This window comes from Echeneis naucrates, chromosome 12, assembly GCF_900963305.1.
Source record: "Echeneis naucrates chromosome 12, fEcheNa1.1, whole genome shotgun sequence".
NCBI lineage: Eukaryota > Metazoa > Chordata > Actinopteri > Carangiformes > Echeneidae > Echeneis > Echeneis naucrates.
Genome location: NC_042522.1, coordinates 5,681,656 through 5,818,948, shown reverse-complemented (window position 1 = coordinate 5,818,948; position 137,293 = coordinate 5,681,656). Strand labels below are relative to the sequence as shown.

At 39.7% G+C, this 137,293-nt stretch overlaps 5 protein-coding genes across 11 annotated transcripts; 1 reads left to right on the top strand and 4 right to left on the bottom strand.

Annotated features, from left to right (window-relative positions):
- The first annotated feature begins 7,098 nt into the window (after positions 1 to 7,098).
- On the top strand, positions 7,099 to 9,664 carry LOC115052343 (T-box-containing protein TBX6L-like). The gene is made up of 8 exons (XM_029516412.1): positions 7,099 to 7,226; positions 7,402 to 7,504; positions 8,160 to 8,324; positions 8,413 to 8,559; positions 8,680 to 8,756; positions 8,941 to 9,014; positions 9,137 to 9,350; positions 9,451 to 9,664. Exons 1-8 carry the CDS (start codon positions 7,099 to 7,101, stop codon positions 9,662 to 9,664), a joined length of 1,122 nt encoding a protein of 373 aa, XP_029372272.1.
- A 3,323-nt stretch (positions 9,665 to 12,987) lies between these two features.
- crkl (v-crk avian sarcoma virus CT10 oncogene homolog-like) lies at positions 12,988 to 22,830 on the bottom strand. Of its 3 annotated transcripts, XM_029516361.1 has the most exons (4): positions 21,538 to 22,830; positions 21,122 to 21,146; positions 20,315 to 20,771; positions 12,988 to 15,321 (listed from the first exon to the last, which is right to left on the bottom strand). In XM_029516361.1, exons 1-4 carry the CDS (start codon positions 21,851 to 21,853, stop codon positions 15,187 to 15,189), a joined length of 933 nt encoding a protein of 310 aa, XP_029372221.1. In that variant the 5' UTR covers positions 21,854 to 22,830; the 3' UTR covers positions 12,988 to 15,186. The 3 variants fall into 3 exon arrangements, with proteins under 3 accessions (XP_029372221.1, XP_029372222.1, XP_029372220.1); XM_029516362.1 differs by lacking the exon at positions 21,122 to 21,146 and having other exon boundaries at positions 20,315 to 20,775; XM_029516360.1 differs by lacking the exon at positions 21,122 to 21,146 and having other exon boundaries at positions 20,315 to 20,789; positions 21,546 to 22,830.
- A 4,028-nt stretch (positions 22,831 to 26,858) lies between these two features.
- ccdc74b (coiled-coil domain containing 74B) lies at positions 26,859 to 30,440 on the bottom strand. Its single transcript, XM_029516411.1, has 7 exons — positions 30,143 to 30,440; positions 29,253 to 29,300; positions 28,726 to 28,843; positions 27,763 to 27,961; positions 27,561 to 27,661; positions 27,394 to 27,453; positions 26,859 to 27,195 (listed from the first exon to the last, which is right to left on the bottom strand). Exons 1-7 carry the CDS (start codon positions 30,438 to 30,440, stop codon positions 27,069 to 27,071), a joined length of 951 nt encoding a protein of 316 aa, XP_029372271.1. The 3' UTR covers positions 26,859 to 27,068.
- A 1,119-nt stretch (positions 30,441 to 31,559) lies between these two features.
- On the bottom strand, positions 31,560 to 52,938 carry ulk1b (unc-51 like autophagy activating kinase 1). 5 transcript variants are annotated; one of them, XM_029515825.1, is made up of 27 exons: positions 52,233 to 52,938; positions 51,289 to 51,381; positions 50,798 to 50,839; positions 48,360 to 48,392; positions 47,321 to 47,357; positions 45,513 to 45,704; positions 44,173 to 44,246; positions 43,326 to 43,427; positions 42,767 to 42,825; positions 41,375 to 41,457; positions 40,991 to 41,041; positions 40,657 to 40,748; positions 40,347 to 40,512; positions 40,059 to 40,113; positions 39,797 to 39,883; positions 39,259 to 39,402; positions 38,998 to 39,149; positions 38,330 to 38,589; positions 38,017 to 38,222; positions 37,786 to 37,907; positions 37,520 to 37,645; positions 36,764 to 36,948; positions 36,206 to 36,387; positions 35,785 to 35,903; positions 35,495 to 35,652; positions 35,125 to 35,260; positions 31,560 to 34,828 (listed from the first exon to the last, which is right to left on the bottom strand). In XM_029515825.1, exons 1-27 carry the CDS (start codon positions 52,320 to 52,322, stop codon positions 34,773 to 34,775), a joined length of 3,102 nt encoding a protein of 1,033 aa, XP_029371685.1. In that variant the 5' UTR covers positions 52,323 to 52,938; the 3' UTR covers positions 31,560 to 34,772. The 5 variants fall into 5 exon arrangements, with proteins under 5 accessions (XP_029371685.1, XP_029371686.1, XP_029371687.1 ...); XM_029515826.1 differs by having other exon boundaries at positions 40,347 to 40,509; XM_029515827.1 differs by having other exon boundaries at positions 45,531 to 45,704.
- Positions 52,939 to 60,440: 7,502 nt separating this feature from the next.
- On the bottom strand, positions 60,441 to 130,519 carry LOC115052187 (matrix metalloproteinase-17-like). Its single transcript, XM_029516173.1, has 10 exons — positions 130,305 to 130,519; positions 92,589 to 92,721; positions 91,475 to 91,610; positions 78,168 to 78,454; positions 71,482 to 71,658; positions 70,765 to 70,867; positions 67,082 to 67,164; positions 66,253 to 66,405; positions 65,866 to 66,123; positions 60,441 to 60,766 (listed from the first exon to the last, which is right to left on the bottom strand). The coding sequence occupies exons 1-10, from the start codon at positions 130,452 to 130,454 to the stop codon at positions 60,441 to 60,443; spliced, it is 1,806 nt and encodes a 601-aa protein (XP_029372033.1). The 5' UTR covers positions 130,455 to 130,519.
- Positions 130,520 to 137,293: the final 6,774 nt, after the last annotated feature.

Here is a 137,293-nt window from a genome sequence, read left to right as displayed (position 1 = left end):
CAATCAATCGCTCTGTGAATAAAATATTAAAGACTGGAGGAGCTGCTTGCAAAGCTGAGAACTTGAAGTGGGATGGAGGAGAGAGTGAGAGTGAATAGACCGAGTGGAGTGGAGGCACAAATGGACAGATTATTGTAATAGACAGAAAGACAAAACGGTAAGAGACAAACAAGCAAAGCAAGTGAAAATAGGGGAGATGGCAGCCATCAAAACAAAACCAACGTAATGACAAACAGATGTAGAGATAGGAAAAAATGAAATGTCACCCCAAGACAGACAGTAGCAAAGATAAGAAAGCAATTTAGCAGCAAGTGTGTAATCCACAGAGGAGATAGGAAACAATTTCCTCATGCAGAAACTCCTCATACTGACTTTCACAGGTGTGATTTCTAGGTTTTGTGATTGCTAAACAGCCAGCGTTAGAATTAGCAGTCATTGACCTGCCAGATAAGTTGAAGAGTGAGGATTTTTATTTTTATTTATTTAATTTAGTGTTTCCTTTGTTTGAGTCAACCATCGACAGCGTTCTGTTCTTGAACGTTTCCCTCAGCAACCTTCGTGTCTCTGGTATCCCCAACCTCCAACAAACAAACTGCCCCTCCCTCAAATTATTTTAGTTCTCAGCCTCGTCAGCGATGTCGCCTCACACTTGTGTGTTTGCAAATTTTCCCTGTGCTTTTGCAGGTACCCCCCCCCCACACACACACACACACCACAGGCCAAAGCACATGGTAATGCACATTTAGCTAAATTGGTGACTCTAAATTGCAGCTACAGGAAAGTGGAAATAGCTGTTTACCTCTGTATGTTTCCATGTGCTGAGCTGTTCAGAGTGCACCCTGCCCTCACCCAATGGCGCCCAATTACCTCCAGTCTCCCTGTAACCTGAGAGTTCTCATTTTTACAATGACAATGTTTTGGAAGTGAACTTGGTAACTCGGGTGACTGAGATGAATGAATTATTACAACAGTTATTACAATTACAATAGGAGTAATGTTTTTACCATTTTACAAAGAAATGGTTTTTAGAACTTTGAATTTGAACTCAAAATTAGCGTTATCCAAAGAAAAGCCCGACTCTATCACGACCAAAGGTCGAGTTAATCAGTGTTTGTAACATGCTAATACAAGTTTTCTCAGACGGGAGGATTTATACACTCCTTTTACTGCCGGCCAATATCCTGTGGACATTTTCTGTGACTGTCTGTGCTTGTAGGGTTTAGACTTTGAGGATAGCTCTTCATAGCCTGGGAGGTGTTGGTCATCAGGGAGAGGAGCAGCTGTTGTGGCTGTCCATTTTAAATTTCGCCTTTCACATGCACGTTAAAAAAGCCTGAAGCAGGACTCCTGAAGCTGGCACAGGTGCAAAATACTCAGCACAAACCTCCAAATACCCAACAGGGCAAAGCATTTGAGCCATGAGAGATGCTGTAAAGAATCACGATGCGGGGTAGCTGTTTTTGGACCAATGAAATCCAAAACAAAATGTATTATTATATGAGCCGCCAAATGTTGGTGGTAGGACAGTAGGACACAAAGGATGGCAATCCTATTTGGACTTCATATGCATTCAGCACATACAATCCAGATATAAACACGCATTCATGCTATTTAATTCTCTCAGTATCTTTACAAACGTGAGTAACTGCAGTCAGACATGAGCGAATTCAGTAATTTTATCATATATTTATTTAGATATGTTTAATCACATGTGTATCTAAATTTATATGAATATATGATGGACTGCTGGTCAGACAGCCGAAGGTCTGGGCGGCAGAGTCCCTGGAGGCCGGCCAGAGCCAATCAGTCGGACCAATGTGAACCAAACTGAGGCTAATTACAACACTCAGAGAGAGTGTGATGGCTATGAGCCAATGTGGTATGTTTTAACCATAGCCTTAGTCCAACCACATGCTTAGGGTTATATCACGACTACAAACTGTTAAACTGAGATTTTACAATTAATTAACTCACTTGTAAAAAAATGTTGGGAGTTTTTAGAATTACAAGGTGACACAATGCCTGAACTTTGCTAAATCAGCAATTCATTGCTCTGAGCTTGGGAATTTCTGGTGCGCTAAAAGTTAATATGAAATCAAAGTACTTTCACTTTTACTTTTAAAAAAAAACTTCAACAGCCTCTTTAGTGGAAATGTAAAGATGCAGAAGAGTGGAATTATACAGTTTTTGCTGCAGCACACTTACCATTTATCAGTCCAATGCTGCTCTCTGCTGGTGGAGGGCAGTACTCCTTCACAAAGTTGAGTGAAATGAGCCATTTTATTTAAATTAGCCTAATATGTCTTTATCAGTCTTATTACTTATCATTAAAAACAAAAATTGGAACCCCATACATAGAATGGCTTAAATTTAATTCTTTGCAACGGCTGACAAGAGACAAACTTTGCCTTTGAGGTTTTACGCACATTTCCCATGTAAATTTCAGTCTTCTTCCACATGCTAAGATTTTGTAATGGAGCCAGAAAAAAAAAAAAAAAGACTCTAGGTTGAAGAAGGATAAAGCTGTTTTCGTGGTTTCCTTGAAACAGCTTCCCTGAGCCAGCTGAGAGCAGCAGTGGTAGCAGGAGTAGCCACAGGGGTCTCAGCTCTGATCTCCCCAGGCATCTCATTAAGCTTCTGTGGGCTTTAGTTCAGATGCTTTGGCTGAAGTCTGTGCCCAGCCCCCCTGAGTGTCCCTTATACTCGCCATCAGATTTTATTAGCTCCACGGTCACTTCACATGCTGGCCGTTTAAAGATCTCAGGAGATTTTATCTGCTGAAATCTCCCTACGCAGCTCTAAAGTGTATCCGCACTTCCTATCTCTTTATTATCTCCCCTTTCTCAAACAAGGAAGTGACTTTCAGTTTCCTTGCGCCTTTTAATCTTCAGCTGCCACTTCCACTCTTTTGTTCAGTCCCTGGGGCATTTTTTTCATCTTTCATCCTCAACCTCTCCCCTGTCTCTTTCCATTCTCTTTTGTTGTGCCCAGACCTAATCTCCTTTCTTCCTCCTATAATTTTTCTGTTTAATCGTTTCATTAATTTCTCTATTTCCATCAATTCCTTTTACATTTTCTTTCATTTTTCATGCTTTTCAGCATGAAGGTCAAAAAGTCATTTCATTACATTACGTTCCATGCCAATCTTTCCCTCCTGCTTTGGATGTTAAGATGTCCTTGATCCGACATGACTAAATCTTATAGGCATCTTCTGTGTCAGATTAAGTCATAATAAGTCATTGCTATTATTATAATTATCATTATTATTAGTAGTAGTAGTAGCAGTGGAAGTAGTAACAGTATTGTGTCATGCCCCACAGTTTTATCTGGTTATCCTTTGAGGGGGGCACCAGTTTTGCGTACACTACACTATCAAATATATTGACTAGTGTAAATTTCTGCTCACAAAGGTAAGAATCAGTATTAACAATCGATGAGGATAATGATTTAATAATAATCTGCAGCTCGTGTACATTTTTCTGCAGAATGAATGCTTCCATTTTTTATGCTGGGTATAACTTAATTTTACTTCAGTAGGAACTTGAACCTTTACTTCTGCATTTTCACATCAACTTATTTGAGCTTTTGCCTACAAAAGAACAACACAGGGCAATTATTTTGTAAATCATGAATAATGGTGAAATGAATTACTTCTCAGTGATTTCTGTTCTTACAGAGGTCTCCAATAGGTGGCAATATTGGCAAATCGGAGCCTTATTGAAACTTAATTGAGGTTAAAAAATATTATTTTGCACTACAGTTATGAGACAGTGTTGAATGATATTAGCACCATAGACATGTTGCTGTAAAGCTATAATAAACAGTGGAATATAATGTTTCTATCTTTCTTATGTTAAATACGTAAGACAGTAACGATTTGGCTTTATGGGTCATTCTTGTTTTGTGTCCTGAATAGATCAGTGTTTTGCTTTATTTCCAGACAGTTGGAGGCTTTTCCAAGACCCTGGAAGTGGTTGTAGGTGAAAGAGAGAGAACTTACCTTCCCCACACAAATGCACACCTCCCTTTCCCTGAAAATGAAATGCCTTGCTCAAGGGTGCCGAGAATTTGCAGTTGTTTGAAACAGAGGAGATTGTTCATCCCGCCCACTCAGTCATTCATCATCGCTCTTCATCCAGGTAGGTAACGGATCCCAGAGCTGCACCTCTGAACCATACCAACTGAGGTCATGCACTATATCTTCCAGCTGCAGCGTTGCCTAACTCAATGAAACTGTTGAAACCACAGCATTTCCTGTGCCATAAGATATTTTTACTCCAGCAGCATGCATTCAAGAGGAACAACACACAAAGCAAATGTAATGCAGTCGAAAACACTGCTGACAGCATCTGGCAACTCAGGCACGACACGGTAACACTCACCTTTGCGGTATCATCGCTCATCAGTTTCCAAATGTCACTCATACAGTTAGATCAATTTCAGATATAAGAGGGAGTGCATAAACAAATCTGTTGTTGACCACAATTTACTTACATCTCTCACATCACAGCACTGCCCATCCTGCTAAAAGAACATTTGAGGGAGCAGATGTGAGTAATGTCTCCTCTACAAGAGCTTGACTTTGTAGCATAGCCGCAGAGGTGACTACGCCACAGACAGGAGCACACTGAATTCCATCTCCAAGCCCAAAGTTGATTTAAGCGAAGGAGAAATGTTTAAACACGCCTACAGCTGCAGCGGAAAGACATCGTAGTGGCTGGAAGTCACTCTTTTAAGCTAAGAGTCCTTAAAAATCCAAAAAGGTGAATCATCCTGCGTAGGTAAATAATACCTTCCCAGTATACACACCACAGAACTGCTTGGCTACATAGCTTTGAAACGCAGATTCATCAGGATGTGATAGTTTCTTTCAAAATCAGGGCATCAGTCCTCACACCCTCTAATCTAACACTTTATAAGTAGAGCTAACAGGAAGAAGAAATAAAAACAAATGCATCATATTCCTGATAATAAAACTTCGCCTGTTGTCTGTTTGTTCTGACGGTTGAGCAGAGTGTGCTTTAGAAGCTCCTGACGGAAAACTGCTGCATCACAGCAACATTGAAGGGCGAAAGTTAGTATTAACTTGCCTGGCTGTCTTCCCAAATCGGAGATCTGTTGGTCCTAAGCGTTAAGGTCAAATCTTAACTGTCTGACCTCACATCGCATTGGACATATGCTCCTGGTAAATCTGCAGGGCTTTGGGACTGTGCTGCTTAAGATTTGCCAAAAATTTGAGGCCTCTCAAAACTACTTCTTGCTCCTGCATGTGAGCTCAAATGTCACTAAGTTGTAGCCTTTGGGCAGAAATTAAACTTTTTTTTTGGTCGGAAATGCTCAGAAAGTCTGTGCATGCCACTAGTTTCGTGCACTACTGACATCACTAATGTCACAAAAAGCATTTCATCCACAGATTTGAAACGTTAGAGGCCAGACACATGCTCACTGAATTCTTACTTATTTTTAAGACATATATCTCTGGTCAGTGAACAATTTTATCCTCCTGTTGAAGGTCTTTGTCATAACAAATACTTTATGTAAGGCTGCTTTGGCTTTTTATCAAGCCTATATGATCTCTACACCAATCCAAGTATTTTGTAGCTGAAATAATATTAGCTTTGCCTTGGGTGTCATTTTTTATACTTTTTTCCCCCCTAAAAGTTAACTTAAGTTGAAATAAAGTTCTCTTGGCTTCAACGAAGACAGTTCTGACTAAATCTTGCACTGTTTGTCTGGTTTACGGAAGCACTTTGTTCAGGTTTACTTAATTTCACTGTAAATGTTTTTCCACTAAAGCACCGCTGCTCTTCCCTCCCTCGTGTTGGTCTTTCACGTGAATGGGCTTCTAAAGGCTGGGTCCATCTGAGAGCTCCCTCTCCTCCCAGGGGACTTAAGGTAGCATGCAGAGGGGGAGGCAGGGCCAAATGGCCACATAGGATTAGTAGCATTGTTTTTCATTGTCAAGGCTAGACCCCTACTCCACTCACCTCTGTAATCTCTCAACTTTTTCTCAATACACAACCTCAGCTGCTGAGAAGAGGCCTTGTTGTCTGCTCCTCCATCCCCCCAGGTGCTTTGAAATTCTGCTCACTGGCCTTCAACTTGGAACAGCTTGAGGAGAGTGGGGAGTGATTCTCTTATACATTTCAGGTGTGGTACATAAAGTGTTTGGCTGCCATATGGGTGATCACTGGAGAATTCATGTCACTGGATGGCTTAATTGTACAAATTGGATGGGAAGAACATGTATGTATGTTACTGATCATCATTTTTAAAGATTCTTTTGGATTAAAAAACAAAAAAAATCATACCGATAATTATCCCAGCCTGCAACTCTATAAAATGCCTAATTTTAAAAAGACGCAACATCTATTCAATGGTCCCGTCTCATGGTTAGAGAATTTAAACTGTAGACCTCTAAATCCGGCAATATTCTCACCTGCCCCCTTCAGTCTACCCTGACCACACCCCCCTGGCTATTTAGACCCCACCCTTTCCGTAGTAACCAATCAAGTTCATGGTTCAAGCATTTCATGGATAGAGACCCTTAACTTATTTGACTTCAGGGATACAACATCTGAAAGCATCACTTTAAAACGTCAAGGATCCATTGTTTGCTGTTGGTGGCGACAACAAATGAAATGAGCATGCAACACTTCCCTGGTAGGTTTTTATCTCATTCTTACTGTGTTTAGTAACGTGACACTTGACTTATGTTAAAAGCAGATGATATGTGCTGAAGATAAATACGAGGCTGGAGGTAAATAACATCTTGCAAATAGCATTTGGCCATGAAGTAGTGAACAATTTCAAATGTTTTATTTTCAGATTTCTTTTTTCTACAAATTGCACAATCTTCCTATGTTTTAGTTTGTAGAGTTGATTTGTTCATTTAAAGAAGAACAGAAACTGGCCAAAATAAGGGTGTGCAACGCAAACCTGACCTTTTATCTGTAGTAACAAAAAGAAACTGATGCTGCTTTTTCAGTACTGTGAACTCTGAATTGCAGTAAAAGCCATGTGTTGCATGAATGCAGCTGCAGAGCTGTCTACATGTTTATTTGTATTGTCTCCATAGACCCCAAATCCAATCTAAGCATGTCCTGGACGCCTCCAGCTCCAGACTCCCAGCAGCAGGGCTGCGTTAGGATGACCCTGGAGAACTCCAGTCTCTGGAAGTCTTTTCACTGCATTGGGACAGAGATGATTATAACAAAACACGGAAGGTACAAACGCTGACAGAGTTAGTTGGCTACTGAATTAAACATAAAGGGCATTTCTTTCTTTCCAAAAAAAAATAAAAAAATAAAAAAATAACAGCTGCACACACAGCTCTTGGTTTCCATTAGCAAGCATTATGAAAGTTATTCACTAACTCCTGACTGTGCCCATGTACTTCAGGAGAATGTTTCCTCACTGCAGCATCAGTCTCGCTGGTCTCCAACCTTTTGCCAATTACGTCATCATGATGGATATGGTTCCTGTAGACAGCTTCAAATACAGGGTAAATGAATATGCAACACACTGTGATCATCCCTTCAGACACAACACGATTATGCAATAGGGGGTTTTTCACTTTCCTCTGCCGTTGCTCTTTTTTTGGGGGGGGGGGGGGGGGGTTAAAAGCAGAATGTAAAATGAGGCAGTCTGCAGCCAGACATGGGTCTGCCCACTCTGGCCTGCACCGCTGCATATCAAAGCCTTTCAGTGCTTCCTGTTTGTGCACTCTCAGCTGGAGGCCCAATCAATTAGCATCCCTCCTCATTCACAATCATTGAAAGAGGAGCAGTCGGCCAGCCATACACTCAATGGTACAACGGCACTCAACTGATTTGGCCCATTTGGTCATAGATATGGCCTTTAGCACGCACTTTAAAACAATGAATGCAAAGTACTGTAGCAGAGCTCTGAGAGGTTCCAATTTTCCTAAAAAGAATCCCATCAGAATAAGTGAGCAGATAATCAAAAACCCTCCTGTAGACTGTAATATAAAGAATATCATGCAGTTGATATTATGCATACGTACAGCTGCTTGCTTGCATTTCCCCCCCAAAAAAGAAAAGATTGCTTTCATGTTTCACACAAACAGATTTGATTATGTGTGAGGTCTCACCTTTTCATACCATTAAACAATCCCTCCAAACCTCATTTCTCTGCAGTGGAAAAAGGAGCAGTGGGAGGTCGCGGGGAAGGCAGAGCCCCAGCCCCCATGTCGGACTTACATGCACCCCGACTCCCCTGCCACAGGAAGTCACTGGATGAAACAGTCATTGTCTTTCCTCAAAGTGAAGCTCACCAATAACCACTTTGATCAGCACGGCCATGTAAGACACCACCGTATGGTTTCTGAACAAAATTTACTCTGCTACATTTACCTTTGACTTAACTCACTCTGTGCTTTTTGCTCATCAGATCATCCTGCACTCCATGCATCGCTACTACCCCAGGTTTCATGTGATACAGGCAGACAGTCCTTACACTGTCCGCTGGGGCCCCTTTCAGACTTTCTCCTTCCCAGAGACAACCTTCACTGCAGTCACCGCATACCAAAACCCAAAGGTACAAGCCTACAAACGTCTTACAAACATCTTTAAAAGGAGGTGGTACTCATATTTAACTGAAAAAACATTACTGCTATATCCAGACCTTTGACAAATAAATTTTCTTTTTCGTTTTGAGATCACAAAATTGAAGATTGACCATAACCCTTTTGCGAAAGGATTCAGAGAGGGAGGGACGCATTCCCATAGTAAAAGGTAAGAATTTCATTATCGTCATAAGCAATTCATTTGTTGCGTGGAAGTTAATTTTGTCAGCTAAACCAAATGAAAGAAATACATTCATTGTTTGCGTGTGACTGTACTTTTTTACTACTGAAGGTTTTTTTTTTTGTATAAGAATCATACTAAATGATTGATGGTTTTTTTTGGGTTTTTTTAGGTGTCGTTCAAATAGAAGCCCTCCAGCAAAGAGAGCCTCACTCAGTAGTAAACCTATGTGTAGTAGCCCTCCAGGTAAGTTTTAACCTATAGAGCTTCTATGGCAGCAGATTTTAATTTTTTGGCCTAATTTTAAGTCATGGTGAGATTGTCTGACACTCGTGTTCTTCCTATTGAACGATGCATTTCCTTCCCAGGCCTGCAGAGGATGCCCTCTACTACTAACTCAGTGCTGTCAGAGAAGACCCAGGTCTCTGCGTTATTGCCAGTGAAGGGGGGCAACCATTCAGCCTGGTCTCTGGAGCAGGATGCATCTGAGAGCCTTCACACTGAGCCCCTGGAGCTGCTCGAGTACGACTACAGCTGTGAAGAACAGATGGTGCCTGCATCCGTGGCATACCAACCATACAGGTTTGATACTTCAGCTGAGATAAAATCCAATGAGTTTCAGCACAGCTAAACAAATGATAAGATGAATGGACTTGTTGCATGATTATGCCAGACAATGAAGCCAAAATCTCAATCACTTTCTTTTCTCCAGATCTGTGGACTATGCCAGATTTCCATTCCCCGCCAATGATTTAGATGCAGCTCATCTACATCATCCTCCACCTCAGTCACTTGCCACAGTGGAACATGGCAGCCGACATCACACCGACCACCACCGCCACTCCAATGCAGCAGACTGGAGCCAGTACCCGCTGTTCTCATACTCCTGTTGGTGAACTTTGACCCCTTTGCGACAGTGACATTATTAATGAAGCCTAAAATTACCAAAACATTGGAAAATTAAGAAATGTTTAGAAGATCAGCAACTTCCAGATAGGTCACTCCCGCATGTTCAAAGTGTAAATGTGTACAGTTTCTTGTATTTTCAGGACCTTATAATGTATGAGGTGTCTGACATGGCCAAAGCCCATATTCTTTTCAAGGAGAGGTTTATTTTTCCCTTTTTTATATATATCTATATATTCCTGGTCACAAACGTGCTTCTTCAACTTGAGCTTCCGAGTTATCTTTTATAAATAGATACGGTCTGTGAGACATATATATTGTCTTGTTGCCAGTCAGGGGAAATAACAGAAATTTAAATCTGGAGTTATAATAAAAAGAAACCCATTTGTCCTCAAACAGACTTAATAAAACTGTCTAGGTACAATACGTAGGTATCATATTTTATGCAAAAGTTGACATTTGAAATTGCAAAAACTGTACAGCATAAAATTGTGGAAAAGAATTTAATGCACTGCAAATGTTTTTCTAAATTTTAACTTGGCAAAAAACTAAATAAGAAGAAAACCATCTTAAGTCATCAAAGGTGATAAGATTGTGTTAGTGTTTAGATGCCGAGGAAATACAAAGCACAATAAATCAAGCTGTATAACAAGAGGTTCATTAAACAATTAACAGGCGCACTAGCAGCTTCATGAGGATTACCAAACCAGGTGACCAAACCTATTGATCAACATTGTCAACTGACCTGACTCATGTAGCTAACATGGCTTATTATTGTTGATCCATGGTTCCTATTTGCCTGCAAAGGTGCAAGCATATCTACACATGAACACATTACCCTGCATAACGACAGCACCTAAAAACCAAACACCTATTTTTCAGCTTGATAGGAATCTTCTGAACAGCAGAATTATATAACAGCAGCATATTTATGCAGGAAAAAGAGCAGGGATGATGGAGTAGTAAGAAGCTGTCCTAGAGCATTTAGACTGACCTGATAAAGCAGTGACAGTCAGCTAGTGTCGAATTACCATCACAGTCTGGCATAGTTTCCCCAGCAGAAGGCAGGAGCGTCTGTGCTGTAAATGTTTTACGAGAGAGACAGAAGTGATATGTGGGACATTTATAAAGCTTCAGGGAGCACACGCTGCAAAAGAATTTTCTTAAGCACATCCACTGACATGCTTCTGTGTACTGCACGATTTTAATATCAGTATCAAAAAGTCTTGTGGCTTGAGAGAAGCAATGTCATGAATTTATGAATTGAATGTGATAACAGGGTGGCTCCTGTTAACCTCCCTGTCTTCCTGAAGTAGATTTGGTTGTCTGGGTCACCTATTTAGCTCAACCTGGATCATTTCACCTCTATATAAAATGAATAATAGAGCACAGATGGGGTCGATCAGTGTGCTTGAGTTATCATATCAGCACCAAAGGGCATGTCAGCATTTAGTGACGGATTTAACCAAAGACCAAACTAAACATTTGTTTGTTTTGTTACAAAAAGTTGTTTGGGTAGACTTATTAGAAGAATTGTATATAACTACTCATATTAGTATTATAAATTGTGTAGATGACACATTAAGCCCGGCTGTCTGTTAAAATGCTGATTAATCCATCATAGTTCAAACCAAAAACAAGCTTCCAATGATAACAGGCCCAAGGCTACAAGACTCCCTTTGAAGGGATTTTTAGTATTTCTTATTCAGTTGAGAATCATGACACTGTTCTTCCAGTTTCACAAATTTACATTTTAGTAAGACTTTTTTTTTTTTTTACTGTCATTTTTACAGATAAAACAAAAGGACTCTCTGCTTCTTTACCAAGTCTATGGGCAGTTTTCAATCTTGTTCATTACTAGTTTTAAAGTCAGGGAACACATTAAACTGAGGAAGAGGTGAAAAACCACTGAAGAGAAGTACAAACAGCATAAACAACACGAACGCATCCTTTCAGCGTAGCGGTCACACAGGACACAGGAGGCGTGGCAGGGTCTTTAATCTGTCCGTGCCCAGTCGCATGTTTACTCAACATCTCCCCTAGGTACAAACAAATGTTGGATAAAAAACACTCAGCAGTTGACTGGTGGCAACTTGTAAACTAATATCAGTAGATTATAGACATCACATTTATTTTTACAGTTCTGGTTAGTCTCACAAGAGCTGAAATCTGATTTTTCTGTGTGAAAGCTGCAGCTCTAAAATCACTTTAACTTATTAATCAACTTATTCACAAATAAAAAAAATGACTATCTTTTTTTTTTTTAAACACAGATGCTGTATAAGTTCTCTACATATTCACAAAGAAGGTCAGCCTCAACTCAGCTTGATTCATTATGGTCACTGCCACTACAGCCATCACCTATCGCAGACCAAAAGCAAGACAGCGCACAGCTGACACGAGCATTTATCCTCTTGTCCTGTTGTGAGGAGCTCAAGTGATGAAGTTCAATTAGTAAGGCATGTTAGGTTGTTCGTTCTGATAGAAGTGCTCTCTGAAAAGACAAGTTCTGAGATGAGATTTTTGAAGATAGAGGGACACCCCTGCTCTGATTAGGGAGCTTTTTCCACTGTCAGGGAAACACTGAACAAGAGCCTGGTCTGCGATTGTCTTGTGTACAGAGGACAGTGCCAATAATAAATTTTAACACTATTTTAGATACCACTTGGAGAACGTTTTCACTCATTTTAGTGTTCAAAATTCAGAGATAGATTTACTTCAACAGCCCGCTTTATAAAGTTTATGCATGTGACTATGGTTAGGGTTGCTCCACATTTAACATCATGGTGGGGTACATGGAAACAGTTCCATCATCCATTACATTTGTAGATGATTCAGTTGAGTCGCAGTGGTTGGGAGTGAGTGAAGGTTGGCGGCAAGAATTCTACATTCAACAGACCCCTCGTTTTCCCACATGCTGCACAGATCACTTTCAATTGCAGAAGACGACATCACATTTACTATCGTTTCCAGAAGCTTTTGGTTCATGCTTATTTGTTCCTGGTTTGAAAAGTGCTGAACAAACAGTCCCAGGCCATGTCCATCTGAAACTTTGCCCTTGAAAAGTTTTCCATTCCTCATCTCTAGGTCAGCTGACGTTCTTTTATTAGTACTTCATTAAAATTCAATAATTGCTTCCTTTCTCCTGGGCGCAGCCAGAATCAAAACTGGAGCTGTCAAAAATTAGAGCAAGAGCAACTCTACTGTGCTCCAGATACACAACCTGTGATGCCAGGCTGCAGCAAACACGTCCACACCCTCCCATCTGTGTTCAAAAGACAACAGGCACACAGAGGACACACACCAGGGAAACTTAAAGAAGTAGACGTAAATTTTATTTACTTGTTCTGTACATAAAGGGTCAATACCAGCACAGGTGTTAACCATGGGAAATATTAACACATGTAAATGGTATAAGAAAATAAAAGGCACAATTTTCAATTCTTAAGTAAAAGACAGGCTTTCCTAGAATATGAGAAGAGAGCACAGTAATACTGTTAATGCCATTACACACAAAAAATAAAAATAAAAAAAAATTAAGAAGAAAATCAGAAGCACAAGAAAGGTGAGTTAACCTCGAGAAGAAGGGGAAAAAAAACTAATCAGGGCATATTGCTTAATTAGTAGATTTCATTATGTTTCATGAGGAAAACCCACACTGATCTGTTGGCACAGGCCAGAAGGGATTAAAGTAAAACAAATAAGTAATCCAAGAAGTAAATGACATAAAGCAGCATTTGGCTGGGTAAAACCATCTCCCCAGCCAAGAGGTCATGCACATAGGCAACCAGCAGGCATTTTTTTTCCCTTTTGTAAATGTCACCTTAGGTACTTTTGTTTAATAGTATCACTCATTTGAACAAAAATGCTTGAATTGATAAACTACAAAAAAAAAAAAAAAAAAAAAAGGGGGGGGGGGGGGGGGGGTACAACTAAAAGCTGCACAATATTTTCAATGTCTGAGCCTTGATTTGAACTGGGAGCACTAGGCGGGGATACAAGTGAGCAAAATTGTTCATTTTTACAGCAGAAATCTAGAGGTCATAACTGTTTGTACAACTGTTTAATCCTCAACTCCTACTGCTCAAAAAGAATCGGTTGCAGCACAGTATGAACAAAGATGCTTTTCCACTTTCTGATAAGAGTCTGTCGGCATAAAAAGTCAAACATTGTGCACAGGTTGGATTCCTAAATTGGCAGGAGTAATGTCACAATAAACAGTTAAGGTTAGAGAGGGGACTGCATGCAATATAAAATGCATTTATCTTACTCTCTGACGAAGGCATTAATGGGATTTCATTGGCTTGCTAAGACATTTCCCCTCTTCCTGGATTACTCCACTGAAAGTGTAGCTTCTCACCTCAGTGGCTTTTGGTCAGAGTGCCCACACTGTGTTTTAGCTAGCCATGTGGTCAGATGCTCAAGGGAAGTGCTGGCCAGGGGTACTGCTGTTGCTAATTGGGTTTTTGGGAGCTTGTTTGAAGCTTGGCACGCCTATGCAAAAAGTGGGAATATATTCTCTACTGCTTGGTGCTGATGGCACTAAGAACCTGCCAATCTCTAAGCAATGTACTTTTAATTAAAAAAAAAAAAAAGAAAGTGACGAGAGGTACCAAGTGGACATGCAAAATTCTTCTCCATGTCACAAAAAAAAAAAAATAAAATTTGTTCATCATGTGGCACAAATAAAACATATTAAATCACACATGTCTTGAGATAAATAAACATCAGCCAGACCTGTGCCAGGTTCAATAGGATTATGGAATCTATAATGTCAAGTTACAAGATCTTCTACAGAATCATCTTCCTGCTTTCTCATGATTCCAGTCACACATCATATGCATGAAAAAGAACTGTCAACCTGAATACCTCATGGCTAGTAAGTGTGTGTGTATGTGCATGTGCTTGTGTGATGGTTAGGGAACAAATATGACTTGATTGTTTGAATAAATGTTATTTGACTGGCAGGTTAGCTCCCCATAGCCTCAGTGCTCTCCCACATCCATACGGGCATTGTTCTTCTCTATTTCGTACAAATATCCTCACATCAACAAAAACAAATGCATCAACACTCTCTCAAGTCCCCCAGACTTGAGACAAAAAAAAACCCCAGACAGGTTAACTAATATCAATTTTGAGCGCACACACACACACACGCACTTATACATTCATATACACCCCCCGCCCCCCAAAACACACACACACACACACACACACACACACACTTAGATGGCCAGTGATCTGGAAATGAGAAGGACACTATGCAAAAACACTGCCCAGCCTGGAACCAAGACATGGGAAAGGGAACCGGCAGAGGTGGGGTCAGGTTTTAGTTTGGATCTGCTGTCCAAAGCTGTAAACAGTCAGAAAGCCTTGCAACAGTTGGCAACAACAGAGGGGTCGCAATCATGGTACAGCCCCAAGCAGGCAAGCACGTAACCATGGTGACACTGGCGGGAAAGTTGAAGACAGCCAGCAGATTTGGATACTGCTGAGAGGCTCCAGTCAAAGCTCAGTCACTCTCATCCGGATTCTGGGGGTCTATGATTTTGACATGGGTGAATGGAAATAGACCCCGCCGTCCGTTCACCTCTCCCTCCCACTGACCGCTGATGTTCATCCGTGTAACCTTGACGATATCACCAACCTGAGGAAAAAAGGGACAAGAAGCTGAGTTACAGAAAGGGCACTTAAGTAAAGTTTACACCTTAGAGTGCATTAGTACAGAAACTATTTTTAGCTGGCCATGTCGTCAACTCAAAAAGCCCACGTCACACTTGTGCAAAACCAAAATTCACACACAAACACACTCACCCTGAAACCACCATTTCAAACATGTAATAGTATCACTTTACTTTTCTACGACATAATCACTAAAGCAAAGATGTTATGTAATTACTCGACAGTGGGCAAAAGTTAATTTGAATTTTAAGATGGTGATTAAGTCCTATTCCACACTGCTTTTAAGAGTCAACATTTCTTAAGGCCTGGGGAAAAAAGTGAAATGTTCTTAGCACATGGTTTGTGCTAAGATATTCATTCTAAAACCGTCTCCAAACAGTAAGAATACACCCATGACTTCCACAACTGAAATATTATGGCCCACTTTTATAACTCAATTTCTCAATGTGTGTTTCACCTTGGTTTACAAAGATGACAGAAGAGCACAGAGCTGTCGCTCAGATGGGTTTGTGACATTAAAGGCGACCCCAATCTGTTAAAGCCATATGTTCTTTATCAGGATTAGAGGGGAAATTCTTTCTACCATGAAAATCATGATTGAAATGTAAATGTGAGGGCACCACTTCTCTCCTTAAGTTCAGAATGAAACCTCAAGGTCAACCACTCCTAGACATCATCTGTAACAGTAATCCTTTATGCCACTCTGGAATGATAAGAATGGCAGCTTTTGTGAAATCAGTCTGTCAATGGCTTGTTTAAAAAGCATTTAGTCATCTTCTTTTTACAGTTAAGTGAGAATTTCTATTTTGAAGTCGTGAACTCATTACATAAAATAATAATTAAAAAAAGGTTTATCACTATGAAAGCACACTTGTCAACTGTACAGCTGGGGAAAACTGGGTAAGAAAAAAATGTTAAAGTCATATCTAACAATTATGAAAGCAGAAATAAAAAGCAGACAAGCACAGAGCAATAAAAATCCCTCAATCTAAAATATAGAGGCGACAGCCCGATTTTCATTTGAGGGGGACTGCCTGTCTCTGAGCTAAATAATGACTCAGAGCTTCTGCTTCTTCAGCCCCAGAGAGCCCAAAATAGCCACTATACAAAACTTTTTGCTGTAAGCCATGAACAGTTATGAGCCTAAGGCAGACACAGATAGAAGGGACAAGACGAGACGTGGTAAGGTATGTGTTTTCAGTGCAAAGCAAGTTTTAGAACAGTAAAGCAAAAATACCACAGGAAATACTAGGTTTCAGCTAACTTTTTTCCCCAGTAAAGCTTTCTAGGGTTTCTTGTGGCTTTATTCTGTCAGTAATTCTAACACTGATTGCTTAATATTATTGTAGTTACTGAAAGTTATGGATTACCTTCAAAAAGTTTTTATTGAAAACATTAAAACATTAAAATGGCTGCAAGATTAGTCCGAATGCATCAACATTTGAATTGTTGCAGGAAAACAATGGACGTATAATCCAACAAAAACAGATGTGACAGAGTAAGAGTTGTTGTATTCCTGTCTGAAGAAAAAAAAGGGAAGTGGGGAACAAAAGGCATCTGAGGAGAGTAGTGATTATACCTGCATGACAGTGCATGGAAAAAATAAAAATAAAAAAATACATATAGATGTTTATATTATGTATTTGCTAGTCACCAAAAGACTAAACACAACCCACATACAAACACAGCAGCATCTTTATTCTTTGATAGTTGCAATTAAAACATCAAGCAAAAGGATCCAGCAATCTAAACCCTGTTTCTGAAGCATCTAACTTTCCTCTGTCCATTTGTACCCTGCAAGTATTAGAGCCTTAACCTTGATCGAAAGAGAGATGGTGTCAGAAGCAGGAACCATCATATATTTAATTTTTTCTTTTGGAACAGAGTTGGGGGAAATACTGAAAAGCACCAGACACTAGTAGTGTCAGTATTCAAGTAAGGCACTGACAGAATATCTTGCTATTTGCTAGAAATCCAAAGTGAGTATAAAGCTTAAGATGCACAAGACCAAATCATATAATTTCCTTGGAAAAGATTAGATGGGGGGGGGGGGTGATCAATGAAATAAAAAAAGAACTAAGAGCCATATACAAAACTATCTTAATTTTCTGAAGATGTTTACACTGTAACTATCTATAAAAAGAAAATATTGTTCTTTCAAATAAATTACTTGAAAAACAAAACTTGATGCAAATAAACAACAATCCTCCATTGTCAGCAATGTGCGAGGAAAAACAATGGTGTTGGCACCACACTTGTTCTTTAGCTTCTTCCTACCATCTTGTTTTGTGTCTGTTGCCAGAACAGCATCAGCCCAGAACTATTGCAAAAGGACACATCTGATCACAGGATTGGCAAAATATGGAAGTTCAGACAGATTACACAATAGCTGCACATTTGAGGTGTAAAAACATGGGTCTGGAAATGCTGAAAAAGAGGCAAAATGCCTCTTAAATTCACAGCAGCTCAGCCAGAATCACTATCGGGGCTCATGTCGTCATTTCTATGCAGCATTATGCTCAAGTGTTGAGAACAGATTATGAGATTTTGTCGGATTTTTTTTTTTAATTATCAGATTGCTGAGACTAAAAGCTAAAAATGAAGATTAAATCGATTGGGTTTGATATAGGCGCCCTGCTCTAATACAAACTGTCTCAATGAGTCCAAACACACTTCTTGCACACCATCTTGGAGGACCATCAGGAATAACAGAGGATGTTTAGGAGCAGCTGCTGTGGAAATGGCTTGTGTTTACACATGTGAGCCTGTATTTTAGAAGCTCGGGAATAAGAAGTTGATTGTGAACAAGTTTTCAATGGTTTTGACTGGGGGACATGTATGATGTGGGTCTACTCAAAGATAATTAATATATTAGTTCATTCTTTTGTGTTTTAGCCATTCATTCTCCAGTTAGTAACTAACTTTCAATGCTTTACTGTTGACTCAGAACACCGTAACTGAAGGGCCTAAAACTGCTTAGTTTCAGTTTCTGCTATCATGCTAGTTGGCTTGCATAAGAGATTTGTGAGGATGGATCAATTGAAAGTTGGAGAAAATGTTGTCTCTACTCATTGCATCTGTCAAATAAGGTGAGGTGCAGTGATCGATGCTGACACAGGCAGACTGACATTTTCACACCGCAGAGCCAGTCTGAATGAGCCACAAAGCATCTCATGAGTTGGGCGTTATCACTTTTCATTTATTAAAAAGCAAGGCACCAAAGACGGTAGAACTAGTGTTAGAAGAGGAAAACTGTCTAACCTTCACAATACCATTAACCCGGTTTGCTTATGTTCCACATCCAGACCCTTATTTCGCTATAAGCAGCAAGGACAAGTGTTTCACTCTACCTAGCAGCAACAGCCTGGATTACTATGTACTATAGCTGCACTGTGATGCCAGTGAATGGTTGTAGATGTAAACTAAGATACCTTTCATTTTCATTTCTCCTCTGACAGCGTCACTGCAGCTCAGTCTGAGCTTTTTTGAGAACCACTATAAATATAAAGTGCACACTGAGCATTTCAATCACATGCTTCAACATGTTACCAGAGTCAGAGCCAATTTGTATAAGCCAGAGAGTGCTGCTGAGAAATGCAACACAGCTTTCAATGCATTTGTAGCTCACAAATAGCAGCTAGCTCGTAAGAAGATTGAGCTGAGCTAAACAGCCAGTAGAAAAGGGGCTTGGTCTACAACGGAAAGAGTATTTTCAATTTTAATGCCACATTGCTAGAACAAATTAATCACTGGGGTCAAATATTGAACTTTATTACTAAAATGTGTAGAAATCTGAAGTTAAATCACATTCTCCAACTGAACTTTTGGCATCGTCTCTGACTTTTAAATCACTTTGGATACAAGTGTTTAATGAGAAATTGAAAATGTAAATACTCATTCAACACAGATCTCCAACACCTCCTCCCTCTACAAATCTAAGGAAGCTTACAATCATTCATGACAACGCTACAACACCAGCATGCAGCCAGTGCTCAGAGTAACAAGTCGGGGTAAAAAGAAAAATCCCAAAGTATGCTTGATTTGCATATTTTGAGAATCAACAGAAAAGAAAATAGGAAAAGGACTGAAAGCCAGGCCATCTAAGGCCCCTCTCCCCAACAACAAACCACTAGACGACCAAAGCAGCTGCTGTTGTACGAACACTGAAGGAGGACACATTCACACATTAAACCATCAAAAATTCTGTGGTAAGCCTCTTAGCAGCACTGGTCTCTTCTCACCATATCATGACTAATGCTTTTGCAGAGCTAGAACTGTTGAGTTTAAGGTGTGAAGTTTTCATCTGAGACATGCACAGAAGGTTATATACATCAAAAATAAAGAACAATGAGAGATAATCACATTATTTCTGATTGATTGTTTAGCTCTATCCACAACAAAATGTCCTGTAAACTAGGGGTAAGTAAAGTCAGCAGCCCTTAACACTAGAAATCTGACATGATGTAATTTGCGGGCTAAGGTAATCTTTCAATCCCAGTCATCTTCAGCAATATTGTCACTAAAGGCTAAACTTGCAAAATTTAAATGATATTGAATTTTACACAATTCATTGTGAAGGCAAGGCTAAGCTGTACCCAAAGTGTCTTATTTAAAGAAAGAAATCAGACACAGCTTCATTTTGGCTATTTCTGAAGAAATTTTGAAACAAAAAGGTGTGATAAGACAGTGTATCTTAAAGCTGAGTACACAGCAGCGAATTGTATCCCAGATCCATGCTGCATATAAAAATGTGCAGCATGGCGATACCCTTCAACTAATGAGTGCAGTTTCAAACAGACTAAACAACCTCAGCTCTAACAAAAACAGCAATTCATTAAAACATCATTGTGAATACTTGGTGACGTTAGTGTGGTCCCCAAGAAAAGCAAGGGGGGATACCAGGAGAGATAAAGATAACAAACAAAAGTAACACTGAGATAAAATGCATTTTACAATACCTCTAGAGCAAGAGCTGTTTTATCATAGGCACACGGGACTCGTCTTTGGATGGCCTTAGCCATGACAGGGCCATTCTGAATGGACGGTAAAGGGCTGATAACTGCTCCAGGTGTGCCTGGGGGTAATGGCGATGGTGTCTGGGGCTGAGCATAGGCATGAACGAGGGCATGGGAAGGCTCAGGGATCCCATAGCTGTTGGAGTTGCGAGATCCATGAGAAGGCTGGCCAGAGTGAGATGAGGGTCGTACCACTTTCTCTACGTAGGGCACAGGGATCATCCCGACACGCCCCTCTTTACTCTTGGCACTCCACCACTGCTCCTCTGGCTTATCTAGAATGATAAGGATCTCTCCCTTTTTGAAGGGAAGGTCCTCTGCATCACTGCCAGTGAAGTCGTATAGAGTTCGCACATACTCCAGGTTCTCCTCTGGGCCACTCATGGGCTGGATGGGACCACTCACTGTGTTTGGGTACCTGAGGAGATTACAATAAGGAAGTAGAGAAAAGCAATATAATAAATACCATTACAACAGGATATAACTGCAATATATGCCCACAGTGAGAGGTTTTCTTCAAGCATCACGTTTGTTAAATGCTAATGAACAAAATCTGGATGAAACTTGCCACTTACATTTGTGCAAAAGTGACCTACATGTGCTTCTCCGGGAGCATGTATAAATATATCTATTTACGGGTTACAATATTCATTAAAAATAAACGAATCACAATTTTTCATTTCCAATGCCTAGGTCTAAGGTATGGGGGAAAAAACGCTCATACTGATGCCTATAAAAAGACTACAATACGTATAAACACTGAACAGGTTGAGTGCTCCTATCTGGTTAAAGTTGGGGCTGTATTTAAACAAACATTGCTATTAGAATGCACAAATGTACAAACCAGACTTCAGTATCTATCAGCATCTTGGCTGGTGACTGTTTTGTGTTTCCAACCTGATGTCTCTGGACACCCCAAGGCCTTCAACAAAATAGTATTCTGGCAGTTTGATTGTATTGGCAAAGCTAAAGCTCGGAGGAGTGACTGCAGGGCACTGTAGTCTTGCTGAAAAGTGGGCTAGTTCTGCTAAAAACAGACAGCCCAGTTAACCCAGATCACCAAGTCTTAAATAGCACATGGACGTCAATGACACCAGGATTTTGTCATGGTGTGTGCGTGTGTGTCCTCTGTCATCTACATTAGTGTTGGTGGGTGCAGGAGTGACTTCCATACCTGGGTGCCGGCTCTATCAGAGTAGTCGTGTCCAGGTAGTGGATTTTGTAGAACTCCAGGAGAGCAGGGAGGTGCTCAAATTCTTGGTCGCCTATTTTAAACCTCTTGCTCGGTAACGAGTTGATAATATAATGAGACACTTTGGAGTTTTCCGACACTGAGAGGACGTAGTCGCCGGGGCAGGTCGACGAGTCTCGAACAAGGAACATGCCATGTCTCTGTCCTTGTAACCTATTCTGTGCCTCCTGTCGTGACACTGGTCCAAAATACCAGGCGGACCGATCAGACGAATCAAACCGAGCAGACATTTCTATTCCAAAACCAATAAGTTAGTATAAGTCTACAAATAAGAAGAGGGAAAAAAAAACCCTAAACAAAACAGGATGCACAATAAGTTAAAACGAGTGTGCGTGTTGGAGTTAGCCAATCACAGCAAACTGGAGGATTTGGAAGATGCAGGGCAGGGCATGCGTCGCCCTGCGAGGTTTTCGAGTGATTTCTGCACAAACGCCAGAGGCTCCGGATAACATTTATGTACAACAATTTAAAAACAACAACAAAAACAACCTGACGTTTTCAGAGACAGGTTGCGACTGGCTTGATCCAACTTTGGAGCATAATGTGGTTCCTGTGCTCAGCAGTCAATGGCTGAGTGATTGTTTGAGCGGCCAAAATAGGAGGGGAGGGAAAAAAAAAACAACAACCACAACTTACAAACATCGACCGAGGCCCAAGCAGCAAATGATCAATGAAGCTTCCCCTTTTCGTTCCGCTTTCCGAGAAAACACACGGCTTCTCTTCTAATAATTTATCTCCCCCACTCAGTGTCAGTTAAAAAAATGAAAAGGTGGCCTCAGTTTTCTACCTGATATAACCTCATGTCTGCAAAAAAAAAAAATGTTGCCAGTCGCCGCAGGTCGGAAGCAGAAATGATTAGTCGTTGTCTTCTTGATCTCACGGTAAGGCACAGGTCATAGAAATGCGTTTTTGAATCCTTTTCTCGAGTCAGAGCAGACTTTTGAGGCAGCACGGCAAAAAAATGGCGGCCCGCAACACGTCTTCACACACAAAATGATTTCAAGGCAACGGCTCGTCTCCTGCGCGTGCATGTCAGGAGCCCGGTCGTTAGGCCGTCGCTCTCGCGTGCATTCTCGACGGCTCACGAGGTGCTCCCCGGTCTTAAAGATTCGATATTTTATACTTTCCCTTATTCCTGCTCGCCGTCCCCCCCCCCTCGTCCGAACCAGCAGAAGTGCGAGTACGAGACCGAAAAATGGCGACGGGAGGGCAGGTCCCGCTTTCTATCCGCACGTCACGGAGGCCGGGAGGGGTAGGTGGGAGGAAGGTGGGTGGGTGACGAGCATGCGCGCGCGCGCGCGCACCCCCACCACCCGAGCAGGGGGCGAGGCGTCAACCATGCTTCCGTGACACAGATAGAGATCATTTAGTATGGAAAACGATTAAAAAAAAAAAAAAAAAAAATGCACCACAGAATGTTTTAGGCCCAGAACTGATCTTCCTGCTAATTAAATTTATGGTTTCATGTAATGTGGAACTGCAACTCTCAAAGCCTTGCATGTGACTTTGTAGAGTTCATTTACTTCTTTATTATGGCTGAATCGATACCAACTTAAAACATTTGTAAATCTAAGAGATTCATATGTTCTGAGTCCCAACAGGTATAAGGGAGACTTTCTGATACTAGACTTACTTGGTATGATTGAATAAGTAGCAAACACTCTGATTGGATCCTATTGAACAGGGACACTTTCTTCACTATCCTCCTCATGTTTGTTGCTACGTTTGAGTGTGTCTGTGTGTTTTTTGGTATTTGTTGAGTTTCACTCAGGATAAATAAAGTATATCAGTATGTCAAATTAGCTATCTAACGTGTATCTGCTATATTTGATGGAATTGTCTTTCTATTATTCATTATACCGATAGTTTACTAAAGCTTACAAGTTTAAAAGTATGTTTACTCAGTTGACTAATTTAAAGCCACCGTTCATTTTTTTTTTCTTTACATATTTCCCTAATTTCGTTTCCTACTGTTATCGAACTTCCCCTCCATTCACTCACATTATAAGTATCATCTGACACAGAACTGTGACACATCGATTTGGAGCACCCCAACCTACCCAATCCACGGCACAATATGCTGAAAGGGAGAGGGGGAATTTAAATGCAGCAAATAGTACCTCCAAGAGAACCTAAATAAAGGAAAACAAACCAATGATCGCATCAGAAAACAGACTGTCTTGATGAGCCTTCCAATGTGGCAAGACGTTTGCTCACTGATGACGGCAAATATATATATGAAGGAGTAGGTTGTGTTTCTGTGGTTATTGAAGTTTTCAGTGACCCTGTCTTTTGAGGTTGCAGCTGGCACAGAACAGCTCTCATCACTGCAACACTGTCTGAATTTTAATAGATTTGCACCCACTGGGTCTTACTGGCTAATGCCTGCCAATTCCCACATTTCCACAAAGACGCAGTGATGCAACAAATTGGAAAGAGAGAGAGAGAAAAAAAAAAAAACATACCAGAGCTTCTTTCTCCTCACAAGTATGAGTAAAAACACTGATACTTACAGACACATGCTGTTCAGCACATTGCCTTGTCACAACTGACTATTTAACAGGATAGTTGGTTTAATCCTTTATTTGCCTGTTTATTCTGATTTAACAAACAAACAGTGATGAAAATCACTCCTTAAAATAAATTGTGGGTATCAGTTTAAATATTTATATAATCTTGTTTTAGTTACTTCTGGAAATGCACAGTTTATCAGTAGGAAATGAATGGATTAAACTCACATTTGGGGTTTTGGACATGAAGCTATGTTTAGTTGTGACATAGATGTGTTTGACAGAACAAACAACATTTGAAGGCTCTAATTGAACTGATGCTTCCTCATAAATACCTCCATCTAGTGGGTGTTTGCAGTAGACAAAATCTGTCTACACAACCCTGATGTTCTATGCCTGTATCAGAGAGATTTAATGTTTTAATGTAACAAAAGCTTACAAACACAGGAGCTCTCAGGTACTGTGGTCTTGAGCACATCTGCCTGGACACAAAAGGACACCTTAACTGTTCCTTCCGTGTAGACATAAACTTATCTTATGACACCTTTGATTTCAAAGACACTTCGAGGAGCAAAATTGGTGCCGTTCAGACATAACATTTGTTCTCTATCTATCACTGCTATTTTAAGACCGTGTCCTGCAGATTGGGCACGTCACAAACAGGACCATAAAGAAAACTGTGTAACTTTTTATGTTGGATGTGAAGGAAAATGACAACAGAAACAAATAAATATCATCTTCCGAGGTTATGGGAGTCCATAATAGTATGGGTAACTGCTATGAAGTGTTCTGAACATTGATACTTCTTCTCTTAATGGTTTACATGCACAAAGAGGGCCAGGGCTAACCATCGATTTGTGGAGACCTGATGTAGAGTTGAAGAATTCAGGGAAGTAAGCTTTGGCCTCATTTTGAGCTTGCTGGTGAGCCATCCCCTTAATGTTTAGTAGCAGAGGCCATCAGTAAAGTCACAGTTACTGCAGATGTTTCTAGAGAAGTGTAGACATAATTTCAGAGCGGTGCAGGAAATGTGGATGACTGCGGGAGAGCTGGCACAGAGAGGTTTGGATTTTTCACATTTTCTGTTGAATCTTCATCTTAGCTGCTCTATATGTCTCAGACCTCCAGCACAAGAACAAATTACATCAGTGCAGATGTCCCACATACGCCAGTATGGACACAGCGGATTACTGTATAATCATGTGATGACAGTATGAATAGATATTTCCTCCTAAAGGTTCCAGAGGTGCAGTATGTTAAGCCAGGTGCATTCCAGGAACTGTCTGCCCCGCCTGGCTGTGTGCAGTTCTTAACCTGCCCTACACTGTTGCATAACTACGTTACATTTTGATTCAGGCAATGAGACAGAATGCTTTTAAATTTGCTGAATTTCTGTGACTGTGCATTATAACTGAAGGTACTGAATTCACCAGTGGGTTTTTATCTATTAACAGTTAGCATATCTTTATCCCAATGACATAACAACAAATACCTCAAAACATTTGGAAACATGATTTTTTTATTATTTTAGGATGATTTAATTGCAAAAATGTTGTTTGACATTTGGATTGTAGACATTTCCTTCTTAACAGATTATGAGAATATTATTTATGTCACTCACGAGACCTCATCAGAACTTAAAAAAAATTATCAAAGAGATACAAGAAGCCCAGTTTTCACTCCTTCCTCAAAGTTAATTTGTTGTGCCTCGTGACTAGTTTTCCAATAACCACTTCCTCATACTTGTTGTAGTTTAATATATATATGACTGTGCTAACCACTACAGGATATGGCAAAATCTCTACAAGAACAAAAAATATAATGCAAGCCTTATTAACAGCTTATAAACCATGAAAACGGGATCAAAATGGCTCAATATTGAACAGGCAGGTTCATGACAAAGCCATAAATACAGTCAAAGCTATATTAGTAATCATAGTTGTGTATTGAATTTTGTATCTGTCTGTTGAGTCCTAACTTAGTAACATACTCATTTTAGGTTCTTGTTTATTTTGTGTCATATACAGCATCACACACTAAACAGAAACCAGGTCACATCAATGGCTTATTAAAATAAAACACGAGGTGGTGGGGGCAGGAAGAAAAAAACAAAAACAAAGAACAAACAAACAAACAAACAAAAAAAACACACAGACAATTTATTAGAGATTTTAAACTTACCCAGTTGCACTACAGATGTATGACTGGTGAGGCTTGGCCAGTCAAGGCTTGTTCCTCCCTCATACAACGTTGACCAATATAAAAAGTGCATGAGAGCGTTGCCCTAGTTGCTCAGGTGGTAGAGAAGATAGCACAAAGATAATGTCCCAACCATCGTGGTTTGAATCTGACTCATGACTCTTTTTTGCATGTCATCCACCCATCCGTCACAGTTTCTGTACACGTTAACTCAAAAAAGTGCCTGAGATCCAAGCCTTGGAGCTTCTTGGTGCTCTCAGAGGCTTTACTTTGGTTGTTTGCAGTGACAACAAGTTTGGAATATATTCATTAAATACGGAATACAAAAATTCAGCCCACACTTTAGCAGAATTACAACAAATGTGCTTTGAAAATATAACTAAAACTGTTTCCACTTACTGGTCAGTGATAAAAATGAGCAGCCACCATTGAGTCAAAGTTACTGCCCTTTAGCAAAAGTTTTGTGTTCGTAAAAATGAATAAATAAACACATTTACTTTCTACTGTACAAAGTTAGTGTCAAGATATTACTTCGTCCTCTTTGTGTCTATAGAGTCAATATAGACCTGTTCTACAGCCCAGAGTACACTGTACCTATTATAGTTCCCTTTTAAAAAACACAAAACTCATTGGATGAAAACACTTAAAATTATATTGATTACTGTGAGTTCATTCTGTAGAATACATTGAGATTTCACAGCCTGAGCTGAGTGTGGCTGTGATAGCTTTAATCTTGTCACTGTGTCGTCCTTCTGAAACGGTCTCTCTGCACAGCACGAGTCCTCCGCTGTCTTTCTGCAATGGTTGAGCTGAGGCTCTGCTTGAGAGCTGGGAGGACCACACCAGACTGAGAGGGTCCTGCCCTGAGAACGGACACACACTGTATGTGAATTTAACTGAGGGCTGCTTTTGCACATGAATGGTATTTTGAAAAGCCTTTCTCCTTGTGGCAGTCAAAGCAGTATAATGGAGAGTTGATAAGTCTGTTGCATAAAGGCTAGGGAATAGAAAACCCTCATATCAAACCATGAAGCACTGCAGCCAGAGACCAAGATACATACATTTTTTGTGGATATGTTTGAAGGCCAAGTTTTGGAAATTTCTTCTCTTCAAAAGATTTTCTGATAAGTAAGAAAGAGATAAATCCTTATAACTGTGCAGTTTTTTTTTTTCAAAGAAGATTTTACATTGGTGATGATCAAAATGATAATGCTCTCTAGGACTTTACCGAGTACTATCCGCAAGGTAGGCCTTCGTCAGAATGTAGTTTTCTGGGGTGATTTTCTTGCTCAAAACAATCTCTCTCAGTAGTGCCTTCACACGTATGATCTAAGGGAGAGAGTTATTTAAATGTTTTCACACATGTGCATACATGTTGTATTTTTAAACTATGCAAGACCAGAAAGCTTTGTTCTATGATGAGCACTTACCTCCTGAGACTGTAAGCTGTTAGCATTGTAGAGCTGGCGGATGATAACCTCACACTCCTGCAATGTGGGAGCACGTGGTGGATGGGAGGGACTGCTGTGAATTCGCAGAGGCTGCAATGAAGTGATGAGACCCCCAATAACCTCTGGGCCATTGTCCTGCCTGGCAGAGGCCAGAATTTTGCTACTCTCTGCGATGCTTCTAGTCAGTACAATGAGACAATATTAAAGGGTATGAACATTAAATCTGTTAAAGGCAGTCTTGTTTGCTACATATACATCTATAGATCAAGACTCGATCTATAGATGTATATGAAAAAGAAAAAACCCTCATCTACTGGCTTTATTTGTATGACAAGGCCAGATGAACAATATATCATTTACAGATCAAACTCTTAGAAGTTGAAGAATTTACAGTGTGATGCTGGTAAACACATGATCAGTTGTTCACTAAAATTAAACTAAAATATGAAAACATATTAGCTGCAGGCTATTTTCCTCCAGTCAGATACATTAGGGATTTTGTATAAAGACTATGCCTCAGACATCGTTGCTTTTAAAGTTTAGTTAGAGTTTAAATGAAGTTTGATGTTGAATTTGAAATGTATCCTCTAGATTGGTCTGTAAACAGCTGTTATTGTTGTCTATGGCAGAAAGTTTTTTTTTTTACCCATATTCATTTCTTATCATCATTTTACTATAACATTGATTACTGCTGAACAATAAAGCCAGATAAGATACTGTCTCAAATAATAATTATTATTATTATTTTTTTTAAAATAACTATGGTTTCAATTTATGTTTTCGCTGCTCCCCTTGGCTACATTAATGAATTTTGTCTCAAAATTTTCACTTTAGAATCCATTCTGAAGAAAACATTACGAAAATATTTTCTCACTGTAATAGTGCTGTGAAAGGCAGGAGCAGTACTGAGTAAGGCCCAGATGTAGCTGGATGGAAATTTACCTTAGGGCCTGGTCCTGTGAGGGTTGCATGTCCTGCAGTTGCTCCTCCAGGTAGAGTCCAGAACTAGCTTCACTTCCATGAGTAGGTGGTCTCATACTTCGTCGACTGTGAATTGGTCCTAAAAGAGAGAATGTTTTTGCCATACAAAATTTCAGATCGTGACAATAGGCACCCCAACATTTTTATCCTTTTTAAATGGGTAGGTTGGCATGATAATATGCATTGCAAATCAAGATTGTGCTTTTACTCTTTGTATAGAAAGCTATCTCCTCAATAACTTAATGCTTGATGCTGTTGGAGCAGGTAATATTGAATTTAGGAAGACTAACAGATCTTTTCAATTGATTTTTAACTAAAAGTGATGCATTAATATTGCAAAATAATATTACACAGTCAATTACAATTACAACTTTATTAACAATTTTATCTACATTGTATATATTTTAATTCAGTCAATCCAAGTCTTGTAAGATACGTGGCTGCACATGACAGTGAAACAAAATCACTGATTATGGATTTTGACTTACCTTTTCTACTTGGCTTGGGGGGCTCCATTATCATCTTGTACTGCAAATCTGCAACATCCATATTAAAATCATTTCATTGCATGGTATACTGGAGGGAACCACTTGAGAAGCACAGTCCCTGTATGTGTATTTAGAGGGCCTGTCTGCCACTGTGATGGTGCAAAGGCAGAGTCTCCTGGTGGCTAGTGAGATGAAGTTATATGGAACAGCGTGTGGCCTGTTCAATAAGACACCGGATCTGTGTCCACCTCCTACTGAGAGACCATTACAACCCTGGAGTTGCTATGCGACCGCCGTACTGAGATTGAATGTCTCTCTTGTCAGCACCTTATCACTTTGGTCTTTGCCACCAACTTAGATTCATTACATCAAGAGTTTGGCCAACACAACAGGTTACTGAGTTCATTCCTTGTAAATAGGGTATGACTTAGATAGATCAGTAAGCTGTGGCATGGGTTAGTTGTCCTTAAAGTCACCACTTCCTTAATAAACACCTTAACACTTCACACAATCTTTCCATATAAAAATACTGCACTGGTTTGTCAGAAGGGTTTCTGAAGCCCGATCTGGACGCAATATTACAAGGCACCCTAAAACCCATCTCCTTTGGCTTTGTCACCTTATAATTTGACACATCGTTTTCATTGTCTGAAAATACTTACTGCTCTTTGGTTATCAGCACTCATAGCATAATGTGGCTATCCCAGCAAAGTAGCATAAACCCTTCAATGAGCTCCAATTTAGATGTCATCAAATATGAATGAGTGATGCTAGCTGTCCCAAATTAGACTTCTGTTTGAATGCTTTGGTTTAAATATATAACAAAGTGGTCTTTACTTGAAAGGAATAATGGGATTGGTGTTTTTTCTTTCCCCAACAGTTTCCTTCACCTTTATTCTCCCGTCTGAGATACTCGATCTCTGCATGGAGCCGCTCCAGAGTGTCCTTGTGCTGCTGCTGCAGGAACTGGATATTCCTCTGCAGTGATGCGACGCGGGGGTCCGTGTCTCTGTGACAGGACGGCTCCGCTGCCCGGCCGTCTGGTCTGTCCGCCGCCGGGACAGCAGGCAGCGGCGGCGGCGGCGGCTGCTGGGCCGGTAAACGCCGCGGGGAACAGTGCCTCTCCAGACGCCCAACTCGGGTCCAGTGCGGCAGATGGCACACCGGAGGGAGGTTACTGCTGGACATCGCTGTGGTTCAGGCGGCTAGCAAAGCTTTTTTTTTTTTTTTTTTTTAACGGGTTGCTTTCCAAGAAGTTTGCAAACTTGCACCATAATGTAACTTTCAACGTTAAGTTAAATTGCGTACGGTTCAACTTACATTGTTATTCGACAACAGCAAGCTAACTTTAGCTTAGTTAGCTTCAGTGTGGTCAGTAAACACTTGAAGCACCCAGAATGACTTTCGCTCCCATCCGACACTCACCGCAGCTACACAGACAGCGTTGCCATGACTACAACGCAGCCTTGATTCGAAGCGTCTTTACGCGTTCTACGTAATTGAGTCCCGCCCACGCCGGATGATTGGCAGGCTCAACCTTCAATTAAATATTATAAAGCGTTTGAACGCAACTGTTTGATTTGAGGGTCAAATACAATCCATTTAAATTAAAAATGTGGATTAAATATATATAAACAAACAAATAACAATGACATTTCAGCCTAAAAGGCTACAAAAACTAAACAATCATTACTTATTATTGTGTAATGTGTATTGTACATGGAAGTGTTTACTCACTCACTCACTCACCTTCTTCCGCTTTCTCCGTATCCGGGTCGCGGGGCTGCCGGAGCCAATCCCAGCTCACATCGGGGAGCTGAGGGACGGGGTACACCCTGGACAGGTCGCCCGTCCATCGCAGGGCCTGGAAGGGTTTATTAATCAGCAATTTTGATCACACACAGAAAATAACCAGAAGCTTGTTGGAATGTAGGAAATAAAAAAACAAATCTAAAAATAAATAAATAAATAAATAGCATATTTCATAAAATGCCATTAGGGCAAAATATTGGTACCTATTAATGAACAACGTAAACCATGTCAGAACACTGGTATGTTCTTTTTGTGTCTAGTGAATGATCTTTACTTTAAATAACTGTAAATAACTGCAATAACTGTAAATTTGACAGGTCAGGAGCAGGCTTTACTTGTTTAACCCAGAACCCCTCAAAGTATGGTGTGGGCTTATGACTGAGTAAACAATATATTTTCATCAAATCTGTCTAAGTAAAGCACATAAAGCTTCAGGAACATAAATATCTCCACAATTGAAGTGACACAACAGCACAGGACACACATGATTTAAGACAAATTACCTTTCCTTTCACTTTAATCATGTCATAACTCTCAAAACAATAAATGTTATAGCACGCAGACGGACGCTGAGATGGTGTGTATGTCATAGACATAACAACATTAAAAGGCTTTTGTGACAGAGATAGAACGGAAGATCAGCAGAAGGCCTGCTCTTTGAAAATGTATAGATGTATCGGTGGTTCTGTCCTTTCCATGCCTGCAGCGTCATATATACAATAACAACAATAACTTAATTTACAATATTTACAGGTAATGGAAAAGTGAAAAAGTATAATGAAAACATTCAGGTATGTTATCAGCAAACATAAAAGGATCAATTCCAAGCAAGGACAGATCTACTGTGAGAGTGGGCATAGCAAAGGCTTCATTTTCATGATGGTTACATTTCACTCTTTATTTGTACATTGGACAGCAACCCTGGAGCTGGTTGGGAGTTAGTATCTTGTTCAAGGACACTTCAGCAGAGTGGATAAGTGTTTGTCATAGGGCACTGCCTCTGAACTTCCTATAATAACCTGCTGTTCTCTTCAACCGTACTCTAGAATTATTTCAACTGGTGCACAAATTATCTTTAGGGTGCTTTTGACTCCTACCGTAGATACTGATCATTTGGATGGCCAATAGCAATGATTGTATGGAACGAAAAAAAAGTGACAGATGCATACATTTTACTAAAAATAAGCTTCTGCTTTCTGTATCATCTTTTGATACATTTGTATTGTACAGTGACCGAGTGTAGCCTGCGTAGAGACGGTCTGTGGATGAGCCAATTTTCGGAATGTGCACTGAAACAAATGTTATACACCAACAGAATGTGCTTGGTGGAGAAAAGCCAAAGAATACTTCTCTGACAAAATACAAAAGGTCACAAATCAAACACACACATCATGTATATTTAGAAAACTCATCATAAAACATTTCTTTCATTCTCTTCTCCTGACACAGCTACTATAGTGGCTTTATGATCTCAGCGTAAACTATCCTCATCCCCAACCGCACATCAACACACATCATGAACTTATTCACCATCCTAATTCACTTAAAAAAAGGACAACACAATTCAAGCAAAAGAAAGTAGTCCTGGGTCTGGTAGGGGGTTACACTTGATTTTCAGGGGATTTTGTTCCATATGTAAAAGTTGGATCCTTGTAAACCACGTCCACACAGACAGTTGGGAGTCTAAATCAAAATCATTCACATCTTGGCAGGGTAAAGCAACGTCATTGCCTCTGTACTGAACAAATCTCACTTTCCATTAATACTTCACACACCACCACAAATACATGCATATATGCATGCAGATAAACTTTTCTTTTAAAACACCCTACCAAATGGAGCCTCCTCATTTGCCTACAGTTTTGAGGAGTTAGGGGGTACTGTTGGGACGTACAGCTAGGGTCAATATCAACAATCCACAACTATTTCAGGTTTCAACTAGCACTCCAAAAGTGGCACACCACTTTTCAAAATGAAATACAATCCTCATCCACTGACTACACTCTGAAATAAAACACAACACAACTGATCATATTCCTTTTTTCCTTCAATGTAAAATTTATTTTATATTTTTCCTAGAGAAATCTTTCTAAGGTTTCATAGCTTATACCATCTTTCTGTCAACATTCACACAACTAACATATTACCTTTAGACAGTGACTATAGTACTAAAATAAAACTGCCCTACAAGCAAAGAAGTGGAAATAAGAAAATCTGTCCAGGCATCTAAAAAAAACTGAACATGGATTGCATGTTCCACGCAAGAATTTTTCATACAGTACATCAACAGTGCAAAAGCATTCATGTTAGCTCCCAGATTGCCCTAGGGTTAATAATCTAACATGTGGCTAATATTTATGGTGCCTCACCCCTATCAGTGCTACACTCAACGTTGATTAAACTCCATCGTTACTGATAGATAAAACCTAAAAAGGCCAAATATCAAATTTTACAATGAGATAACCAGAAACAGCAGCGCAGAAGATTTCTATATACCTGAAGAATACACCGGGGTTTATTGCAGCATCTTAAAAGTGATAGTGATCAGGGTTGCTAACAGACCAGTTTTGGTTCCTATTAAATTAAAAACTATATTTTGCACGCCTCAGTTGGGTAGAGGGTGTCTTCTGGGCCCATTTTCTGCCTGTTGCTTTAATACCTACCACAAGCTGATATATACAATCCTTACTACATTATCAGCTTGGAAGGATAGATCACACAATATTGCCGTTATGAAGACTGCTCTGCTGCCAGCATAAAGGCAGAACAACCAAGTTTCCACATTACGTGTTCGCACCTGTTACACAGAAGGGTGAGGTGGAATAACAGTGCACCATTCCTACCTTGAACATGCTGTATAAAAGGTGATGTTCTCACACTGGGGGGATTTTTTTTAAATGAGCAAGTAATGAATCAATAAAGTGTCAGAGATTCTTTTCAAACCCGCATAGATACTCAGCAACAACACAAAAACTACATTTTGGCAACAGTTTCATAATAAAGCTTGTATGCGCTTCTGGTAACAATGCTATATATACCTTCAGCAAGATTGTAACAATTGGACAGAAAAGATACACACAGCAAAGTGAACAAAGGGTATGAGACAGACATACACTTGATGAGAGTGATACTTGGCCATTTTTGGTCTTCATCAGTAAATGTCCATATGTAGGTGTAGAGCAGATACTATGCTTTCACACCAGCAGCTGATCTGAGCTGAAAATATTAAAGTTGTCTAAAGATTTCTTGACTGCAAATGTGTAGCATTTGTCCATCTTACGATGATATGCATTGATACTATATTTAAGTACTGTTTATTCATGTACTACTTGGCAATAATTGCTCCTGCATGTGTTGCATCTAATGAAGGGAGTTGTCTTAGCAAGAAATACCATTTTTAGTGCCTCACGCAAAGTCAAATGGACAAGAGTGGAGACTGTCTTTTACAGTGAAAGTGCTTCATGCCCAACACTGGTCCAAGTTCAGGGTTCGGACAGTCACTGCAAGTCCAGAGTTTGACATGATAAGCAGGCCGTTCATAGAGCACGTACTCTGTCAATTTTGGAACAAATTAAATCTTGTGATTTTCCAGTGAATGCCTAAGTAACTCTAACTGAAAACCATGTAATGTGGGTGAAGATTTGGTTTTCTGATAATTCTCAGAGCGCAAGTGACTGACATCATATCTACACTTGATCAAGCAATGACTCAAACACAGAGCCCCGACTGCAAAGCTGTGAGACGGCGTTCAATGCACTCCTTGCCTGCAGACACAAAAAAGAAAATATAGTAGGTCAGTGGGTGGTTCCGCTTCATAACTCATCAACTTAACCCATTAAGACATGCAGGTTAGCTGTGTTTTGTCTATGTGTGTAAGCCCTGTGATAAACAGCCAAGACTTATATATTGTTTGAACATGTCGGAATCAATGAAATGTGAAGGCTAAACACAAACAAACACAAAAAAAATATTTTTAGTAGCAGAAATACTGCATGATAGTTACTTGTGTTCAATTGAACCATATCCATTTTCTGTGAGGTTTGATGACAGACAAACTTACATTTGCTAACACTGAGGATGTCATCCTGTTCAGTGAGCAGCAGAGATAAGCCCTCCATCAGCAGGAGAGCTTTATGGTAGCGTAGGACCGATGCTTCCCCCTGGTGGAACATCTCATCCAGTGCAGCAGCCTGAACCTGAGACAGTTAAAAGGAGTTTGATGTTAAGTCTTGACCACAATATCAGTAAAATGGCCCTGGGACAGGCAATGAGTCGTAACATTGTTATTAATACTGTAACTTAGAAACTTTTTGCTGTGTTTTTTTGTGTTCATATTTCTTAAGAGACAAATTGTTTTTGGAATTTTTTGCTATTCATGCACTCCCTACAAACACTGGAGATAAATATTAACTGGATTTCCTCCTGCTCACCATCTGCACAGTGTGGCTGAACAGCAGCCGCTCTGCCGTGATGGAGGTGATTTGGTCCATGAGACGGTGTTTCCTGGAAAAAAAGTGCTCCAGACGAGTGCTGAGTGAGCGACAGGCTGCCACACTGGATTTGTACAGTTCATTCAGCCTCCTCACCACTGTACACGGACAGACAATTTTGATTTAATATGCTACCAAAGCACTCATTGTACACAAAATGTGTGTTACTAAGTTTGTAATTAGCTTGCCCTTTTAACAAGATTATCCCTCTTTCAGGTGACAAGACTTACCTTGTTTTACTGTAGCAGATGGGTAGAGTTTGCCCTGTTTGACTCGCTCCATCGCTGTGTGTAAGGCAGTGGACAAAAGTTCTGCAGTCTTAAGGTAGAGAACCAGCTGTTCTGCATGACTGATGACACAATTATATACAAACAGACACACAAACACAACATAATCAAAGTTAGTGAATTACTGGCATGATTGCTTTGTATAGAAGGTGTATAAGCAGCACACAAATATTCACCAAAAGCATCTGAATATCTGATCTGGTTTAATCCAATACTTTTCCTAATTTGGCCAGTTATAACATAATTTGGACATTATTAAAGGTGCTTAACACAGTGCAAAACAAAAATAAAATTTTAAATTTAGTGGATCAACATTATCATTGCTATCAACAAAGTCTCACAGCTGTACTTGATATGGCCTTACCTCCACTCTCGGCTCAATGAGCTTATCTGATCTGCTACCAGACTTTGCTGCTGAAGGATGTTGGGATGAGAAACATCCTTCTCCCCCAGTACAGCAGCACCACAGGCCCCAGCCACTTCCATTAGACAATGCGCAAAATCCAACATGAAGCGCAGCCTTTGCACCATGTCTGTATGTTCCTGCTGCACTCCGTCCAAAGGAGGGTGAAGGAGAGGCCAAAAGCGATGGAGAATGAGACAGATTCATGGTGGAATCATAAACAGAGGACGGGACAGCAGAAAGCCATTTTGCATTCAGTTTGAAATTGTAGGAGTGACACTTTTATAGGAAAGTGGGTCATTCAATGAATTTCAATATTCCAGTGTTGAATTCTACCATATTTTATGACAATAACTTGAGCTAAATACACTAAACTACACTGTTCTCTTTTTATATTTTGTCGTAATCCAGTAGAGAATATTAGTGTAGATATGTCCAATATCAGAATATTAGTCATTCTCACCATTTAGTGAGAATGACTGATGAACAAAAGTATACAGAGTTAAACCTGCGTCTCACCTCCATCAGTGTCTCCTCAGGTAGCTCAGGAACTTCAAATGTTACACAGCCTCCCATGTTGGCTGTGATAGGATCAGCAAAACTGTAACGAGGACTGGAAGGAGCCTCAAAGCCATCCAGATAGGTTCCAGTCTGCAGGTACCGGCTGGTGAAGGAGCCCGTAGGACTCACTGAAGTGAACGAACCTACAGGAATCAGACAACAATAAGACAGAAGTACAAGATATACATTATTTTTCCTCCCAAATAGCCACAAAGTTTCATTGGTATATAACAAACAGCAAAATCAATAAACAAATTGGGGGAAAAAAAAAAGCATAAACAGCACATGGGCTATAACAATATTGTTGAAATGTATGCTTCTGCGTGAAGAGGCGTAATAATTATTTAACAGCTACACTTATTTTTATTTTCATAAAAAATGTTAAGTGGTGGTTACCACTTGGAAAAATTAGTGTTAGGAAAAGCAATAATTTGGGTTATTACACCATAAATGTAGCTAAATCTTTCCACAGCTTGGCTTCATTTAAATCTTGGCCAGTTAAAAATAAACCTTTTATGCTTTCCTCCATCACATTTAATTAAGCTTCAAAACTGTGGAAAATAAAAATAGTGGTTTCCCAATGTTTTATGTTGCATGATGAGCAGAGCATAATGGCAACCCTGCTGCGTAGGTGAAATTGGATGTTCAACTGCAGGAGAGGAGATGTAAAACAAATACCCTGTAATTAGCAGCATTATCATGTGCATGCCCTACCTGAGTATTTCCTCTGTCTGGAGGTATGAGGTGGGGTGCTGCCACTGGGAGGAGAGCCCACAGTGAAAACTACCTGTGCTGGGCTGCTGGGTCCAGATGCAGGACTTAACCCACCACTGGGGGGCACTGAAGGACAGAGAAGAGAGGTGTATTACTGACCATTAACTGATAGTTCCCAGAATTCATTTTGTATCAATTTCTGAAATGTCAAACAGAAACATGCCAACTGTATATTACGCTTACTAATTGTCAAATAACATGTCTACCTGTAATGTCTATGGCTTTTTCAGAGGTCAGGTTCTCTGTGCTGTCAGGTTCACCCAGAGGTCCACCTGGTCCGAATGCAGCCATTAGCAGCATGTCAGACAGACGACCAGCACTCTGAGACCTGCAGACAGAGAAACTGGATTGAGAAGGAAACCAATTTCTGCTGCTTGTGCAGCATCAGCAGAATAAACACAAATAATAGAGAACAACAGCAAAAAGCAGAATCAAACCTTCCAAAGCTCTTGGAATCATCATTCAGTCTCTGGATGCAGTGTGCAGGCTGGGTGACCTGCACGGGTGCTTGTTGTCCTGACTCTCTGGGCTCTGTTGGGGCAGTCCTGCTGCCAGGAGAGCCAATGACCAAACCGTGCTGTGTCAGGAAGGTAACAAGGTTTGGAGAGCTCGGAGGCTTGGGGAATTCAAATGGGGGAATGGTCTGGGTTAGAGAGAAAAGAGAAAGAGGGGTACTAGGCATTAGTTTAAAACTGCTGGGTTGCGAGAACTGAACACACTTATTTTTCTTTCTTTCTAGATTCAGCCTACCCTTGAGGGGGAGCCCAGGATGGTGGGAAGAGGGCTGCGCTGCATCAGTTCACTCAGTCTGGGAGAAGAGTGTAAGGGGCGGACAGTCATCAGCCCTGATGAGGGGGCAACCAGAGGGTCTGAGTGCTGCTTTCTGATCTTCTGCCTGCCACCACCACTAACACACTCCAACAGACAGGGGGCACTGTGGAGCCGTGTGCCCAGTCCTGCTGTCTGTGGGTGTTGCTGAGGAGCCAGCCGGGTTTCAGTGGGCTGTGGCACTGCAAATGATCAGGACACAGGAGGAGCGCATTACATTTTTTCTTATCAATAAGACGTGGCGTCAAACAAATGAAAACATGAGATGGGACAAGAAAAGAACAAATCTCCCAAGAGATAGCAGAGCAGGAACTTGAGCAACAGCCTGCAATTCCTGCCTTACAACCCACTGCCCTTGAATGTATGCCCAGATGACTAAGAAACTGTGTCAGTGTGAGGAAAAGAGGACACGAGTGAAAGCAGTTTTCTCAATCAGTAATTTCAAAGCCAAGGACAACTTAATATTACCCCATATGAATGATTGAAAGTATTCAACGATGAATCGAGTCCACCTTTTCATCAAGTAGTCTTAATAAACCTCTCTCATCCAATAAAGTGGTTTACAAAGTGAAGACTAGTTTCTGACCTACCTTGTGGCAAGAGCTGAAAAGTTCTGCCACCTCCTAAGGAGAGCCTGCGAGTGGTGGTGGTGATAGGCCCCTGCCCGTGGGGTGGAGAAGGTCCAGTCCGAACAAAGCCCAACGAGCTTCCACTGCTGCAACGACGCACTGGTGTTGACAGCCTAGTATAGGTCAAGGTCAATTTAAGAAATATCAATGGTAATATAATAATTTGTATTTGTGGGAACTTGTTTATTCGTGTGTGGCTTGTATGTCTGTGTCCATACAGACCGTGGTGAGCCATCCTGTTTGGTAGAATGGAGGTTCTGCTCCATGCGCTGGTAGTTCTGGACCTGAGTGGGGACTGGAATAGGCAATGACTGTCCATGGTTTCCATAGTTACCACCATAGTTACTTCCCGAGAACTCACTGGGCCTGCAAACAACAGTGAGAAGATCAGAATGTGCCAAAGGAAACGTTAGACTGGAGGGGAGAGTTTGTTTCTTTTTGTGTGCGCATTTATCATATAGGATGAAACACACAAGGCTTATCCAGTCTTTGTACGTTTCAAACATTACACTGTTTGTAAAGGTACCAATACATAACACAAAAAGTAAGGTTCATGCAAACCCTTAAATCTTATGATAATTTCAAATTTGAGCTAGTTTCAACATGCAACGCATCTCAAACACATTTATCTCATAATAACAGTAATTTTTCATCATTATATGACTATACTGACTGTTCCCATTAAGCATTACCAGATCTGGTAAAAGACCTCTGAACCACATGTGTGGCTACAACCAAACATTCAGCTTCATGCTGTTACCTGACAGGACTTGGAGACCCATTGTAGGAAGGTGAGTGTGGGGGTGTTTTGGCTTGACTACATAGACCAGCAGAAGCCAGAAGAGAGCTGATTAAAGCATAGAGCATAAACAGAAACACACCATCAGAACTTTTTTGACATGCCACTTTTTTTATAGGAGCACAGAATATGTCCAGAATATGTAAACACTGAAGGTCAATTGATGCCTTTTATCTGCTTGATACTGTTGACTGACACGCAAATACATTATATTTTTTCTTACCCACTGTTCATCAGGCTGTCCTGCAGCACTTTACTCTCACACGTCAGCTCACCAGCTGGGAAACAAGAAAAATAAAAAGTAAAATGCAAATAAAAAAATAAAAAGGGAAAAAAGAATGTGCAACATGAAAAACTACTTCTAAGAAATGGGAAGAATAAAATGGATAGGATGGATGTCAAGATATACAAGATGATGTGAAAACTACATGTAAATCAGTCTATGAATTGCAACAGTGACTTTGAATACTCTTATAGAGCTAGATACCATAAAAAAACTGCATTTTCTTACTAATGAACTGAGCCGGCACCATTACAAAATCATCTGTGTCACAGGAGGAGGAGTTCTTGCTGCTGCCACCCCCTCCAGAAGAATCCTTGAGGAGAAAACCAGTGGTCTCCTGAGTAGGAGAAGCCAGAGCCTTGGCACGCAAATGCTGAACCTCAGCAAGAGACTGCTGAAGGGACACGGAGAGAGACAGAATTAGATAAGCAAAACAAGAATGAGCAAAAGGTTTCTTTGGCTTCAGATGAAAACACGAACTCATTATTCGGGTACAGAGAAAGACACAGAGAGAAGCATAAAAAAACCAAACACAAACCGGTGGTGAGGCAAGATGAGAGGTGGAAGAGCTGCTACAAGAACTGGCTGATGCAGAGCTTGGGAAGCAGGTCATGGTCACAGTAGGTGTGACTGAAACAAAAAAAAAATGCTTACTTACTTAAATACTTACATACTTAAAAAAACAAAAACAAAACTACTGCATTTATGTGTTGTGTGTTATGTGATTCTTATTTGGTCATGGTGCTTCATTGAGTGTGTTGGGCGTTATAGATTCATAAATTAAAAGTGTGTAATTTAAAGCATCATGAACTCCTTTGTTACTGACAATTAACCCAACAAGCTCTTTTTGGAAATGCATGATTTAGTCTTACTCTTTTTCATCGATGAGCTAGCCTCCAGGAAGGGATGACAAAAAAACTCATCTAACAACACAAGAAGAGAAGTAATTAGTAGAAGGTAGTGACAACATGACAAGATACAACCACAATAACCTTAAAAGCAGACAGCATACTCACACACCCATATGCACTGCCCAAATTTTACTGACTGTTAACTTTATCTAATATAATCTGAATCTGTGAAATGAAAGACCATATTTACAGAAGGACTTGTCACATATGTTGCTGGAAAAACATAACTAAATAACATTCAAAATATGGACTAATGTACCAATTTACCCAATGAACGCAAGTCTGCATCAACACCAGTTTGTCTTATTCATTTGATTCTAACATCTTGATGCAATGTTCACTAACCAAAGTCCATGCGGTCCTTGTGGTTTCGCTGCAACAAACCCAACAACAGGTGCCTCAAATGGCTTGAAGTTTCTCTTGGGATGCTGCAAGCAACCAAAAACATAATCAGTGACTGCTGCTGTATTGCCAAAATAACAACCTTGACGGAAACTCTAAAGGTCACACAATACAACAGAAAGCTGTTGCAAGAGATGAAGCAAGACTTTTATCAGCACTTAAATTACTCTTTATGTTTCTACCAGAACCATTTGTTTTTCTTACAGAAAAAGAAATACTACTACACTGTATCTCCCAAATATAAAATACCTCACCATAGGTTGCTGTGATCAATTGAAACAGAAAATCTTTACTGGAATTCATTGTGACATAAACACATTCTGTAAGACAATAAAGAGTTTCTGAAGGAGATCCAACTGAAATTAATTATTTTGCTCGGAAGATGTACAGTGGGGCAAACAAGTATTTAGTCAGCCACTGATTGTGCAAGTTCTCCTACTTAGAAAGATGAGAGAGGTCTGTAATTTTCATCATAGGTACACTTCAACTATGAGAGACAAAATGGGGAAAAAAAAAAAATCCAGGAATCACATTGTAGGATTTTTAAAGAATTTATTTGTAAATTATGGTGGAAAATAAGTATTTGGTCACACTAAAAAAGCAAGACTTCTGGCTCTCACAGACCTGTAACTTCTTCTTTAAGAAGCTCTTCTGTCCTCCACTCCTTACCTGTATTAATGGAACCTGTTTGAACTCGTTATCTGTATAAAAGACAGCTGTCTACAGCCTCAAACAGTCAGACTCCAAACTCAACCATGGCCAAGAGCTACCGAAGGAGTGGCTACGTAAAAATCTTTTCAAGGTCCTGGAGTGGCCTAGCCAGTCTCCAGACCTCAACCCCATAGAAAACTTGTGGAGGGAGTTGAAAGTCTGTGTCAGATCTGAGAGCTACATGGAGGAATGGGCCAAAATACCAGCTACAGTGTGTGCAAACCTAGTGAAGACTTAAAGGAAACGTTTGACCTCTGTCATTGCCAACAAAGGTTATGTTACAAAGTATTGAGATTAATTTTTGTTATTGACCAAATACTTATTTTCCACCAAAATTTACAAATCTTTAAAGATCCTACAATGTGAATTCCTGGATGATTTTTTTTATTTATTTATTTATTTTATTTTTCTCATAGTTGACGTGTACCTACGATGAAAATTACAGACCTCATTTTTCTAAGTAGAAGAACTTGCACAATCAGTGGCTGATAAAATACTTTTTTGCCCCACTGTAACTATGCAAATGAGGCAATGTCTAATATGTAGAAAACAAGCGCAGAAAGAAATAATGAACATGATATTTGTTTGTATAAATCAAAGATATTTTCTGTCTGTGAGCCTTACTTCGGGCTAAGATTCTTGTTTTTCTCATAGAAGAGCCGGAGGTCCTGCGGACTGCTAGCCTGAAGATGACAAAAATGATAAAGGACAAGTGGGGAAAAAAAAAAACTAAACAAAAACATGCAAGTATCTTCAATGCAACTGTGTGCAGTGAAGTTCACACACACATGTACAGTGCAAAATGTTGCCTTATCATAGATGCCATGTTTTAAAAGACTATGAAGTCACTCTGGAAATTTCACAAATGCTGCTGGGGTTGTTTAGAGATAAATTGCACATTTCATCTAATTTTCAGTGTTAGTCAGTCAGGGAGAAACCCTTTGATTTTCAGGTTCCTGTCCACATCTCACATTATCTAGAAAGGAGGCTGCCTAGTTGATCGTTTTTAATAATCAGACTGAAATAACATAAAATGAAGTACATACTTGATAGTGAAGATACAGAATATAATGTGTGAAGTAAGTAATAAATAGGGAATAATGTGCAAAACAATGGGCACCATTGTGGGTAATGGTGCCCAGAAACAATAAGCTATGCATAATCATTGAAGAAGGGTCTTTACCTGAAAAGGAGCCTTTCCTGTCAGACACTGAAACACTATGGTTCCTATACTCCACAAGTCAGCCTTGGCATCATAGTTTTGAGACATAATGACCTCAGGTGCCTGATATGGAACAAAAGGACATAATTTTCAATGTGAACCTTTCGTGGAAAGATTCAATGAACATTTTAGGAGATAATTAAGCTTTCATTATTTTAATTTCAGGCAATTGCAGCCTTGTTTTACACATTCAGTTTAATGGTTGTGGTAAAATCAAAAGAGCTCTGCTGTTTTCACATGGAGAATAATGATACAAGCTGTTTAACCATCAATTAGGAGTGGACTAATACTGATGTGGGACTGGACGATAACTCAATATTGACAGAAAATGTTTCCATAACAGTTATGTGGTTTTTAAAAACATTTTCAATATTTCAAAATACAACATTTGTGGGATCTATTACTGAATGAGGTTCATTACAAGATGCTGCTGTTAGTTCCTTGCATTCTAGTGAGAAAAAAGAGCTTTAGCACAACAGGCTATGTGACGTACACCTCAGGCTGTGGTGGGCTAGGTTCCAGCACATCAAGTGTTAGCTGCTAAATGTGACCCCTGACAATACAAATGTGCCTGAAGAGGTCTAGAAGTTGAAGTCAGCCTGTCTCTCTATATATATATATATACACACACACATATATATTGATTGTTGCTTGCTCTTTTTTCAGCATTCTGTAGCAACTCTGAGCACTTCTCATGTTCTCTATCATGGTTGTAGCACTTTTGATACAATCTAGTTACACAAGAATAAGATAATCAGCCTACTTTGTAGTTCAAAGTTTGTCAACTTCAACTACTAGTTTAGCGTACCATGTACATTGGGGACCCACAGAGTGTTGCTGCCATCATGTTGTTCTGAAGGTGCCTTGCAAAGCCAAAGTCCGCTGCAGGAGTGGTGGTTGTTAAGGCAAGTTGGTGACAAAAAAACAAAAAAGACAAGAGGAGATGCGTAAAGATTTGTTGCTAAAAGCAAATGTTGCAGTGTTTTCATACAGACAATGTGCAGAAACTCAGAACAATAGCTAACTGAAGAGAATGTCCAAAAACAAATCAAAACCTTGCACTATTATACCCAACAGCAGTGGCTGAAACAAGTCTTCACCGCCATATCCCACATGACAATATAGCTTTATCACACAGGCTTAGGAAAGTACTTGTTGACAACATTGGTATTTTAGAAGATTTCTCTCCAGAATCCTCTACAGAAGAGGATCTACAGTAAAGAAAAAAAAAGTAAGACAACTGCTATGCAGTTTCTTCGTGGGAATTATGTCTCTCTGTGACAATATACTCAATTATATAAAATTCAAAAAACCAACTCTATAGGTTACCTAATATCAGTATTTATTCAGTAATCCCTGCCTTGCTACTAGTGTGTGTGTGTACGTGTGTCTGAGCAAGTGTTCCCAGAGACATGAGGATTATAACATTCTGCTGTGACTGGGACTCACACAAGCCTCCGACTTCAGTCCCGCTGGGAAGCAAATTCTGACCGGAGGGAGGAAAAAAGAACTAATAGGCTCAAGGATTAGCATTAGTTTCCAAACAACTGAGCAACACACACTCACTTGATATACTTGGTCATGAAATTTTTTATGGTGATTACCTTTTCATACACTAATGTCAACATTTTGGGTGGAATGAGTCAAACTCAAGATTTGATTTGACATGAGTGTTTACCAGAGGGAAATTCCAAACACAGCTTCGGTAAAATTCCTTATATTACCTAATAAATTTCCTCTAACAAGTTTAGTTGAAGCAATTACCTTGGGGAAATCATTATTAGCTTTCGCTGCAATAAAACTGGCTGTACAGAGCTTTATTGTGCCGTAGGGATTTCAAGGTGGAGCGCCATGAGAATCAATTAGTTTTCGCTTCCGTAAAGTGTTGTGATGCTCTCCTATAAAATCGTGATATGCGCCCACGTGTTGGTTTCACATCTGAAATGTTAAAACCATTTTGTATTTTTCTTTTTATACATTTTTCCCATATTTGTCAAACGATTATACCAGGTTACAGCAAGAGGAATTCTTTTTTGGTTGTTAATCCAAATGAATTTTTAAGTCAGCAACCAAGAACTCACACATGCAATGCATGTCCAGATGTAACCACGTGTACAAATATTTACAAGCTTACATGTTTGCACCTACTCATTGCATCAGCCCTACCGATCTTGATGCACGTGTTGTTAGAGTGAGACTTCCGTCCAGGTGGGTAAGAGAGCAGAATATTCTGGGGTTTGAGATCCCTGTGGATTATGCCTTTGGCCTGCAGAACCTTCATGGCCCCTGCAATCTGCTGCAGGAAAACCCGGATAGTGTCCTCACTAAGAGTTCCTTTGGCTGCAGAGAAACAGAAGGTAAATGAATACTATATTGTATACAATGTAATTCTCACAGGTCACAATGAATGTGAACATACAGATTAATCTAGGTGAGAATATAGACAGATATGGCCTAAATTCGAGGAAAATCCCACACTTTCATAGAAAACGTTGGAGTCAGTCCATTTGTCCTAAACCAGACCATTTCATTTTACATCAAAAATTACAAAATCAAATATTTATTATGTCTGACGTTGCTTCACTGTCACTTCCTACATCTCGTCTGATATACCCTCCAATCATCTCCCTTATCTCACAACAGTGGCCTGGTTTCACATTAAAGTTCCTCTCGTTTTGAATTTCTGTCTGACTCCACCTCCTCTGTAAAGCCAGGCTCAGCCAGGAAAAAAAGTTTGCTTCATTGACCACAGTGGGCAATGAACCCAAAACCACTTGTGAAACTTTTTTAAACCAGGACAGCAAGGCCTATTATTGGAATTGAACCTGTATTTAGAGTCTGGGAACCTGGCAGACAAAGTTAGAAAATAGAACCATTACTGGTCCGTGAATGGGTAGAATAGAATAGAATAGAATAGAATCCTTTATTGTCACTGTTCACATTGTCACCAACATTAACTGTGAAAATATGCTTAGCAGCTCCACATGGCAGCGAGAAAGAAAAACAAGAAAAACACAGCTGATGTCATATTTCCCCACCATGATTTTAATGTCACACACATGTCCACATCAGATGACTCACATATACTGCCTATTTAGAGCCTCGCAATTAATAAGAAATAGCAATGCAGGACAGAATTGCAGTATAGGATTCTTTGTCAGCACAGAAAAGCAGAGTTGGGGTCCTCTCTGCATATAATGCATATCTTGCATACTGAATGCATTGTAAATAAAGACTGAAGAATCCATACGGGAAGTTTCTCTGTGATTTTATTACACTGTATATTTAAGTCGATTATAAGCCTGAGGTACTCCAAGAATCCCAAAGCTGTTCATGAATCACCAGAACTGTTCCTGGCTTCAGGGATCTAGATAAAATGCTACTTCCTACGGTCATGCAGGAAGCCTGAAAAACAAAACTTGTGAGTTGTGACCTTAATGGTTGCCTAAAGGCATACGTTCTAAAGGGTAAATCTTTGTGGCATTGGAAGCTAATGGTAAGAAAATCCTTCTTCTCCTTCCTTCTCGATGTCTAAACTAGTTCTACTAGGGATTATTATTATTATTATTGTTGTTGTTGTTGTTGTTGTTTTGAGAGTTGATTTTGGAATTTAAGACGACTTTACTAGCTGTTTCTGGCATTTCCATATTTGAATTTTTTGAGTTTATTGTAACTTGCTCTAAAGTGTCTTTCCCTAAAGGATAAAGGTTATGGTCAAAGTAAAAACACAAGAAACTATTTTGTATTTCTAAGTTAGAAAGCCAATAGTAAAGTGAAGAAAGTGATTGAGACGCACTCTTTTCTACCTATAATAAACCATAGTGTCATGGCAAATGCGGTTATGGTAGCCTACATGATTAATTTTCAGCACTCACAAGGAGCAAGCAACAAATATGACATTCTGATCAATTACATTAAGCAGCGGGAGCATTTAGTAGATAAATTGTAGCACTTACAGTGTAAGTAGTCAGCAAGGTCACCCCCATTACAGTACTGTGAATAGAAAATGAGGAATAACATTAGAGAACAGAGGTAACAATCAGGGCTGATGCATAACCATAGTGAATAAATGTGTGATATCACCCTGATTCTGAAGGGACAAGAGAGCAAGATGACTGTTTTCCTGAACAGTGAAGTGTTTATAACCCTGCCCTCACTCCCAGCATTAGTATGGATGAACACAGGGAGGGATAGGTGTGTTCTCACATGTGTAACTCTAAAAGGCTGCCAGCCAAGTCAGAGATAACCAGGAACCAATGAAGATCCCAATAAAAGGAACAAGTGAGAGAAATGTATCAATTGTTCCTTGCAAGAATTATTCACATACGTAATATTGTTTTTCCTCATCAAATTTCAATTTGAATTACTATATGACATTTTGACTTGTGAATATGAACTCTGCCATTTGAGATCTCATGCCTTTGACCATTGTTGCATGTTGCCTTGCTTGACACGTTCACTTCTGCTTGCCACCAAGAATGCTGCCAAAAACTTTACTAATTGTGTTGTGTATTAGGATGCTTTTGGACTTATTTGACAATATGTTAACACTATATTGCCTTTGCAAAACACATTAGCATAACAATAAGGATGGGAAGGATCTGAAAAAATATCATGATGCATGTTTTGGAAACACCAAAACAGGATTTTATTTTTTTTTTTCAGAATAAGAGGCTAGTCTCATAAACGATTCTCACTGTGCTTTGCAGGAATTATCAACATACAGCTGTCGTTTCAGGCAATTAGACTGACAGCAAAAAAAAAAAAAGCCTTGTCAAGCAATAAGACCATTCAAAAATAATTAGTGAAAAGGAATCAAGTCACAGCAAAAGCAAATAAAGTAATGGCATTTTGAGGCTGAATGACGACAACTTACTCCTCTCTTGATGCCTGAGGATACAGCTAATTATAGCCCAGGCCCCATCAGAGCTGCCTGAAAAAGCTAAGACAATACAGCACTGTGCAAAGAGTGCCAAACATCACAGTAAGCCTTACCTCCATTACAAGGTACACTGAGCTGGCAGTTTCCTAAAGGGAGAAGAGATAAGAGGGAACAAAAACAAACACGTCAGTGACAGGCAAAGGAAGGAACAGGTGGCACTTGTGCTAGCCAATCATGTCCAAGTAACAAAGTTGGTCATTTGTATTGGTATAAAGCTTCAACAGCTTCAAGGTCTGCATACATGTTCAGGATAAATGTTTGAAGATGAGAGATCTTGGAAAAAAGAAAAGTGAAAGCAAGAGGTAGATTTCAGGCTAATAGTCTGAGTAAAAATATTATTTTGTGAAACTGGAACTCAACTCAAGTGCTGGTCTACTGTCTTTCAATGTGGCCTGGTTTTTGGTTGAGCACTGCATGTTTTTATGAAAGCAAATAAGAAATGTAAAAGCTTCCTTGTCATTACTAAGAAGTGTAAAAGCAATTAGAGAATCCGAGCGGTCAGCTCAGCTGTTAGCAGCATTTTGAAAATGAGGAGTAAATCAGAGAGAGACAGACAGTGAGAAGCACTCAGCTTTCTAAAAGGCTAACATATAATCTTCCACAACAACCCCAGCAAATAGTAAAGGGCTTCATTTGAAATTATAAACAATTTACATAATTTTAAAATTGCAGTCTCTTACTATCTTCTTCTTTAAACAGCCTGTCTGGGCTATCAGTTTTGTTAAAAACAGCCCTTATCACACGGCAACAGATGACTGTGGTTCTTCACGCTGAACTGATCTCAGTATCTTGTTGAATCCACCAGCCAGAAGCCAGACTTATTTTTGTATTGCAGCTCAACCAGGCCGTGTTTAGTTGGTTGTCTTTCATGATAGTGCAGATGGATGACAACCAAAAAAAAAAATAATAAATAAATAATCAGGTAAGTGTCAGCCAGTAAACTACCAACAGGTTGTGTCTCCACTTTGACTTGCAATAAAACAGTCCAGTGTTAGGGGAGCAGGAAGAGCCTGTGTAAAACTTATATTCAAATGACCCGTTGCAAAAGAGTCACATACAGTTACAGAATCATTTTTGTGGCAAATATTTCCTTGTTCATGTGGTAGAGCACCGTCAGTGAGGACTCCACAGGATCCCCAGTTCCAATTAGAAAATGTGACTTTGGACTAAACCTCATGTTACTTCCTCTGCTGAGTCATTCCATTTATTTGCGCTTGGTCTCAGCTTACGTTAAGACAGGAACTTGTTGGATTGCTAAAATCCTCTAGTTTTCTGCCACCTCATGAAGTTTTGTGTGGGGCATTCTAGACCAACACATTTAGTCAGATCTCAAGGTAATTTTGAGTTACTTAGGTATGAATATAAGGCAGCGGAGTATTTTAAGGCTCTGCATGGGAAAAGCTGTCACAAAATTTTTAGAAATTTGAAAATATTTTCTTCAATCTATTAACAAAGAGCTCTTTGACAAAGTAGTTCAAATCCCTGTTCGGTACCAATGCAACAAGCAGAATGTAATGCTGCGTTTGTACAGCTGAATATGTGCGTCGTTGGTCATAGCTTGTCTCTTACTATATTTGCTTAATGACTAAGTTTTGTGATAATAAAGATAAGACGAGATGATGAAACGTTAACAAAATTTCACCATGACCACTTCTTCTAAAGAAACCTACAAAAAAAAATAAAAAATCCTTTCAACCAGAATAAACAATTTTCAAATTGATTCCAGGACAACATTAACAATAATAATAATCAGAAAAGGTAATGCAATGGATTGTACGTGCATTCCAAAACCTTGAGTCTTGAGTTTATATAGAGACATTTGTTTCTAACAGGTTTCACCAGAAGTCAAACATGCTCCACCTAGTAAACTAGGAAAGAACTACTGTCATTTCGCAATGTTGTCATTGTGCCAGGTGTGACGGTTAGAACAATCTAAACTTTAGAGGTCGTTCACCAGATCGCAGTAGATGAAACGCCTGGTGGAGGATGAGAGATATTTCTATGCAAGCAGGAGGTTTTGCTGTCTCAACACTGCAACAGTGGATCATTACTCTGAGGTGGATTCTTTTGTGCTCATATCTGCTCATTTCTCTGCAATAACACTTTGAGAGAAATACCTGGGGCAGGTAAAATTTCAGAATTGGCATAGACACAACATGTGCCTCTAAACAAAATGCAAACATGAGAAATGATGATGAGTCCAACAAAACACAAACGAGCACCTAATTTGCAGGGTAAATCATAATTGAACATAAAATCATTTCAGATCAAACAAATGTAATAAAGCCACACTTAACAACAGGGAAAGCAAAACTGTTCAAGTACTAAAAGACAGATGTGGGTCATGCAGAACAGACACATTCAACAATTCATCTGCTCTAGTACAGATTGATGGGAGAGCTAGGGCACGAGAGCCGTGATAATTATGTACAAAATCAGAACCCTTGACCCCTCTCATTTAGATGCCATTCGGCAATGGTATTTAACATACCTGAAAGTCCAGTAAAGCAACAATGTTTTCGTGCTTCAGTTCCTGTAGAGATGAAAAGAAAAAATATAGTTTATCTTGTGTATCCTTAATTTTTAATATGTGTGACTTTAAAGAGGTGCCTCACTTGATTTAGCCCTCTTCTACAACAGCATCACCATATTCAAGGAGATGTAGTGTGGAGATAATAAGTGCTTATATTCCACTCTAATATCAGCCATTTCTCCAGTGCGACACACTGGGCCATTTAAACACAATATTACCATCCTATAAGCCAAATTATACAATGTGTTATACATAATAATCTGTACTAGAGTCTGAAATATCAAGGTGATATATCAGCAGGATAGAAATTGGTAACATTGCGGTTGTGGGCACAATGCCTTGGACACCATTTTCACTTGTGTATTATGTGTTTCTAATGATTATGTTTAAAAGATGTATAGTATCCCAATAAGTGAGAACCAGGCATGTGGTCAGAGGTTGTGACTTACTTTGAGTATTTTGATCTCCTTCCCCAGCAGTGTTTGGGATTTGGCCAGGTTCTTCTTGTTTATGCATTTTACTGCCACCTCCCAGTCATGTTTCTAATAGAAAACGTGAAAAGAAAATTTGTTTTGATCAGTTGAGATAAACAAAGACCTAAGTATGTGTTAGGGTTAGTACATATTTATTGACTAACTTAAGTGGAGATGCTTCTCTCCTTCTCTTGTCATGATCTTGGTTAGGAGGATGCTCTAATTGAATGTCTTACTGATTACTGCTCTCTTACTTGGACTGTCATTTCCTGTGACTCCAGAGTATTACTTTAATCCACCATAATGCTCTTGGTGGCATATTTTCTCACCTTAAAGTGTATTTGGACGCATTTTAAGTACTTGTTATTCAATACCATTATTCTCTAATGTGGATGGAATTTATATGCACGCCAATTTACTAAAGAAGCAACAAAGATTCTGGGGGGCCTCAACTTCTTCTCTGTGTTTAGGCCCAACTTCTGCAAAGATGCCTTATATATTTGATATGTGCAACGCATTCTGCTTCATTCCAAGTATCGGCCATGTTTAAACATGTCTACTGCTGCTTGGTAATGGAAATAACACATGTCAGCAGGCACGGCTATTGACCCGCACCATCGGCATTACCAGCCTGCTGAAAACCGTGACAAAATGACCATGGTGCATTCACGGTCTGCGGGCATCGCAGCATTTTGCCCGTTAGCTGTCTGATATTTTAGGAAACATCCTGTGTGCGCGCTCAGGGCCTCTTAAGGCCGTACAGTGAAAACAAACAGAGAGGCTGGGTGTTGGATGGGGTTTCGCACTAAACAATGCAACAACAGCAGGCACATTCCCGCTGTTATTCGGCCTAGGTCTACCTTAGCAATAGCATAATCCAGTAAATACACAATAACAGCGGCGACTGGGGCCCTACTGACCTCTCGATTCCTGCCTTTGAAGACCACAGCAAATGCGCCATGTCCTATCAGGTCCTTCCGACTGAACTCAAATTTCCCCACCGTCTCCATTACTGTTCCAAAGAGTAGTTTGTTTTTGTTTTTATCCCGAAAAAGAGTCGGACAAGCGGCGGGGAGAGCCGAGCTCAGCCTCGGCGTAAGCAAGTGCTCCTTTCTCCGGTGTGTGATGGGGGCAGCGACGGTGATCCCCCCCCTCCGCCGCTCGCCATGTACTGCCTTCCTGACAACAAACTGTCCTCCTCTCTCATGTTCGCTCGCACCAGCTTTTGTTGTTTTGTTTTTTTTTTTTTTTGGGGGGGGGGTTGTCGAAAAAACTCCTACCGAAGCTCTGCGGTGGTTTCCATGTCGGACGTTGCTGCCGACCCGAACTTAGTTAACTTAGACGGGGAGACAAACGGACGGGCCCCCCCTCGGCTGTCGGAGCTGTCTCCCGTGGTCTACCTTAAAAAAGCCAGCTCGTCGCGTTTTGTTTATATACAGCGGTCCTGCTTGTGTTGCCGGAGGGGTCCGGCAGCCGAGATGAGCCCTGGCTGACAATTCAACCAAAAAAAACAACGATTTCCAATATCCACAGACGTCCTGGAACGGTCTCCGGTTCTGAATTCTGGTTTTGGACTCGCCAAAAAGTGTCAGCATCGATGATCCCCGACGAAACAGCAGCACGGCGCATGCGCAGGGCAGTTACAGCTGGAGCTATGACGTCAGCAGATAGAGGCTGTCTGTCTGAGGCTCACGCTGTTTTCACTGTTGTGTCTGCATTAATAATCCATGTCAGTAATACTTATAAATCATGCTGGTTGTTGTACAGTTAGAATAATGCTTTTTTTTTTGTTGCTTTACATGAACCCCTAGAGTGTCTTGATGAGGAGACAAACAAAACAGAGTGATTACACACTAAAGTACTGTATATCCAAATAAATGTCTGTGAATAATGCCACATTTCCATGATCGAAGCTTTAATGGTTGATTTTTATGGATCTCACCGCTAGATGGACTATCATCATAATCATTATCATCATCATTGTCATCATCATGGGCTGTGAAGGGCAACACCAGGCAAAAATCCACTTCATCTCTTGTGTGTTAAAAAGTCATTTTGGTTACTATTCATAGTAGCTATTGCAGCTTTTAGACCGAATGAAGGTCCAAATTTACAGCTAAGGCAAGAGAGAAATTCCTGGGGAGTAAATGGAGTGACACGCATGCAAAACTGGAAGAAATAAGAAAAATGAGGGGGCAGAGGAAAAGAGAAGAACCTCTTGGTGATGATGGGGAAGAATGGAAGATGAACCTGGAGAATGTAGGAGAAGAGACCTAAACCTGTGACCTGTAACCTTAATTTGCATCTACGTTCAGTGATACAGAAGCTTCAGTGTTTAATTGTATGTTTTATTTATCAGACCAGCTTTTGGTTTTTCTGAACAGAGTTTTCAAAGAGTTTATTAAAGGCTTGAGGACATCTGGGTGAACATTGAGTGCTGACAGAAAATTGGAGGCTCTTCAAAGTGAGACAGAGGAAGAGAAGAGGGCTGGTGTACAGGAGACTGAGAGTGGAGAGTGAAGAATGGTGACAGAGGAAACAGAGAAAGTACAGATTCATCCAAATGAGGATTGTTTAACCTCATGTTACTGCTTCTTGAGGACTGTTAAGACTTTATTGCGGTCTCTTATGATATAGCCATAGACACAGTGCCCTGCTTAGTATCCCTTTCCCCCGGATTTCTTCTGTATTTATTACAGCAGCAGTCTTTTAAGGTTTTCAACTGGACTCCCAGGATCTTGTGTTATTGCATCTGCTGTAGTTCATGTGAGCAATGCCCATGTCGCTGATCACGACCTTCGCTCACAACAGACACACCTTTAACTGTGTTGCTTTTAAGTAAGTTAAAAGTGCAAAATTTTAAGGCAGGATGAATCAAATGTAAGGCAGTGTTTTCTGTTTGGTGGTATGACGAATCCATGATAATCATATTAGATATTAGATTATAATAACGTTATCTTTGGGAGGAATTCCTTTCCCATGGCAGTTGCAGATGATTATTGTGTACAGCATTCAACATGACATCTGTAGAAACTGGCTGTAATTCCTATTTATAATATTAACTATTATGTTTTTCAGTGCATGTATGGCAGAAAAAACAAACTTTTTGTTAAGAGGTCTTCAAACTAAAACTGTGTAATATTTCAAATGTGAATTTTGACTGTGAGATTCCAAACACATATGAAGCTGTTTATTTGCTTATGAGTTAATGGATTAGTGCTTCACATACTTTCTGTATACTAAGCCACCAATGGAGGGCAGTAGAGGACCGTACAAGAGACCCGTGTGCTGGTCCACCGTTTTTCAGACGATGATATGCAAACATCAAGGAAAACTAATATCTTAAGCCGTTTACTCATCTTGCCATTACTGTTATCTCATTCTCTAGATATTAGCTAACCCTAATAACGTGATAATATTCATTCAGGAAATGTCATACTAATGACAATGGTATACCTGAAAACTGTCTGGAATTATTAAAACATACAAACAAAAACTGTTGAGAAGTTGAGTAGAGCAAACATAGTTTGCACGCTTTTAAATAACAATCATGTAATGAATGTATGCATGAATGTATTTCTTTTGGAGCGGGAACTTTCTTAGTGGAGAAACCGGTAGAATTTCCTCGAAGCATTCAACTGTCCTCGCGCTCTGAGTCTCACTGACAACGTGATATCAAATGGTGACTGATGCTAGAATTTATTTCATAGTCCAATGTCAACCAGTTATTGTGTGATAGCAATGCATTATTTTCCTATAATACTGCCTCATTCCACCGAGAATTAATCATAAATGTTTACCTGAGCCTTCAACCAGACCGCCTTCATAGCTCTGAGCAGGTCTGTGTAACAGTGCATTGCTGACTACAGACTACAGGGGCTGTGCATGTTTTCCTGTTGAATACAAGGACTAATTCAAGGCTCATTCTTTTACTTTTCAGAGGAGTGAGTATTGCAGTGTGTCAAAAAGTTCTACTACACAAGGACAGTTGGTGAATTTTGCTGTAAGCAGCCCACCAGCCACTGTCACAGGTGTCCACTCGGCAGGGGTTTGCTCAGGTTTTGAATATTTTAGCTGCTCTGTGGTTCCCACAGAATGATTGATTTGTTCCTCCTACAACACATTAACTCTCTGCTGGTGAGAGCTGTGAAGGCCTTCAGGTGTTCGCTCTGGGTAGAGAAAATATGTCCAAATATATGAGAAGTGCATCCAGACTAAATCTAAGAGGTTTATAAACACATCACGCAACTATTTGCAAATAGGCATTCATTCTTTCATTCATCTTCTACTGCTTATCGGTTTCCGGGGTGCGGGGGGTGCTGGAGACAATCCCATTTTATATTGGGTGAGGACGGGGTCACCCTGGACAGTTTGCCAGTCCATCACAGGGCCAATACACAGAGGCAGACAGAGACAACAACCACTCACACTCAACACAATTTAGAGTCACCACTTAACTCAAGCACGATGCCTTTGGATGGCGGGAGGAAACCGCAGCAACGGGATGATGCCCACACAAGCACGGGGAGAACATGCACACTCCGTCCAGCAAAGCCCCAGGCCAGGAATCGGACCCATGACCTTCTTGTGGTGCAACAGCGCTAACCACCATACCGCAGAGCACAGTGGCAAGCGATTTGTGTTAGTTTACATACACTAACACAAATTACATACACTTAAATACACTAACGCTATGTACACTTACCACACACACGCACACCAATGCGCACATACACACATAACACGCTCAAGAGACACAATAACTCAATGTCTCTCTTACACATGCACATAGAGGTACCTCTTCACGTCCAGTGCAAGGACAAAATGACCCGCTTTACCAAGACACACTGTGTGTGATGAATTTTAACAATGGTCACCCACGCTAGTAAGTCAAGGACAGCTTTGTCTGTAAAAAAACACAACTTAAGTTACAGACATTGTGTTATGTGTAATTTTGTAAGAACGTTTGAATATTTTCTGTTGTAAAGTATCTTAAGGATATTCTTTTGTTTACAATGCATAGAAATTAGGAAAATATATATGTTAGTAAATGTTTTTTCATATATTTAAGATAGATTGCTCTCACCCTGAGACTCTGACAGTGAGAGTAGTTGTTTTGTTTTTTTTTTTGTTGTACATTTTCCTAATTTCTTAAAAACACTAAGGCCATATCTATCAGCTATTTTGTGGAAAAACTAGCACAAATGAATGGCAGCCAACTTTTTCATTAAGACATTTTAATGGTTACTTAATGAATAACTTTCTTAACAGCAGGCTACAAAACCACTTAATAGAGAGCTGGAAATATATTAAAGAAAACTTGCTGTCAGTGATTATTATTATCTCAAAAACAGCAACCAGTATTCACATGCTTACACACCTCTGAATTATTTACGTGCAAAGCGGAGCATTGCGCATTAATGAGTCACATTTGACTTCTTCTTTCCTGTTGGATAATAAATGAGCACAGCGAGCTTTTGAAACGGTACTGCTGTTTTATCTGGACTGAATTAGTGCCCTTCAGGGAATTGCAGTCATCACCTGATAAAACGTGTCAGTTTGCTCACCTGAGGAAGGCCAGAGTGACTTTGCTCTCCTGTTCAGAGCGAGTGACAGGCTGATGATGAAATTAATGAATAAATGCATGCTTTTATTCTCGCTGTAACTTGCAGATTTTAGGTAGATTTTTTTTGAAAATTAGTGACTTGCTATGTTATGTTTCTTATGCTCATTGTCTATTTTTCTCACTGTCACTTGTGTCCAACCAGACATCAAAACTTGGAGGCAAAGCTTCTGCTCAAACTTTAGGCTGTGTAAAAACTAGTCTGCATCCCCTTCTTCCTGCCATATCGCCTGGCTCGTGTGGGCAAGAGATGAATTCAATATGACCTTTTTTTGGAATGTGATGGCAGAGAGCTGCCAGAGAACTGTTGGAGAAATCTGTCAATTCTCCCACCATGAAAGCATGAAACAGGTCGTTCTGCTGACCCTCCCCTCATGCATCAATGAGAAACTGGGCCCTTGACAGCATCACTTTTCCACAGTGCACTGACTGTGTGAAGACTGTACATGGGCACATATAATTATATGCACAAACTGTTCAGCACAGGACTCCTCAGGTCAGCTCTTCTGGACAGGCTGTTGGCATGACATTTCATGACATCTGTAGGTTTGAATCTGTCAGCCAAGGATCTTCACAAGTTTGATGAAAACTGCTGAAACTTCTTAAGTTTCTACTGGACCCCTGCATATATATATTTTATATCGATATTTATTGTGTGTGTACTTGGCATACACTCTATACTCAGCAGTAGTCAGCCATAAAACTTAACAGGTAGCTTTGTGCAGTGAGTTGCGATGTATTGATTAATTAGATTGAATTAATATTAAATTGAAAAGCTGATGAAAGCTGTTGCAGTCAACCGTTGGAACAGGTGCTCTCCTGCTGGTCGCCAAGTGAAAACAGTTCATTAACAACTCAAATGTGTGAAGAAGAAGAAAAATTGCTGCTCTTGGTGGTGTCAAACCCTGACCTGCATAACGTGACAACTTGGGAAATGATGGAGGAATATCAATGGATTAATTTTAAACTAAGGTAATCATGAAAACGTGTATTGAAAATTGTAACCGAATTGCACGCTATTATAACAAAACACTCTAAAAGGCGTGTTTATGCGTGGGATCTTAGAACAAATTGACGTTTCATAATAAAAAAAATAATTACAAATATAAAAATAAGCTAGAGGTTTGTCTCTGCCCTTTTATTTAACTGCTGTTGTTTTTATGTGAGAGAGAAGCCCCAATAACTGATTAAGTTGACAGGCTAAGTAATTCTCTTAATTGCCATGTACAATCTTTAATCTCTAATCAGACAGAATGGGACCTGCTGAGGAACTTTCTTTGTGGATCAGGAGACATTACTCCTTCAATGTACTGATCACACAGCTGTTTCTGATGTCACCGTGATTTAGGAGTGTGTGTTCTGATTGAAAAGATGTGTTTTGTGTTTCTGTTGAGCAGCAGTGACCGTTAAAAGAGAAAACATGCTTAAGAGCATCTGAGAGAGATGGAGAGTGTCTGCAAGCCATCATGTTACCTTCATCTGTCTTCAAGCCCGAGAACAATTTCAGTGATACAAAAGAATCACACATTCAGCCCTCACAGTTGGAACACTGAGCACTATAAATAATCTCCCTGATCCGCACTCATACGACCACACTTGGCCTATAAAGTCATTCAGATTCTTTTAATTTTTTTTTTTTTTTTACAAAAATATTTTACATTAAAAAACACAGCTTGAAATATACACAGTCCACTTGGTTTTGCAGGAACCATGGAGCATCTTGAATCAAATATATCTGTGTCTATGCTTAAACGGTCAGTAAATATATCAGCAAGAATAAATCCAGATGGTATCTTGTGACGTTTGCGAAGGACGTCACCAGTACGCTCATCAATTGATGAATAAAATGGCTCAGTGAACTATAATCTGATCAAAGCAATATGGACTCACAATCTGTGCATATTTAAGACAAAAACAAATAAAAAATCAACAAAACAAATACTGCCTGTGGCAAAGGCAGGGAATGCTTCTATACCGGATTGAAAGTGAGAGATTCATGGAAACACACGAGATGCTGTTCCTCAGAAAGCATCTGGAGTGTGGGTAAGGGATTTAAGCGAGGATAATGTCTTTAAGTGACATTAAGAAAGTCTGAGATCTTAACTCTCTGTCAAACATGAAATCATTCATTTGTCTTTCATCCCACATCCCAGCGTGCTCTTCTTTCCTTCGTGCTGCCGTTCTTAATGGTATTCACCCGTCTACCTGTTCAAGCCCCAGGAAGCCATTAATCTACCTGTCGACATCCCAGCGTTCAATTTTTGTGTCATCCTGTCAACATCCCATAGGGCTGTTCTTCTGTAAGCCTAACTATGTATCGAGCCCCAGTGTACTTTTCACCTGTCTGCCTTGATACGTGCCAGGGTGTCAGTCACCTGTCTAACTACAGTATCTGTATTTGCAAATGCCATTCTTGGCCATGGTTTAAGTCTTTCAGGCTACTCCACCTGTCAGGCTGAGTCTGAGTTCAGTCTTCTTCTCAACTATTGTTGGAACCAAACCCCGACCATGGCCAAGACCACGCCATTAACTGAACACTCGGAAGCGGGAAGATGTGTGGCAGAAAGTTTTGCTTGGTGGCAACTATTTAAAGCAATAGTCTGATATAACGGGGAATATGATTATTTGAGTTCCTGTAGCACGTTTCCTGAAATATAGAACATTATGATGACCAAACACAAAGGCTTAAAACAAGGAGAAACACCAGTTACATGCCTTCCAGCATATAATTGCCTCCAAAACCACCACGTGTAATTTTATGCTTGTGTAAAATGTGATCATTAGATATAGAAGTTTTAGTGTATTGACCACTCTGGTGTATTCAAAGAGCTAAACTAGAGCTGCTTCCTTTTGTTTTCATTCCTAATGCTCAGCTGAGCTAACTAGCTGCTTCATACTCAGTGTCCAGGCACCAGAGTTGTATCAATGTTCTCATCTGATAATTTCCAAAAATGTGAAACTATTCCTTTAAAGGTAGAAATATATCCTTTTTAAAATGCCAATGTCTCTCTGTTTACATCCCACAATGCAATTCATTATTGCTGTAAACCTGAACTTAGAAAAAGAAATGATCAACAGTGCTCTGCAGAAAACTATTAATTTGATGTGAACATATTTTTTCAGCCCCATCGAGTTCCTCTCAGAAACTTGCTTTGTCATTCAAGAAGCTAAAGGAAAGAACTTATGACTCTGTGAAACTCTACTTTGCAAAGTTTGATACGAACACTTACTGTCAGTGGAGTGTCAGCTACTAGGGATACCCTAGTATAAGAATATGATAACTGTATGCTCTACCCATACTGCAAGGCGCTTAAAATGACCACAAAATGGTGTGAAATAAATAACAGCAAAAAAAAAAAAAAAAAGAAAGAAAAAAAGAAAAAATATACCAATCGATATTTATACGAACAAAATTTAGAAGTTTTTAATTCATGTCCACCGGCCTTCCACTAGGAAGTCTCTCTCTTTTGCTCCCAGCTTTAGATATTTAGCCCATGCTTTGGCATCATAGCAGTTCAGAGTGGAGGGCCAGTGAGAGCGTCCAGAGTGGCAGCAGCAGCCAGATGGGAGATGGGGCCGGGTGGACGCCCAAAGGCGAGGCGGTGTCAGAAGTGCAGGAGCACACCTCGTAGCCGTTCTCTGCGTGGTCCGGGTGGTGGTGCCCATTGACTCTGGTCTCTGTGCTTTTGGGCTCTGTGTCTGGAGAGTCCGCCTGCATCTCGGTGCACAGCAGCCAGTCCTTAGCGATGAGCCGGGGGTATCCTGGCTCCGCCTCCATGTCACTGCCGGGCACTCGCCAGTACTCCTTCCCCTTGAAGAAATAGGACGAGCCTTTGAAAGGAAGAGAGAAAAAAGAGAGGGTTGTTATTAATGTGTGCTACGAGACAGATATGGGACAACACGGTGGAGAAAAAAAATGGAACATAAAATTGCACCCTACATTGGGCAGAAAGTTCTTTTCGCCCTTAAGGGAGACAAATGCACAACAGTGATGCATGTTAACTATAAAAATACAGCAAACAGAAATACATGAGCAGGCTTAGTGGGAAAGATAAATGTAAAGCTAACATTATGGATGCTCTTTTGCTCATTCCTTTAACTTCTTTTTTCTTTCCCTCCAGCATTGTTCCTATGCCAGTTACTCCCTCTCATCATCTCTCTCATCCATCTCTTAAACCTGTGATTTGTTTGCAGCTTCTTGTCTCTCCTTAACACGCTTCAGCTCAGATTGTCACACCTCTCTCTATTTCACCGTTTTCTCTTCATCCGAGGCTTGAGGAGACACCCCGAAAGCAGAGAAAGGCTTTAATGTGGCTCCAGAGGTGTGTGCGTTAATATGTGTTTATGTGCCATGTGTGCATTCATTTTGCATGTGTGCTTTAACAGAAATGAAGGATTTTTGACTTGGACTGCCCTCTCTTTTGGATTTGTCTTGTTCCCCCTCACATGAACACACACTTCAAAGAGCTCGGAGCTGAACCTGTGAAGCTGGCGAAAGCTCAGACATAACACAGACCACTGAACCCCCAACAGGGAAAGCAGCCTCAACACATTCTCAGAGGAGTTGCCACAAGGGAGAGAGGTGACGTTTGTTTGCACCGAGAGTGGCCTGAAATAAGGATTGAGCACCTTCTGTTTGTGTTCTGTGCCAGTTCTCAGGATCTGCAAGTGTTTTCTCAAAGCTTAATCTGGAGAACTAGAGGAAGATTTCCTTAGAGGGGATTTGTTTGGTGAAGTCAGCCAAAAGTATGTGAAAGTAAACATTAATAATCCCCATCATTTGACCTATCATAATTGCTTAGGACTAGTAAGCAACCTTTCCCCCGGCGCTTGGTGGCCATCTCACGATTAGACACTCTTATCTGGTCAGTGGAAATGACAGGAACATGCTGATATGATAATCTTAAAGTATCATTTCCTTAGACAAAATTATCACAAAATATGATTGTATCAATAGCTGTGCAGTCATTGAATTGAATTAATACATTGACTGTTTAATTTAAGATCCTATCATATTTCTTTGTAACCCTTTTAGCTAAAAGGTCAAAAAGTGATCATTCATAATCTCTTGCAGTTTATTATTAGACTCTAATATGGATGTAGTGCATATTTTCTAATTTAAAGGCATTATTGGGCTCATGGTTCAAGGTTTATGAAACAATTTAAGTTCATCTTGAAGTATTCTGCTATAAAATGTATTTTTATGAGTCAAATAGGACATGTGCTACTATTCATTACAAAATAGCTGTACAAGTAATCAGCGGGAGGTTTCTAACTTTGAGTTTATAACAGCAAAAAGTAAGTAACACAAATAAAAACCAACATCGACAGATAACAACAACTAACTAAATTTTACTCGAGAGTCAACACATTGTTACTTTACACAACATAAGCAAGCACAGTAGCTTATTTTACCCCCCGGCAAAAAAGTGTAAAATGTTTGAATATTGAGTTTTATTACATAACTTTTCTTCAACAGCATATCTAAAATGCTCTTGACCTGTATCTTACATGTTGTTGAATAGTTGTACATACATCATCCCAAATGTTTCCAGCTAATTTTCCAACCATGAGAATGAGTATATTTTAATCAGACCAATGGTGTGATTAATTTAGTTGTCTGTCTGTCACAGTCCCTTTGACATGAGTTGGTGTTGTGGTGAAATATCTTGTCAGATATATAGACCTTCATTGTCAGAGAAAAGTCATTTTTGACCTGAAACTTCTCTATTGTTTGTGCAAGTTTATTTTGAAGAAGGAGAGCTCTGTGGATAATTCAGCCTCTGGTAAACATCCTCAGCTCGAGGACTTCTATGCAGGAGACACTGATTGCAGTGGTGCTGGTGAGAACACTCTGCTTAAGTGGTGAATACTGTGAAACCAAGTAAAGAGCAAACATAAACTTTTTGGCCTCTTTGACAAAAAAAAATCAGTTTAACCCTGTCAGTTATGGCTAGGGCAGCATGGTGGCTTAATGGTTTGTGCTGTTGCCCCCTCAACAGGAAGGTTGTGGGTTCAGTTCCTGGCATGTTTAGGTTCATTGGTGACTCTAAACTTTCTGTAGGTCTGAGTGTGAGTGGTTGTTGGTCTCTGTCTGTCTCTGTGTGTTGGCCCTGTGATGGACTGGTGACCTGTCCAGGGTGTATCCAGCCCTAACCCAGTGCGAGCTGGTATCGGCTCCTGCATCATCTTCTACGCTTGCTAGAAGATAAATGAGTTGAGGCTAAATGGATTTTTTTCTTTCAAAAGCTTGATAAATACGTCCTTACTGTGAAGATGTCCTTCATTACTTTTAACAAGATTTGAAACTTCATAAACTTCATATTTTGGGACTAATGAAGTCATACTGTTGTACTCCTCATCCTTCTATGTAGCACTGCAATTAAATCAAGTTACAAAACAAGCACTCGATTTCAGCCTATTCAGTCTATTAAGTTAAAATCTCATTGAGCTTATTAATTAACGTGTTGAGTTCTAACTGTGAGAGAAACATCACAACAAACATAATGCAAACGAAACAAATTTCATTTTATGTATGCGATCAAAGTACACATAAAGAGCAAAAGCTTCTATAAAGAGACAAGCTGTATCTGGCAGACATTTCATAAATCTTCAACAGATTTCACACTTAACAAACCATTGGGCTTCTTCAGACAGTGTAGTTGTAAGTGGTACAATGGAATGATTTTTTTCTTATTATAAATAAAGCTTCCAATTATTGCAATTTATTTTCTAGAACACACTAATAATGACTGCTCATAATGGGTGATGTTATACTAATGCCACACTGAGCTCCTTAACACACACACACACACACACACACACACACACACTTTCACAGGTGAGTGTGGGTTTTTATAGAAGGTGGTAGACATTTTATAGAAGGTAAAAGAGCAGAATATTTTACAGCCACAGATGCTCCTAGTCTGTCATAAAGATTAGTAACATGGCAGATTGCTGGGCCACGTGCTCCCGTAATGATCACATAACCTCACCTCCACCTGCAAGGCCATGATGTCACATTCAGAGAGCCTGGAGGATGGAAAGTAAGGGGGAGGTAGGAGCTGGGTTTAAATGGAGGTAAAGCTGAGAAGGGAGGGGAACACCTTCATGTGCAAATACACGCACACACAGAGACAGAGACAGCCACACACACACAATAACTTGGTAATATAAGAGAATTATGCATCTACTTGACATTGGTTTATCAGTTGCTCATTAATATCCCCATGGTCTTTCTTAATGAAACACACAGTGACTTATAGTGAAACAAAGGTGTTTTCAGTACTTCAGAGTTTGGCTCCTCTGACGGCCTTGGTGGAATCATTCTGACAGCTGATAATAATAAGGTTAGGGTTAGCCCTCTTCGTCTGCAGAGTTGTCTATAGTCAAGATCTGTAACAACACTTTAAACGCGTCACTTGTGCCGCACAATACTGCTCACAACTGCACAACTGCTCAGTTGCCGACCAAAGATCATAATTGGCAGATTCATTTTTGAAAAACGTCATCAGTGAGTAGTGATGAGTTTTCAAGTAACCGACAATTGCTCTAGTGGTGGGCCATATGTCATAAAAAGCACGAGCCAATTTTGAGGTCGTTAGCAGGGAACAAGACTTGTGTCGTCCATCTGGCACTGACACTTCTTCCCTGATGTGTTTCAGGAATGACACCGACTCTAATTATATTCCGGAAGCTGTTTAATTATATAGGAACAGAAGGTAATGTCCATGATCCCTCAGTGACACACCACACATGTTTACTTCGAGAAGCTGAAATATTTGCAATACAAGGTCATTCATGGACTCTAGCTGGCCCCATTTCTAACAGATCATCCGGTGTTTGATTGACATTGTTTTTGTATGTGTGGAAGGTTTGTGCCAAAACTGTGGTGATTGATCTCTGCGAGGGAAGAATATGATGCTGAGGCAGATAGTGTGAATCTGTATGCCAAAGGGAAGTCAGTCAAAGGATTGAAATTGGCATTTTCTTTCATGCTCTGGCGCAATTCAGGTCTTTCACAGGAGACAGCTGGAAGCTGACTGACTGCTCAACTATTCAAATGACAAACTTCACTTCTGTCTCAGGAGCGTGCCACTATCAGAAGATGGATCTGGAACTGCAGATCATGACTGACTGCGAGACATTGATTAACTAGACTAATGCAGGAGGGATGCTCTGCGCTGGGCCTCCTTGTCATGTCATCCGAGTGTTTTTCACATGTTGTGCTGCCCAAGAATCAGAGTACTTCCACTGAACTCACTCCAGTGAGGCAACGTGGATTAATAAAGGGAGACTGGATTTATAACATTCAACATGTCTCTCTGCTGTGTTTGCAGAGTAAAGGTCAGGTCTGTTGTTGGCAAGCTGCGAAGCCAGTCTTACGACCTCTCTGTTAGACTGGCTCAGCGACTGTGATCTAAAAATTTTGCTGTCAGGAAACTTGAGCAGCTTGCATCCAAAAGGTCCCCAGAGGTAAAAATACTGCAGCACAATTCAATTCCCATAACCAGTTCACTTTTTATGGGTCACTGATTGTTTGTTATTGTGTAGACCATGTATACATCATATTTGCAGAGAGCCTGTAATTCTGCGCCAGTTTTTGTGTGGACTCACGTTGTTAGTGTGAAGTTTGATTAAAATACTGAACTGATTTCACAACTTCAACAGTGTGTTTTTCATATAAAGTTATTGTCTCCTTTTCTAAGTTAATATTACTTGAGTGATACAATTTTTTCTATCCGAACTGCATAATATGATATAATAACATAACATAATATAATTATGAATCTGTCACATTTTTATTACTTTTACAGGGATGTGGAGATTTACGTTTACAGCTCTGCTTCAATTCTGGTTTATTTTATCAGTTAGTGAAATGAAAATGAGAAGTCAAGAGAAAGAGAGGGTTTGATTTCAAGGTTCCTCACCATCAGACCACCTCATGGCGTCATCCAGCTGTGGTGGTAGCCCCTTCCAGAGCGTGCTGTCTTTAGGGTAGCCCAGATCCATGCGCCTCAGGTGGTCATCGTAGCGCCAGTAGTGGTTATCCTTGAAGAAGTAGGTTTTGTCGTTGTGTAGCCAAACAAATGCTGCGTCTATACCTTCCAGGGGGAGGCCAAAGTCACTGATGGGCCGAGGGTAACCTTCTTCCACGTTATTGTCTTTAAACACCCAGTACTTTAGACCTGAAGGGTAAACATTGATATGATATATTAATCCAGTTATATCACAAACACTTATAAATATATTATATTTTTATATGGAATAACAATGAAGCAAATATACTTCTCAATGGTCTATCAAAGCTTTTTTACCTTTGAAAAAGACTATTTTGTGGTCTCCAGGCCTCTCGTACACGGCATCTACACTGTCCAGATTTGTTGGGAGGCCCCTCCAGAAACGATGGATCTGAGCTGGACGAAGAGACACCAGGTGCTTCTCTCGAGTTAGTCGCCAAAAATACTTCCCTGTGATGAACAAGAACATGTTAGAACTTGGAGCCTCCTCACAACATCCTTCTGGAGTCTATTGCAAAGAAAGCCTTTCTGAGCTTGTGCACAGTTTACAATAAACACATCAAAAAACTCTTTTTCATTTAATCAGGCTTAAGAAAAATGTGGAATTGGAATGGATTATATCCAAATTAAAATATTTTGTTGATTCTTTTACTTTCATTTTGTTACATTTGTCTATCTTTGAGGATTTGGCAATAAGCCAATTGGAAAAGAGGAAAATGTGTTTACCAAGGATGGGAACCTTGGGCAATACATATCTTGCAAGATTATGTTGTTAAAATTATTTTTAAGTTGACCTTATTAAACATATTGTAGCTAATGATAGCTCTCTTCCTTGGCCAGACTCAGCAGATAATATGCATACAGCATGGCGGCCTAGCGTTTAAATGAACATTTTATTCAGACTATAAGATATGTGACAGCGTGTGAGCCTGGGGACCCACACGACTTGGCCTCCTATCGATCAGTGGAGCCAACACTTTGTCTTTTGCCCAGCCCCTGTCCCTTAGTCGTTTACTTTTTCTTTTTTCGCCATTCACCTCTTTTTCTCCCTTCTCTCTCAGTGTCACTCTTGATCTGTCTGTCCGTCTGTCTCTCTTGTGCACTTTCTCCTTTTAGCCTTGAATACCTTTGAAAAAGAAGGCCTCCCCCCGTATTTGGGCCACAGCATCAAAGTGACTGGTGCATCTGTCCGGAGTATCTCGTGCTAGCCTGGGAGGACAGAGTTAAAAAAAAAGTCAAAGAGCTGAGAATAGGGGAAACGAGGCAAGGACACATTATATTCAAATTCATACTCTGAACATTGAGCATCTTTTTTCTAATAAAACATGGGACAATTTCACAGTTTATAAGTAGTTGTCAAGAAAAGCACAAATCCAGTCAAGTCAATTTGCATATTTTGTTATGTTGCAGCATCATGCTAAAATCATTTCAATTTGTACTCTAAATTCAGCACCCTATAATGACATTTTTTTTTTACATTTTCAGCAAATGTAATAAAAAAGAAACTGAGACATCACACTGACAGAAGTATTCAAATCCTTTTCTATTACACTTGGAGATTAACACAGGTGCTCATTTCTCTGGATTATCTTTGTTTCGACACATTATTTGACGTGCAGCTGTGTTAAATTCGACTGACTGAATGTGATTAGGAGAGGCACACATCTGTCTACAGAACGTCTCCTGACTGACAATAAATATCGGAGAAAAACAAAGACATGAGGTCAAAGGGAGCGCTTACATTCCCTTTGACGGGACCAGCATGAGATGCATGGAAAGGCTACACAACCAGGACTCTTCCAGGAGCTGGCTGCCTGGCCAAACTGAGGAATTAGAGGAAAAGGCCCTTGGTAGGAGAGGTGAACAAGAACTGATGATTACTTGGCTTTATTCCAGGGATTGTGACGAGAGAAACTTCCAAAAGAACAACCATCACTGCACAAATTCACTGAGCTGAGCTTCATGGCAGAGTGGCGGCACAGAAGCACCTACAGGACTCTCATCTAAGAAAGAAGATTGAAATAGTCGTTGGTTGTTTGTTTTCTTGGAATTCTAAGCATCGTATCTGGAAAATCCAGACAGCGCCCACCATCGAAATGGTGAAGCATAGTGAATACTGAAAAGTTTCTGACTGTGTTGTACTCATAGAGTCTGAATGTATGTATGCATGTGCTTTCTTCAATTAAACAGACTGAATGTTAGATGAAATGCTATAAAGCCAACACACTGAGGTTCCCCCATGCATTTATCCTCGGGCACAATAAGTGATTTAAAGCAGTGACGTGGTCGGCCTGCCAATGATGAAGCCATTCGCACCACAGAGCTGCTACTGTGGGTGGGAGGCTGCCATCCCTGGTATTAACAACAAAGACCTCCATTCAGAGCTCTATTAACATGATACCACTGCCTAGTGATCAGCATTTGTGACCCTTGACAAGCGTACTCCAGCTATTCCCCGCATCATGCTCTGACGGAGATGCTGAGTTATGAGGGCAGAGAAAAGCCAAAACTACCTAAGTGGGCTTGACATGATTGTTCAATTTTGGAACTGCTGCACAGTTTGGTATGTTAGTGCGAGTGTATCCATGGACGTCAACAAGCAGTAGCTGTTTCTGTCAGCAAGGTTTGAAGCACGGTTTAATCACTCCCTGAGCAAGCTGTCCTCTGCTCATCCAATTATTTCAAAAGACCATTGGAGCCCACTTAAGTAACCAAACCAACTAGCCTCTGCTTATGTTGAATAACTTTTGACAAAGCAGAAGTTGTTCACTGTTGAAATGATCAAATAAAATTACTGTGTAAGTATGGAAAGGTTTGACAGCAATGTTCAGACGTTTGCAGTACGCAGCCCCAGTGCACTTACAATAACACATTTTATGTTGGCCCAAGCCACACATAGCTCGTGTGAAATAGTGGAGAAAAGACCTCTAAATCCGTGTCATCCAGAAATATATCAGTTCATGTGTTGACATGTTGCTGCTGATGATGATATTTTGGGGTGATATCTATTGTCCTCAGGGGATGGGTCCTAATGATTATGTTGCTGTAACTGTCCTGTAGTGACACCCCCCATGCCAAATTGTCTATGGAATAATTTAAATGAACCACAGAGGATGAGCCCTGCAGCATTCTCTTCTGTCTGAAATCAAAATATCCATCCCATGCATACCCAATCATCATATTTATGCCCCCCCCCCCATGTATTTGCCATTGGACATGAAAAATGAAAAGTTTGATATCACAGATTTTCTTTTTATTTTATTTTATTTTTTTGCATTATAGCACTAATTTTAATTTCGAACATTTGGAACATGCCAAATTGTGTTGATGGATGAGAGGGGGAATTTTCATTCAGTTGGAAAGGCTTGTTTGTACATATACTCAGTGGTGGACAGTAAATTTGCCTAAGTGCAGTTTTTCAGGAGCTATATTTTACTTGAGTGATTTATTTTTTGGAAACTTTGTACTTTTACTCCACTACCTTTGAAAGAATTAGTCATTACATTTGCGTTTGAGGATTCCATAAACTCCGTCCATGTGCAAGTGGCGTTGCCATAACTTTTTTCTTGTGCATGTCAGTTTGGATGGTAAGCTCATAGGTAACATTCAAGCAGGAAAAGAAAGGTGATCCACTCCAGCTGTCCACTACAAGTCATGGCTTCAGCAGGAGGCAGAGACGAAGCTGCTCCTGCTCTGTCTGATCATCTGTGGCCATACCTGAACTTCATGTTTGAACTCACAGGGCTATCATTTATTCTCATCATTTTTAAATTTGTTATTTGTTAAATTTGGATTTGACACGTTGGCTTCCTTCCTGTGTCCAATCTGTTTCCCAAACTAAAAGCAGCCCTGTCTGCCTCTGCTGCCTATGAAAGGGTTTTGAGTGCTGCTGAGTGCAGCTTCACTCCGAGATGGGGAAGAATTACTTCACAGAACTTTGAAAACCAGCTTCTGCTAAAGCTGTACAAGAACTTCTTCCAGATTGATCAGTACACTGAGCGGAAGGAGAGAGGGAAAGGAGTGGAGCAGAGGAGGGGGGAGAACGAGGAGAGAAATGAAGAGGAAAAATATAGCCCAAATTAAAGTTCCTGTCTTTGGCTTTAAATTCTGAGCTAAAAGTTAATGATCATCTATTTTATTTAGGATTTTGAACAGGGGTGGTTTTCTTTCAATAAAAAGAACAAGATAATTACAGTGCTTCGCCTTTTGTCAATTTCAGTTTCAGTTTGTTTCTATAAGATTTGCTTCTTATTCAATATTTCAATTCAGTTCACATCAGTTCATTCACTCCATTATTTTAGAGTTAGATTCTTTGAATGTACAGGGCACCTTGCGTAGCAATGAAAAGCACTTTGAATACTTGAGTATTGTTAAGAGCAAGTACTCCTATAAAGTCATAGTTTAACTTAGTTACTTTCACTTTTATTGGAGTATCATTTGACCAGGAGGATCTGTACTCTGACTCAAGTATTGGAGCTGTGTACTATGTCCCCCTGCTACATGTGATAAGAAAGGGTGAACGCTATGATCTATGATCTTAGAGACCCCATACAGAAACAGTTAGAGTCACTTGAGGGTCTTTAACTTTAACTCTGCCTGGCTGCAGCGCACATTTATTACAGCCTCTACCAGAGCAAATTTTCTGCAAAGCTGAGACAGGAAAGCAGTGAACCATCAGCTGGTGAGCTGGTATTTGATTCAGAAAATAGGAAAGGATTAACCATCATTGATTAAGAGGCTGGATTGCATCTTCTCAGTTGTTTCATTACCATGACATCACATCACGATGATATCATATCTTTGACTTACAAAAGAGTGGATCGATTTTCAGGAAGGTCCAGCAGGACGGGAGGTTCAGCTGTCTGGGAGGGGTTGCCTGGTCGATTGGTGTGGGACACTGAGTCTCTGACACCTGGGGAGGTTGTTTTTGAAGATCAAATGAACACAAAAGACAAGACGTCAATTGTAATTGAAATTAATTAATGAAAAAACGACTGTGTCTCATTTCTGGCTCTTTTTTGATTTTTTCCATTGAGCAACATGAAGGCATATAAAAGTGTTTAAACAAGTGTGCTAATTTTATTGTCAATTTTTTGAAAAAAAAAAAAAACAAAAAACAAAAGATTAGAAAGGAGGTACTAGATAAAGGGCTGAAAATACTGAAAATAGATGAATGGAGTTCAGTTACATCTTCTTCTGCTTTTTAAGATGCCTATTTATTTTATTACTACGCAGTGCAGCAGTTTCATTTTGTGTTGTTAGTGTTGAATTCATCTACTTCCTTGCTGTTCTGACCCCCAGCATTCTCCCCTACACCTCATTCTTACTTCTGCGATCATTAGTCTCTGCCCTGCACACTGCTGTTTTCTATACCAGACAATGGTGTGATAAGGTCAAATGCCATAAAGAGGTCCAATTAACTCCAACCATGCTTTCATTAATCAATAATCTTACACTACAGAGCTCATTAATTTCACTCTCTCACTACCTCACATAGGCACACAGTGGATAGCTGTTTCCTCCTACCGTAGAGCTGCCACACGCGGACCTTGTCTTCATAAGGCAGGTCGTATTTCAGAGGGTCTCCTACTGGACCCTGGTAGTACGGCCTCATGATGGACTCAATGGCTGACGTGTGGACCAGGCCGATGGCATGACCGAACTCATGGACCGCTACTGCAAACAGGTCCATGCCATGGGAGTCTGAAGAGAAAGGAGAGAAATTATTCATCATCAATCCTTTTTAAGGACAAAATTGAAGAATATACTGGCATCCAGCCAGCCAAGGTAACAAAAACACAGAGATTCTTAGTTTACACTGATGAAAAGAATATTCAAAATATTATATTCAATTCTTCTGAATTCACAGTACATTTGAGGGGACAAACTATATATATATATAAATTCAGAACTCAAGATGAGCCTGTGTTTTATGAAGGAAGGATCTAGTGACTGTTTGGGAATTATTCCTTTGTGACTTTGCAGTTTGTCTTTAGGATTTGTTTCATGTTCGTACTGCATGCAAATGTCAACAGGGCGTTAGTCTATACCGAACAGTAGAATGTATTTGCACCATTGTATGAAAATAAACATTAAATTAATTGGTATGTCTATTAACTCCTAATTCAATAACTACAGTATATGTGAGCTAGATGCTGGGATAAAGCGCAGGAAGACACACTTCTTTTACACCAAACTAGGAGCAGTTAATTCAATCAAACAAACAAATACACAGCGCAGCACACATAATTTTCTCCTGGTCTGAAATTACAAAACTATAAATCTTTGAGTAATGTCCTCTTCATCTCTCATAATTTCAAAATGAACTCATATCCTTTTGCATGGGAAGAGGAAATAAACAGCTTGTGACTTTAATGACACAACAGTAAAGTATATATGTGTATATATATTGTGTATGTGTGTGTGTATGAAGGAAATTGTCACTACTACACACTTATCTTAGATACATAATAATAATACTATCTTGAAAACCTTGTTTGGAGTGTTGGGAGGTGGTGAGAGAGTCTGCAGAAAAGCAAACCCAAAGAAAATTATATTTTAGGTCATAATAATGACCACATCTGACATCATGATAAAATATTTTGTGTCATTATCACAATATCAATATTTCATGTTTTAAACAATCCGTATTATAACATTTCAAAACCACATCAGCTTCAACTTTGATAGAAATGTCCTTGCTGCTGAATGTTTGTAACTTGTGGTGGACCGACATGTTTATCCCTTTTATGGGTGAACGCTGTAAGTTGTTAGTTGTTGTGAGTGCTGTCAGGGGTGAGCTGTAGTAAAACAACTGTGGTAATACTGTCTTGTTCCTCGGCTGCCAATCAACACCGGAGTGTGGAAGACACCGAAAGAGGCTGCAGGCTATTAAAGAACACTCGCTTTTCATTTTCAGCTGAAAGAGAAACAGCAGAGGCTCTAAGACTCCTTGTCTGGCTCTGCTAAGCAAGACAAAACTAGGGTTTGGAGATTTAGAGTTGCAGGAGTGTGAATGGTAGCGTGCTGATCCAAGCTAGCTTAGAGTTCCTTGGTAGCTGAGCTCAAGTCATTCAGTTAACCTTCTGTTAGAAATATCACAGTGCTGTGCTTTGCCAAAAGACAAAGGACAACTGGAGACATGCACAGTGCTTACAACACCTGTGCTATTCAGAAGCCAAATGACAACTCTAATCTGCAGGAGCACAAGGTGCAGAATGGAAAGGCGGATCAAAGCAGGGCTTGAGGGGGAGAGAACAAGGATTCAGAGCAAAGTACGTAGTGTCATCCTATTTACAGTCCATCTGAGGTGGACAGAAAAAAATCCTGATGCCTGCAGACAAAGTCAGAGCGGAGAGATTTAGGTGGATCAATGAGATTGATTGAGTCAGACACCTTCGGCAGAAAGAAGAGTGAGTGAGAAAAAGGCATAAAAATGTTTCAGTGTTCACCAACGTGAACGAAATGATATAATGGTACTGTGGTTGGCAGTGCTCTAATTTGACCAGTAACACATACATAACTAATAGAACTGTTGAACTGGGGCACGAGATATTTTAGTTTTCAAAATCCAATTAAAACAACACAAGAAATTGCATCTCTATTTTTAATATAGCATGATGTATCTTGAATGCTACAAATCTAGCCTTTAGCATTTGGTTAAATGCTCAATAAGGACGGTGGAGCGTATGGTGGATGGAAAGAAACAGGAGCACGGGTAGCCGAGGGCTGTTCTTTTCATTCGGTGTGAATTTTTCTAGCCTTGTTTTAATCCAATAGCGATTGCATTTCTTAAGTACAGTAAAAACAGGTGGAAGCACGATAAAAGTGTGCTGAAACAACGCACTGTCTTCACACTTTTGCTCGTGTTGTTTAAATCAGAGCATGGCTTCACCACTCTCCATGACCCAGGAACAGATAAGCGGTAGAATATGAATGAATGAATGAAAACAAAGCTTAATATGCGTAAAGCACAGCCACAGCTGTTAAAATGAAGTAGTACGCTTTCTCCATTTTTCTGACAAGAAGGCTGCTTCTACTGATAATAATTTGGAATTCATTTAAACTACAACAAATATTGATTTTCAGACTTAACCATAGTACAAATGGCAGAGGATAAACACTAAGGAGTCTTAATGTTTGTAGAAGAACTGTTCAAGTAGGAGAACTCACGTATCGATTGAGCTTTTTCTTGCAAGACTGAAATTATTACATGAACTCCCTGAAAATCAATTCTTCACCCAAAGTTGTCCTTGGTATTTTGTGCTACTTTTTGTTTTTCAAAGGATACACTTGCCCATACATACAAGATTGGAAACTCCAGTTAAGCCTTAATTTTATTCCTGTTTGTTCAAAGCTCACGCCCTAAAACTTGTCGCAAACAGGAAGCTGCTCATGAAATTTTTTGGAAGAGGAATAGACCACACTCACATAGAAATACGTGTAAAAAATTGCCTTGAGAAAAGTAGGAACATTTTCTGAATTATTTAAGGTTATTGAAATCCATCAAGTGGAAATAACATTTGAAACAATTGCAACTAAAATTTGTGTTCCACATATGTATATGAAAATCATTCTATCAGTCAAACATGAAGTACTAAAGGTCCTGTGTTGGACAACTTGTGTAATAGCAACAATGAAGTTATTTTGCTGCCAGCAATGTAGTGTAGCAATACACCAACAAAGAGACTGACAATGCCTGATCGTGTCCCTGCTGCCAGTGTGTTGGTCGGGCTCAGTGAAACTGAATGTAACATTCTGCTTTAACCTGGTTTGCATATGTTTAGAGACAACTCCCCTCTTTGATTTTGGCCTGCCCAAGGTAAAATGGATACAAAGAGCTATTATGTCATGTTGAAAATTAATTGAAAGGAATAGAAGTCTGCTAGCTCCTTTTGTGAATACTGAGTGTGTTAAATTAGGCATATTGGCAGCTTGAGGGAAATTGTCCTTCAAGCTATTGAGCAAGCTGAATGGCTCCTACACAAAACATGAGATGTGGGACTGTCACTTCTATGGTCCAAATTAAATGATTACTTTTTCAGTTTTTGACAATAAGCAACAATCAACATGCATGTTCAGGCACACCAAAACATCAAATGGCAAACAAAGAAGGAAAAAAGGAATGCAGTTTTGTTTTTCCCAACCAGCAGACTCTGGAATCATGCCTGTAAGGCACAACATGTTGTGATAAACAACTAACACAAAATGAACACAATCTAGTGTTTCTTTAGAGGAAAAACATTTTTGTTTTAAAGAATTTTTGTTAAGATCTAAGGATGAAGAAATTACTATTATTATCATTAGTCTAATATGAATAAGTAACAAGGAAAAAATATATATGGAATTATATTTGGGCTACATAAAATCTTATCTTTAGAGCTGGTATAATATTTTCTAGATAATGATAGACTGTGCTTCTTTCTTAGCTTTTAGTTTATATTTATCACCTCAAACAAACTTCATTTTTACAGAAAAAACATTGAATTCCACTGTATGCTGCCTGTCCTCATGGCCACATGGCACCCGGACAGTTTGTAACTAGTCTGTGAACATAGTGGAGTTATCAAATTTGCTATTTCTAAGTTTTGAAATTGTTGCAAAGCTAATCTTGCCGATCCTGTGTATGTAGCAGTCTAGACCAGTCTAGGCAAGAACTTTATAAAACAGAAGGTTATTATACCTCCACCAAGCAGCACTACATTTGCAGGGCAGACTTGATGCTAGTGAATTGATAAGACAAAGCGACTGAGCAGTCTCACTGAGCTGAGGCTAGCTGGAGACTTTGCTAACTTCAGGAATGAGTCATCAAATTTGATGATGACCTCATTATATGTTGGTAATATGTTCAGCTGAGTTATAGCCATTTTCGTGCTGATCCTAAGTGGTGAAAAAAATCGACTAAAGAAATAGAAAAAGGGAAATAGGCTGAGATTATCGTCACAGTGTAGACAGAGCAGACTCTCAAAGTAAAAGAGTATGAGACATTTCTCGAAGGCATAAGCAAAACTTTCAAGGAGACGATCGATATCTTGTTACTGCATCGAGATAATGTTGTCTCTAGTTTATTATCTGTATCAAAAACCACATAAAACTTAACACTGTGATAAAAGAATGTTGCAAAATCAAAGGCAGCAGTACACAATGTAGGGCTGTTTTTATTGCCATTGACTGGTCTAAGAAACAGCCACTAGTACCTTTACCGATGAAAGATGAAAAAGCCTCATCTTTTTTATGTGGTGTACATTTTACCCATCATCTAAGTGAGTGATACAAGTTGCCTTGAAAGCAGGAACATCTAACAAGGTAGGACAATTAACAGCCAGCCATCTTCTCAGTCTTGTTCAAAGTCCTTTGTTTGTGGCAGACCACGTAATGTTCTCAATAAATGTCTACGTTGGAAAGGATGTTGTTTGATTAGTGAAACAGATTGCATTCTAAAAATTAGAAAACACCTCTGACCCCTCCCTGCTTTGCTGCCCTGCTCCCATTAACTAAACTTGCGTCTACACAGGCAGTGCGACTACAGCTAATGCCAGCATGTCATGCCACTGCTGTGGCCTCCTGGGACTTCTAATTGGAGCCGCTGTAACATATGGCCCACATCTTAAACAGCTCAAAAGCGAAGGATGGAAATGAATACAGGTCACAGAGTCACCAGCTGCCACAGTCAGCATCATCCACTTCCCTTCTACAAGCAGCAAGTTCCAACTGGGAGGAAGACACGATATTGAGCACCTATTGTATATTGTTGACCCTCTGTGTCCAGTTTTTGTACAATAGGCTATTGAGCAGTATTCATTTTTATCCAGCTCTTGTTAAGAAACCTAAAATGCCAAACTTTTAATTGACAGAAACTCTAAAATTATTGCAGTAACCGTTTGAGTGTACAATGACTCCAATAATTTGAAAATAAATTCAGTAGAGTGAAGTAAATGTCTATTAGAGATAAAAGAGTCATTTTGTATTCATCATTGTATCATTTTATATTATGTTAGGTTACTCAGTATGACTGACTAATAATTACGGTTTTTTTTTTTTTTTTCTAATTTCAACCATCCTATAATTTCATCTGAACCTCACATTGTGTTTTACAAGATGTGCTTTGTGTCAAAGTTAATTAAAATAACTCAAATTCAGCTGAAAAGAGTGACATAGTAAAAAAGAGACATGTAGCATTTCTTCCATCACTTTCTATGAAGTGGAAGTTTAATTACATACTTGAAAATATTAAACCATAGTACATTTACAAATTGCACTTGAACAAAGTGCTTGGCAAAATTATTTTAAACCCTTGTTTCCCACGATGAAGAATGCTATTTTGGCAGAAAATGCTGTGTGCAAAGCGGAGAATCTCATCACTTTGTCACTGTGTCCAAATCGCCTCTTTTATCGATTGTCATTATAGCAGCTGTTAGCTGACACCACAGGTAACAGTGCTGCTTCGAGGTCTTGTACAGACATTTTCCTTTCAGCTTTTCTTTGCCATCAATCAAGGAAAGCACTTTGCTGTCAGGTAAAAATAATAAAATCACTATGAATATTGTCCTTTCTCTCTGTTTTTTATTCCCAATCCTTCATCTGTTAAGAAATAGAAAAGAAATAAAAAAGCAAAAACTGTGTTGTGATAACCCTTTGGCATCGTTTGACAATCAGGTGGGATCAATATAAGCCAGAACCATGATTGTATTTCTTTTGATAATTTCTAAAAAGAGAAGACTTCAGGGGTGTCAGTAGCATATTAAAGTGCTTTATTTATGCGTGGCAGATGGAAAAAATGAAAGGACGCCTTCTTTGCCTTCTAATAAGCTTGAGATAACAATTACCACTGCCTGAGTCCTGTATCTGAAGCCATGTTATATTGATAGTTCAAACACATTAAACATTAATTACACATTTGGAACACGAACAAAGGGTGGAAACACAGCTTGGCTTCAAAATACAGTCAGTGTACTAGTTTGGGACACGGAAACCCTGCTACACGTAGCAATTCAGGATCTTTTTCATTTTCTGGACGCTGACTGTTTAACTCTCCTTGTTTTACAGTGCTCAGGGATTCTTGGACAAATATTTTGGGAACACGTTTCTCCGAATATTACCCCTCATCATATTCCTCTGTCACCCCTTGGCCTGTATTCCACTAATTTAAAATAACACACGCATATTCAAGTGCTTCTTCATAGTACTTGACATTTAAAAGGGAAGCTCCTCACCTGGTGACCTGAAAGTCCACGCCTCGTCATCATCAAAGTGTGTGTCCCCGGCTGTGAACCTCTCTCCGGGGAAAAATGCATGCGCAACAGTGCCTCCAGGCCCATCAAAGGGGTATCCGTCATCGTGGTCGGCCTTTGTGAAGTCGATTTGAATGTCTGCATCATTTCCGGCCACCTCGTGGAAATTAAGAGGCGCGATGTCACTCCAGACCTTCAAGGCGTAGTACATCAGGGCTCGAACAGTGTCCCTGCCCAGGAAGGCTGAATCCTTAGGGAAGGTCCTCACTCTGACAAGAAATGCAAAAAAAAAAACAAAAAACAAAAAGTGGGATTATTAGATAACAGATTTCATGGATATGTTGCCTTTACTTCTCCAGAAAACTGTGCATTTTTCAGCAAATTCTCTTTTTACGTCTATTTGTATACATAGCGTAAAAATTCATCATGTCCCTACCACCTCCAAACAAAATAATCTATCTCTCCAAACTCTGATTTATTGCATTTTCCTACAGCAAAATATAATATAATAAATAAACAAAAAAAGACCTCATACTCAATCTCTAAAATGCCATTACTAAACAAGTTAGGAAAAAAAGCTCTTCTCTGCAATATGTTACTTTGGTGACGCTTTGTAGCGTTGCACAAAAGAGTCAAAAACAGCATGTTTATTTTTTTTGCCACCAATTAAGGTCACCCTTTCCATCAGATCTTTAGTCTAGCTTTTGAAAGGGAACAACAAATTGCCTGGAAAACTGACTCTGGCTCAGTGATGCAACCTTTGATGAGAAAAAAAAAAAACAACTCCACTCGAGAAGACCTTTTTTTTTTTCGTATTTAGGAAGACAAAGAAACCATTAGAGATATGTGAGTAATGAAGGAGACATGCAATAGTAACAGCACAAAAGTTTCACAGAATTTATTTTACCTTGAAAACGGAGGTGACAGTTTTTGCTCTTTGCCTTATTCATTTATTTATCACGGACAACATACATTAATTAAGATTATGATAAAATTTGGCCAGAAGGACTATTTTCATCCGCAGTCTCTCAGCATGTTGGCAGTGCACATGGGATGCGTTCACAATTTGTGGACATGTTTTGCCTTATCTTTCATTTAAACCACAGCGATTGGGATAAGGGAAAACAAGAAAATGATCTTGAAATAGATTATCAGATTTGCTTACATTCACAAAAGGTTCTTCTACACATACTGTCATTCATAATTGCCCACACTGTGGGTGGCATCAGCTGGTCTCCGGTCTGCTTGTTGACCTTCACCCTCCATGGCAGTTTTCCTCTGGGAAATGTTGATTGGTCATCCCATCCCAGCATGCCAGGCACCGTCAGTCCGACTATTGTTTGTGGTCCTCCCTTCAAAACTCTCTAACCAGCACTTATTTACCTGAACTTCTCTCTGACTTCTCTTACTGCACTTAGGTTTTGGTGATGTCCTTCATTTTTTAGATTAGATTAGAAAATTCTCATTGACTCATTGGGTCTTTCCATAGCCCATATACAATAATTTTGTTGGCATAAAATGTGGACTTTTACATAGTGCAGTAGTGTTTAAATGTATTTTTATCTATGTGATTTTACACTTATGCACTACAGTTCAAATGGACATTTATTTTAAATTTGACCTCAGACTAGTTTCATGTTGCATCATACATTGTTCCACAGACAATATAAATCTGAAATGCACCAATCTGACATCATTTTACCAAAATTAAAAATACAAAAAATTTGCCTCAATAATGAATGGAACTTGTTTCCAAAACCAAACAAAGACACTTGATTTAATATTCCTTTCTGGTGAATTGGACTAGTCTCCACCTCACCAAACACAATCAGCATTGGTATAAGGATTATACCAATGAGGTTTTAATAAACACTTGTAACACTCTGAGGGGAGCCATTCTGTCCTCAGAGGGTGCTTTTAGTTTCAATACAAAAGCAAATTACCACTGTTCTAATACACTAGTTAATATGGGCCAACTTGACCAACATTTTTCAGCATGCCCTGTTAAGCAGAAAATTTAAAACATCAACGTTATTTGCCAGTTCTCTAGTTATCTGCAGCTGAATTTAATCTAAAAAAAGATAAGTCTTCTCTGTAATTCCTTAAACTTCATTGGCAAGATAAATAAATATAGGAAACCAATCCAGCAGAGTTAAGATCTGTGTTCAGAGCTTTGCTAACGCACCACAAAGCCTTTGCTATCCTGATGACCTTTTTTTTTTTTTGATTTTGATTTTTTAACAGGAATAGATATCAAAGTGTTTTACTGAAACTTGAATCACAACAACTTTAGCCAACAGCTACATTTCAGACCTTTCATCCCCGTATAAGCCGGAGTAGAAGCTGGTATAACAACTCAGCCCGTGGCTCAGGGAGACCTGACCTGTCAAAGTCAAACTCCTGACCACCTGCCAGAGGATCTCACACCGTCAAGCTCTTTAATCTTTTAAATCACTTCCCAAAGCACACCTGTACAAGTAAGCAAGCAGTCGTGTTTCATCTTTCTTTCAATTAATTTTGCAGTCATTAAACTTCCCTCCACCTTTCAGGGTATCTGATCATTTATTTTACTTGATATGAATTTCTTATGCGATTCAAGTTTAAATTCCTCACCACCTTAAAGATAAATAGATAGGCAGATATCTCTTTTTTAATTTTTCATTGGTTCCATTCTCTCTATTTTATTCTTTTTCATTTTTAGTTTCCCCTTTCTCCTCTTTGGTTAATCCCCTGTTCATTTCCCTGCACCACCTTGTGATGGTTAAGATATGCGTGTGCAGGCTGTGAAATATGATTGATTTACTGTGCGCTGTGCAAGTGTTATGATATCTTTTTGTTTTCGCAAACTTCCATGTCCTCGTCCTATTTCTGTTCAAACCCCTTCTGCCTCAGAGACCATGAGCCCTGCAACGGCCAAATAAAGTAATTCGGATGAATTTTATGCAAGCGTCTATTTTTATTTGTCTCTTTTTTTAATTATACACTCCACAGTTATCACTCTTACTCCCATGATTGTTGGTCTATGCTACAAACTAAAGCCTTTTAAAAGTAGCTGTTTAAAGACCCCTTCATGGTTCAGTACATAAATGTAACAAAAAAAAAAAAGTAATGGAAATATTGATGATATAATAATGATCAGACCTGTATCCTTAATACTAAACTATCAGCTCTCACATCACCTCTTCCCAGTAGAACCTTTTCAAGGTTATCTCTGCAGCTTAATGACATCAATAGTTTTGGCTTCCATCTTTCACGGTTTCATCTGCTCCTCTACACTGCAACAACTGCGCCGTTGCCGTCCTATCTTTTGCACACCCAGTGCTTTGATTAGTGCTGCTAATTAATGGATTAATTAGCAAATATGTCTATGTCAACACGTTGTCACAAAGCACATGGAGAGCATTTGCAAATGTTAGCTTAAAGCAATGTGAAGGCAAAGAGTAAATATCCTCATTGATACGCTAATATACACTCCAAGTCGCTTCAGCACCTAATGAGATTACCTGATGTACATTAAGTATGGCTTTTACTTCACTTAATTTTCTCACAAAAATGTGCCTACACAGTCCACTTATTCATACTGCCTGAATCCATGACCCACGCTGCTAACCACACTTAGCCAAGGTCACTGCAAATGGCTCAACCTCCACAGACAATTCACCTGCTTATTAGTCCAAATTCAGATGGACGAGGGTGGGCGATTGTGTCTATCAGCGTGTGTGTGTGCCGAGTGTGTGTGTCTGTGTGCAAGAATGTTGATGAGAGAGAAAGATGGAGAGGCAGAGAGCCCGGTTTTGTCAGTGTTTAAGAGTGTGCATCCAAATGTGTTTGTCAAGTTGTGTGCTTTTGTGTGGGTGTGCGTGCGTGCACGTAATTGCAGGTAAGACCGTCAAGGTCAGAGCATTCCTACCCTGCATTTTATATGAGCTACACTTACTCGGGGAGCTCCTGGTGTTCAAACATAGTGGATACATATGCATGAAAAATGAAGCAGGTGTCATTTGTTTTTTTGATTAAATTTACAGGCTGCGGCAACCTTATTGATTATGTTTTAATCAAGAACTCAACTGCGGCCAAACCTTATGTTTATGAAACAGCTTGTCTTCATTGAATCCAGTATCGAATGTTTGTTTTCATGATCTACTGCTTCTTTGATCCTGTCAACTTATTTTGCTCCGCATAAACTATGAAGAAATGACAATCTGAGAAACCATTTAATTATTTAATGCATTAAAAAATGTAGTTAAACAAACATTTAGGCATAAACGTCACTATACCAGAGAATGTGCTGTGACATCTGGCGCCAGGACATCAGCAGAACACACTTAAAGTCCTGTTAGGTGTGAGGCAGGGCCTCCAAGGATCAACAAATGCTTGAGTGGAGAATTTGGAGCAGGCAGTAAATGACACACTAAAAATATCTTAACAAGGCAATAATTATCAAGTTTGTAGCTTAAGGTTGAGGTAAAACTCTGGATGAATGCGAGATGAATAAACACTGACACTGATGGATTGACTCACTTCTCAGATGGCCTGTGCAGCCACTCCCGAGTTCTGTCAGGCTGAGTTCTTTGCTGCAGCATGTGCATTTCTAGGGCTGGCTCTGCTGCAATACAGCCAAAAAAAAAAAAAAAAAAAGTGCATGCAGAAAGTAATTTGAAGCGATGCAGACCACAAATGTTAGCTATCTAGCCGGCAGCAGATAGGGCCCAATAATTTCAATAATTCCGGTTGGTATTAAATCAGCTCGACCAGAATACACCAGACAAGTTTTCTAAATGGGATTTTGCACTACAGTTAAAGCTGAGACAAGAGAATAAGTGATTCCTGCTTAGTGAAGCGGCAGATCCCATGATTTATCCAAGGCTGTTTTCACTGTGCAGGCTTTGACCTGACTTTAAGAGGAGCAACATTATTCAATACAATGCAAACGGTGTGTGTGAATTCACTGGTTATTATAATCTTTAAACACAAGTGGACTCTGCTAATTAAAAATGCAAAGAGACTTGGAACGCTTTTCATTCGTCACAAATGCAAAAGCATGTTGAGGGGTCTTAATGGTATCTCTTCAGTGAAAACAACACAGTTATGGTCAAATGCGCCAACGTTGACACTTTTATCATATCCAGATTTAAAGCAAGGCCCAAAGCACGGACGGTTTGGTCACTTTCACGTGTTTGTCTAAAATTAGATTTCTCAGGGTTCATCGAAATGGTCATGTTTAAAAAATAGGCGCAATATGTTTACACTCACTAATTAAATGCAACAGTCTTCAAAAGGAGACAAACTGGTCATTGTTCTGGCACTGTTAACTGAATGTTACAAGTCTATTTTGGAAATACCTAAGTTCTTCTGCTGGATGCCTCCCCCATTAAAAAGAGACAGAATTAAACTTTAAATTATCAATAAAATCCACATTCATTCACTTTATATTTTAGATGACCAACTGCTGCCAAATAAGAAGACTAAAGAGTCTGCTAAAACAGCCAGGAATATAACCTACTGTGCTACTAGGACTAGAGATAAAAAGGCACTTTTCATAGCGCTTTCAGAAATTAAGAAAATCATATTTGTTCAACTCAGGCTGTTGAAGAATAATGTCAATTCTTACCAGAGGGACGATTGCTCTTCTAATAGCGGGCAGGAGAAATGACAGTAAACCCTGGAGCTTTTTTAAAGTGTCAGAGGCTGTGAGGATCTGGGGAAACATGATGTCACTGCACATTCCTAGTTTTGGAATCACTGTCCAGAGTGTCCAAAGAGGACATAGGCTGAAGGTTCCATCTGGATAAAAACAGAGCAACTTTGGTTTTGGACAAAATATTCAAGATGAGGGTTGCTGGAAAAGAAAGTGTCTTGTGAGCCAGAATGTCTCGTTCCGTTTCTTTTAATGGAACGCCAAGCAAACACTCCTGCCTCTAGCTTCACATTTAGCGCATAGACACAAGAGTGCTATCGATCCTTTCAATTAACTCTGAGAAAAATTTCATTACTGATTTTCCCAAAGGGTCAAACTAAACAAGTGACTTTTCTGAATGCTATAAATGTAAGTGGAACTTTAGCAAGCTCATAAAACAGTTTGTGGATAATAGTGAAAGTTGTGAAAGTTTTTTTGGACGGCAACACAGTAACAGTGTCACAGCGTCAAATCGTTGCACGCTTTTTCTCAGTTCAGCACTGCAAGTATAAACTTGTGGCTGATCAGAGTCAATGTTTATTTTCTAGAAATTTCATGACTGTGACTGATGAGCAGTTAGACGGTGATAAGCACAAGAGCCAGCAGAGTTTGGAGGGAAAAAAGTGCAGATGTATGTGTTTTTGGCTTCAGCTTAAAGCAAGAGTCATCAACAGTTGAGCGGCTGAGGGGCTGTTTAGCAGCAACTGAGCTCCTGAGTGTGCATCACTGACTCACAAATAAATATCTGAGAACAGTGTACCGTCAGACATTTCCACATCAATCAAATATAATACCGGCATAAAGAACTGCTTACATCAAAGAACACCCTGACACTCCTGAGCAATCCCGGACAGACTGGGAATTTCTCCATGATACTTAACTGACACACAGAGGGTGGATAAAACCAGAATAGCGCGACTAAGAAAGAGAGGGAGGAGAATGGAGCATTGTTACACGGTGATGGGAATTAGCAACATAGGCAGTCGATAGAGTTGGCTGAAAAAGAAATTAAATATAAATTGCTGTAGTGCGCTTGATGAGTCTACATTTATTCATGCCTTCTTTCAATTTTTTTTCCATCAAATTGAAATTGTCAAAAATGGCCTGAAATTGGTCTTTGTAATTTTGCTGTACTAGATTTGATAGAAATAAGAAAGTCAAGTGATTGTATTTTAATTAGATACTTTTAGTAAAAGTAATGGGGGACATGCTTTTAATCTTTTCTCCCCTTTCCTTTGAAAAAAAAAAAGAGAGTAAATAGACAATCATAGTTGAATAAGAAGAAGAAATGTCCATTCAGGCCATAAAAGTAACATCATAACAGCTTTAATATCAACGGTATTAGACTCGATTTTATCCTTTTGACAAATACTCTACCAAGGCTCTAGCATGGTTAATCCAAATTTTAGATAATAACTTGCTTTTAATTTCAATAAAACAACTGACTCGGCTGCTTTTTGCGCAGGATTCAGTTGTTCCTTCGAAATCAGATTTGCTAAGGGTTTGGTTTCTCCTAATTTCCCCTGTCTGAAAACCGCCATGTTGCAGAAAAGCAGGAAAACTGCTACAATGGACACAAACACAGTATAGAGACGGCTCCAATCTGTTTGCCTTTAAATCAATAAGAGGAGGGCAATATTTGGCACAGCGCTTTTTGCGTTATTTGGGCAAATTAATGTCTGTCTGCCAAAACATAAACTAAACTCAAAGAAAATTCACGATGAGGAAGCAACAGTTCATTGAGGGGAAGGAAGAATATTAAATAAAGTGGGCGTGAAGTGACACAATAAACTCCTTCATTAGTCTGCAAGTTCTATTGAACTTGAGGAGTTAAGTTAAGTAGTTTAAATTTCCGCAGAGTTGAATTTCTTAACTATAAGTTCATGTGATAATCCACTTAGTAATCACGTTCAACCGACAGCTGTGGGGAGTCATGCTATTTTTAACAATTGTAGAGCAGCTGTGTGCATTAGTTTAGCAAACGTTACCTGAACACCCCTGAGGCAGCAGTCCAGTGTCAATCATTTCATTGTTTTATATGTTATCAGTGCTATATTAATGAACAAGACTATATGGAAACGTCTAAAATATGACTGGAGATGAAATCAACAAATTTTACACAAGTGTTTACAATAAAACAGGCCAAATCCGCCATCTGTTGAGGGCAATTCCAGGTTGAGAAATATTACAAAAGACATAGGGCTCATTAATCTCAGTTTCCTCCAAATCTTGGCTTGATGTACACCGTTATACAAATGTGAGAGCTGCGAGAAGAAAGGTGGCTTGCCTAGGCTGAAAAGACAGCCTGCCTTATTTCACAAACTGAGTGGGGCCAAGCTGAAGGCAGCACAAGGCGGAATGATTGGCAGTACTAGGTTGGCAATAGTAAGATAGGGACAGGAAGAGAGGAAGAGAAAGCGAGCGATGAGAAAAAGCAAAATGTTCCAGTCATAAAACAGCAGGTCCTCACAGAAGTGTGCATGCTGGTGCCCCGAAGCAGATGTTGACTCTGTACAACAGTTTCTGTGCTGTGTGATGCTGAATTGCTGCTATCTTGTTCTCTGGGTCAGCTGACACCGTGTAAGAGCCTCCGTCCAATCAAATCCTGATCCCCCCAAAATGCTTCTCTATCTCTGAATGACAGCTTCCAGGGGATGAATTTGGGGGTTATTTCAACAAGGCAACACCACCAATACCACAGGGACCAAGTCCCCAGGTAATTTGTTATCACTAACTTGCCATACCACCCTGACTCAGGTGGCAAGTGATTCATCCCTCTGAACTCCTGTCCCTTACAGTCCGAGTTGTTACTTCGACAGCTGCAAAAAACTCTAAATAACATCCTCTGCTAAAAGGTTTACTCTTCCCCATTAATCATGGCTGGATGAAGCAGCCCAGAAGTCTCTTGATATTACTGTAAGTTGATATTGGACGGCTCCGCACTGACTGATTTATGTTCAATGATGATATTCAGTGCTAATGGAGGATGTAATGTAATATTTGCATAGCCAAGTTCCAAAAAGTGTTTTTGGCCATTCGCGAGAAATGCGTACTTGTTTTGTTTTGTTTTTTGTTTATTTTTTTACTATAACCACAATATTACTGTTAGCTAGTGATTCAGTTGATTGACCTCAATTCAACTATAACCTCCTAACACCCTGAATCCTCATTTGAAGACAATACATTTTAGGTTCTCTTTGCCATTATTTATAATTTTGGTTCACGTAGACCTCTGAGTCTCATTGGTGGAAACTTGTGTCTGTCATCTTGTAGTCGCCAAAGCACATTACAATAATCAGCGTACAATGAAAATGGCCAACAAGTACCATACCAAATAGAACATGGCGATCATGGATATTTGGACAATGTTCCATTTGATGGTGAGGTATTTGAGTTCAGATGTGTGGACCGAGTAAACAACCAGCCACGGCAATGCATGTCTAATCCATTTGATATATGTGATAAGGTGCTTAAAATGACAGTCACTCATCATTACAAACGAACATGACAAAGTTAGTTAACAACAGACTATGGCACATTTCTAACAAAGTGTTTGTAGTTGAGTTGTGCTTTGGAGTCTGAACTCAACTTTATTACATTAAATACTCCATCCCCCGCGCTCTCGCTTGCTTCAACAGCGCTCTCATCAGCGCTCTCATCAGCTGAGAGTTCCTGCTTATCGACCTGTTTTTCCTCAAATCTCCTGTGCCCGTATGTCCTGCTTTCCCTTGGCATCTTGCTTCATTTTACCTTCCTTCTGTCCTAACTTAGTTTTATTACCCTCCGAAGTTCATTATTCTTGTTGCTTTTTACCCATCTGGCCTGTTCGTCCTGCTCTGGTGACGCTACATACAGTACTTTCAGCTAAGTACTTACTCAAAAGCAGGAAAGCTGCCTTTATGACATAAATTTCTGTAAATTAGGGTTAGGAATAATAGAGTAACTCACGATGCTATCACAACATTGGCCACAGTGATGATGGTATCACGAACCAGTGAATCTGGGATATTCAATGCATTCTAAAGTAATCATCTGGAATGCGCTATGCTGTCTGTGTAACAGTTGAAAAGTATCCCATTAATGCGCAGAAAGCCTGTATTCATTAACTTTCTTGTGGTGTCAGATTCCTCCTCTATAAACCAACAAACACACACACACCCATTAGCAGCAGTTTGCCCATGTTCATGTGTGTTTTCACTCTGATATTTAACAAATCAATAAATTGTCATAGGGCTGAAGTGGCAGAAAGCAAAACAATGCTCCAGTTGAATAGTTTATAGTGCTTGAAATAATTGCATGTAGTGCATTAATCCTAAAAAAACAAAAAAAAAAACCAACACATTCTCATGCAGTGTTTGAAAAGGATGACCGAGTTGTTTAATGCAAAACTGGTGACATTTCTTCTTTGCTTTAGTCACAAAAATTTGCATGACAGGAAAAAGCCAACAGACTGTTGATCAGCCCACTCTTTGCCTGCATGATACACAGGTGTGTGTCTCTGTGTGTAGGCGAAAGCCTGCTCCTTCAGTCAGATGAAATATCGCAGGGCTGATGGCCGAGCACTAATGCACGGGTGTGTATGTGTGCAGGCACGCATCTCTGGTCTGTGTGTGGGTGTGATGTGCACAGTGGCTGGGTGGGGAGGGGTTTGTGGGGGCTAGGGGCAGGGTAAATTGATGTTGCATAGGTTTTATTGATTTCATCTGTGCCACGAGTGATGTAAAAGCTGGAGGCTGACCAGACTTTCGACTTGAAAGATGAGGGCACCTCACTGATGCCGACCCTCCTGCAAATCACACTGTCATAGTCCCTCTGCGAGTTGCTTCTTGTTCACACCAAGTTTGCAAGTCATTGATTTGATGAGCACCACAACCAGGGGTTATGAAGTACAGACTCAGCTAGTCAAATACATATTATATAATATATTCCTGTATCAATATTTTCCCTCACCCTTACTGGAAATGGCGAAAGGTCATGTCATCTTACAAAACCAACCCACCCCCCACCCCTTAGCCATACAGGCAGCTTGTCATGTTGTTACTCTCACTACAAGCATAGTTTTCACTCCACCTGAAACGCATTTTCAACCTATTCTTCCTTTCTTGGCAGAGTACTCTCAGTATCACATGTTTTCGAGCACAGCAAAGACTTTCACAGTCAACCTGTCTGCTGTGGCACATTGCTGCTGTCAGGCACACTCATAGCTGCAGCTCATAGCAAAGTAACATCCAGGTACACTAAGATGCTGCGCTGACCTGTCAGCTGTAAACACCTTCATCTTAACTAAAGCCCTTAGACTTGTGATGAATTGGGAACTATAAAAGAGCTACAGCTTGTTTTTTTTTTCCTTTTACATGCTTTGTAGCATACCTAAATGCAATATGCTATTCAGCTGGTCCTATTTAGTTTTTCATTTTCGTACATCTTTCTAAACTTTACAGCTTTGAATTTCAGTCATAACTGTTTCACTGACTGAGCAATAAGCACTGGATGCTTGCTGGAAGGGCTATATTTGGTGATGAACTATGAATGAGCAACTAAACAACTGAGCATAGGCTGCTGGGGCTAAAATGTGCGTTATAATGCTGATTACATGGCTAATTAGCACTCAACATAAACTAGAGCTGAGGCAGCCCCAAACTGAAATCCAACTGAAAATGCCGATGTGTGCAGGAAGGCAGCAGTGAAAGCACAGTACAATACATGCTTTCTGTTGGTAATTCAATAATTGGACAACTATGCCATTAAATAAAATGCGTTCATGAATGACTCATCTCATTAACAACAATACAGCTGGATGAACTCTGGAGGTCTGTGGGGAGACGTTATCAAAATGTGTCTGCTGTCACAGCTCGTGTCTGATGGGTGACTGAGTGAGAAGAACTGGACCTCTAAACGCACATCTAACCAGTTCAGAGAAATAAAGTTGTAATTTGGAAGGTGACTGTATAAATGTGTGGACTGGTATCTATTTGGATATGCACAAAATGTGCAAACTAGACATCACACCAACTTTATATCATCTCCTCGTTGAGTCACTCGTTATGGCGTGTGTGGATCAGCACAGGCCGAACATATGTTTCACTGCCTCCTCAGCTGTCTTGCACTAATCTGTATCCCTGACAGATGGTCAAGCTGCACTTAATGTGTCCATGTTATCCTATCATGCACTGTATAAACTGCAGAATAACTCTTACTTTTCAGGAACTGTGTCGATGGCCTGTGAGAAGGACTGCATGGATGAGGTTTCATGTGTGCAAAAACCTCTCTTTCTGAATCCTTACTAGTATTTCAAATCACATCACTCATCATACATTTTTTACTCATGGATGTGCTGTTTTATTGTTAGAGGGGAGGGAAGCACTTGCAGTTTCTCTGGTTGCCACTGGTCTTTCCAACCAGCATGCCACTTGAGTACAATGCTCCCCCTCTGAGGTGCAATTGATCCAAAGACCTAGAGACCTCCGCCTTGAGGAGGAGTAACCCAACATAATCCATCAAAAGATGCACAGATGGAGCGGGAAATTGTAAAAATAAAATTGTTTATGACTTCTGGTTTCCTGTGGTGCAGCAGTGTGGTGTATTGTGCTGAACTGGATAGAACTGTGCTTGGATCTCAAGTCTCAATAGAGACATAAGGAACTACAGTGAAAAACAATATCATAACGTGTTAAAATAATTTTTGCACCTTAAAGTTAAAAGGGCCAATGAGAGACATTTTCCAACACTCCAGACTATATAGACTAGATAAATAATGTATTTTATTATATTATTGGATGATAATCATGGTTCATGATTAATGCAAACTTTGTTGTAAGTGATAAACATGATTATACATATTTTATATACTGCTGTGAGGCTTAATCTATACTCATACATCGTAATGTATTTGTTTATTAGACTCAGACAAGTTCATTTTGGTTCTATGTGCTAATTATATATATATATATATATATATATATAAACATAAATATACAGGGCTCCCAAACAATCACACACACAGGGGCCCCATATTAGGTTGCCATGCAAACATGCGGTGATGTTCCAGAGTGAAAATGCCGCCATTGCTCAGCGCAGCTGGAGCAGTCTTTCAGGGGATGGTGCCTTGCTCAAGGGCACCTCGGCAGTGCTCTGGGGGTGGACTGGCACCTCTCCATCCACCAGTCCACACTGTGTATTTCATTGTCCAGGCTGGGACGTGAACCCTCCAGTTCCCAAGCCAAGTACCAACCTACTGAGCCGCTGCTGCCCCTACCCAAGTGCATTGTTTGAATAAATGCACTTTACTTTCCACTAGTAGTTATGGCTACCATGCATATACAATTGACTGATTTCACTGGTGATGAACTTTGATGTGGTTGCTAGGTTGCAGCAAGATGCTCGCACGGCCCAAACCCACCACTGTTATGGCGCTGATAAGAATTCACTCTTGACTCCATGGTGTTATCCATGTGAAGCACCCTTCAGCATTCAGCACTGCTACAGATGTAAATGGTGAATGATGCTGGTTCAGTGTGGTTCAATGCACTTAACAATTTCTGATTGTGTCTATTGCTCACTTTATTCTCTGGGCATTACCACAGAGCACACTGGCACTTAATTGTTCCCTTACCTCCATGAGAGATGCCTCTTGTTCCATTTGTTCTGAGGGTTCAAACCTCGTTTTTTGCGGCCAACTGTCCCCTCAGCCTCCGACACATCTGGCAGAGAACATCTGGGTGTTTTCATCAAACCCAATGTGGCTTGGTCTAAAGAGAGATGGAGAGGAATGGAGAGGTCATGAAAACTAATGGAAGCACAACAATTAAAATAATAATCAAAACAAACATGAATTCATTTTCAACTGCTTATCCTTAATATGAACATAATACTACCATTTCACCTTCATTTCAGAGAAAAATGGAATTTCACAAAGAGAACGAGGTAAACAAAAAGTGAATGTATAAAATACAAAATATCCGACCCATCACCGGGGTCAATAGCAATTTCAAAATGGCTGCTTCAATGGCAGTGTGTATGTCCATGTTGTTGGTCCTCATATACATGCATTAAAAGTAGCTTAGGAGAGGCTATTTGGGCCATAACGCACACATGCTTTCTAAAATACTCTCTTACATGCCCAATAGCATTCTCACACACTACTGTTCGGGTCATAAATTATACTGGCCTGCACACAAGTGCTTATAACACCACATCGTTTTAAATACAAATCACATATAGTGTCATGTTTTCTGTAGTCCTCAATGAATTTCGAACAGCGATGAGGAATGTTTGTAGAGGGGACCGGTAATGTTTGTATGAGCTTGGCAATACCTATGTGTGAGAGGCAATTTAGCAGAAAAACAGCAGAAGGTAGTATGTTAACAATATGCTTACAGGCTGAATTACACACTGGTGTGTCCAAAATACACTACTATTATCAGTCACCCTGTGTACAGCACTGTCATTTGCTCTGTATTTGTGACAGTAAGTGTGATTTATGTCGACAACGTGTATCCGGGTGTTGTAGACCTGTAGGAGTATTCAGAGTATCAGTGCCTGCTGTGTCAGAATGACATTTAGGACAGTAAACTTTGTTGTGGGTCATATTGCATTATATTATATATCTCATATAAGGCGCACTTAAATATAAATCTCCCACATAGTGTAGTCACACAGTAAAACACACAGAGGGATTGCATCACACCAAGTGCAAACTCTCCCACAACCAAAGAACAGCCACGCACCAAACACTCCGGTCTCCTTCAGTCCTCCAAACTTCTGCATGGCTTTGATGGCCTTGGTCAGGGCCTCCTTGGTCTGAAGCTGGCCAGTCACTGGGTCAGGCGGGGGCAGGTAACCGAATCTGCTCAGCCAGTCCTGCAGAGGAAACAGTAGATACCGAGTTCAGGGGTCATCACAGACATTTCAGTGACTCTAAGTATCCCAAAGCTTCTGAGAAAGTTTGACTCCCACTCATGTTTATAGTGTGAGCATATGGTGTGTGTATGTGGCAGCATTGAAAGGGAACGTTATTATGAAAATATCTCTAATTTGATCTTCAAAGTGATGAAGCTAACTGGATTTGGATGAAGCCATTGGCCCTTTGAATATTTACACTTAGAATTTCACTTCTATGACAATGTCCTCAGTGAAAAAAAGGCTATGCATCTGTTATCAATATTCTCATCATTGCTGGGTCAGTTTTATGTTTTTTTTTACTACTAATTTTGCTCATTTCACCTTGATGGAATGACTGACCACAGATGCACAATTACTGCAGCTTTTGTCTAACAAAAAAAATACACAAAGTGTTCTCAGGTCTTTCTTTGGTTGCTTTTATGAAGCTACTAATTTCTAGTCATCATCTGTTCCAATTACAACCAAATCCACTCCCTTTCTTTCAATAATTGATTCTGGCTGTGTATCTTTGTAGTGCTGTTACTCTCCTTTTTTAGTTGTTTCTCTTTTGCTGTCTCATTGCCATCCATCCGTCTTAGCTCCATCCCTCCATGATCTGATAACCACTTTGTGTTTTTTAATGGATTTATGATTTCCCCTCATCAGAGGTGACTGACGCTGATCAATAGCAAGTCAAACACTCTCTATTTACCATGCAGAGAAAATTCCACCAATGATTGAATTTAGTCCTTACAAAGCTGACTTATGGCTGGTTTTTATCCCCTCATCCTTGGCTTTGCTTAACAAAATAGGAAAATTAACAGAATACAGATGACCCCAAGAAGCATGAGGCATGATGAGAAAGCCAAATGATTCTGGGAGCTTTTTAAAACGGAGGAATCAGAACAGTCAGGCTGAATAACAATGTAGACAATCAGAAAGTTTTTTTTTTTTTTATTTTATTTAAGCTTTTTATGTTTCTAATTAATGAAAACGTGTGGTCTGTATTTATTTTATCTACAAAAGATCAGGTTAAAAAAACACACACACAACCTGTCAATGCCTTACAGAGCATGGTGCGCAACAGTATCTTGCATCAGAGAACAATGAATGGAAACATAAAATCGGGATCGTAATTATTTAAGCCGACTGGAAATGGTGGTATTAACAAAGAACACAAATGAAAACGCTTTAATAATTCAGGTAGGTGATTATTCCTGTGTACATCTCTATGGCTGGTAGCACTGTGTAAATGCGTGCATGTCCAGTAGACGCTCGGCTTTTACATCCCAGTAGGGAGTAAATTTATGTTGACTGTTAGTACGATGAGTAAGCGCCTAGTTATCTCTCTGCTCTCACCAAGATAATAATTTCCTGTGTTTATAAACACCATCCTATCATTTAACGTCCTGATAAATGTCCGACAGATGAGCCACTTTTCACTTACTAATAAACCTGAAGTAACTGTTATCTGACAGTGTGCTTTTAGTGCCGGCACGCATGCCACGCGCAGGCAGGTGAAATCCGGGTGGATGAGGACCGGTCTCTTTTTAGAGATGCTCTGGAAAGATTTTACCACATCTCGCAGTTAAAAGCATGGAAAGATGAGAAGAGAAGAAAATTAGGGCAAAAACAAAAACAAAAACAAAAAAAAAAAAGAAGATTGGAAAAAAAAAAGAAATGAAACTAAATTCAGGGTTGACATGTTGTACACTGTATGTGGCCTGGATGGCGGGGCGTTATGCTGAGCTGGAGGTTCCAGGCAAGCACTGTGATGTTCATAAGCCACCCAGCACACTTGTCAGCAACAGAACAGTCTGTCAAACAGAAGTACAGAAAAATAATGAAACTGCATAAGACCATATTGATTCCTATTGCTGAATTTCCTTTGGTCAGTTTTTCTCCGTTCACAGGCCAGTCACAGAACAACACACCTGCAGCTACTGCAGACTCACTGTCCTGCTCTGAGATCAGTTTGCTGACGCTTGAACTTGGTCTCTTTATTAGCAGAATGACTTCATTCCACCACCCTGTAACAGCTATATAACAGATTTCTACTCTTATCTCTTGGGTGTTCTGTCGGCTAATACCTGGACTGTAAAATCATGAAACAAGAAACAACAAAAAACAACAACAAAAAACAGACACCTCAAATGCACTCTGACAAGTCTTATATGCATTTGTGGTTTTTGACTATAAACTAAGCAAATTCGGCACACTGGATGGAGTTCAGTACAGTGCAGGTATAAGTTATTACAAAAATACTATAATTATATGATTAACCTTTCTTTTGCCTTCATGGAAGACTACTGATAGTAGCTTTAGCTATAAGTATATTTTTTCTGTACTCTATAGACTGGAAATAACAACGGAAAGACATATACCAAATGAATTATGAAATAAAAGCTGTAAGATGTGAGTCCAAACCTCTGGGCTTGTTTACTGACAGTTCAATTGTTAGACCCCGTTAGATGCTGCTGGTGCGCAGATGTCTTGCAACAAATGCTCTGTAGTAAAATGTATTCATGAAAGGCTACAGTTGATTATATTAAACTCCTGAAAAAAAGAAGAGGAAAATTACGGTGGTGTGAAGAAAGACCAAACACCTCACGCTCGTAGAGAAATGGAAAAACGTTGTATAGATGATGCTAAGTCTGAAGCTGCCTGTACAAGTTCATTCCCTCTAAATCTGTGATTAACTTCGGCACAACAGGGCTGACGCAGATGGCTGAGATTCCAATCTTCTTTAATCATCCATTATTAAGACACACAAAACAGCAGCACAAAATGATGCCTAACACTTAATCTAGTATCTCAAATGAGAAACATATTCAGAAAGCACACCCTGCCACAGCAGCTGCCACTCTGGTGAGCTCCTTTTTTTCAGTCCGTCGTAGTATTTAAGTAGTTGTGGTCAGTGTGAAAGCATTACTGTTGAAATAAGTAACAACTGATATGATAAGTTGCTCAAAAAAGTGAAGGGTTGCGGTGGGTGCTGGAGCCAATCCCAGATGGCGTCTCGGGCGAGGGCGGAGTCACCATTCACACCAATTTAGAATCACCAATCAGCCTACATGTGCGTGTCTATGGACGGTGGGAGGAAACTGGAGTAACCAAATAAACGCGACACAGAAAGGCCCCAGGCTGGGAACCCACAACTTTCTTGTTGTGGGGCAACAATGGTAAAACGTAAAGGCTTTTATAAATACATTCTTTCAAAATGCCATGAAGTGAAAAGAGGCTCTTGATATAATCAATACAAGAAATGCATTTATTTGCATCTTGTATTTATCTCTTTCTAAATTAAATGGAAAGGAAGCTTTTTCAGGAGCACACCATTTCAGGACCAAAACACAGTCTTTCATTTATATAATACAGTCTCCTGTATTCATCAACTTCACTCTCTTCCAACTGTCCCTCAGACCTTTAGATCATTGTACACATTAGAAAATTGTGTCATTGTATGCAACATCTGTGGATCCGAAGTTGCTATAAATAAATGCAATCGCATTTGGCTGAGATTGCTTGGGGGCTTTTTCCATAAGGTTTAAACTCCTCTTTACAGATAAACACTAACACTCACATGTGGCTGTACTGCCACATGGCCACCCTTTCAGCTAGCTGCTAATATGACATTATGTTGTCATATTCACAATAACAACACCAACAAGTTGATGATTATCAAGTAATGCACATGCGACCACCCTCTAAGTCAAGGATGCTACCATGCTCAATTCGCTCCCTGCTATTGCCTTCATAGAGCCTGTTTAGGTTATGATAGAGTTAAGTCAAACATGTTTTTTTACAGCTCGATAAGCCAAAAATAATCATTAATGACTTATAACTGAGAATTAACGATAGGTCACAGTTTATAAAAATTGGTAACTTTTAGTAACTTCTATATGAATACATTTTATCGTCAGGTAAGTGCTCCAATAAATTATATTTATACACAATATTTCTGCAGCACGCAATTTTCCTCCAGTGGCAGCAATGAGTACTAATGCAAGAACCAGCCTTCATTTAACAAGGCGAGAGAGTAGGACACACGAAGAGGGTGGAGGTCAAGACAAAAGGATGGCGCTGAAGACTTACTTTCAACATAATCAAAAGTTTTGCAGAAACGTTTAAACTAAACGTTCTGTTTGGCAATGAGGCCGTTTATTATAAAGCAGTGTGTCATTGTGCTGTGTTGTGGACACACAACAAGGTCACAGTTAGATGCTGTCAAGTGCCACTAAACTTTGTCATCCATCTAACTGCCATGGCTGCTTGCTGTTTAGAGAGGTGACTGTGAATATCAGCAAGTACCATCCATGTAAGCGAGAGTTTGCATTTGAGTGAAGGCAAAATAAAGTGTGAATTTAGCCCAATAAAGACTTTTCGCAAGAATGGTAAGAAAAGATGAGAGAGGTTTGAGGGTAAGGAGCCTGGAGAAAGAAAGACTAAGGTAGGTAAAAAGAGTCGCCTGACGAGAAGGTTTTTCTGATTCTTAAGATCTATTCTTCCTCAAGGGAGCTTTTTGTTGTACAACCTTGTAAAAACATCAAACCAAACCTCTAGCTATGATTTCGAACAGCCAAGAGAGAGAGGGGCAGCGAGTCATGCATGAGCTGCATAGAAAAAGAGAAAACACTGACCAAAAAGGAAGACATAGAAATATATGCCCTGACACAAACATTAGTGGCATCCAACACTTCCTCTTGGCCTTATTGCAGCTGACCTGCTTACAAAATGGATGGTTCTTCAGAATAAGATGGAGCAACAGGTCAGTGTGAGCTGATAGCTGCGACTCCTCATATGTGTTTTCATACAGTGTGTGCTGTGAGTCTTTAGTCCATAGAAGTAAACTCTTCTAGCTTCAGTCAATCCCAAGAACCGTTTATTAGCTCCTGTGGGCATTTCATAACTTTTTTCCTCTTCAACTGACAAGTGACAACTAAATTCAAGCTGACAGCAACTGTTGTTTTCTTGTAAGAGGAAAAACACCCAGCCCTTTGAGAGTCACTTTGAAAGACAATAAATGGATGTTTGTACTGAAAAGGCAGATGGAAGGTTATTATATTGCATCCCATCAATGTTATAACTTTTCTTAAATATAAATAGATCAATGGGGAATTTACAAAAGAGAAAGAAAAGAAAACAAAGAAACTGTTCAGCTTTTAAAGTCTGCCATAGTTTTAGATTATTCTTTATTTAAACACAGGAAGCTTATTCATATCTATTTTGGAGACTTTTAAGATACAATCGCCTGCAGAAAAAGGCAGAGGTGATCAGTAACGTTATAGCTTTGACATGAATAGCTTCAGCACCAATTTGGACTGGCTTCCATAAGAAGGAGAAAAGTCTTGAGTAACATGAAGGGATCAATCATCTTAGTATGGTGCTTTTAATCTAGTGATGGATATTTCCTTGACACAAGCAATTATGAAGGAAGACAGGGGATGCAATGCCCATCTGTTGTCAACCACTTTAATCCATATCTTAACATCTATGCAGTGGGTCACAGGGACTTACATGGATTTTTTGTGCATTCATGGTACATGGAGAATGGACCTAATGGGATTTTGTGAGCCACTGACATTCACCATGAGGTTGCCATTGTGATTGTTTCCTTTAGGATGAACTGTAATAACTGTAATGTTAAATGTTATTCCATTGTGCCAATTAGCATGGGGGCCAGCACCACAGCATAGTGGTTAGCGCTGTTGCCTCACAATAAATCTTTGCATGTTCTCCCACCATCCAAAGACATGCATGTTTAGGTTAACTGGTGACTCTAAACTGTCTGTAGGTCTGAGTGTGAGTGTGAGTGGTTGTTGGTCTCTGTCTGTCTCTGTGTGTCGGTCCTGTGATGGACTGGTGACCTGTCCAGGGTGAACCCCGTCCTCACCCAGTGTGAGCTGGGTTTGGCTACAGCACTCCCCGCAACCCAGAAACAGATAAGCGGTAGAATGAATGAATGAATCAGCATCATCATGTTTGAGATGTTATTGTTCACATTTAACTCTAATTTCCTCATTTGCTTTCAAAGGGATTTTTTGGCTTTGGACTCTTAGTCTAATTAACACCTATGCGGGACTGCTAATTTAGTACAAAAGCTTCATGCACTTCTTTTAGTAACTTCACACAGATTTAAACTGATGTGGAGAAAAGGCAAATGGAAAATGAATACCTCATTGCTACATAATGATGTCAGCTATTAATTGAAGACTGGTAGTTCTGAAAAAGACAAAAAAAAAAGGGTATGGTATTCACTAATGATGTCGTATAAATAAAAGAAATTATTCAGAATATCAATATCTTTTTGAGGTATTCATAGGCTTGGATGGATTTGTTGTATAAGACATTAAGTGTAGGAGGAAGTATCACAAAATCACTGGCAGTAGAAACACACATGCACATACATTTCATTACAGACTCAGTGCACAAGAAAAGAGAAAACGTCCTTCAGTTTTCAAACGTTAACAAACATAAAGATTTTTATTTATTTTCTTCGATAATTGATACAATTTCATGAGATTTGTCTTTTGTCATTTTTGGACTTTTTCATACATTAATCAATAAATTTTTAGTTATTTTTTTTGTTTAAGTTTTCTTATTCATTCATTTATTTTTTGCGTGGGGCTGATAGGACCAAGGCGATTTTACGACAAACAACCATTTTATTTCCACTTCCACCCACCACTAACATGAACATAATTTGAACCAGTCCCATACAAAAGAAAAGAGGCACAGGTGAGGGAGAAGATGGGCAGAGTGGAAAAAAAGTGGCAGAATGGCAGGTAAAGAGCAAGTTAGCAGGAGCAGCTGAAAGACAGGAACTTAAAGAGGAATTTGTCAGCTGCTCCTTCTTATCGTTCCCTGGTCAAAGAGTCAAATGGACCAAAGGAGGAGTAGATCTGAAGAACAAAGTGAATGCCAAAGATAGACGGTATGGATGTGATAAGCTTTGATATAAAGGTAGTAGCTCAATTATTCTATATGAGGAAGCGGGACAATACTGCACATCCTGAGATAGAGGAGCAGTGTTTGCATAGAGGACTGCAACATGTAGAAATAGCTTCAATTTAAAATTATGCAAAACATAAACATTGTTATAAATAAATAAATAAATAAATAAATAAATAATAATCACTCAGCATTCATTGTAAAATCTGTTTTTCTAACGTGCAGCTGCTTTTTTGGGGATTTGTATCCGCCTCTTAATGAGACACTTTGATCCTCCACCCTTTTAATTTATAAAATGATGCAGTATGGAGGAACTTTTGGCTACAGCAGGGTAAAGATGAAAGAAAACAGAATGAATAAATGCACACAGTCAATGCATTAAACAGAAATGTTTCAAAATTTAACATCTTTAAAAAAGGAAACTTTTAGTACAAGAGAGCATTCATTTTCCTTTTCCTGGTATCACTGCATCATTTCCTTTATCTCTTAGACAGTTAATCTTGCTATGCAGTTGTTTTCGCATTTCCTATTTGAATGCATCATTATATCTGGCAATTTATGTGCCACTGTCTGCAATATTTCAAGCCGCTTAGTTTTCAGATTAGCAGCACAGTTATGCAATGACACAGAATTCAAAGGATTAGTAAAAGTGAAAGAAAACAGCTAGAGTGAAAAAATGTCCACTGATGATGATGATGATGATAATGATAACCATGATAGTGGCTATGTAATATTATATTTTCCATCTCTGGACATCCTGCTCACTGCGTCTGTAAGATATTCAGCGTTTCACAGGGTGGCTGCAAAACACAGCTTTTCACAAAGCTTTTCACTTTTCACAAGGAGATAAACTGTAAGTTGAGCACGCCACAGTAGGGAGATTGACACTGTACATGACACTTTTGTGCACAGTAAAGGCTGACTGAGAATGCTGAAACAGGTAAAGTCATGACCATACAACATGCAACTGCTTGTTTGAGTAAATCTTTGGTATTTGAGCTGCTGTACTTTTGTCGCAATATCATCCACAATACCATCCACTTACCCACTTTCGTCACTGCCTGTAAACTGATACACAGGCAATGACAATTCCAACAAAAACAAATCGGGACCTGCGCGACCTGTCTTTCCCTTAGATCTGATCCAAAACTGTGAAGATTTACACTTCAATGAAAGACATCTGAGGCAGTGGGACCGCTGCTGGATGTGGTGCACATACAGCATTGTGAGACGCTTTAAGATGCTTTAGATGTTTAGATTCTCATTGACCCCACAATACTACAAGCGCGGAATTTGATCCTTCTCACACTCGAACTGCAGAAAGACAGCGACCCCAACACAGTATCAGATCGGCTGCCTTAAGAGACAAGAAGAACAAGCGACCTGCTGAAGACGATCTGGCATCAACATCATTGTGTCATTCTGAGATTACAAGAGGAGACAGAAGACACTGAGACACCCTAAATCACCCCAGAACAACTGTGGCATGTAATCCAATAGCCTAGTACCTTGAAAAACTGTGCACACGTGTTTAGGGGGTGCTGGGTTCAGAAGGCTTCGCTTTCAGTTCACTTAGCCTGTTTATTGGGAACAAAAAAAAAATAATAATACAAAATTTTATGGCACCACATCCATATTAATGGATGAGGAGTAGTTTGGTCTGAGGAAATGACCCCGTAATAACACAATATAATGTACTGTCTGTAGGCTATAATTGTACTCACAGGGGCTCCACTGCTTTAGAAACAGAAAGACCAAAAGCCTCTGAAATTCACCGTATTTGAAGATTCTTGCAGTTAGCTTATCTTCCTCGAAACATTCGTAGAACTCATAGTTGTGACCTCAGGTCGATCTCATTCATTCATTCATTCTGCATTCATTCATCTTCAACTGCGTGTCCATTTCTGGTTTCCATGGAGTGCTGGAGCCAATCTCAGCTCACACAGGGCGAGGGCAGGGTATATCCTAGACAGCTGGCCCCGTGATCAGTCCATCACGGGGCCAACACACAGAGACAGAAAGAGACCAACAACCACTCACACTCACACGCAGACCTACAGACAGTTTAGAGTCACCAGTTCACCTAAACATGCATGTCTTTGGATGGTGGGACAACATGCAAAGATTTATTGTGAGGCAACAGTGCTAACCACTATGCTGTGGTGCTGGCCCCCATGCTAATTGGCACAATGGAATAACATTTAACATTACAGTTATTACAGTTCATCCTAAAGGAAACAATCACAATGGCAACCTCATGGTGAATGTCAGTGGCTCACAAAATCCCATTAGGTCCATTCTCCATGTACCATGAATGCACAAAAAATCCATGTAAGTCCTTGTGACCCACTGCATAGATGTTAAGATATGGATTAAAGTGGTTGACAACAGATGGGCATTGCATCCCCTGTCTTCCTTCATAATTGCTTGTGTCAAGGAAATATCCATCATTAGATTAAAAGCACCATGTTAAGATGATTGATCCCTTCATGTTACTCAAGACTTTTGATAGAAACCAGTCTAAATTGGTGCGACCTTCTTAGTGTGGGGCAACAGTGCTAACCTCGACGCCACCATACTGCCCCAGGTTTATCTCATCTTCTACAGTGCAGAGTAAGTGTAAAAACAAATTCTAGGTATCTACTTAATACAGCTTCAGGATGCTTCCCAGTAAGCAACCAAAATCGGTTTGTGTTTTAACGACACTGCTTTAGAAAAGCAGTTGAAAATCAATCCATGCAGCATTCGCCATTCGGTCCTGCTATAATTTGATATTTCACACATACACAGTCACACGCTCTATATGCGTCTAGGCCTCTCTTGCACACGCACATAAATTGTCGGTGGGTATTAAAGTAGGTATTAAATCATCCAAGGTTTTGCTTGTTCTGTTTTGTGCTACATTATCCGTGGAATAAAATTTGTCTGCTCTAAAAACGTTGAGCCCTGGTCACCATAATCCTATTACTTAGTAAGGACGACAGCAGTTAAACAAAAGGCTTCAGTAGATATTTCTTGTTTTGGTTTATGTCTCTGTCTCGCTCGTCACTCCTCTTTCATGCCACATTTTCACTTATGTTTGTCACCACGCGCACCATTCTTTTCTCCCACCTGTTTGGGATTTTGCTTCATGAATATAATCATGTTGTGATGAAAAATACAAATGATACTCCCCAAGCTGAAGAGAGTATAGACAGGGTTAGACACTGAGGCAGGAAGACGGATGCACAAATGCAGTATGGCCTATAAAGAGAGCACTCTGTATTTAACTCCACCACATTCCCTCATCCTCCTGTTACACATTAAAGCCATTTGAACATCATACAACACATCCTCTCTTCCCAGTTCCCCAAAGGGTCAAAGTTCATCCCTGTCTCCATATAAAGCTCAGTCTGTTTCATCCCTCCTGCTTGTCAGCTCCTGTCTGGAAAATCCTCCCTCTGTTTTTTCCTCATGCACAGCTGCTGGGTGCCTTCAAGCTCAGCCTTCTTGACAAGGAATGAGTCACCAGGAGATGTTTAACCTCGCGACCTCACTGTCTCTTCAGTTCACCAAATTACCAGTGGCCCCTTCATGTTTACATTGTTTTTAACGCCTCTGGGACGAGGATCGACCTTTTCTTTCCCTCCGATAACAAAGATACAGAGCTGTAAAGGGCTAACACACAAAAAGGTTCAAATCAAGTAGTACTTGGCAAGTTTTCCTTTTGATATAAGTGGTGCCTTTATGTAAACATACATATGAGCTGGTGATATATTAATAAAAGTTCCATGCAACCACGGAGTGGTGTGGTGTGGGGGGGGGTTCAATAATGGAGCATAACCTTTAAGATCAGCTCTCAAATGATTCAATGATGCATCTCACATATACACAGATAGGGAGAGTGTAAGATATAACCTACTTTTCCTTCTCTCCAAAAATCCTCACAATTATTCTGCAAAAGTATTTTGAATTTCAAGTGTTTTATTTCTTTTATGTAGCATTTCCATAATATCCACTTGAAATTAAAGATACCTTTTAATTTCCTGGTAGACAAACTCAACAAGCTCTTCACAGACTGTCTATCCTTGAAATGTTTCAAATTTTCTAAGTGCATTCCTCTGAACACAAAATATTTTTCCAAGTTCCTTAAAAAAATCCATTGTTTACATAAATACTATTCATCAAGCCCTACCATTCTAACAACGGTGTGAAACCAAATAATAAGGATGTGTCCTTCAAATATAGAAATGTCACTAAAGGAAGATAGGATGATAGAAAATTGGCCAGATTGAGCAAAGCTGTAGAAAAGGAAGCTTCACTGGTTTATTAAAAATACATTTAACTGTTGTATTTTCTCACAGGGATCTAGAAAGATGTGGGGAAAGCAGCTTTTACCAGAAAGTACCAGCCAAAACTGAAAAAGCTGAATCTACACAACTGATTTATGCACATGGCTTTAGATGTTAAAGACCTTGCTGAATGCTTTTGATAGCAGCCATTCCTAAACATGCTCCACTGTTATTGTCCAACCACAGCCAATTTGAAAAAATAGAGACTTAAGAATATTTTTTTTTCATAGAAATGATAAAAATATCTGTGTTCATTTCAGGTTCTATCAGTACTGCTGGAACAGATCTAAAAAACCTACCATATATATACTGTTTAAAAATGACACACACAAACAGGAACAGTCTCACATAATAAAGAATCAACTGTAGTGTTTGAAAAAGAAACACACACACACACACAAACATCCTCATCCACCAAAAAGGCCGTCAAAAACGTTGCCCCTTTTTTGTGCATCACATCAATCAACACAAAATCTCAGCTCTCAGCCAAGCCGATTTCTCTAAACCATTTCTCGCCATAACTCCCTGGGAGTGGCTGGGAGTGGATACACTAGCTGCAGCAATGTGATCATTCTCCAAAGCAGTTGGAGCAGCTCTCCACTTTATATCACCAGCTTACTCTGAGAAATCATTTACTTAAAGTATTACACTGGGATGATTTAACAGGCAGGCAATGCAAGCCTGCATGTTTGACTAAGGAGCTCATGGAAATCAAAAACCAGAGGAAGACTTTGAAAACAAACATTGTTTCCTGAGGAAATGAAGGATTTGGACTTACCTGCAACGAGAGGAGATAAAACTAAAAGGATATCAGGAATAGTAGGAAAGAAAAACTGCCAGTGACATACAAGGAGAGGACGCACAGCCTGAGAAAGATGTGCGATTACAAAAACTACTCCCAGGCAGCAGGAATTAGACATTGAAGCGACCTAAGATATTGTGTTTTCTCTGACGCCAAAAAAATGGATTTCCTTCATGAATGCAGAGTTAGATTTTTTGGAGAAACTAGGAAAAGACTTTCTGCTAAAATGGGCGCATGACCACATCTGCGATTTAACACCCAGCACATGACAGGACTGATCTACAGAAAGGATGAGGATGCTCACAGTTTGTGTTCCTTAAATGAGCTCTTCCTCAGCTACCAACAAAACATGTGATATCATTGCCGAATGCAAATAGAAAGTCATCCAATATCCAGTCACTTGCCATGCTCAGTAGAAATTATGCCTACATTAGATTTCTGGACTTCACTGAGTCTGAAGTACCAACTGTTTATGAGAAAAGGCTCTATAAACAATTTTGTGTTATCAACAGAGCTTTTTTAGTTTTAATGCGACAGCTTTGTAAAATGGAAATGAAGGATGCAAGCGTGGATTTGATACAGAGGGTGTGAGTATCAGGTAGGGAGTCAGACAACAAGGCAGGAATTCATAAATCAAACCACATTCTTTTCACATGCAAACAAAGACTTCCAACTCAACACTTTCACTCTTTCACTGCGACCTGAAAACTTAGAACGCTGAGAGATGTAATTTAATACAATGGGGCAGGTTGGCCGATCCCCTCAAAACACTTGATTAAATACACGTATGTACATGTTGCATCAAAAATGACCCTGAAGCGCATTTCTTTGGATAGAATAATTAAAACACCTAAATCTTCTCTGCTGCAATAATGCAAGACAACAGTTATATCATCTCCGTCTTGTAATCACACTTTTGGGCCATAGCTTGTAGTTTATCCACCGGCAGTAGGACATTAGGCGTTTTCTACTGTATGTTGGGTATTTTTCCACTCCCTGAAATTATATTGGAAATGTGTTTGCTGTGATTCAGGGTCAGACAGACATATATATGGTAACAGCATTTTCTGTAGCCAGCGAACTGAAGCGTGAAGCTGAATAAAAAGAAACCAACCAAAAAAAACCAAAAACAAACAAAAACAAAATAACTAATCTTCTTGGATCACTCATGTGTTATCTTTGAGAGCAGCTGGGGCACAAACTCTTCTCTGGGTTGATATGTGCTGCTTAATTGCAATAGTTCAATAAAATTGAACTTGAACTTCAACTCCCTCCTCTCCATTTTTCTTTGCTATCATTTCTCTGCTCCGAATGCAGCTCTTTTTATTTCATGGCCGAGTGCAGGAAAAGTAAAGGTCAACAATTCACACAGGCCCTTATGTCTTTAAGTCGACAACAGAGGTAGAGGCTGTTTTTATTAATTACAATACTTAACTTTAAACTCCATAATCATCTCTAAAGTCATTTTTTACCCTTTCTTGATTGTGCTATGAATATTACCTCCTGCAAGAACATTCTAATGTAATAATATGTTCTCTTAATCTGAAAGCCAATAAATATCTAAAATGTAAATGAATATTACTCTCTGGAGGCTTCTGAGCGCCTGTTTAGGGTGTGTGATAGTGTGCTGAGTGAAAAACTCAAACACCAGCAGCATATGCTAACCCCGGGGTCAAGCTTAATCCGAGATTTTCCTACACTATGTGCCTCCATTTGTGCGTATGCGTGCGTGTGACATTCACACCAGCGAGTATGATGTCAGAGGGGGTAAGAGGGACAAAATAAATGGAAACTTGAGGAGAGGTGCATAATTTCTCACTTCATCTTATGCTGTTTGTGCTCGAGAGGATAGAAGCCTCGCACAAAGAGAATCATTGAGAACGCTTGAAATGACTGCACCGCACAAAACTCTTCACATCTTAGAAGAGCTGGACGAACATTATTAGGGCACATGCATTGATGTCACGGTTTCTGCTACTATGCACAAGTTTTCTTTTTTGGAAACTAAAACGTTAAGCTGCAAAAATCAACCTTTCTCCTGGATCGGTTGTTATTTTAGCCTACAAAAACATACGAGTACAACAATGTGAGCAACTAACTTCTAATGACAACAAGCCAAAGGACAGTAAGAAGAAGTGTCATATAAGGAGTTAGTGGAGCCAGAGGAGCATTATTGAGTAAAAGGTGCAAATATGTGGTTTACATTCACCGAGACTTCAGTGAATACGAATGTTGGTCTTTGTCTGTTGGACACCAAAATGGACAACTGTTTGCTGGCACTTTCACCACAGCTTTATAAACATATGATTTTGTGGCTGCGTGTTCAGCTTGCGGTTGAGTTCCTCTGCCTCGCAGGGTAAGAGAAAATCAATCACAGTGACCTTAGCTCCTTTTGACATTTAACATTTCCCTTTATTTTAATCACTTTTCATTTCCCTTTGCTGTCGTTCTAACTGTCCTCTTCTCATCCATATGGAAGCTTTCTGTCCTCCAATGAGAAGGAAGAGGTGTGAGGCCAAAAGAGAGCAACAGAAGTATACCCCACATTTCACTCTCCGACTTCAGCCATATACATTAGGTTAAGCGCGATCGTGAGCAAGATAGTAGTAAGCGCTCTGCCTTGGGCAGGACACAACGGGAATATTAACAACTCCGTTTTATCAGCTTTAGAGGGCCAGTTCCAGGAGAATACAACACTCTCCAGAACTGAACTGCCAATTTTTCAAATGGTGTATAAAGGGGAAAAAAAATCCAGCTACGTCCTGAAGGATAACAGTCTCAACTCCCTTGTAACCGCAACCAGGTTCCCTCTTCTTCACTTCAGCCAGTATCAAACGTTTTCAAGTCTACAAACCAAAAAAGACTGCATGCTATTAAATACAACCTTTAAATTTTACCTGAGACTGAGCGCGAGAGCCAAAAGGTCGCATTCATGAAGCGTAAATGTAGATGTGCATTTTCTTTCCTTTTTGGTAAATGCACATTCAACTACACAAACATTTTCTGTTTTTAATGAGTTCCATTATGAAACCTGGGCAGGCAGATTTCATGCTTTTAAATTGGGAAAAAAAAACGGCTGCTAATTATTTTGTCTGTTTTGAGAGGAGGCCTTTGTAGTTGATGAGTTGACAGTAGTTGACAGTAGATAACAAGAGATGGTGCTTGAGAGCAGAAAATTGATCCCGATTTCTTTCAAATACCGTATAAAATGTTTTTGGGGTTTTGTTTTGGGTGGGAAATGATTTCATCTTGGTTAAAAATATATATATTACAGTTTTACTTTTCTCTGAGGCTCAAATAACACTGCTCTGACCTTTATTAACCCTGACTGGGCTTTTGCTTTGGTGGAAAAATTGGATTTTGCCCCAACTAATGTGCTGTGCTGAAGTTGCAGAAGCTTCCCAGGCAGGCAAACTGGTGATGATATCCGTGTGGTTTAAAATTCTGAAAATCTGCATGCACAATGTGCTGCATAACACTGAAAGTAAAGTCTTTGTTGCGTAGATCACAGAACACAATGTAACACCAGTAGTAGGTAGTTGTTAGCTGAGATTGGAGCAGCACTCAGCTACATTTCAGAAATATTGAGGTCTGCAGTTGTCTCTCTGACTCGGGTGAGGTGTAGCCATGACGAGGAAGATTCAGGTGTTACGAAGTGAGACTGTTTGTTTATTGTATGCAATCAGATGCCTGCGGTGAAACAAACCACTGTACACTGTACTGTAAGATACATTACAAATGGAAGATTCAAAAAAGGATGCAGGTTTAAATATCTTATAACTGGACCCAAAAGTGAAAACGGCCATCAGCACAAATACTTAGGACATACACAAAAAGGATCTGTGTTAAGACACAACACGCTCAAACAGAATATCATAATACACAAAGTCCAATATATTGTTGTAACCATTTCTATTTTGTTGTTGAAACCATTTCAAGCTGTCTGCGTGAGTTGGTAATTTCAAACCTTTTTTTTTTTTTGGAAAGATGCTTCACGTTATTTTTGTAAGCGTATTATTGAATTTCTGCACCCTGTCAGCCAACATCAGCCATCATTGTCGAAATATACAGCAAATTGTCAGTTACTCACATCTGAAATGGACGAAAGTGACACCTTGGAGACACATTAAACTCTACATAAAAATTGGAGCAGGCAACAAAAACTGTTAATGCCTGTCTAGACATTGTTATTATCTGTCTTGTCGCGCCTTCCATCATTCCTTTACTCAGAAATAGCAACTCTCTCTTGATATTTCACAGGCACATTTTAGAGAGGTGTACGACTGATGTACCAGATTAAAACAGAATAGAAAATAACACTTTGATTGCTGATTCTGAAAATGTATCATTAAGATGAAGTATTTTAGTATCTTGTGTGCAGGAAAAAAGAAGCTATTGGGCATAAATAAAGAACGGCTGTTTAGGTGAATTCCTCTTACTTTTCTTTGGGCAGTACATTCCTTAAACAAAAACAAGAATGAAATTTAGACAAACATTAATTTTGTTCCTACATCTGGTGCAGTTAAATGTGTTACAAATGCACATGGCCATTCAACTTCCTATACCAGCAGTGGTCATAAGAAATTATATTCAGCTTGTGAAAAGCCATGACATCCACATTGTAATTTGTACTGTAGTTCCATCTTAAAGAAAGACCTTTTTCAAAAACGTTGATGAAATGAAAGAACCATGATGAGGAACTTTACATGCAGATATGTGGGGTTTTTTATGACTACAATGAAATGAGAAACGGTTTCATAGGAAAAAAGTTTCATAGCTTCATAGGAAACAGAAAGAAAAAAAGAATAAAAGGAAATAACCCAGTCTGTCAGTAAATCAATTCTAACCTGGAGAGGGGCACACACAATGGAGGAATTGTATAATGGAAACGGATAATACACTGCAATGGCAGGCGTTCATATGTATTTTAGTTGTTGCCATTATAAATATACATTATATTAAGCCAACTAACACACACTTCTAAGTTATAACACCCTTCTAACATTTCACTCTGAGATACATAACAGATGAGGTTCAGTCATATTCAGGCTTCGTGAGAGAGGCATTTTGCATCCATGCAGAACTCAGCATTTTTAAATTTTTATTTATTATTGTTTATTTGAGAAGTACCAAGACTGAGATATCGCATTCAGATTGGTGTGGTCCTGCAACATTCATCAGCATTTTCATTTGTTCATGAACAATATGTTCAAGAAGTAAGGACTATACTGCTTGCAGCAAGTACAAGTCATCCTGCGCTCTGTGCAAAGTTGTTTTACTTTATGAAAGAACAAGACTGACACTTGTTTATTTTCAATCTGAGCATTTAAACTAGCATTTAAATTAAAGGGATCATTTAAACCTTTCAAATAAATGTTTTCATCATTTTGCAGTATTGCCCCATGGATTACAATGAAGCCAGTCCAGGGGGCGCAACTGGACTTCACACCACTCAAGGCAACCTCTTCAAATTCATTCATCCTCGTCTCACTTGTTTCTAATGTGCTGACCTTATGCTTACCTCTCTTGGCTGCGACACACGCATATAAAATTTTAAATCAAACCGTTTTTGATTCAACATTTAATTTTTTTTAGCAGTTTCCATTTAGTATTAACCATCTGAGGATTTTCCTCCATGCTTTGTGCTTATGTGGAACTTACTTTTTTTTTTTTTTGATCCAAACTCCAGATATCTGATCACTATCTCTTTATTTTTTATTTTCCTGTTCAGTCATCCTGTTGCAGGTATGCTGAGCTAGTTTTTTTCTATATGACTTGGATTTCCTGGGATGTTTACTATCTTTTAGAAAATTGTTAAAATGTAAAATATTCCGTTCATTGGAGGGGCTCTGCAAATGGTTCAGAGTTACTAATTTTAATCTTTTCTCTTTTATATACACGCAGGACAACTACTGTCTGTTATTTTGCTACTGTTCAAATAAAACATTATCCCCCAAGTAGGCGACTGCAACACTGCCAACCTATTACTTTCTGAAGGAGTAAGTTGGGACAATACTTTCCATAGATGTGCACACAATTGAAAGACGCATTACACCAGGTGTAGATGCAGAGAAAACAGAATGTAAAGAGGTGATATGTAGACACACACACACACACACACACACACACACACACACACACACACACACACGTCCAGCGGCCACAGTGCTCACATAGTCCGAATCTGATACATTGCAGTCATTATCAGAAAAAAAAAAAAAATGTAGGCACCAGATGATACATATGAGCTCTTAGATTCTACTAGAAGGTATATAATCACCAGCACAGCAGAGGGAATGTGCACTACCCGTGCTATTGAGTATAATGGGTGGAAAACAGAGTCTGAGCAATGAAACTATGTCTGTACTGTATATGTGTGGTATGGCCAACCATTGGCTACAAACCATTATAATCAGGCCACTGTTTATCACTATCACACTACTCTTTTTTTCTTTATATAAAGGTGTTGTTAGGAACGTCTTCTGAAGCAGAAGCTCCAGCAGAAGGTATGGAAGCAAACAGTAACCAGAGCACTGTGCCTTTCTTCAGCGTTATTGTTAGTATAATAATAATCATAGCTTTGTAAGGATGTAGCACAAAAACAGCTTGGATTGGTTTAGGAAAATTGCTTGATTTGCATTAATATAAACAATTCCTCCACTTTTGTTGCCATGGTTACTTGTGTTGATATAGATGCAGTTGTGATGATTATAGAAACACATGCTCCACGTGGGGACCCAACGCTGGTTTCCTGTCCCTTACTCTTGTGTTTTTGTGACCCATCCTTTCTCCTCTAAATGCAGCCTGGGGCACAGATGACCTTTCAGAGGGAGGACAGAATAAGGGGCAGGGGAGTATGAGTGTGTGTGCTATAAGTATATCAGCTAATGTACCAGAGAGGATGACTTAACTGGGGACCGTACTGGACATCAATTACTCACAAAGCGATATAAGGTTAAACGTCAATGATTTAGGAACAATCCTGGGACCACGAGTTTGTAGCCAGATAATGGTCTAAATCAGGAATATTTTTTGTGGGTCCACATGCTCTGTTCTTTCATAGGAGTCACAGTTAATAGATCTTAATCTTGACGTAACAGTTGGTATGACTTTTTTTCATCTTAATTGGCCTGCTGAGCTAAGAGACCAGACTCAGTTTAGAGCAGTTGGTGGCCACTTTAGCCTCTTCGCCTTGTGAGCAGCAAATACATGCTGTCCACGTCCTTGGTGCAACTGCAGGTTGTAATGGGGCACTCAGTAATATGGAAACACAAAACCATTAACAAAGGTGGTGAACTAGTTTACCTCCCACAAGACAGTGCTGACAGCTCACCCTAACCCAGAAATAAGAGCTTTACACCAAATTCACTGCTGTGATGTTTAATGACCGAAGATGCTGTGACGTAAAATGAATTGTTAAATGTATTTCAGATCCATTGTGCACTGATAAATATAAAATACTTTTTTTGTTTTGCTTTTGAGAGCAGCCTCACATCCGTAAGGCTAGTACGGTTGTATCATCTGCAGACTTTGCCAGACTTGATAAACAGTGCCATGAGCACTGTATGTCAAGGGAAAGTAAGGGTTAGAAGGGGTTAGAAGTCCCCTGGAGCAGCAGGGACGGCCGCTGCTTCCTGTAGCATTGTGAAGAGGATGGCCCAAAGAACACACGAAATCTTGAATCCACGGGGTTTAGTCTTACAATATCCATGGGACTGCAGAGAAAATCAAAAGTCACGCAAGCCTGTCAAATTCACAAGCTCCTAGTGAATGAGTTAGAAGCACATGGCACGGAGTTAAAGCAATCAGAGGGGAAACAATGAATAAGCAGCAGCAAAACACTGCAAAGGCTGGCACCAGGATGGTACACTGAATCAGTGTTTCAATGTTTATCCTGCCTTTCACCATGAAACTATTTGGCAACAATGGCAAAGAGACTCTTCATTAAAGGTGTCTATAAAACACCAGATTCTTTATGTGGCTTTAGGGCTGCACATGACTATTTGAATTATCAAGCTCCATTTTTCAAATTGCTTGTACTGTCTGCCCAAAAGCCAGTGATACAAGATTGACACTGACATGAAACAGCTGAAAGCAGTTAATCCGAATATTTGGGAAGCCGTTTGGATTTTTATTTATTTATTTTCCCAATACATTGATCTTTTCACGTGTATCTGTTTCCGCTTATCTGGACCGGTCACCAGTCCGTCTCCGGGCCAACACACAGAGACAGACAGAGATGAACAACCACTCACACTCACACTCAGACCTACAGACAATTTAGAGTCACCAGTTAACACAAACACGCATGTCTTTGGACGGTGGGAGGAAACCGGAGAAACCGGAGTACCCGGAGGAAACCCACACAGGCACGGGGAGAACATGCAAACTCTGCACAGATAGGCCCCAGGCCTGGGAACTGAACCCACAACCTTCTTGTTGTGGGGTGACAGTACTAACTAAATGCTGCGCTGCACAATGAGATCGCACTGTGCAGCTTTACCACCACTTGACATTCAGTGAGCTTACATGGTAAAGAAAGCCAAGGAGTGAAATATAATAACATTCATCTGTTGGATTTAAAGCCACATTGCTGCAAGCAGATGGCATACACTCCAGCCTGCTGAAACACTCAATCACCTCATTAGACAAGTACTTCCACCTAATGTGCTTATAATGGAACACATGGCTGATTTGTCGTAAGGATACGTTCTGCTGAATCTGCTTGCTTTAACACCCCGTTTTCACTCAAAGCCGAATGACAATGTTTAATTACATATATCTAGGACTCCGATATAATTCAATTTATTGGACCCATGTGAAACAGCCAAGTGTGTGTGAGAGTGAGTGTGTGTGTATATGTTTGTGTGTGTGAGAGAGAAAGAGAAAGTAAAGTGTGAGTGAGGATTAAAATGCGGCTGGTAAGTGAATCATTTAATCCCTGGCTTAGATACAGCTGGTTCTACAGAGAGCTGAGACACAACTCCTGTCTGTGGAGGAGACGAAAAGTGAGGGAAAGAGAAGAAGAAAGATTTAAAATCGGCAGCTCTCTCTTCTAGATCTTCAGCTCTAAGTGACCTACACATGCTTGGTTAATGGAAGGTGCCATTTGTTCAGTCCTGTTAAGTATGGAGCCGTGAAAGGCAGAAGGACGCAGGGATTGATGGACAGCCTGGTAATAGAGGGAATTGATCTAAAAGGCAGCGGTGTTGAAGGTGCTTGTAATGGCTGAAGCTGTGTGCAGAGTGACCTGGTGGTTACACAGCCTGCTATGACCAGTAGTTTTCAATTCAGTGCTAATGCAGTAGACAGAGCGGTGGCAAGTAATATAGTGTATTCTGTCAGTATGATTAGATATGATAAACATACTGATAAAGCAAGTGGGTAAAGTACATCACAGCGCCATTCACATGATGACAAACAGTCAGACAGTGATGGTGGGCGAAATGGCGATATAACATATGAGCTTGCTCTAGGGAAGCAATTTGGGGTTCAGCATCTTTCTCTGGAGCGCCTCAACCCATCACCTGAGCCACACAGGTGAAGAGCCTGCTAGCTGCAGATTATATCCAGGTTGCCCTGATGCCAACAAATGGGGTAAATCATCTGAGGTCATCTCTGCAGCTCAAGCTGTCCAGGTTCAAGTTTGAAACACAAGACATTTTTAGGTTGGGGCAAACATTCAAACAGCCACTGCTCTTTATGTGGAGAAATGAATGTGTTTTTGTGATTGTCGTTTGAGAAAAACACAAGTTGCGTATCAAGATTCCAGAGCTGGGAATCAAACTGGGCATTATGTGGTTTTGCTTAACCCTCAGGCCACAGCACTGTGTCATTAAGGTTGTGTCAGTGGTCATGTCAGTTGAAAGAAACCCACACTGAAATTATGAATAAGGAATGCAAATCAAAAGCAGCAGCATGATGTTTTGTTGATGTGATCTTTTTTTTTTCCTATCTCATCCCTTCACTTTGCTTTCTTCAGTGGACTTGATCGCTAGCCTAGTTTCTTTCCCTTCTCCAATAACATTCAAGTTGCCAAAACAGGCACAAATAGATGTCAATAGATGGATGATGTTTGAGCACTTGCTGACACAACTGTCTTTGTTACTATCCTTGGTAATGAGAATGGCAAGGCTCGACCACATAGCAGCATTATTAAAATTGCCAGTCCAAATCATTGAACACCCTGTATTACATTAAACGTGCCGATTCTTGTTGCAAATACCTAATGTGTGCTGTGGAGAGCAACTTTATAACCCAGCCATAAAGTCCTTCTCACTGCAGGCCAACAACCATAACATGCTTCCATGAGGCACTGCTTTAGTGTGCAGTGTAAAGATTTTATTTTATTACTGTTGCTTCTGAAAAAGATGTTGCTGCATGTCCCTCTTTACCCTTCTTGATGTCGTTGTTTTGAACGCAGAGACGGAAAAGAGCCCTTTTTAGCGGTGGATGTGTATTCCTGGGACATTATATAAGTGCAATCAAAATAGTGAAATCAATACATCTACTAGCAAAACACTTTATACAATTGTATTTTAATGTCATGCGACATGAGGTAGAAATTTAAGTGAAGGGGATAAAAAGGAAGGCAGCATTTATATCACAAAGGCATCAATCTTTCCACAGCTTCTGTGGAAGTGTCGAGGATATTGAAGGAGCACTGGACAAAATTATCAAGGAGCATATTTTATGTTCGCTCCAGAGGGGATTCACAGAGTGCACCAGTAAAAGTAAGTTGGCCTTAGTTTACAGATAAACAAACTGATGGCCTAATTGTCGAAAGGTTTATTTTAACTCTACTACTGTCCTCAAATATAACAACCCATTTGATCCTTGGGGTCAATGTGACCTCAAGGATATCTACCTCCAGAAAATTTGTTAAATTATTGACCAAGTTTTTCTATGAGGGACATTTATTCATTGAACACATACATAATTCCTTGATTGTAAAATTGATTAATACATTTCCAGCAGCGCCACCATCAGGCCAAACTTTCAAAGTAGAAAGAATGTATCTTAAAAAGTTTTCAGCTGAATCTTTTCAAATTTATTGGTCACATAAATGACCACAAAAGGATGAATCCTATTGGTTTTGATGACCCCATGACCTTTCATTTACTTATTTCTAATGTCTTGATGTAATGACTTTTTTAGTTACATATTTGAAATAAGCCACTATAATGTTCAGCTCACCCCTCCTCCTTTCTTATCTGGGGTTGGAACTGACAGCAGCAGAGTTAAAGAGTTAGACTGATTTATTTGATCTTATTTTGTATTTTTCACTTTGTGGGATTTTTTTTTTCCCACTACAATTTTTTGAATAATGAGGAGTTATCAAAAGATTCAGTGGCTCCACTTGGGGAAAAAGCCCCCAAACCTCCTCTGAAGTTCAACTTCTCTATGGGCAGTGATGTGGTATGGCACCCAGCCAAAGACCACAACCATATTGCCACAACCCTGCTATGGTATTCATTTCATATGCCCCAAAAGTAGACACACATGTAAGGTCACACACATGCACTATGCATCTATACACAAGTACAAACACACACACACAGACATCAATTGTGCATGAATTCTGGTATCCGAAAAGTTGTTTATCCGACAATCAAAATAAATCCAGTTACTTTTGTACTTTTATTCCACATTGTTTTGCTTCTAGGCATATTGGCTGGTACGATACTCGTGTGTAGCTATAGCAGATGGCATCGCTGTTAGCTCCAACTTCAAACAAGCTGTAGAAATATATGAGTGTATTTCTGGATCTTGTATGTCATTTATAGGACCAAGGGTTTAACTATAAGGCGAGTGCATTATGAGAACTGGCGGCAACTGGTCTGACAACACAAGCTGACATGGTTGAACGCACACTATCCTGATCCTATTCCCATGGTGGCCCATGTTTTGTTTTTTTTTTCTGGATTCTCAAAATAACAGCAAGTATATACTGATCCAGACCAAAGCTCATATGGCAAACAGTAAAACTAGTACAATGCTCTACAATACCAGCCAGCCAATGTATCTGAACTGGAAGAACTGAACAAGAAGAAGTTGAACCCCACCCCCAACTGTTTCAGGCTACACTCTGAGATATTGCCAGCATTACATTTTGTCAAACCAACTTCTCATCCTTACCAGGCTTCAAACTTCAGTAACTTCATTTTCACACACAAGCAGTTTCACCTTCCAACCCCCCACCCACCTCCAAGGAGGGAAAAATACGGTAATCAGACAACGAACAACAAAGAAGTCAGGATTTTATTTAGAAACCCCCATAGCTCCCAACTGTGAAAAGTACAGCTCACCCCACTTGGTGATGAGTAGTTACTGTGACACTGAAGGATTATCTGAGAAAAAGGAGTCTTAACAGAAGGGAAAAGAGGTGAGATGTTGGTGCCTGTGTGTGTGCACTACAGCTGAAGAAATACATGTGCTGAGGGGAACTCTGCTGGACCAACAGCAATAAACTGCTGCACAGAAATGGCAGGCCCACTGTGGATCAGCTGATACCTCCACGGCCAGAAAGTGAAACCTACAGAGGGGAGTCCACACCACAACAAAGTCGAACTTCAAACCTGAAACATGGAGAGCTGAATTGGATGAAATGAGGTGCAGAGGGAGTCTTCTTTGATTTGAAATTTAACACAAGCGCACCTTGAAAATGGGGTCAGAGTTGAAACTGCTGCACCACTTCGGCGTGGAAATGAGATGGGATGTCACACCTCCACACTGAGATGGAGAGCTTGACCATGTGTGAGTGCATGAGCCAATTCATTTTACAGTCTATCTGTTACTCATCTGCCTCTTCATTCTTAATGCATTTCATTTACCATGGGGGACATCAGGGAGCTGGTGCTGCGTATGTGTTTTTAACTCACCTCCTGTGGATAAAGCTGTATTCATGACATATTGGTAATAAGATGCTTTATGTGCAGGGAACAGTCCAGCTGCAGGGGTGACTGTGACACTGTAAACCAGGACAATTGTAGTCAGTAGTGGGAAAGGAATCCAAGTAGAGTGTCAGTAAAGGAACAGTCTGGTGGTCAGGGGAATTTGAGACACAGTTTATTGTTATCCATCACCCCTTTTTGCTTCCTGACACCAACCCCAAAACTTGAAAGATTTTGGTTTGCATTAAAAAAAATGAATAAAAAGAAAAAAATCCCTGCCTATAAAGGATGAGATTCAATATTATATTTTATCTCTTTTTGGTCTGCATTTGTCCTTGTAGTTTAACACCACAAGCTGGGTCAACTTTTTGTGAGATTGATGCCTTTTTGTCTTACAGCTAAACGTTTCATTATTTCAGTTCGTGTCTGTGACCATCACTAGCCCTCGCTGGATCTTTATTGAGTTAAATTACCTTTGTGAGGTAGGGAGGGCAGTGCTACACCACAGTGAATATAGGGGGAAACAAAAGGACAGACAGACACGACAAGATGAACAAGGTAAGGGAAGCAGGTGGTACTATTGGAATATAATAGAGTGAAGGTTGCTTTGTTTTTCCTGACACCCCATTCATGATTATGAGAGTGTCGAGAAGTAATTGGATTTTTTTTTTATAAAAGAGGTGCAAATAAATAATTGTTTTACAAAAACGCTGCAGCCATGATGTAGTAAAATTAGATTTTACATTTTTAAAAAGTGATTAGTGTCTTAGTGGGATTTATCCTGTCATTGGGAAAACCTGCTGGTGCAGTTTGTCCCATTTCTTCACCTTAGGACCAGTGAATTTATCACTACTGCCCTTCCTTGAAGTCACCATCATACAAATGGTAACCCTTCCCTTTCCAGAGTAAGGTATTACCAAGTTGCTGACACCAGATGTCACTTCTTCACTGATCTGCAACAGCAGTCAACCATGACAGCAAAATTTCCCGTGATGCGATATGAAGCGGCAACAGAAATTTTGATGCAGTATCTATCTGTGCAAGTTCTGGCATTATCCAAGTTCAAAATCAGGTCATTACAAAACACCACAGTTAAACACTATCATCATTTATATAATGCATATATTTTCATCAATGTTTGTACCAGCACACAGGTAGTGCCTTTAGTACTTACGACATTAAAAAAGTCACTGACAGTATTGATTGACTTAATATTTATGTGTAATCCAGTAATAAAAATGTAACCAAGAGTCACACAGAACTGCATCACTTATACAAATCATAATGCACAAAATATTGGAACTTTAACAATCAATGAATGGAGATCCCAGCTGATGGCTTCCACTTGTAAGAAAGCCACAAAATAAAAGACCGTTGAATAATAATTTTCAAACTACTTACCCAAGCAGAAATTTTTTTTTAAAGAGAACAAAAAATAAATGTACTAATCATCCAATTTACAAAAAGACCTAGAATAGATGCATCAGAACTACACAGCATGCAAAGAAACTCGCTCAAACCGCTCAACAATAAATAAATAATAAAAAAAAAGGATAAACTAATGTAAAGATTTAGATGTTTCACATGGAGAGCCAGATTAAAGGAGAGAAAGTCCCACAGTCTTGGTATATAGAAGATTTGTGTTTTTATCATGCTTCTACATCCTGGTAAAAATTTGTGATAAGAGGTGGGAGAAATGAAGGACTCTAAGAAGCATAAGCGAGTTTGTGGAGCTACAGTGTTTCTGTATACCTCAGCAGTACTTTAAACAATAGAGCCGCTTAAAGCAAGTTCTAAAGAGTATGTGTTTGCTTCAGTGGAGTCATGTAAGATGCATAACAAATGCATTAAAAACTGTAAGCCACTTCAGCTACTCCTCTTTGATAAGGAAAGAGTGCTTCAAGCCTACCGAGAAACACAGAGCGCATAACTCTTGAAAGGATTAGCTGATTTAACGACTTGTCTTTCAAAAAATTTTTCAAACAATGACTTTAAGCTGTTTATGATCATAAATGTCCAACATTTTTAGATTTCAAAGAGGATATCATTTGCAGCTTCTCTTTATCTCAGATCATTAAAAGTGTATTTATTTGAGTGTTGATTGCACTAAATAATTAGATGATAATATTGGACTGAGTAAGTTTGGCCATTACTTTTTGACATATGAATAAAAATTAATTCAGCGGCATGCAAAATGTAATTGTTTGATCGATGAAACAAATTGCTTTGCAGTGAGGTTTCTTGCATATGTAATATCCAAGTTTCCCGGCATTCACGGAACAAAGGAACAAGAAATGCAAAGACAAACCATTGCAATTAGCACAGAGGCCTGCCCTGCTAAGGCTGAACACGGGGCTCAAAAGGCCACTGCATGCTATTTACTCTGAGTTCAGCTAACATTCTGTGCGTTTATTAATTGGTGTGTTGAAGCAAGTGTGTTGATTGCAAACAGGCTGTTAGATCTGAGGATCTGTGTTAAATGTGGAGAACGTTTTTTCAATGTATTGTGCTGTGATTCAACACCAAAGCAATACAGGAGCTTTCATTTTTATACAAAGCAAAAAGACCATGGAGGGTGTAGTTTTTTGAGGAAGTCAGTATATTCTCCAAGTATGTGAACATTTAACAAGGGAAAAAATTTACTGTTTTAAGAGACTTCTTTTTAGCTTTAATTTGTAATCTTTGTTGAATTGCTTAAAGTATTTGATCTCACCAATACCCAGTTTATAAACTATATGACTTTTATCCAGTCTCTTTCTCGCAACTAATAAAGCAATTTAAAAACAGATGGATCAAACTCAGACAGATACGGCTGCTGACATTTAAATATGAATTCAGGCAAAACCTCAAACAAACAAGAGCCATTAGTTTGGAGTCTACTGTGCAAGAGCCTTAATTATTCTAACAATATAAAGTGAGAGCAAAATATATAAAACGGCTCCATTTATCTTAGAAAGTTAGAAAAATAAGATGAGCCAGACTGGACTCATGATGCCGTGGCATGGAGTGATATTCTTTGTCACTAAGGATAATAAAGAATTAAGTATTTGAAAGAACCACAAGATCCCTTAATTAAATTAAGTTAAACTAAACAGGATCGAGGAGCAGTGGCTGAGATTTATTAATACTACATTCATTGCAATCATTTAATAACTTCTGTAAGACTCCCTCCTACACCTCTAAAAACCGTGAATTCATTGTGGTATATTACATCAATCTGACAGATTGAGGTAAATGCAATCGAATAAAACATAAACCAAGTTAATGGATTTTCTTTCAATCGAGGAGTGTAGCTCAATTTTTAGTTTGTGTATGTGTTCCTATTATTCTCTATCCATCCATCCAACATCTATGCAAACAGAGACCTCAGGCCTCAGGTTCAAACCAAGAACTACTGTGCCGTGTTTTTAGTACCCTATCTTTATCTATCTATATTTTACCTAAATTTGTCGTGTTTTCCTTGCAACAGGTCTCAGGTCTGTGTGCCACTATATCTAGCACCCAAATGGATCCTTGCTGACAGTCGTTGGAAGGTGAAAAGTTCTATTTTTATTTTTATTTGAAAATATGCTTATGTAGATTGGGTGTGAGAACATTTACACATACCACAAAGACCTCCGCTGAGTGAGAAGGCACAAGCCTGAACCCTCTGAGATGTGTGGATGTGTTGGATTACAATGTGATCATTAAGTTATCAGTAATGGTTCAAGATCAAACACACTTTGAAAACACTACTTTGTTTTTGCAGTAACCGTGTTCTAGCGCCCCCCTCCCACGCTCTGATGCCATTTCTACTTTATGCCTGTAGAGACTACAGTCTGGACACTGAACTGCTTGATCTTTTGTGGGGGATATGTAATTAGTTTATTTGTCATTTAGGGAGAGACATACTGAGAAATAATTCTTTTTGTTTGTCTCCCATGGGCTGAAGAGAGAAGAAAACACTGCAGATACCTAATTAGCCAATGAATAATTGCTGAGCTAACAGGGACCTCAAGATACAATCTTGAACGTAACAGTTACTCTCCAAATTAATGTTGCTGTGTGCATTCTGTGCCTACAATGACTGCGCTCTCAGTAGCCCAGTCTGATTTTTATGCCTTCGCGCTTATAGCTTCCAATCTTTTTATTATAATTCCATAAGCACACTACTCACAGACGTTGGCCAAACATTCAATGTCTCCCACTTGAGCAGTTCATCTTTGCCTTTCTCTCCCTTTCTTCATTTTACACAGGCATACAGGCTAATTTTCCCTCATCTTGAAAGCATACGATATTGAATTTATTCCAAACATGAAACTTTCCTTGAACTTTTCTTTTCCTTCTTTCTTTTTTATCCCCTTCAGCTTGATGTGAAACGAAGCCAGCAATGCCCATCACTCCAGTGCCTATGTCAGTGATGAAAATCAGTACCTGCCTTTCTCTGGAGAGGGAACAGTGTCATTCTTTGTCCTTGCACGCATATAAACACAATGTATTTATTAAAATTCTGCCAGTTTCAGAAGACAGGCGTCAGAGGAACTTTGTTTTTGCTTTGGGGTTTCCTTCTATTCAGTTGGCCGGCCTCTGGATTATTTTAACTTTAACATGCAAACGGCACAACTCCAGAAACCACCATAATTACAAGATCTAGTCAGTCCTTTGAAAAGCACTGGCAACTAAAACTTTGATCTGGTGAATGACTTCAGGGAGACGGGATGACTGCGTTGAAATAAGATGACCGCATGGAGTTAATTTGGGGGTTTCCTACATGGGGAGCCTGACAGTGAGCCAGCATGGATTTAACCCACAGTTACAGTAAGTCATGAAACCACAAAGAGCCAATGGGAAATTGGAAGGATGATGCTGGAAAATGGTTTGATTCAACAAGATCACCTTCTCTGATGTTTGTGCCAAAAATCTATAGCTATAGGTTTGAAAGCAGAAATTTGCAAATCCATTATTTTGTAAGATTACAGCTGATGTATATTTATGGTTCTGTCTAATAAATCCGTCATTGTAGAACTTGAACAGGCCTGATTTCCCCTCCCACGGTTTGCCATGGATGGATGTTCATGCCTTCAAGCAACAGTTTGCATATAAAATACTTCTTATCTGCTCCTCTGGTCACTCAATAAAATATGTTTTCAAAGAAATGCATTGGCCAAGGTTTCAATCAGCACCACAGCAGCAGTCTCAAGACATATGGCTGTGGGAAAACACCCACAAGCCCCTATTTTTATGATGGTGCAATGACCAGGACAAGCTACTCTCTGACAGCGACCTTGAAATTAACTTAGGCCATTTGTTCCAAGAGCAGCATATGTAGCATGGGTAAAGGGAGCGATGCAGAGAGGTGGGAGGTTGAGTCCATTCGAATGACAGATTTTCCTGGAAGAAAAGATGTCTTAGACTTTCAGACTGAGAATACATACCTCACATCTGTTTCAAGTGTGGAATCAATCCACCAATTTTCTGTTTTTTTCAACCAGAGCAGAGCAGACTAAATACCTGCATGAATGCATTGGAATAATGTAACAGTGCTTTAAAAAGATAGAACATCACTCAATATCTGTTGTCCATGGCAGCTTTGTACTGTTTCAGACTCTTTCTGCAGCCGTCTAAATGAAGCAGGACAGACTGTGTTGATAACACTCTGGCTTGAGAAGTCTCATAGCTGAGTGCCACTGAAATTGCATGCAAGCTTTGGATTAATGCATACAGATAAAAACCATCTTGTTTTGTTTTTTTTTTTACCTCTTACAGTCTTTTTGCATTTGCACTGCTGCACATACATGAGCTGAAATAACGTGCTTGTTTGTAGTTGCCCACAGAAGCAAGTTGAACACATCCCAATTTTTGCGCCAGTTGATTTGCCACGAAATGGGGCTCATGGTGTCAATGATTCATGACATCATTAGGTGTGCAGCAGTGATGCTGCATCTCAGAAAACATCAAATGTTAGAAACTGTGATGATGTACTCTCAAGCTGTCATGTCAAAATGGAGTTTTGTGTTTTACAATAGATGATAAAAGGAGAAGCATGTGAACACAAGAGGTGATGAAAGTGGAAGACACAGATTCTAAATATAAACTTGGTGAAATACTTCATGAGCATAGTTCAAATCTTTGTGTGTACTGAGGCAAACACATTCTATTTCACTTAATCACTGTTTTACTTGTTTGATCCACAGATCATGTACGTGCAAGACATTCCCAGTGTGTATTTTGCTTTCTCCTACTGTTCTATGTGTGAGGTGTAACATTAGCGTAACATTACTGTTAACTCACCATTGCAAATGTTTCTTTTGGCCTCAAAGTGTTTCAGATGCATTTCACTCATCTGTGGTCAGACTTAAGATTTATCTTCATATTTTCTGTTGTACTCGAGGCTCAACCTAAGAACCACCTGCAGTCAGTCAAGTTCTGGAGTCGTGCTGTCAAATCTTGTCTGGAAACCAATGTGTTGTCATTGTCTGAAAAAGTCATGCAGCAATCTTACAGCTGCCACGCATCAGTCCCACATCACTATGCTACAGTGGAACCCAATGACGTGTCAGGACTTTTGAGTGACTTGTTGGATTGGTTTTTGAGGAAATCATGAACTCCCCAGTCTTCTCAAAAACTAGCAAGTCTCGGGGGAACTTTTAGGCTTAACAAGGCAGAGGTGACTGATTGGATATGAAGTGGATTGAATGACTGGTTTCCTTCCTCCTGAGAGGCAGACAATGTGCTATATATTACATTCTGAACTCTGTTTTCTGTCAATCTCTGTGGAGAAATATGCTGTAACATTGAGGTCTTCTCACACAAGACATTGTTCCTGAAATAATCCAGGTTGCCCTGAATATGAGTCCCATGATGCATCTCTACAGACAGAGGGTCACGCTGTTTGATGGAAGTGGGACAGAGGTGCTAAAAGTGTTCTAACGATCCAGGCTGGGAAAGTAATAACAGATTTACATTGATATGAGCCTTATCATCTAGCTAACTAGTTCTTAAAATTACTCTTTCCGTACAAATCCACTTCATTTAACATTATCTTCTTTTCTGGACCCTTGCTGTTTCACTGCAGCAATTGTATGAGCCCTATTTCCCTTGACTGTCACTGCTTGCAGTTGTCTCTTTGAGCCCCCTCTATCCCTCACCCGCAGGGCCTTATCAGAAGAAACATGATGTGTGAAGAAGTGAAGAAGAAGATAGAAGAAGTGGGACTAAGAGAATAAAGGGACTGAATGTAATGCTGGTGAAATGCACACAACTTTAAAGCTAACACAGCACGACTCAGTGCTGTGCTGATGACTGCAGCCCGACTGGCTGTGTAAGGGGAAACAAGGGGAAATGTAATTATTTCTCAATACATTTTTCTTATGAAATAATGAATTACTAAAATGAACATTTTCCATATTGCAATCCATGCAAAAAGCTCCTGGACCCCAGTTGAGATGATTAACAGTACTTGAGCAAAATAGATGGGATTCAAACCGAAGCACAAGTGGATGTTATTGCACAAGTATGCTTGAAAATAGGGTTTTATTTTGCTGCTGAAGTCTCTTTGTGTCATTGCTCTGGTTCTCTTAGGATGCAAGTCACAATCAAATTATTGACCTAATTACTGAACATCTTATGGGTATTCATGAGCTCTATCTAAAGCCACACAAACCCAAAAGGGATTGTGAAATGCATCAGACTTCATCAGAACAGCAACAGTTTGATAAATGTAGGATTTTAATAAGAATCAAAAACTGTTTTGCTTCTGACTAAGGGGTGATCATTATCTATATTTGTTTTGCTTTCGCTTCTTAATGCATTGTCAAGAGCTGATAGGAAGGGGGAGGGGAGGGGTCAGGCATGGGGGCGGCTGAAGCACCTATCGCTCCAGTGAAATTGATGCCAGATGGTGCTTCCATTGAAGAAATTAAACTGCAAAATGAAATTGAGAAGGGGACTATTTGGGTGTAGTTGTACTTTCAAGCTCTCACACACAGTGTTAATATTTAAGGATCATTTCTCAAATGTGTAACGGTTGTGTTTCTTTAACGAATAAAGCTCCACAGGTGGCTGAGTATACAGTAATTTAGGTACTTTATCAGATGCTAATCCGGTCAGCTCCCTCTCACTTATTAAAAGGGAAGTCCTGATTGTACAAGTGAACAGCTCCTCAAACAGTTCTGTTTCAGTGGAAAAAAAATACTCCACATGAGAAATATTATACAATGAGCAGAAAACAAAGGGTGCATTAGATTTTAGCTGGTATGATTCAATACCCCCAAATGCTGAAATTGCACTATTCAGTTGTATATCAAGCACAAGATCAGCAAAGCTATAAAATGAATACTTCTGACCTGCGCTTGACTGCGTGGTTCGGTTTGGTTGTGGTTGTTGTGAAGATGCTTGTCATATACATGATTCACAATCTCAACTAAATGCCACATGATGGAAAGTCGCAGCAACGGAGTGTAATGGTTCACAGTAGGCGCAATGATGAAGAGCAAAAGATTGCTCTGTGGTAATTGTTTTTTTTTCCCCCTTCCTTTTCTGTTTGTCTCAAGTCTTGAGTGGATAGCAGCTACGATCTCTCTCACACAAACACACACACACACCCAATGTGGAGAAAGAACAATCATCTGAGCCTATCTGTTCCTCACAGCCTTTCCAGTGTCACACAATGATGCGCTCAGTATGTCCGCTGGCTCCTCAGGGGCATGAAATAAGTCACTGGCCAACTAATCATCATCATCATCAGATCTGTCTGCACTGATACTTTCTCTCTGTCTCTCATGATGAGATAGGGGCTGTATTTAGATTCCACTGTCTAGTTAAATTGTCTTGTATTTTGATCAGTGATCAAACGTGAATCTCTGTCATTTCAATGAATAAAGAAAACGTTTTGTCTCTTAACTGAAAAGAGTGGGTGTTTAAATTTAATTCTTCCCATTTATTAGCTACATTTTCTTCCAAAGTTACTGCATTGAGCTGTAACTTGTTGATCCCTTTCTTCCCGACACGGTCCTTTTAGCACATACTATGATCAAATATTTTAGTAGAATTGTTACAAATATGACCTTAACTTGCTGGTATCTGCCCCTCTCCCCTTTGAGCTCCACAGTCACTGAGTCACATAACGCCTCTGAAGCGCAGGCTTAATGTGAAGAGCAGGACACCCATTCCCTGAAGCTTTAGGAGCTTCTACAAGGGAAAAATCTTTATTCTTCGTTCTCTTGAGGAAAGACCAAAGCGTCTCTGTTTCTTGGTACCCAGCAAAAAAAGTAGAAAAGTGAGATCTCTCCTGTGCCTGCAGGCACAATACAAAGATCATTCCACAGGCTTCCTCATAAGAACTGGTCAAGCTGGGTGACTAGTAAAAAAATTATAAACGTGAAAGGAACTTTCATGTCTGAGGTTTCTTGTCACAGGAAGTTCTGAGATTTTTTGCCTTCACAGCAAGTTACTTTTCAGATGGTCCACTTTTCAAAGTGTGTGGACACATTTAAAGATGCTGGGGTGCAAGGGAATTCTAACACAACAAACTCATCGATGGCAAATGTTGCATCCTCCCGGAAAATTTGAAAGACTCAGTTGTTAAAAAAAAAAAAAAGGAACATTTTGGTAAAGCACCATCTGTGAGGAACAGTCTGAACATACCAACGGCAAGAATGTGGAAGCTTCTTTTTTTTTTTTTAAAGAAAGGCTTTTATTTAATTATTTGCTCCAACAGTGAAAACATGTCACCAAAACTCCTCTCCTTCTACAAAAAGGAAATTTAAAAACACATTTCAGCCACGATTTAAGCCTTTGAGACTTTGGTTTGGATATACAGTTAACAAATATGCTATTAAGAAGTTCTACTAAGAGCATCTTTTCTTTACATTGGTAGAAGGATTGTCAAAGCCAATGCACAGGAGATTTCAGTAGGTTATGTCTATATTTTCATTTTATTGCTCCTAACTTTATTAGCTAGTGGGTCAGCTGAAGGGTGAAATTCCTCTTGATTGAGAGGGCTTACTAAGAAAAAAAAAAAAAAAAAAAAAAAAAAAAAAGAAATTGATGTGTGTAACTTACTGTACAAATTGGGTGACCTGCAACATAGCACAAGCTGGACAAATGTGGACAGTTTCAAATTTGTATCCATGACAGGGTTGGCAGAGTTTCTTTGCACTTACCAGCCACATTGAGTGGGGTGAGGCATCACAAGAGTAATGTCACTGTGATTGCAGGCTACAGGACCACTTTAAACCACGTGTATCATATAGCTCAATGTAAAAATGCAGGAAAGCTTGAACCTTGAGTATTATTTTCTCTGTCATGATAAATTGAAGAAAATGCTGCTTTTACAACAACTTTTCATCTGGAGATACTGCAGTGTTTGTGGTTCACCTAAATCTCAAGAAAAGGAAACCAAAAAGCTGTGCTACTGTAGGGTTACTGTACAAAACTGACCACGACAATCAAATGGATTACGTATACCCAGGACGATGTGACAGCTATAAAACATTCATGTGCTTTTATAACTGTAAAATCTGCAACTGAAGAAAGTTAACAATGCCCAGTAATAATAATCATCAGTAATGATCAACAATCATTGGCCAATCAGGATCCGACAGGCGCAGTCTTGGGGCCTAAATTGTCCCTGAGACAGCTGCCAACACATTCCATTACTTCTATTTTCTTTTCAATATTTAATGAATCCTCAACCTTACCGATGTGCTTTCCAACTGAGATGGCTCTTGTCTGGCAAAACATGTTGTTAGTGCTGAAATATGGCACCAATTAGTTTTTTTTAATGTATGACGAAACAAAACAAGACAAGAAATTGAAGTTGAAGGAGCGGAGATCAGTAAAGTTCATAGGCTGTTTTAAAGCTTTGTTAGTCAGAGGCTAAAGCTACGCTGTGAGAAAGAAGTCTGAGCAGGTCTCAGTAAAAACCTTGTCAGAAGCAGCCCAACTGACCTTTTGGAAAACCAGGAAAAATTGATTCAGAGCTAAGACACAAAGGACCATGTCTCGATGTCAGGGTAGTTGGCATCGACCTCAGCATCGACTCATCGAGTGGATATTTCACGTGGAAAACGGAGATAATCTAGGGCTTGTAGATTAATTGTGCTGTCTTAAGAATGACTTCTAAGGTTATAAAATATTTGTACAAATTTCAGTACCGTACATGCTTTTAACATGTTGAAATTCAAACTGTCCCTGTGTTATCCACACAGTCGTTAATTAAAAGTCATGGCCAATAAAAGCTCGGTGTTTAATGTGCATGATGTGTCAGGAAATTGTAAAACAACATTTCAAGGTGAAAGTAAAACCTGAAGCAAATAAATAAACAGAAACTGATCAACTTGGGTGCTCTTGATGTAGTCTTCAAGAAAAAGGTTAATCCCTGTGTGCAGCTTTGAGACAAGAGTATGCGGTTTGCAGTCAGAACAAGCAGGTAAAAAAAAAAAAAAATTCGTACATTGCCCTAAGGAGTGAGTAAGGACTGAAGTGGAGTTGAAGCTCTACATGACAATTAGCATCTACAGGCCTATGTATAATAAAACTTTCCCTTACATTTCAGTACAACAAACAGTGTATTAGCCATCAATCTAGAAAAGATTGGAATACACTGGCACATGCTGTATAAGCTTCAGCCTTTCCCTTTAACCTCAATCTTGATTACATGACAAAAGATGTCGGGTTTGTGGTGATGATGAGGAGGAGGATGTATAGCCACTAATCATTTTACAATTTACCTTGGTCTCAAAAGACCTCCCTCATTACTCTTGTGAAACACATATGAAAATTGAGGATTTTTTTTTTTTTTTTTTTTTTATTCACTTCATAATGATGCTTTGGGTTTAATCTGTTACATCATTAACTTAAGTCATAAGCAGTCACAACCATACACTGATTGCTTCATATTCTTTCGATGAAGTTCCCTCTTATTAATATATATATCAGTTGAATTTGCTGCTCAACCACAGACCACTTTATTCAAGACATCCATTGTCTGGACCTGGTTTTTCTGAGGCATGACTGACCCAAAAAAAGAAAAAGAAACCTATAAAGCCTCATGAGCCTTATGGATTTCATCTGTTCCAGTGACCTCCAGTGTCCTTATTATGACAGGATACGTACTATGTCAGCACACAGTGGATGAGGTCAATATGATGCCAGTGAAAAGCCCCCCCCCCCTCATGCATTTATTTAATTATAGGACACTTTATTGTTTTCATCAACACTATCATTATTTTGATTGAGACCATTTCTTTCCCAAGAATAAGATTGTACGCCGCTTTCTTTTTTCCTCATGCAATGGGCTGTGCACACTGTCTCATGCACGGGACTGCAGAGCAGTGTTAACATTCAGAGCAAGTATTTAGTGAAGACTGCACTTGCTTTCCTGAACCTTCAAGAGTAGCCTAAGTAGGACAAGGAAAAGGAAAAGGGAGGAGAAAAAACAGCGTCCCCCCCCCTTAAACACTGCGCTGGGGTGTGATGGGGTAAAAAAAAAATAAAATAAAAATAAAAAGCACACCACCCACTGTTCACTGGTGCCACCATGTAGGAAAACTTCCGAGCCCCTCTTTCATAAGTGGGGAGGCAAAAAAAGGTTCGAAAACTTACCACCCCCGTGTCCAGCTGCTCGGTAGTCAGGGAGGGAGCCGCTCCAGTCATCGGTAAAAGCCACAACATGGGCACCAACAGCGGCAGCAGCAGCAGCAACATCTCCGGAGAAATATTCCTCATCCACTTGTGAAGACACAGAGAAACCATGATGCCCTATGACAGGCTGATCCTGCAGGGCTCAGACACCGACCCCGGCAGCCGCATCCACGGGATCAATCACACGCTTCCACTCCTGCAAAAAAAATCTGCCCGAGCAAGTCTACCTCACTGTTGAGCGCAAACACATGAAACACATTAAAACCGGCGCTAGAGGAAATGAAAATGAAATAAAACAAAATAAAATTTACTTAAGCCCATTCGAGCAGTTTATTTCCTGCAGAACTACTCCGACAACTTCTACCTAAGAGTTCATGTTGGGAGACGAACTGCGTCCTCTGCTCCTCAGTCAGCTCCACCTCAGCTAAAATCCCCTCGAGCGTGCAGCGCGAGCTCCTCCAACGGCAGCTGCGTCTCGACCGCTGACTAGGAGCAGCTGCGCGCGCTGTGTCGCGAGCAGCAAAGATCAGCTTCAAGTCCGCCACAGCAACCTCTTCGACTTCCGGCAGCAGCTCTCAAAATAAAGGTCTAAACCCCAAAACAATAAGCGTAACTAAATTCAGTTGCTTTAAATTCTTTAAATTCATATATCGGATAATATAATACAAATCTGCCTCCCATGATGATAAAGCTGCAGTTTTGCGATGAGATTGGTGCAGATTGTGATCATCTGTGATGAACCTTTGACTATGATGAAATTATTAAATGAATTAGGTGGACGCATCCAGCCATCTTCTACCGCTTTTCCGTTTCCGGGTCGGGGGGTTTGGGGAGGGGCTGGGATTGGGTGGGGTACACCAGGTGGCCAGTCCATCGCAGGGCAAATAGGTGGATCAATTCGATTGAATGAAATTGAACAATTGACATTTTCAGATGAATTCAACAAAAACATCCAGGGGGCTCCCTTTAATGAGACATTAGCTCCCTTGAAAACATGATTTGTGAAAATTTTGGGGGTCTCTAAAATATTGACAAAATACAGTTTTTGCAATGCATTTCATTTTCTTTCTTTTTTTGGCAATGCCATAATCAAGGATCATTTGTAAAATTAGGCCATTTTCAATGTATGATTCATCACTATTTCACTTTCATAAAGATTTCAGCCTGCAAGCAATCCTTGTCCTCACCATTAAAGCATGGGGGCACTATTTCTTCAATGTCACTTTAAATAATACAGAGAAACGATAAAAAAAAAAAAAAGTTCCGTTCCGGACTATATGAGCTGGCCCTGCTCAATTTCGGAGCTAACTCGTATTTACTGTGGTGTTTTACAGTCATGTCGAAAAGAAAACAGGGAAACCTATTCACAAATTTTGGATTTACAAAGGAATCAAAGACGAATGACTCTGAGGAGAAACAAGAGGCAAGTACTTCAGCAGATGCTAGCTTGAGGACAACCGACACAACCGCTGCACCTGCAGGGACTGCTGCCAGTGAAAGCTCGCCAACAGCCAGGCCCGGGGTGTGATATGTGGTTATATGTGTTGACATAAAGCAAATAGGCATACACTGATAATTGTTGTGTTTTGAGTAAGTCACAAGGCCCGGGATTCGAATCAGGACTCAGATGGAGTGACCAGCTCAAGGCAGATGCCAACTTTATTAACAAACTCAGGGAACTCGAAATCACTCCAATCGGAGGTAGACAAAAAAAAAACAAACAAGAAAACTCAAAATCACGCCAACCGGAGGTAAGCAAAACTAAAAGGAAGTAGATAAAAAGGGGCACAACTACATGAACAAAAACTCACTCACAAAGAGGATAAGGTATTAGGCAAAGGGGAACAAACATGGCTGTGGCAGAATGCAAGGTCATGACGCAAAAGGGCTGAAATGCAGAAACAAACAAGGTACTGGCGCAGGACAAGAGGAGACGCCGACTATATCTCACATACAAGTACAGGTGGGAACAGGTGGAAACAATCAGTGACCAGGGGAGATAATCTGGCAGGAACACATGAGGAAGGGCGAGTGGCCTGAAGAAGCGAGGAGAATTACTTTTCAAAATAAAACAGGAAGTCACGGGACAAAACACAAAACACAAAACAATATGGTATGTCACTATGCACCTCACCCAGCATTTGTCACCCAATGACTGCCGCATCGACTACATGGAGATGGGTTTTCAGATGGGTTTTAAATTGATCTCTGGTCAAGGAATCTCACGCAGTTTTGAGTCGCACAGTTTTTTGGCTGTTTTATCCCCACATGATGCTTTCACATGTGGCCAAAAGTTTCCATGGTACTGTTGATAAATTGTAGATTAATTCATGCAACCTATAAGATGATACCCAGCTGCTTTTTATATTAAAATTTCATAAATTAAATAATTTCAATTTTATCACAGAGAATAGATAAACAACTCCCTGCTCCGATTAATTGTTACCTTGTACTTTTATATTGAAAGTAGACTTCCAAACTTCCAGTATGATGCTGCTGGAGGTTTTTCAGAATTCATTCAAACAACTGTGAGAATATTTGAATCAAGCTTAAGACAACTTTTATTTGATCTCTTTAGCCTTTTATTATGATTCACGCAAAAAGGTAAAACACTTGAGGGTAATTAGAATGTGTTCATGTCGTCACAGTGCTAACATGAGCTAATTCAGTGCTGGAAACAAATGCCACACCATTGCATAATATCTGCTGCTGTTGGATCCATAATATCAATTGCTGCATTTTACCCAGACCAAACTGTTTTACTCAGTGGACTTCTGTTTGCTTGATATGACTCACTGACATGCAAAATTGACAGGCCTTACACAAATATCCTAAAATCTTTGTTTAAGATAAGTGAAGTTCAAGGAAAAGTTTGGACATCTGAGCAATAGAAACATATTGTATCAGATTGTGACAAGCAAGACTCATCAGCAGAAGCTGAATTCAAGCCCTCACTCTGTCAGTTATCCACCCTGATGAAATATCCTCCAACTGATTCTGAATCCTTATTAGATCTTGAGGCACTGACCAGAAGATGACCCTACACCAGTGTGCTCAGAAGTCCCTGTGGTAGATATGTGTGAAAAGAACATTTTCCACTACGAATTTAAAGCAAAACATTATTGTTAGGGCTGTTTAGAATCACAATATAATCTGTCTCCATGACATCAAGGTGAATTAGCCATTTAAAACCACATAGTGTTCACCCACATCCAAGCATCTCAACTATTCTGTGCCTGCTTTGATAGACAACCTCCTTCACCTTATTGCACTGTCACTATTAATTCATGGCACCCACATATATAAATGAATCTTATCCAGTTGGTCTTCTGCTGGAGATTGAAATCCAGGAAAATCCTAATGTGCTGGCAAAACAATTGGAATGAGTCGACGGCCAATTAAATTCACATATTAGCAGGAGGTTCTCCTTTAAGTGGAGAAAGTGCACATTTATGTGAAGTGGAAAGCTTTTTGAAAACCTTATTTTTATACTGTATTCTGCAATATTTGAAGACAATCAGAGAAAAGCACAAAATCATTCAGACAATATGCATAAAAACCTGACACTGCAGAAAGCAATGTATCATACCCAGTTAGCCCAAACATTGCCTCCTCTGAGGAAAGAATAATACAAATATGACAGTATGATAATAATTACCAGCATTCTTCAGACAGTCCAGAAATATTTTGATACATGCAGTCATAGAATGAATTGAGATGGTGCTAATATATTACATTCAGTTAGTATTTATTCTGGCACGTGATGGCAGGTTGGCTGCAGAACTTGCATCTTTCTGAAGCTAAATCTGGAGTAAAAACATGTCAGGTATGTATCTTTCCATAACATCAAACCATGTTATATAAAGGCAGGTTTAGCTGGATGCTGTTTAAATATGGATACAGTGTTTGGTTGTACTTACTAACAGCATAATTGATATCGCATTCACACTGTCAGCTCTACTTAATGGCGTTTCCCTGTAGACAAGTTAAGATTGTGATGTTAAAAACCAACACAGCATTTGTTAATCTCTTTGTTATCCTTTCTGTGTGTTACATTTTCATTTGTCATGTTATTTTGCCTAGTATGATGCTGCACAATCTTTATAATAGTCGACACTCCCCTTTTCTTATGTAGTTAGTAAAGATTTAACTAAAGTACTCTTCAATGACAGACAGAGGAGCATCCAGTGTCATTACTATAATGATGTTATACCTGCCCACATTGTGTGTGTGAAGAGCCAAAAATGGACACCACATATAATATATAAATCTCATTTTTAAATTACCATTAGTCATTTGTGGATGTGTTGCAAATAATAAACCATTAAAACGGTGGCACATCAGAGTAGTTAAAATGGTGAAACAATAAAAAAAAATTAAAAAATCTGAATTTAAAGCAAATCAGGTTAAAAATGTTTATAAAGGGAGGTTATGCAGTGCCAGAGCCAACACATACCAGGAGTCACTGCAGTTATTAAGACGATAAAGAGGCAACACCAGATCCACACACACTTGACACAGATATCTGCTATAGTTAAACCCCATTACCCATCTAAATGTAATAGCAATTGTGCCTTATGGAACTAGGAACTTTACCTCTGTGTATCCAGAGGGGAGTATTTAAAAGGGATTATATGTGAAAACTGATTTGGTTTGAAGATTGGCTGTAAGATATGCAAACTGTTCCAAAGATTATGGGCTCCAACTGCAAATGTGCTATCACTCTTTTGGGAAATGAAAGAAGACAATATTGGCAGATTTAAAATGTTGCTACTAATGGTATCATTATCAACTTTAGAAGAAGACAAAAAAAAAAACCAAAACAAAACAAAAAAGAAAGATTGTCATTTGTAAACCTGGGATTGTACCAAAATATATTTTTTCATTAAAGTGCAAGTTCTTCAAGATCATTATTTTTTAAATAATGAAGCTTAGAGGGATACATAATTTGGCAGATAAAAATGCTATTGTCTCACCACAACTTCATTCCTTGAAATAGAACCGAGTCTTTTTAAACATTAGTCTCTTTCAAACAGCCATTATGTATAAAAACTCTACCATGCCAAATACCATAATTCAATTGAAATACACACTTTCTTTCAGGTTCTTCAGACAGTTATGAAAACGCTCTCCCTTCAAGTCATGTCTTCACCAAGTTTCCACAAGGTCTCAGTATTGACTAGAAACTCACCTCAGATCTCCTAGTATAAAATTGAATGTCAGTCATATGGGAGTGCCTGAAAGCAGAGGCGGTTTTTTCATAAGGGCGATTGGGCGACGCACCACCAAAGGAGAATTTTTATTTTTTTTTATCATATTCTTTACAGTGTTATAGTGGTTGTGACAGTTCTAGACAGCTGGAGCTGCTCTTTATGTCATTATCCAATCAGCGTAGGGCTGTGCTTCATGAAGTACCGCACCTTTTGGGCAATTTCAGTCAGGATGAAAATCGCCCTGACTGCCCTCATCGACTAATGTAATGTCAGTTTTTGTCAGATTTCTCACCCTAATGTGCTTTCGCCATACGTAACGTGAGCATAGCCCACGTAGCCACCGCGCTAGTCGCATTCAAGGTCAGCATGGCAAGTGTACGGAGCAACTCGATCAATTCCTGAAAGAAGTCCCTTTCGAAGTAATGACGATAAATTGGCAACAAAACAATTAGGACCTCCCAGACCAAATTTAAACATAAAATAAAGGGAGGGAAAAATGGGATTTTCGCGGAGCTGGTATGAGCGGAAAACTTGGCTAGCAGACTGTGAAGCAGCTAACGCTTTGTTCTGCTACCCCTGCACATTGTTTCACCCTGATGGCAGCACGGCAGACACCACCGCATGGACAACTACAGGAGTCACCAACATGCACCATCTGTCGGAAAAGGTGAAGAAACATGAGTCTTCAAAGATCCGCATTGGCCAGTTGTCTCAAGTTTTCTGTGTTGGGACGGGTGAACATCGCAGTGCAGCTGGATGAGAGCTACAGGCTAGCGGTTCTACGTCACAACGATGAGGTGAGCAAGAACCGGCACATTGTAGCCCGCCTCATCGACTGTGTCAAATTTTGTGGCGTGTTTGAATTAGCTTTGCGAGGGAAAGATGAAAGTGAGGGCTCCACCAACCCAGGCGTTTTTCGTGGCTTGGCTGACTTGGTGGCATCGCTGGATGAGGTGTTTGGATGTAACTTTTCACTGTAGCTGTTACATTTGGTACTGCTGTGTAGGCTGACCAGAAGGTAACAAGATGTGGCAATTCTCTTGCTGCCTATTCATTTTCCCATTGAATGGGTCACCTTGGTCATCATCAGAACAGTTGCCCGCCCTGTAAAAATTTGCCAGGTGCCGCCACTGCCTGAAAGGTCAAAGAAAGTAAAGAAAGCACAATACAATCGTTTGTTTGCATGTTTTTTTTTCTTCCTCTCTTCACACAAATGGGAGACTGGCTTTGTTGAAATAGATCTCCCCACAATAACTCTCTGACACCAATGCATACTGTATTCTGCTTCTGAAAACCACTGTGCATTTTATGTCACTTCTGTGAGCATGTTCTGTAGCTCTATTCAAATTCACTTTTGTGCAAAGAAAAATGCAGGTTTTCATAGAAAAAAGAGCCAGTGGCTATTTAAAATGCCATTTTTCTCCTGACATGTACAAAATGTAAGAATCCCAAGAAGCATTTATGAATGCAGAAGACAAAAAAATAACCCTGGAGGAGTTATTGATCCATCGTCTGTCAAGAAAAAAAAAATCTGTTTTCAAAAATAAAGTTCAACATATGTCACCCTGAGGAAGTTTGAATGAGCAGAGCATGAATCTGCCTGAAAATGCATTTACGTAAACACTTTCTCTTGAATCAATGGCAGTAAGTGATTAATGCAATAAATGAGACACGGTGAAAAGGACAGACAGGGGAACAGATCTATTGTTCAAGAATGGTATGTTGTATGTGCTGCTA

Coding starts and splice junctions, on each gene's coding strand:
- LOC115052187 (XM_029516173.1), bottom strand. CDS start 130,454: ATGGTTTCTCTGTGTCTTCACAAGTGGATGAGGAATATTTCTCCGGAG. Junction 66,124..66,252: donor CAAAATAGTCTTTTTCAAAG/GTAAAAAAGCTT, acceptor TTTACCCTTCAG/GTCTAAAGTACTGGGTGTTT. Junction 60,767..65,865: donor CGCCATGAGGTGGTCTGATG/GTGAGGAACCTT, acceptor TTCCTTTCAAAG/GCTCGTCCTATTTCTTCAAG.
- ulk1b (XM_029515825.1), bottom strand. CDS start 52,322: ATGGAGACGGTGGGGAAATTTGAGTTCAGTCGGAAGGACCTGATAGGA. Junction 42,826..43,325: donor CAGGAAAGGCTCCTTTTCAG/GTAAAGACCCTT, acceptor TGTCATCTTCAG/GCTAGCAGTCCGCAGGACCT. Junction 40,749..40,990: donor TAGCTCATCGATGAAAAAGA/GTAAGACTAAAT, acceptor TTTTTGTTTCAG/TCACACCTACTGTGACCATG.
- ccdc74b (XM_029516411.1), bottom strand. CDS start 30,440: ATGTCCAGCAGTAACCTCCCTCCGGTGTGCCATCTGCCGCACTGGACC. Junction 27,962..28,725: donor TCACAGGACCAGGCCCTAAG/GTAAATTTCCAT, acceptor TGTACTGACTAG/AAGCATCGCAGAGAGTAGCA. Junction 27,454..27,560: donor TACCTTGCGGATAGTACTCG/GTAAAGTCCTAG, acceptor CTTACTTATCAG/AAAATCTTTTGAAGAGAAGA.
- LOC115052343 (XM_029516412.1), top strand. CDS start 7,099: ATGTCCTGGACGCCTCCAGCTCCAGACTCCCAGCAGCAGGGCTGCGTT. Junction 7,505..8,159: donor TAGACAGCTTCAAATACAGG/GTAAATGAATAT, acceptor ATTTCTCTGCAG/TGGAAAAAGGAGCAGTGGGA. Junction 8,757..8,940: donor ACGCATTCCCATAGTAAAAG/GTAAGAATTTCA, acceptor GGGTTTTTTTAG/GTGTCGTTCAAATAGAAGCC.
- crkl (XM_029516361.1), bottom strand. CDS start 21,853: ATGTCTGCTCGGTTTGATTCGTCTGATCGGTCCGCCTGGTATTTTGGA. Junction 20,772..21,121: donor AACCTGTTCAGTGTTTATAC/GTATTGTAGTCT, acceptor AAACACAGTGAG/TGGTCCCATCCAGCCCATGA. Junction 15,322..20,314: donor AAACAGCTCTTGCTCTAGAG/GTATTGTAAAAT, acceptor TTTTTTCCTCAG/GTTGGTGATATCGTCAAGGT.